At 42.4% G+C, this 142,843-nt stretch overlaps 1 long non-coding RNA gene across 2 annotated transcripts; it reads right to left on the reverse strand.

The window, feature by feature from the left end:
- Positions 1–17,791: 17,791 nt before the first annotated feature.
- LOC123367295 lies at positions 17,792–84,110 on the reverse strand. 2 transcript variants are annotated; one of them, XR_006578396.1, is made up of 5 exons: positions 83,983–84,110; positions 82,700–82,832; positions 21,719–21,773; positions 19,375–19,913; positions 17,792–18,266 (listed from the first exon to the last, which is right to left on the reverse strand). It is a non-coding gene; the product is annotated as an uncharacterized LOC123367295 (long non-coding RNA). The 2 variants fall into 2 exon arrangements; XR_006578395.1 differs by having other exon boundaries at positions 17,792–19,913.
- Positions 84,111–142,843: the final 58,733 nt, after the last annotated feature.

Here is a 142,843-nt window from a genome sequence, read left to right on the forward strand (position 1 = left end):
GTGGTGCAATGCTGGTAAAAGAGTCTTCTAGAGTTGGCCCCTTCTGGTGCAAGATGCCTTTTGCAGGTAGCTTGATGCAACTTACATTTCTTCTGTGTTTCAAAAGGCATGTGTCGGATGGCATATTGGAAGGTGATTTGCTTGCTATGGATTCTCTTCAAGTGTCTGTTAAGACCACCAAGGCATTGGAATCCTCAGACAAGATAGCAGATAAGGCAAAGGATCATATCCTTAGGGATGGAATACTGGCAATATAATCATTCAGTGGATGAGAAGCTGGATATGAGTCAACAATGTGCCCTTGTTGCCAAGAAGGCCAACAGCATATTGGGCTGTATTAGTAGGAGCTTTGCCAGCAGATCAAGGGAAGTGATTATTCCCCTCTATTCGGCACTGGTGAGGCCACCTCTGGAGTATTGTGTCCAGATTTGGTTCCCCCCACTACAGAAGGGATGTGGACAAATTGGAGAGAGTCCAGTGGAGGGCAACAAAAATAATCAGGGGGCTGGGGCACATGACTTATGAGGAGAGGCTGAGGGAACTGTCTGCAGAAGATATGAGTGAGGGGGGATTTGATAGCAGCCTTCAACTACCTGAAGCGGGGTTCCAAAGAGGATGGATCTAGGCTGTTCTCAGTGGTGGCAGATGACAGAACAAGAAGCAAATGGTCTCAAGTTGCAGTGGGGAGGTGAAGCACTGGAATGGGTTACCTAGGAAGGTGGTGGAATCTCCATCCTTAGAGGTTTTAAAGGCCTGGCTTGACAAAGCCCTGGCTGGGATGATTTAGCTGGTGTTGGTTCCACTTTGAGCAGGGGACTGGACTAGATGACCTCTTGAGGTCTCTTCCAACCCTAATATTCTATGATTCTCTCTTTCTTCTCCATGCATTGGATGGGCTTCAGTGATGTCAACAGTCTCGCTAGACAGTTCTCCTTGATCTTGGAGAGTAGTATCAAGAGGTTCAGCAAGGCAAGCATATAGTGAGGTGTTGAGGCTCCACCGGGGAGTTTCCAAGGAGATGCTGGTCCTTCTGCTGGTGGTACCTTCCGGGATGGTGTTTGCAATAACAGGAAGCCGCCAGCATGAGGATCATCTTGGTAAATGGAAGAGTGGAAAAGGTTCTCCTTGTGACATCCTTTTGCTGAAAAGTGTGAGAGTCGATGTTTGTCCTGGCTCTGATGTCCTGGGATGCAGTCCTCAAGATGTGAGACCTCCCTACATCAGCATCTCAGTGGGTGTTTTTCAAGGTGTTCTTAGATACTATACTTGATCTTAACCAAGAATTGTAATCCAAAGCCAAAACAGATCACTTTAGCAAAGCATGTCTGTCTGCCAAACAACGAGGCAGAGTAAGTGTGTAAATGCAAATATGGACTTCTCCTGAAGTCTTCTGTCCCAGTGGGTCACTCGATTTCAGGGAAGAGCTCACCCAGACCCTGCTTACAAATGTAAATTGTCTGAAGGAATGATATGCAACACTTGACTGACTTTCCTTTTGTGTCATGATCTCACGCACATTGTATGTGTGGTGACATTTTTTTAATATCACCAATGTGTAGCACACAATTAGCAAATCCTTCTGTTAATGCTCAAATGGTGTGTCTTATGTGAACACCTAGTTTATGGTTTTCTTTAAAAAAATAATTTCTGTTTCTATCTCTAATTACATACACAGTAAAAAATAAATTTTGTCCTTAGATATGTGTATGCAACTCTTCTGAAGTTGAAACACAGTTGTGGAAGCATATCTGAGGCTAAAATTTAGCTCTGAGGACCTTGCTGCTAAAGCTGTGCGCAAGAAAAGTTTCATCGTGCTTATTTATTCTATGACATGAGGAAAATCTCCCATGGAAACCAAAGCAGCAGAAGGAAGGAACAATGTAAGGAGGAAGCTGTAACAAGATCTAGCTGATGTTATTCTGATTCTTTTTGCTGTTTGTATTACACAAAACCTATATTAGAATCTGGGATTCACCTTTTGGGATAACAAAGGGATAGCAGAATGCACAGCGACAAGAAGGCAAAACAGAGGCACGTTATGCTGCTCTTTGAGATATTCAAGAATGGAAATTTCATTGGGACCAAAACAAATAGTGGACTTGGGGGGAAAGAGGTATACAGGGTCTATTCTCCCATAAGCATATAAGGGATTTGTTCGGGTGCAAGTCTCATTAATGCTATGATTTATCAAGGAAGTAACTCTCTAATGCACTGATGGGAAAATCAATTTAGTGTTCAGGGAGAGCATGCTACTCAAACTGATGTCCAATTTTTCCTGCCAACAGAGACATATGGTTGTAAACTGTGATGAGATGGACAACGAGAGTTGTTGCTATAGAAAGATTGGGAGTAATGTCTGAAGCACTACACAAAACTGAAGACACACTCTTAAGATCATATCCTGCCACTGATTTTATCCCAAATGCCCACTGGGTTCCATGGGAGTTGCTCATTCAAAATGGTGGAAGGATATGGCCCTTCATGTCCTAGAGATGCAAGTCTGCATTATCAAATGCAATAATCAACCTGGCATGAGAGCTCTGAAGGAAACCTAATAAGCTAAGTGTATAGAAACTGAATGCAATCTTGAAAAGAGCTTTTTTTCTTGTCTTTTCTTTTGTGCTACTTCATCAGAGAAGTAGAGGAAATAGGAGATGTCTGAAGAGTTCTCCAGAATGCTTTAAAAAGAATGGCATAATTCAAACATGCTATTGTACTAGTCACCAGGATGTGAGGTAGTTTTACAGTTACAGAATTTCACTCCAGTGGAATTGTTGTATCAAGACCTTGTCAAAGCAACATGCTATTTAGGAAGAATTATTGCAGATGCAAATACTGACCTCACTGACTGTTGAGGATTATCAAGATTGTATACAAACTCACATTTCTACTTCTGGATGCTGATGCGCCCCAGGATACAATCCCCCTAATAGCTCCCTCCCTAGTTTATTTTAAGATTCTCACTGTCAAACAAAACACCTGATATCACAACTGACAAATTAACTCTACTTCCTAGGCCTCTCTAAGTCCTGAAGTGCAGTCTCTTTAGAAATCTCAGCCCACTGAAACATTAATTTCACATAAGGGAAAGGATATGTAGAAGCTTGAAATAAACTGACTAATCTGAATTGAAAGCAAGGTGTTTATAGCTGAATTGCTTGGTAATAGCAATCATAATGCAATTAAATTTAACATCCTTATAGGAGAGGTAAATGCCAAAGAAACCCACCACAGTAGCGTTTAATTTAAAAAAGGGGAACTACACAAAAATGTAGAAGCTAGTTAAATGGAAATTACAAGTAACAGTCATAAGGGTGAAATGCCTGCAGACTGCATGGAAACTAGTGAAAACAGCATAATAGAGGCTCAAACTAAATGTACACCCCAAACCAAAACCAAACACTAACAGAACCGAAAAATTGCATGGCTAAACAGTAGAGTAAAATAGGTGGTTAGAGGCAAAAAGGTAACCTTTAAAAATTAAAAGTCAAATCCTAGTGAGGAAAATAGAAAGGAGCATAAACCTCTGGCCAGTCAAGTGTAAGAGTATAATTAGGCAGGCCACGAGTGAATTTTAAGAGCAACTAGTTAAAGACACAAAAACTGACAGCAAATTCTTTTTTAAGTACCTCATAAATAGGCAGCCTGCCAAACAGGCAGTAGGGCCACTGGATGATTCAGGTGCTAACAGATCACTCAAGGAAGACAAGGCCAATGTTGAGAAGCTAAATGAATTCTTTGCATCAGTCTTCACTGGATGTGGGGAGATCCCCAAACCCGAATCATTCTTTTTGGTGACATATCTGAGGAACTGTTGCATATTGAGGTATCATTAGAGGATGTTTTGGAACAAATTGATAAATTAAACAGTATTAAGTCACCAGGACCAGATGGCATTCACCCCAGAGTTCTGAAGGAGTCAGATATTAAATTGCAGAACTACTACCTGTGCTATGTACCCTATCACTTAAATTGGTCTCTGTACCAGATGACTAGAGGGTAGCTAATGTAAATCAGCTAATGTAACACTGATTTTTAAAAAAGCTCCAGAGGTGATCCAGACAATTACAGGCCAGTAAGCCTGACTTCAGTACCAGGAAAACTGGTAGAAATTATTGTAAAGAACAGAATTATTGAACACGTAGATAAACATGATATCTTGGGGAAGTGTCAACATGACTTTTGTAAAGGGAAATCATGCCTCACCAGTCTATTAGAAGTCTTTGAGATTGTCCACAAACATGTAGATGTGACAGAATGTACCTGTGTCCACACCTTACATACTATTGTAATCTTTGTATAATGTATACCGCGTGAGATATAATTTAAAAACTCAGTAATATCATGGGAAAATGTATGTAGCAGTGGTATATGTGAAGTTATAAACATAAGCTGAGATCACGACTAAAAGTATGTTTTCCAGAAAAGTTCCTCAGAAAGAAAGGACAAACTGATGCCTCAGCCAGGTGTAACCAAGGCTAATGTGTCATTACTTACTAAGTGGCCATTCTTTGGCACAAAACAGTGCAGGAGCAAAAAATCTACATCTTAGTAAAGAAACAGCATGGACTTACCTTCCACACAGACTGTTGCCTTGTTCCCAGATGGAAATGCTTTTTCAAAGGTGGGGACAGGACTATAAAAGAAGGGGCAGGCACCCCAACCCACCCTCTCTCTTCTTCCATCGATTCACTGCACAAGAAGGGACAAATGAAGCAATCATAAATGGAAGAAGGTGTCCTGGCCTAAGAAGTATGGCCAATAAGATTGCTGAGAGTATGTGGTGAGAAAAGCTTTGCTTTGAATTTAACATAGTTTGCTAAGTTAAGCATCAGTTGTATTTTATCTTTATTTTTCTTGCAACCATTTCAGACTTTTATGCCTCATTACTTGTATTCATTTAAAATCTCTTTCTTTGTAGTTAATAAACTTGTTTTACTGTTTTACCTAATCCAGTGTGTTTGAATTGAAGAGTTTAGGAAACTCCATTTGGGATAATCAGATGTGTGCAGATCATTTCTATTAATAAAATGACAGGCTTTAAATGAGCTTGTATTGTTCAGGAGAGGTCTGGGCAGTACAGGACATACATTTCTGTGGAAAATCTCGGACTGGGGGGCTGTTGGAGTCACCCTGCGGTATAAACAAGGTGTGGCTGGCAGTGACTTGCATGCACACACAGAGACATATCTGGCAGTGACTTGCATGCAGGAGGCTATTTGTGAACTGTCCTGACTGGAGGACAAAGAAATATAAAGGGCACAGAAGGTTAGAGGGAAGGGTAACACAGCTATGCATTCATTTGGATTGTACCCTGGGTATGTCATGGTAAACAAGGATGATCCAGTGGATATAATGTACTTGGACTTTCAGAAAGCCTTTGACAAGGTCCCTCACCAATGGCTCTTAAGCAAACTAAGCAATCATGGGATAAGAAAGAAAGTCCTTTCATGGATCATATACGGTTAAAAGATAGAACACAAAGGGTAAGAATAAATGGTCAATTTTCAGAATGGAAAAAGATAAATAGCAGGATCCCTCAAGGATCTGTACTGGGACCTGTGCTGTTCAACATATTCATAAATGATCTGGAAAAGGGGTGAACTATAAGGTGACAATTTACAGACTCTACAAAATTACTCAAGAGGGTTAAGTCCAAAGCTGACTGCAAAGAGTTTCAAAGGGATCTCACAAAAGTGGGTGATTGGGCAACAAAATGGCTGATGAAATTCAATGTTGATAAATGCAAAGTAATTCACATGGGGAAAAAAATCCCAATTATACATATAAAATGATGGGGTCTAAATTAGTTGTTACCACTCAAGAAAGAGAGCTTGCGGTCATCGTGGATAATTTTCTGAAAACATCCACTCAATGTGCAGTGGCAGTCAAAAAAACTAACAATATTAGGAACCATTAGGAAAGGGTTAGGTAATAAAACAGAAAATATCATAATGCCACTATATAACTCCATGGTACGCCCACACCTTCAATACAGTGTGCAGTTCTGGTCACCCCCATCTCAAAAAAGGTATTTTAGAACTCGAAAAGGTTCAGAAAAGGACAACAAAAATGATTAGGGGTATGGGATAGCTTCCATATGAGGAGAGACTAAAAATATTAGGGCTGTTCATCTTAGAAAAGAGAGGACTGGGAAGGGGATATGATAAGAGGTCTATAAAATCATGAATTGTGTGGAGAACAAGTGTTATTTACTCCTTCACATAACACAAAAACTAGGGGTCACCTAATGAACTTAGTAGGATATGATAAGAGGTCTATAAAATCATGAATTGTGTGGAGAACAAGTGTTATTTACTCCTTCACATAACACAAAAACTAGGGGTCACCTAATGAACTTAGTAGGCAGCAGGTTTAAAACAAACAAAAGGAAGTACTTCATGCAATGCACAGTCAATCTACAGAACTCATTGTCATGGGACATTGTGCAGGCCAAAAGTATAACTGGATTCAAAACTAATTAATTAAGTTAATCAAGGATAGGTCCATCAATGGCTATTAACCAAATGGTCAGAGTGCAGTCTCATGCTCTGTGTGTCCCTAAACTATCAACTACCAACCAGAAGCTGGCACTGGCTGACTGGGGTGGATAACACAAAATTACCCTATTCTGTTCATTCCCTCTGAAGCCACTGGCGCTGGCCACTGTCAAAAGTCAGGATATTAGGCTAGATGGACGATGGATCTGACCAATATGGCCATTCTTATGTTCTTATAAACATACTTGCATTTTTTCACTGACAAAAACATATAAACTAATAAATGTTCTACAAAACATATATTAAATGATTTGCAGGCTTTGAAAAGTAGTCGGTATAACTAATTTTAGTAAATGTGTTATATAGGAGGTCTAACTGGATGTTAGACTATGTTGTGCAGTAGGTCTTGCGTTATGAAGGAGGTCAGACTAGATGATCATAATGGTTCCTCTAATGAGTGCCCCCTTATTTGGATGTGTGTCTGCATCGCTTTCAGTCTGTGGTGACCCCTTCTGGCAGTTTCTCTGGTGGTTTCTAGTGACTCATCCCTCTGACCAAATCACACAAAATCAATATGGAACACAACTCAAACAGACTCCTTCTGGGGTTTTAGTCCAATAAAGTTTTTAAGTGCTCTTGGTCATGCCCCCAGGGCTTCCTCCCTAGAGATTCTTTACCCACTCTGGTTAGTTCTGGGCCGAGCTGGGCCTCTTAACAGTTCATATCCCCTTTTAGGGGGTCTATCACTGTCCAACTGTAGGCCACTTCCCCAGTGGCTTATGGAGTGGACTCATGCCCACCCACTACTCTGGGTCCCAGCCCAGGGACCCTAAAAATAGCAACCATGTACTACCGTGTCCCCTTAACTAAACTGCTTTCAGTTCCCTGAGCCACTTTCCCATGGCCCCAGCCTTCACCAATGCTTCACCCTTACCTCAGAGCTTTTCTATGGGTACGTCTACACTACAGGATTATTCCGATTTTACAGAAACCGGTTTTGTAAAACAGATTGTATAAAGTCGAGTGCACGCGGCCACACAACGCACATTAATTCGGTGGTGTGCATCCATGGTCCGAGGCTAGCATCGATTTCCGGAGCGTTGCACTGTGGGTAGCTTTCCCGTAGCTATCCCATAGTTCCTGCAGTCTCCCCCACCCCTTGGAATTCTGGGTTGAGGTACCAGTGCCTGATGGGGCAAAAATCATTGTTGCGGGTGGTGCTGGGTACAGCCTCAACCCTCCCTCCGTGAAAGCAGCAGACAACCGTTTCGCGCCTTTTTTCCTGGGTAAAAAGCAAGCACAGCATAGCACAGCAAGCATGGACCCTGCTCAGCTCAATACCGCAATCTTGGACGTTGTAAACACCTCGCGCATTCTCGTGCAGTCTATGCTGAACCAGGACCTGCAAAGCCAGGCGAGGAGGCGTGGCTACGGCAGCGCGGCGATGAGAGTGATGAGGACATGGACACAGAATTCTCTCAAACCGCGGGCCCCTGCACTTTGAAGATCCTGATGGTAATGGGGCAGGTTCTAGCCATTGAACGCCGATTTTGGCCCCGGGAAACAAGCACAGACTGGTGGGACTGCATAGTTTTGCAGGTTTGGGACGATTCGCAGTGGCTGCGAAACTTTCGCATGCGTAAGGGCACTTTCATGGAACTTTGTGACTTGCTTTCCCCTGCCCTGAAATGCCAGAATACCAAGATGAGAGCAGCCCTCACAGTGGAGAAGCGAGTGGCAATAGCCCTCTGGAAGCTTGCAACGCCAGACAGCTATCGGTCAGTCGGGAATCAATTTGGAGTGGGCAAATCAACTGTGGGGGCTGCTGTGATGCAAGTAGCCAAAGCAATCATTAAGCTGCTGCTACGAAAGGTTGTGACTCTGGGAAACGTGCAGGCCATAGTGGATGGCTTTGCTGCAATGGGATTCCCTAACTGTGGGGGGGGGGAGCGGTAGATGGACCCCATATCCCTATCTTGGCACCGGAGCACCAGGGCACCCAGTACGTAAACCGCAAGGGGTACTTTTCAATGGTGCTGCAAGCACTGGTGGATCACAAGGGACGTTTCACCAACATCCACGTGGGATGGCCGGGAAGGGTTCATGACGCTCGCGTCTTCAGAAGCACTACTGTGTTTAAACGGCTGCAGCAAGGGAATTACTTCCCAGACCAGAAAATAACAGTTGGGGATGTTGAAATGCCTGTCGTTATCCTGGGGGACCCAGCCTACCCCTTGATGCCATGGCTCATGAAGCCATACACAGGCAGCCTGGACAGTGGTCAGGAGCTGTTCAACTACAGGCTGAGCAAGTGCAGAATGGTGGTAGAATGTGCCTTTGGCCGTTTAAAGGCGCGCTGGCGCACATTACTGACTCGCTCAGACCTCAGCCAAACCAATGTCCCCTTTGTTATTGCTGCTTGCTGTGTTCTCCACAATCTCTGTGAGAGTAAGGGGGAGACCTTTATGGCAGGGTGGGAGGCTGAGGCAAATCACCTGGCTGCTGATTATGCACAGCCAGACATCAGGGAGATTAGAAGAGCACACCAGGAAGCGGTGCGCATCAGAGAAGTTTTGAACATGAGCTTCATCACTGGCCAGGGTAGGGTGTGACTGCTGTGTTTGTTTCCCCTTGATGAACCCCCACCCCCCTTGATTGACTCATTCCCTGTAAGCAACCCACCCTCCCCCTTTCGATTATGGCTTGCTTAAGGAAATAAAGTCACTATCATTTAAAAATCATGTATTCTTTATTAATTCATTATAAAAAGAGGGAGAGAACTGAGAAGGTAGCCCAGGTGTGGTTTGGGAGGAGGATAGGAGGGAAGGAAAAGGCCACTAAAAAAATTTCACAGTAATGACAGCCTTTTGGTTGGGCTGTCCACGGGGGTGGAGTGGGCGGGTGCACGGAGCCTCCCCACATGCGTTCTTACATGTCTGAGTGAGGAGGATGTGGAACATGGTGAGGGTGGTTATACAGGGTCTGCAGCGGCACTCTGTGATCCTGCTGCCGTTCCTGAAGCTCCACCAGATGCCGGAGCATGTCAGTTTGATCACGCAGCAGCCCCAGAGTTGCATCCCACCACCGCTGATCTTCGTGCCGCCACCTCTCATCTCGAGCATCTCTCCTCTCATCTCTCCTGTCCTCACGTTCGTCCCTCCTATCCTCACGTTGGTCCCTCCTGTCCTCACGGTCACTGGCATCTTTCCTGTACTTTTCTACCACATCCTTCCACTCATTCAGATGCGCTCTTTCATTGCGGGTCACTTCCATGATTTCGGAAAACATTTCTTCTCGCGTCTTTTTTTTCTGCCGCCTTATCTGAGATAGCCTTCGGGACAGAGTAGGGATGGCTTGAAAAATTTGCAGCTGCATGAGGGAGGGAAAAAAGGGAGAGAAGTATTTAAAAAGATACATTTTACAGAACAATGGTTATACTCTTTCACAGTGAACAGCACTATTCACCTTACATAGCACATGTGATTTCACTACAAGGTCGCATTTTGCATCTTAATATTGAGTGCCTGCGGCTCTGGTGTTACAGATCTCACAGATGCAGGTCCGGGTATCAGAATTCAGCTTGCATGCGGCCATGGTAAGCCACTGTCTTTCGGCTTCTGCAGCCTTCATATATACAGTGCTTTACCCCTCCCCCCACCGCATGGCTGGTATCATGAAAGCTCACTGCTAATCACCCCCCTTCCCCCCCCCACCGCGTGGCTAGTAGCTGGGAAGATCCCTGCTAGCGAAACGCGAAAAAGCTCATCGCTATTTCACTCCTCCCCTCCCCCCACTTGGCTACGTGCAAGGAAGGATTTTTTTTAAGCAGCAGGCCACGAACCCAGTAGGAAAATGGGCATCTCTGTCCCCTTAATTAAATTCCTGATTTTCAACCAGGTTACCCTGAACGATATCACTCTGCTGAGGATAACACAGCGAGATAAAGAACGGATGTTTCTTGAATGCCAGCAATCACCGGGACCATACGCAGCTATGCTTTGTCATGCAATGATACCCGATTACTTGCTACATGCATGGCGTGGTAAAGTGTCCTACCATGGCGGACAGAACAAGGCTGCCTTGCCCAGAAACCTTCTGCAAAGGCTTTTGGAGTACCTCCAGGAGCGCTTCATGGAGATGTCCCTGGAGGATATTCGCTCAATCCCCAGACATGTTAACAAACTTTTCTAAGTAACTTTACTGGCCGCGAATGCATCCCAAGTCCTCAGGGCAAATCAATCATTAAAAAATGCTTGCTTTTAAACCATGTTTTATATTTACAAAGGTACACTCACCAGAGGTCCCTTCCATGGCTTCATTGTCTGGGATAGTGGCTTAGGAGGGCTGGGAGGGTAATTCCGTCTGGGTCAGAAAAAGCTCCTGGCTGTTGGGGCTAACGGAGTGCTGTGTGCTCTCTGCAAACTCGTCCTCCTCACCTTCTTCATCGTCATCTTCCCCATCCGCATAATCCTCAGCCATGGCTGAGATTACAACCCCGACCTCGGAATCCACGGACAGGGGTGGGGTAGTTGTGGCACAGCCCCCTAAAATTGCATGCAGCTCAGTGTAGAAGCGGCATGTTTTTGGCCCTGCAAAAAACGTTTGCTTCTTTGGTTGTCTGGTAGGCTTGTCTGAGCTCCTTAACTTTCACTCTGCACTGCACTGAGTCCCTGCTGTGGCCTTTTTCCATCATAGCCTTGGAAATTCTTTCAAATACTTTTTCATTTCGTCTTTTGGAACGCAGTTCTGATAGCACTGAATCCTCTCCCCATATAGCGATCAGATCCAGTACCTCCCGTGCAGTCCATGCTGGAGCTCTTTTTCGATTCTCAGGAGACTGCATTGTTAACTGTGCTGATGAGCTCTGCGTGGTCACCTGTGCTGATGAGCTCTCCACGCTGGGTAAGCAGGAAATGAATTTCAAAAGTTCGCGGGGCTTTTCCTGTGTACCTGGCCAGTGCATCCGAGTTCAGATTGCTGTCCAGAGCGGTCACAGTGGTGCACTGTGGGATACCGCCCGGAGGCCAATACCGTCGATTTGCGGCCACACTAACCCTAATCCGATATGGTAATACCGATATTAGCACTACTCCTCTCGTCGGGGAGGAGTACAGAAACCGGTTTAAAGAGGCCTTTATATCGATATAAAGGGCCTCATAGTGTGGACGGGTGCGACGTTAAATCGGTTTAACGCTGCTAAAATCGGTTTAAATGCGTAGTGTAGACCAGGCCTATGTGATCCAAATCATAATATGTACACATTTTCTTCCACTGATTTTAAAATTAACATGATTTCTAACATCCATCCAGAGCATTGAAATAAGATTTCTAGCCAGTTTCTTCAAACCATCTGTTTCCACAGCTGATTCTTAAGAAAATGACAGCAGTGGATCACACACATTCAGTCCTAACTCTCAAGTAAATTCTGTTTCATATATTTTAGCACTGACTTCCCTTATAGGACTATAGCACCCACAGCATCATTTTTCTAGGATTTAAGCTATTCCAAGTACAACCTTTTCTGTTGTTATTAAACAATGGCAGTGGATTTAATTCAATCAGTTTGGACATAATATCTCAGACCTTTCTAGCTCATCCTCTGTAAACTGTATGCCAGCAAAAGCAACTATAGGAATTAGCCTTCTCTCTCTCTCTGAGCAAATCATGTTAGCAAAATACAAAATCTGCAGATTTTCTCATTTAATTGGAATAAAGTCCAATACAATTCCATTTAATTGGTGTTCTGTTTTGTTTTAGTAAGACAAAAATACAGCACTCTCTCTTTTTAGTTGATCTGAGATAAATCCTTCTCAATTATTGCATCAGATATTTCTCTAGCAGATCTATATATGTATTTATATATCCCCAAACACCATGTTATATATGCACATCCCAAGTACTATATTTTTGGATTTATACTTGCAAAATCTGTGAGGTAGGATATTATTATCCACATTTTACAGATGAGGAACTGAAACAGAGAGATTGGGGGACTGATCCAATGCCAGTTGAAGTCAATGGGGGACTACAAGCAAGATTTTAAAAGGTACTTAGATACCTAACTCCCACTGAAATTTAGGCACCTAAAAGCATTTAAAAATCTGGCCCTAAATTATTTTTGCAAGGTTACATAGGAAGTCTTTCACAGAGTCAAGAACCAAACCCAGAGCTCCTGAGTCCAAGTCCAATTCTTTAACTGCAAGACAATCCATATCTGCATCTTTCAAACTGAGGCAGATAGAATCCGTACAAAAACCTCTCATTAAGACTTGGCATTCACCATGGCCAGTTTCCATTCCACTGAACGACAATATTTGTAGGCAGAACTTTTTGCAGACTTCAGCAACAAGTTGATACCTAATCAGGCAGTTTATTCAGGACCTCAGGTGTGTTATTTGAAAGGAATGTGGCCAAATATCACAGTAGCCACAGACCTTTAATGCATATTTGGCAAATGCTAGGCTGACTCCTGAGGTCCTCACCCAGTTCCTATTTCATAGTTTACTTCAATGGCCGTTTTGCCTGAGTAAAGGTGGAGTAAAAAACCTGAGTAAGGAATTTGGGATTTGGCCCTTTGATAATAAAATAACACCACCACTTTGCACACAAATACTACCTTCTATCCAAGGATCTTAAAGCAAGTTCCTAATATTGAAGAATTCAGGCTCACAATAACTTGAGGATGTGTTATTGTTCCTATTTTACTCATGGGAAAACAAGAGCATAGAGGGGTGAACTTTTTGCCTACAGTCATGCAGAGGAAGTTTGTGGAAGAATCCAATATAGAACCCAGATTTCATGATTCTGAGATGTGTGCTTTAGTCGCAAAACCATCCTTTCCCTAAATTCATCGATTCCAAGGCCAGAGAGGGTCATCTAATCTGACCCCCCTGTATATACAGGCCATAGAACGTCCCCAAAATAATTCCTACAGTATATCTTTTAGGAAAGCATCCAATCTTGATTTAAAAATTGTCAATGATAATTTTCAATCCCCCAGGCGTAATACCTTGGACATTTGAACCCAGCCCTTCTTAGCCTGTAGGCAAGTGCCAGCAGCTTCCACTATGCAAGGCAGCCACTTACCCTAGCCTTAAAGTGAAGTGTGTGCAAGTAAGGCAGCAAAACAACAATCTGAAAAGAATCCATTTGCTAGTGGAACCACCACATAAAACATAAGAGGAGAGAGAAACAAGACAATTAAACTGCCCGTTACATCTTTGATGATGCATTAAGCCATTGAGCTTGATAGGCTTTTCCCTCCACCATTTTTTTCTCTTAACAGCAAATGTTTTGGTTTTAAATAAATATTCTGTGCTGACTTCACAGCCCTCTTGAATGCCCTCCAACAAAAAAGCCAGCTTGGGTGGGGTGGGGGGCGAGAGATGGGAAACACGGAGGGAAAGTATTTCTGGAACAAGGTGTTTTTTTTCTGTGACATTTCCAAAAGATTATTATCTAATCAGCACATACAAAACTAATTTAAATTGTATTAAAAATAGGTTGATCGTATCCCTTTAATGTAGTGATGTCTATCACAGTAAAGCAACTGTACTGTAGCCAGATGAAAAGATTGAGATGTTCATAAGATACAGGTAAGGACACTGGCTAAATGGCAAGATGTTTTAAAGTCTGTTTTAATGCTGCTTGTCTGTTATCATTGCAATTTGTGTTGGCTTTAGATTTGCTTGATTGGGGAAATAATGTGTTGACTGGAGGGTTTTCTCAGCTCCTCCTTACATTATAGTCTATTTCTTTGTTTTATAAGTTTGATGTTATGCTTATCTTGTTAGATAGCCCAGAAGTCTGAGCATTACATTCTGAAGACATTTTTTTAACTGTTAATCTGGTATAGTACCAGCTGCTTTAGGGTCTGTGTATCTGTGCTAACTTTAACTTTGATGATGAGGAACCATTTAACATAGAGATCAATATTTAAATTCAATGCCTTTATTAGTTCACTCTTGATCATTTTCCAAACAGATCATATGTTTCCAAACCAAATGTTGTGGTGGCAGTGGTGTGACTATGGACGACTGTATACAATGATCTGAAGATGAGAGAAACACAATGACCTTGATTTGAACAGAGGCATCTTATGTGACAAACCAATGCTAAAGGGCAGTCAGATCTCACTTTGTCATTTCAAAGTGTGTATTCAATATAACTTTTCAGAAAACATGATGAAATGTAATTCTTTAGCTTCAAAGAATTCCTTTTGAAAAGTTGTGATATTTCAACAAAAGATGACAATGTGCCAACACAGAATAACTTGTGAATGCAAATACTGTTCACCTCATTGTTCCTGGTTTCCTTCAGAAGCTGCACATCTTACTTTCTCAAAAATGTAGGCTGGAGAACTAATAGAATTTAAAAGAACTTTCTTTCAATGTGAAGAGTTGTAAGTGTGTTAGTTGTCCAAGTCTTTTAGGAAATCCAATTATACGTCTCTTTATATTCATGCACCTTACCAGAAGAGGAGCTTTTTTCTCCCTTGGTGTCATTTTCTCAGCAGGGACTCCACCTTGACATAGGTGTTCAGTTTCAGTGCCTTTCTCATTAGAAGACAACTAGCATCAATTCCCAAGGCACTAAGGCGGCACCCAAGTATCTTGCCCTAGCCAGCAGCACATTATAAGAGGTTTTTAATGTTCAGAAGCAATACATATAGGTTTCTCCAAAGACCACTGCTTTGAAGCTTTAAAAAGTATACTTTGCTGACAAATACAAAAGTCTTAAGATAATATACATTGAAGGGTTCCCACAATGTACTGTGAACCTCCAATTGATTATTGTTCATTTTTTATTCATCTCTATTTATAGCAGAACATAATCACTGCTTAGTATACCTTAAGTCTAAAAAAGTGTCAGTTTTCTAAATTCAGAATCAAGTAAAATTATAACACCTGTAATTGTCTAATTTATTTTTCATTGCTTTATGAACTTCAATGTATTTTGGGAAATCTCATGTTTAAAAAGAAGATATTAATTGATGAAGTCTTGGTAGACCATATAGTATATTGAGTTGTTCTATATGAGACACTCGTAAGACTAATTTTAAATCAGTGCATCAGAACACTTTCAAACTAGCAACATTTTAACTCCTTCAAGAATCATGTTTGCATAATATTCTTGTCACAATTGTTATTTACAATTATGCAGCCATGCTTTGAGTTTAAATACTGCCTCTTTTTTATATTGATCAAAAATCTGGAATTTTTGATGCTTTCAGGGACGATTTTCAAAAGTAAAAAGGAGTGACAGGTGCCTAACTCCCCTTTGAAATCTCCCCCTTATTGTTTAAACGTGAAGCATTAGACTCTTGGCTGTAAGATGGAGAATAACGATTAAGTATGAATTCTGTCATGGCTGTCATGGGAATCGTGATTTCCATGCATACTGTGTTTCCCTCAAATATCAATGACTTGCAAAATTGCTCCTATGACTCCACTATGGCTTTTTCATACAATGTACCTTGACTAACCTATAGCCCTAACCTCAGAACGTTTATAGTTCTCGTAGATTTACTGAGCCAATTCCCTGCCTCAATATGTTTAAAAGGTTACTACCCATCATAGAGCCACAATATACTGTAGACACCAATAGGGTATTCTATTAGATATTTAAGTAATTAAAGTCTATATTTACAGCATGTCCTTTAAAGAATATTTAGAAGGACTAAAGTTTAAGACTTCTATATTAATCTGCCATAAAGAGGTTGAATGTGGCTGATGTACGAGAGAGGGCATTACACTGAAAAAGGGGGGAGACAGTGGAAGTGGCAAAGACTTTCTTCTGGTTAAGATGGCGGGGCACAGTGCTTTCCCTCGGTGTTTCCATCTGTGCCTTAGATCAGCTGGCAGGGGTTGTGCTAGATAGCAGCAAATCTGAAAGCAAGTATTGTGGGCTTAGTATCTTAGCGCTCCTAAGATCCAACCAGAAGTTGAAAGCTTTATATAACAATGTTTAGCACTTCAAAAGTACTGTGCAAACAATAGCTAATTATAATCCATATGAAAGGATTTTGTATTTGGCAGCTCATGCTAAAGCCTTTTATTGCATGACAGTAATTGCTTAGGGGTTTAGAAATCTAACTGCCTTGCAAAAATTGCTGCTCTGTGACACCAGTGGTTCATGATGTGGACAAAGTCTTGCCTAACACTCTCCTATGAATACAGTTTTGATACAATGAATATTCTAGTAACTGGTGTACCTGTGACCTTTCTACTGGGAATAGCCATCTTGGTCTACACAATAGATGCTCTGTTGTATGAATGTCTAATTTTGAGAATGGACACATGAAGTATACCTCCAAATTATTGCAAGTACACACCAAACATATGGGGACAGACCTTCTGCTAGTGTAAACCAATGTAGCTCTATTGACATGAGTGAAGTTATTCCAATTTATATAAGCCAAGGATCTGAACCATAGTTTATAGACCCATAAAATAAAGCAACATACTTAAAAACAAAGTAAATTAAGTAAAGCTCTGGAGAGGAAACACATATGTGACCATCTACCTCAATCTGTTGATTACATACATAATAATTAGGATAGCAAGGCCGAGCACAGAAAAAACTTCTTTACATTTGTGATAAATAGCAAAAATCTTGCAGAATTTTTATGCAAACAGATTGCACAACATTAACATGGCCATATAATTCTAGATACAAATGAAGAATGCAAGGAAGCAAAGTTCCTAGATCAGTTCTGATATTAAAAGGTTTAACCGAATTCTGGTGAAAAAGTGTGAAAAGGTATCAAAACTTGGAGCTGTGAGTATTGTCTGCAAATGCAACTCCTAGCTTTTGTTCAGCTGTGCTTAATTTGTGCCAAGACTTGCCAGGGCTGAGCCCTGGCACCTCTAGGCTTGGCAGTTCATAGCCCCAATACCTCTGGGGTTGCTGCATCAGTTATGAAGGTAAAAAATTGCTTGACCCCTGGCACCTCTTTCATTACAAATTAAGCACTGCTGTTCATTGCAATAGGTGGACAGTATTTCTAGCATCTACTCTGGCTAATTACAGCATTATAACACTCCTGTGCCAGGCATATCAAAGTTTACACAACAAAGCTGAAAGTTGAGAAGTTTTTCAGGTAAACATGAAGACAAAATCAAGCATGAAAGCATGACCACTCCATTGTCCAGCAGTATACAAGTATTCTTTTATTTACTGAGTACCACCAGTGTTCTCAACGCTGTACAAATGTATAAGACAAAGCCCCTATTACCAGCACTTAGATTCTAAGACGATAGGTACTATACAAATATCATTGACTAGGTAGATATAATAGTATAATATAGACCGATAAAAACTAGATATCCATTACATCAGAAATGGTTATAAGTTTGAGATAGAACAACAAAGGTTAATGGGTACTCCCATATGTTAGTGTATGATCCCTCCTAATACAGTTTTAGGGCCACGATACACTTTTGTGATTGGTATACACGACTCGGAGCAATTTTTTATATTGAAAAGGCTGAATAATTTTATACACCATCTACATTTTCCCAAAAGCATACAACACACCCATATTTTCTAATTTTTTCATCTGCATGTTTTGACTTTTCTGTATTTCTGTTTCAGTTGAGGCCCCTGCAGCTGCTTTTGCAAAAATAGACCGAAAAAAGAAGCCAGTGTAGAATTTGAGCTATTTTGTTGCAAGGTACAATGTTTGGCAGAATGTGCACTTCACATCAAGCAGGTTATGCAAAGGGCCTGCGGACAGCAATTAGGAGCTTCAGATTCCAAGAAATACTGCAAAAGAACGTAATGAAGCTGATTTACACCAGCTGAGTAGCTGGCACTTTTATTTTCCATTCCTAGAGTATGCACATGGTTGACTGGTATAATATAAATACCATGGATATACTAGATAGATGTACAGCTTCTGATGTAGTCCTGTCTACATGTGATGCTCACTTCCCTGTTCAGAATGTCATACCCTAGCAAAATAATCTAACAAATGGGTTGGATGTCATCCCCTAAGGGATGCAAGTAGATCATTCCACATGTCAAAACTTCCACATGTAGTGAGGGACCACTTGAGAAACTGCTTCAGGAGAAGAATGATGATCAATTCAAAAACATGTAAGGAAAGGATGTGAATCGTAGCAAATTTGGCTCACTTCCCTACCACTCCTACACATACACCAGAATATTTAAGGTGATATTGACCAAATGCCAGAGAGAGATATTTTGACTCTTGTAATTATGTTACTCTTGTTTATAGTTAACATATCTTGTGTGTGAGAAGTCCTTTAAACACACACTTTGGGATAAAGATGAGTTCATTTGTTTAGGTCTCATGATCTTACAACTGCATAATCAGTAGAAGATCTTAATAGCTCTATTTTTAATATTGCAGATTCATGGTACACATTTTCGTGTTTAATGTTTGGAAGGATTTGAATTAAATATGAAGTGTATTTTCCCCATTGTTATAAAGCCAAATTCTGTTCACTGGTGTAAGTCTAGAATACTTCTATTAGATGGGAGCAGAATCTAATCAATAATCTTTACACTTAACAACAGTCTCACTGGTCTTTATATATCGGGGGTATTGTTTGTGCAATAATGCTAATAGGTTTAATGGGGTCAACAGCTTGAAGAAAACATATAAGGACTAGCCATATCTCTGCTTTTCATGACAACATGGCTTGCTGAAATGTATATGAAACAGGAAACCCAAGAGATCTTTGTGCTTTCATTCTAAAAATATCCATTCTCTAAATCTCCTTGCAAATGTGGCTCACACGTTCAGTGACTTTCCAATCTCATGGAAGCCATAACTGCTCTCAGTTACCTCCCTGAGTGAAAATATTCTATTCAACCAGAAATAGTTTCAAGAAATTAACAAATTTACCAAGTTTCCTGAGTCCATGTTGGGTCTATGGCGAAAATGCTATCGTTTGCATGGGAATCCCCCGTTGACTGGCTGCCCTTGCAAATTCCCGCACCAGTTGGGGAAAAGCAGCCAATCAGAACTGCTCTAGTCTGCTGAGAGGGAAAGCCATTGGAGCAGCCTGTGCTGCCTCCCCTCCCTCTTGCATGTACAGAGCTGGAGCAGACCTGCAGGCTCAGCCTTTAAAACACTGCACCGGCTAGGAAGCAGCTGCTCTTGCCAGCCGAGAATCTCCTTCTGTCTACTCAACTCCCCATCCTATCTGGAGGATGAAAAGTCTCCTCTCCTGCTCTCTCCCACCAGGATTTTGGAGGGGAGGGGTTCTTCCTCTTCTACCTTCCTTGATAGCATCTTTTCATTTTATTTATGCTTTCTTCTTTTTGTCTGTAAGTTTGGAGTTAGCATCACCTACAGGACACGTAGAGTGGGTGATAAGAGTAGGAGTACAATGTCCAACACTTATGGAAAGCACCACCACAGATCCTCGCCAGTCCTGCTACCTGTTTTGTGTTAAAGACAACAAATATCACAGTTAGTGGCAGACCTCTGCTGTGTCTATGTAAAGCTCATCCATGTTCACAACCCAGTCATGGAAAAGCAGCAGCTGGGTGACCAAGTGGATACCATAAAGGATTTATGAGGAAAATTGCCTTGAGACTTTTTTCAGGTATAAATATAAGTTTTTTTATTACTATAGAAGAAAAAAGCATAAACAGAATCACTACTTGAGCAACGGAAAAACAAATAAAATAAACACTTATAAAATGTAGTTCAGGGCCTATTGAGATAACTGCTCCCTATTCAGTAATCAAGACAGGACCATGCAAAGATGAGTCAATCACATTCTACAAAGGAAGGGCATTTCCCAGAATTCCCTATCACAGAGGGCCAATTAAAACAAAAAAATAAAAAAATATGTCCTGGGATGTTTTTTTGCAGGAACCACCACATTAACTCCTTATGTCAGGTCTCTCCATAGAGATATTTCCCCTAGAGAAAGATCTGTCAAAGAACTCCCCAAAGACAAGCCTTCAGCGAATAGCTATGCTTTCAACAAACGAAAAGCACAAGCAAAGGTGAAACTGAATTAAATTTCAGTTGAATTTTCAAACTTTACAGAATGATACTGAAAAAGTATTTGGAGAAAAACCACAAGGGTAGCACAGAAAAATATAAGGTTTTAAACTAGAAAGTTGATTCAGGTCAGAAATTACCAGACTAACAGGCTTGCAATCTACAATAAATTAATAATAATGAGGAAAAAAAATCTTTATTCCATGCTTTGTTTTTCCCATGATGATAATAAAGTCTTGTAGAATGGAAGTTTCAGACAAAAGTTGGTGCATAACTCATTGCTACCCCAGCGGATAAGACGTCCCCTACCAGGCTGAGATAAGAAAGTCCCTTGCACTCTCACTGCTGGGCCTCCTAGGCTTTCATGATGCTGCACCAAGAATGCCTAACAACATCTAGTCCCAGAAAAAAAACCCTGGAAGAGCCAATGTCAGTGCTTTCACTTCAGCTCAGATAGTAGGGTCCCTTTGTTCTCCTCCTGAGGGAATTCCAACTCACATATCACGGAAATTGTGTCCACATGCCCTCCAGCAAGGCTCATCCCCTTGGATGAGAATTCTGGTCAATTTGTAGGCATGTAGGAAGTGTGGAGCCAATTATTCACCTCTTCCCTCTCTGTGGTCATTTACATTTGTGCAAAGTGAGTGCTCGGCGGCTGAGAATCAGGCTTTGTATGGGGACTAGAGCCTCTCTTCTATTCTGCCCCACTGAGCAAATACTGCATAAAAAAAAATCAAATTATTCATTTAGATTCTGAAATGAATTTGTTTCAGCAAGGCTTGCCCCTCCTTTTCATTTGTTTTCTGTGGGCATTTTTGAGACTAGCTCAAACAGTGACAGAACGAATTCTAATCTCGCCCACCTAAACCCAATAGTGCTATACCTACTTAGATTTCAAATTCTCTTTCTGCAGCCATTCACCCCCATAGTCTGATTATAAGAGTTACTCATCCAGTCTGGGAACTGAAGCAGTACCATGTGATTTATGTGACCAATCACAAGTAAGCAAACACAACTTAGGCAGCAAAGCATTGAATAAATGAGTAGAGTCATAGTGTAAATTAAAATTTGGGAGGAAATCTATCTAATTTTTGATTAACAAACAAACTGGAGAAAATTATAACAGGCTATGATGTCAGCTGACCCCTTTTATGTGTCAGAGGTATTAACTTTTCATAATCCCGACCCATGTCATGTTTCTGGCACCAAGAAAAGAAGATCCATCTCTTACCAGCAACTCCAAAGTGTCAAAGCTTTATGACAATTGTGATTTGTATGTGGACATTCTGTGAAGAGAAAAAGAGAGGAAATATTAAAAATTATTCACTCACTTCTTGTTTCCACATTCACCTGTCTAGGTTAAAGTATGGGGTTAAATTTCCCTTAAATATCACCTTAGTGCTTCTAAGCTTCTTACCCTGAATAACATTTTGAGGTGCAGGCTGTCAAGTAAATGGTGATTCTTTACTGATATTTTGTCTTTCTTTGGATTAAAAATCAAAATTAAACCAGCCTAGATATTTTTAGCCTGAAACCCATCAGTTCTACACATAATAATGTATATTAAGAAATCCCACATATAGGATTAGATCCATCCCTGCTGGCACATCTGCAGTATTGCCAGCCCCATATGTTCAAAAATCATGAGTCAGGCTGACCAAAAATAATGAGATTGGCTTTAAAATCATGAGATTATGCAAAAATAATAGATTTGATGTTCTTTTTCTTTGCCTTCTGCTTTTTAAACCTTTAGGGTGCACTGGGGTCTCATTTTGAAGCTTTCTCCACAGCCACAAGGACAAGAAACTCCCTTTCCCTTTAAGAATGAAGGCTGAAATCATCCCATATCCACTTAGACTCCAGGAGCCGGGGCTCTAAGAAAAATAATTATCATGAGACTCATGACAAAATCATGAGAGTTGGCAACACTGCCTGCCGCATCCTGCATCTGTATGCTTCAGGGGCAATTCACTCAGAGGAAGGGCAATGTCTGCCCTCCCTCTGAGCTTCTGGCAGGAAATGGCAGCTTTCACTTGCAAGTGAGGTTCTCCAGCAAAGGCTGCTCAGGGGATGAACTGAACGAACACATTCTCCAGCCACCACATCCACGTCCCTCATAAGACTAGAAGTCAAAACTGACATATTAGCCAAGTTTGTACTGTAATATCTTCAGAACCAAATTTTGCTCCCAGATATGCAACTCCCATTGTGTTTCATAATAAATGTGCAGCACAATATCTGAGCACAAAATCTGGCCACTACAACCAAAATCTGCTTTCGGTTACAGCTACTCAATCACAGTTATTTCCATGGATTTGCATGGGGTCATACAGGAGGAGCAAAAATGTGGTCCTGCCCTTACTCCTCTAAATTCTCTTTCAACATTTTGTGGTTTTGTAGTGGTGTTGGAGGAGAGGGATCTTTTTAATGTTTCTTTCCCCTTGACCATTAGTTTTCTTTCAATTTTATTTGACAAGCCCTTCTCTGTCCTTTAATGTATTGGTATTTACCTCCTCTTTATACATTTTTGTTCATGTCTAGTGTCTTTGAGACCGTCTTCACAATGTTAGAAACAGTGATGGGAAAACCTCTGGAGGTTTGGATTCATTTTAGATAAGCAACCAAATATTCCCCTACTTGGTGTCTCCCCCAAGCATTCTACTCTGTCTCACTACTCAGCTTCCCTATTCCACACACTGGTCTAGTGATACTTTCTTCCACCACACAATCCTCTTGTTCCCCAACTGGATTCTGAAGCCTGCGACCTCCTCTCTTCAAGATCACCATGAGAAAACAGGAAAGCCTCCAGCTTTCTAAGAGCTGATTGGGATGGCCAGCTGCTCTGTTCCTTGCTTCTGTTTGTTTCTGCTGGTCTGCAAATGGGGATTGAAGAGTACTAAAAATATTAAAGGACCAGAAGCAACAGCTGTAATGTGACCAAGCTGAGCATTTCTGCTCTACTCTGGAGCATGGAATGTACTGAAGTAATGGAATCCTTTACTCAGACATAAGCTGCTTTCCCACCAGAAGACCTCTCAGGGGAGGACTGGAGCAGAAAGGCCAACCCATATAGAAGTAGAGAGAGACTGCCTGCATATCATGGAGTAGACTGTAGGCTGCTGGGTATGTGACTGGGACATTTTCGGACTACAGGCAGAGGAAATGATGAGTGAGCCTAAAGGAATGGTCGTACATTCTCATTCTCCTTTGGAAGGGAAGAAAGCTGGACTAGTCTGTTAAAAAAAGATTTGCAATACTTGCAAGGTTTGATTTTCATTCAGTGTCAGTGCTGGGAAAAGGTTTGATGGTTGCAAGGTGACATAGGGTGGAAGTGGAGAGTGCCTTCCTGCTCCCCCTCCCTGGTTAAGAAGCACGGAAGGAACAGCAGTTCTGAACAGTCTGAAACCATGTGGCCTTTGACATTCTCCTGCAATTAAAGATAGGTGTTCATTTTAATTGCATTGCTCCAGTTCAACTGTTTTATCTCGCTAGGTTTCGCAAGCACTTATTTTCTTTCCTTTAGAGCAACTTGAAATCTAGTAACAAAGGTAAAAGGAGAAAACTATAAATCTGCAATATTTGAGAGACAATCATCATTGTCCACTTTGGGATGTGAAACATCACTGCCCCCTCACTCACAAGCCCAGCTGCCAGAGCACATTCGTCACTTGTCAGGGCTTAGGTGCATTTAAAATAAATGAACTATACAGACAAAGAGTTAAAAATAAACTATCAGATCTTCAGTTGCTTACCAAGTTCTCTGGAGACTTTAGGTAGTTGATGATGGTTTAGATATTTACAGAATAAATACATGCTTTAGGGTCAGCCTGAAGAGATAGGGAGCAAACAGTAGCTCACCTCCACCTTCCTGTAAAGGGAGGAGCTAGTAGGCAGGGCAATTTCATTCCAATCTACCTTCTCCCTTTCCTCACATGTAGGGAAGGAGCCAAATGTTGTTTTCATGGCCCCTGCCTTCTCTAAGGGAGGGAGCCAACAGCATTTTCACTGCCCCTCACCATCTGCCAGCTGAGGAACATAGCCAAAAGGAGTTACATCACATACATGAACACCTTGGCAAAAATCCCACCACTGGAAAAGCATTGCGCTGAGTCTAAGATCAAGGAGATGGAGATGATTGCATCAAGCTATCCACTTCAGTTTACAGTGACTTGTTTGCAGCCCCATCTTATACTACTTATCATCATCATTTAAGTGACATAAGTGTACTCAGCACTGTACAAGACATATAAAAGCAAAAATCTTCTGCCCCAAAGAGCTTACAATTTAAGAAATGGATACAAAAGAACAAGATACGCTGGGAAGCCGTAGGAGGGAGTAGGTTGAAAAGATATTCGTTTCTCTCTTTGTAATATATTAAAATGACACTAACAACTTAAAAATCACATTTTTGTCTATACTTACTTTACCTATTGTTAGCCTACTAAATAACACACAAGGTTACTGTCACGGAAAGAGATGAGAGAAAACAATATTTCATTTTGTCAGTTTGCTCATTTTGTGCATTTGACAGCACTGTGGGTGAAATTCATCCCTTAGGCCGGGGGCCAGCTCAAGACCTGTGCACTAGGGCTTAAACTGATGCACAGGCTTTGCTGGCCCTCAGCACAGAGGGGAACTTCAGCCAAAGTGCTGTCAAATTATGACAGCCACAAAAACATGGCTGTCTTTGGCCATGGCTGTCCACTGTGAATCTGTGAGCGTTTGCCCTACAAACACAGTGGACTTTCTCTTTTCACTCAGCCACCCACCAGTTTCTATCAATCACCCATCCTTACTCTGAGCAGTGCCTTATTCCATAAGCAGTCAGACCAACATCTATGGGACCTTACGTAGATTAGGTTGTTGTTATGCAACCTCACAGTCTCCCAACTGACAAGTTAGAACAGCCAGGCAGAGTTCCCAGAATAATGACACTGGCACAAACTCAATTTAGCAACAGAACCACATCTTTTTATTAGTGGAAGACAGTACACAGGCAGCTCAACTCCTGCTACTGGTGCCTCTGGTATCAACAACTGCTTTCTCTCGCTCACCATCACAGAAATTATACACCTCAGTTTCTCAGAGCTGCTTCCTGAGACAGAAGTTCTTCCTCTCTGGGAGAAGCCACACCCAATAAGGGGCTTCCTGTGCCAAGAGACACCCACTCCCACAGCCAGCACAGTAACTCTGTTACAGTATTACTCAGCATGAATAAAGGTAGTAGAATTTGGCACTAAATTAGCAGCATTAAAAATAAATCCCAAGTGGAAATAGCCTGGCAGCCTAATGCAGAAGCTGCAAGTACAGCATTGCCAGCTCTAGTGATTTTGGTATTTTCCTGAGAGCCCCAGCTCCTGGGGATACATGATTATATATAGGTCATACTGTCTGAAGTGGCTCACAACTGTGAGTGCCTACCTCGGGGCAGACTGTTGAAAAGAGGGCAGGCACTCCAAACTGATGATGTGATTCTGTAACTAGATTTCACCAAGCCAGGACCAAATGTGAACTCTTGGATCACTATACCAGTCTTACCATGGAGTCACAGATGGTCCTCATAGACTCTCCAGTCTATCTTGCCACCTAGATAAACTGGACTTAGTGATAAATGGTCACTTATATAAAAAAAAAATCACACCACAACCAGGTTGCTTCAGTCCCAAGAGACCAGTCATTTACCCCCAATCAATTGGTACCCTAGATCTTACACCACAGACAACACCTGTAGCCAATCCTGTAATAAACAATAGAATTATTTATTAACTAGGAAAAAAAGAATAAGAGTTATTTACAGGTTAAAGCAAGCAAATATATACACACAAATGAATTACCATCTAAATCCTAAGAGTGACAGAGTTGTAGTGACCTGTCCATTCAAAGGTCTCTCAGGGCAGCCCGAGGAGGCAGCCCCTGTGAATCTCTGGCCCTTCAGAGTTCAAACAGCCAAAAAGATGGAAAATTTTCCTGTGGCTTAGGGTTTGGCTACACTTGCAGGTGTGCAGCGCTGGGAGTTACAGCTGTCTTTGTACAGCTGTGTAGGGAAAGCGCTGGAGTGTGGCCACACTGACAGCTACCAGCGCTGCAGTGTGGCCACATTTGCAGCATTTGCAGCGGTGTTGGGAGTGGTGCATTATGGGCAGCTATCCCACAGAGCACCTCGTCCCATTTCGGTGCCGTGGGTTGTGGGAAGGGGGCGGAGGATGCGGGTCATTCTGCTTCCTGTCCCAACGCCCCGTGATGCATCGCTTCACATCCCAGCAATCCGTTTTTCCGTCCACATTTGGCGCCATCTTGACTCTCTCAACGGTTTCTGTGCAGCGCGATTTCTGTGGGAAATGGAGCCCGAACTGCTGAGGAGTATGCTGACGAGTCTCGCCAGCACATCACGTTTGGCAGTTGAGCTATTCCTTAAGATCCAAAGTGATGAGGAGTCCAACGATGATAGCGAGTCGCCTGACGCGTATGACACTAAATTGCTTCTGGCATTCACGGAAATGCTCAGCACCGTGGAACGCCGCTTTTGGGCTCGGGAAACAAGCACTGAGTGGTGGGATCACAACGTCATGGAAGTCTGGGATGACGAGCAGTGGCAGCAGAACTTTCGGATGAGAAAAGCCACTTTCATGGGACTGTGTGCTGAGCTCGCCCCCACCCTGCGGCTCAAGGACACGAGATTGAGAGCTGCCCTGATGGTGGAGAAGCGGGTGGCTATTGCAATCTGGAAGCTGGCAACTCCAGACAGCTACCGATCGGTCGGGAACCAGTTTGGAGTGGGAAAGTCGACCATTGGAATCGTGTTGATGCAGGGCCATTAATCGCATCCTGCTAAGAAGAACCGTGACTCTGGGGAACGTGCAGGACATTGTGGATGGCTTTGCACAAATGGGTTTCCCTAATTGTGGAGGGGCGATAGATGGGACACATATTCCTATTCTGGCACCACCCCACATAGCATCTGAGTACGTTAATCGGAAGGGGTATTTCTCTATGGTTCTCCAGGCACTTATGGATCACCGTGGGCGTTTCATTGACATTAACATAGGCTGGCCTGGAAAGGTGCATGACGCATGCATCTTTCGGAACACTGGCCTGTTCAGGAAGCTGCAGGCAGGGACTTTTTTCCCAGACCGGAAGATCACAGTAGGGGACATTGAAATGCCCATTGTGATCCTTGGAGACCCCGCTTACCCGTTAATGCCGTGGCTCATGAAACCATATACAGAGAAGCTTGACAGGAGCAAGGACCGGTTCAACTACAGGCTGAGCCGGTGTCGAATGACTGTGGAGTGTGCTTTTGGCTGTTTAAAGGGGCGCTGGCGATCTCTGTGTGGGAAGCTGGACTTGGGGGAAAGCAGCATCCCCGCGGTTATATCCGCGTGCTGTACCCTGAATAATATTTGTGAAGGGAAGGGTGAAAGATTCAGTCAGGCATGGACCACCGAGGTTCAAGTCCTGGAGGCTGAATTTGCACAGCCAGAGAGCAGGGCTACTAGAGAGGCCCAGCACAGGGCTGCAAGGAATAGGGATGCCTTGAGGGAGAAATTTGAGGCTGAAAACCAACAGTAATGTTTGGTGCCTTGCACGGGAGTGAAGTGCAGTGGTTACAATGTTAGTAGGAATCTATTTTTCCTAAGCTGATTTGCAGTGCCTGTTTCTTTCCTGGGCTAAGGTATCTTTGACTTTCTGCAATAATAAAGATTGTTTTCAAAGCCAAGAATTCATTTATTGAAAAGAAAATAACTTTATTGACAGACACACATCATTTTGGGAACCTAAAAGGGCAGGGGGGTGAGGTGGGGAACTGTTCAGTCACAGGTTTGAATATGTCCTGTCTGGAGTGCTGTGCAATGACTGCTGCACTTCAGGGTGCATATACTGCATGGTGATGGGGGTTGAGTGCAGAGGGTAAGGGTCGTAGTTCTCAGGGCTGGTTGGTGAACGTACAGGCGTTGGAGGCAGCTGGTGGTGGTAAGAACCTGGATGCTGGGGAAGAGGGTTTTGAGTTGACATTGGGGCACAAGGGAAAGAGCTTTGGGACGGGAGGGGGGCGGGCGCGGTAGTGCTCTGCCTGCATGGCTACGAGCGCCTGGATAGAGTCCGCTTGGCGTGCCAGGATGCTTATCAACTGCTTTGTGCTTTTCTTCCTGGCTGCTGCGTTTTTCTGGCGGATCCTGCTTTCCCTTTCCCTCCAGTCCTGCACTTTTTGATTCTCTCTGGCAGAGTGCTGCATAACTGCTTGCAGCAAGTCTTCTTTGCTTTTTCGCGGCTTCTTCCAGAGGTTTTGGAGTCTTTGAGCTGTTGATAACACGGGCAGCCCAGAACTCAAGGTTGCTTGTGGAAAGACAAAAAATGCAACACTTAACAGAGGCAGCATTGTTTATACCAGACAGTTATTCCCACACAGTGAAGGAATAACATTCTTCACAATAGCATAATTTTCCCATCCCAAAGAGAGCGCACATAACCCACAGGAGCCCCAAAATGGTGAGTAAGGGGGACTGATTGCTTCAGGGCTCTACTGTCCTCGGGGTTTCTGTGCATTGGGGAAAGCAAACAGCTGCAGCGGGCACCTACACTCAACACTCTCCCAACATTTTCCACAGGAGTTGATCCTGGAAGATATCTCGCTGTTGCAGGTCACCTGGGAAGAGTGGGAGGGTCTTCTACAGCAATGCGGATTCCGCCCTGGCCCCTATGCAGCTTGCTTGTGTGCAGCAATGGTCCCCCCACCCCTCACGGCACAGTGGCGCGGATGCGTTAGCCTGACTGGGACAAGGACCACGGTGGCTCTCCCAATAAACTTGCGCAAGCGCATTGCCCACGCTCTGACTGAAACTTTTGAAGAGATTACCGAGGCTGATTACCGCGATGTGATAGACCACATCAATGCGCTATTCCGCATCTAGGCATGCATGCATGCAGAACCCTCCCTCCTCTCCCGAAAAATTTCCATCCTGAAAATAAAAAGCCGCTTACCGGGAACCCGCTCCTCTGTTTGTCCTCCACCAAGTACCGGCTGCTGTGACTGGCTATCTTCCTCCTGGCTTGAGAAGAGCTCCTGGCTGCATGCCTCCTGGGACTCCGGGGTGTCTCCCCCCACCCCAGTACCCTCACTCTCAGTTTCCTCCTCCCCCCCTCCGTCTCCCCCCACCCCGCTCTGAAGTGTCCATCGTGGTCCTCGGATTGGCGGTGGGGTCACCCCCATGTATCACGTCCAGCTCTTTGTAAAAACGGCAAGTCGTGGGGGCAGCGCCGGAGCGGCGGTTTCCCTCGTGGGCTTTGCAATAGGCACTCCGCAGCTCCTTCACTTTAACCCTGCACTGCAGCGCGTCCCGGTCATGGCCACTTTCCAGCATGGCCTTTGATACCTGCCCAAAGGTATCGTAATTCCTACGGCTGGAGCGCAGCTGGGACTGCACAGCTTCCTCCCCCCCAAACACTGATGAGGTCCAGCAACTCGTCATTGCTCCATGCTGGGGCTCGTTTGCCGCGTGGAGGCATGGTCACCTGGAAAGATTCACTGATTGCACTCCACACCTGGCTGAGCAAACAGGAAGGGGATTTTTAAAATTCCCTGAGGCCAGGGCAGTAGAGTTCGAACTGATGAGCAGAGTGGCTGAACAGGCATTCTGGGATACCTCCAAATACCTCTGGAGGCCAATAACAGTGCTTTTGGTGGCTACACTGGCGGAGCAGCGCTGCATCACCAGCGCTGCAGTCGTTATTCCCCAGGTCGAGGTGGAGTACATGTAGCGCTGTAGCCAGGGAGATACAGCGCTGTATGTGCTTTGCAAGTGTGGACGGTGAGTGAGTTGCAGCACTGTAAAGCCACCACCAGCGCTGCAACTCTCCAGTGTAGCCAAGCCCTCAGTCTTGTTTCCTTCATTCAGCTTCCACGTCCACAGAACAATCTCTTCCTTGTATATAGGATTTCCCAGGCACAATAGGGCCATTAACCAATTCTTTGTATTGAAATGATCCTTGATGACATCTGATTTTGATAGTCCTTCTGGATGGGTGGGCATGGGAGAGGCAGGGGGTATGAGTCCCATGCCTGAATTCATAAGTTCAGAGAAAACATTTTCAAAGTTATAAAGCAAAACTTACATATTTCCTGGTTTATAGCATGGAATACAGACACTGTGAGATTAATGCATGCAGGAGTTTACAAGCACTTGCTAGAGTCAAATCACTAAATACATTCTTATTAGACTAATACCTATTTTGAGCAAAACTAACATACAGGTGCCCTTGTTGTTCAGTCTCCAGCTATGAGGTTGTCAGTTCTTAGCCAATGTCTGCAACCTGGGCAAGCGCTGGCATCTGGCCTGCCAGCATCACAACATAATCACTGCTTTTATTTTTTTGAAAAGAAGTCATTTCTCCAACTCTTATGGTTGCAAATAAAAGCTTGAAAACATGACCCAGGTGCACCCTAAAATCTCAAGAATCAGTGAGCAAATAAAAAGATTCAAAAAATTATTTTTTAAACTCAAGATTTTTAAGCCAGTCTCAATGATTTTGGCAGGGCGGGGGGCTGACTCAATTTTTGAACATGTGAAGCTGAGATGGGTTTTTAAAGATATTAGGTGCCTAGTGGGATTTTCAAAAGCACCTCTGTGCCCAAGGGTGCCTAAAGAGTTAAACTCCTAGCTGCTTTTGAAAATCCCATTAGGCCTCCATCTGCATCTTTAGGCACCTCAGTATCTTTAAAAGGTGGCAGGGAGGGGATGGCACCATGCAGTGCTGTCCAGCTATGAAAGTGACATTGCTGGACTCCAAGGGTGAAGGTGTCCTACTCTGTCAATGACTTAGTTGCCACTGTGCAGAGACTTGGAAAGTGAAGGAACAGAGTATAACCAGAGAAATTAGGAGATCCCACAGGAGTCCCCACCCACTGAAAAAGAAAATTTGAATGTGAACATCCAGTGTCCCAGTGGGAATTTTTTTAAATAAACCAAGAATAAACTGATTGTCAGTTTATCACATAGTAAATCTTTCCCCATTGGACCCATATCCATTGCAAGGTGACTCAAATCTGGATGAAAAAAAGGTTTGAAGCCTGCTTAATTGTTTAACACATAGGGTACATTTCTGGTGTGATGTGTCACCTTCTAAGGCAATGAAAGTGCACCCCAGAGTGTCATGAGTTGTAGCATGACCTAGGTAGCAAAGTATGTTTGGGACCATAGCCACTCATAGATTCATAGTTGGATGTCACAGCAACCTCTATCACTTTCTGAAAGCTCCAATAAAATAAGCATGCAAAGCTAAGGCTGTCGTCTCTGCCTATTGATTTATCGACATCAGTTGCTCTCCCTTCCCAAAGCTCTATAAATATGAAGCAAATGGCAGCCAAAAAAAACCCAAAAAAACAAAAAACCCTGCAAATCAGGCTCTTGTATAACATATTCGTATTTACTGCTACTTGACACTTACTTAGAATAAACGCAGTCACCAGTTTAGGATAAAATATATACTTAGCTGAACAGTGAGACTGGGGAAATGAAAGCAGAAAGAAAATAATATACAATTCTGGCTATCCCAAACAGATCCCCAACCCTAGTTGTTTACCCAGAATATTTTTAGGCTGGCAGAATTTGATTTTTCCCTGTAGTTTAGAGGGATAATATCAATATTTATTTTTAAGCATTTTTTTATTTGTATGAATTTAAATTTTCACAGTTGCACAAAATTATGTGTTTTAAGCTTTTTCATTTTTTATGGATTTAAATTGTCTCAATCGCAGGAAATTATGGGGAGACAGGGAATTATTTAATGACAGTAGACATTGCGATTCAAAAAGATGGAGATTTATAACCATTAAAACACAAATTGTCAACACAAGATGTCAAAATATACAAAGTAAATACCCTTAAATCAAACTCTAGTAAGTTCTCAAGCATTTTTCTTACTTTGCCTATCTGTAAATTTCTATTACTGATGAGAATATTCTTGTGTGTGTGTGCGCGTGTGTACAGTGAAACTGAGGTTTACCAATATTTACTGATAAAAATCTAATCCTTCCAAGCCTAAATAGTTTGATTTCTTCCTCTGTCATCTACCTTTATTGCTTCTAGGACAAGATAGGTTCAGTGCGTATGCACCAAGTGAAAAAAAAAAGTGGGGGAGGAGAAATGCCAGGGAGGGTCTATGACGGGGTGTACCAACCCCACAATGGGGCAACAGGGCAGACCAATCACCGTGGGCCCAACAGGCCATGCCCCCACTGCTCATGCTTCAAGTGGAAGGGGCAGATAAAAGGAGGAAGTCCTGCTCAGTCTGGTCCAGCTGAGGAGGAAGAAGGATGTGTATTGCAAGCTCCTGCAGAGACACTTGAGCAGAGTGGGTCCAAGTTCTCCTACCCTACCCCACTTGCCATTAGGTGTGGCTACTGTTTGCCTTCCCCACCCAGGAGGCTCAGGGGCTATAGACTGGCTATTTGTTTTGCCCTGCCCAGAAGCCCTAATTGTTACTGTCTGCTCTGGCCAGGAGACTCAGAGGGTATGGACTGCTTGTCCTACCCAGCCCAGGGGCAGTGGGTTAATATTTGCTCACCCCCACCAGGGGTCCTGAGACAACATTGTTGCAAGTATTTGATTCCACACCACAGGGAGTCCAGATGATTCTGTGATGGGATGTACCAACCCCACACTGGGCCAACAGGAGCGGCCCCACTCAACAAACAGCCCTCGCACCGTCACAGGGACTTTGACTCATTCTAGGGCCTATGTCTTATTCTTTTATAGCTCACAAACCAAGACAGTCCTGCTTCTGATCAAAATGGAATATATTTCATAGGAATACATTTCATAGAACACATATGTGTATCCACTGTTCCCACCAGACAATTTTCATAGCACTGCCATAATCTATTGAGGGTCTTTTTACCTTCCTGTAATCACTGCTGACATTTGCTTCAACAACATAAAGGGTATTGAGATAGCTGGAAGTGGGTGGTATTCTTGTTTTTAAGTTCAGCAGAGGAAGGAGAGATTTATTCTTACTAAATTCCTAGTCTCAGGTGCCACTGTTTGTTTTATTGTATTGTTTTTCTGACAAGTTATTTTGAATAAGCAGAGCTGCTGTTACTGCTGTTTAGGGTGGCACTTGCTGCATCCTCAACTTACAGCTTCTTAGACTCCTTTGATGTTCCTCGTGGTTGTTTCTCAGTTTCCCTTTCCTTCTGCGATATCTCTGGTCCTTGTTTCATTATGTCGAGTCACGCAGAAGACAGAGTGATGGGCTTGTGGTGCAGTGATGAAACAGGTACTGAGTCTGCACAGTCTGTAGTTGTTTATTATTGCTGCCAGTGAAGAAGAAATCTAAACTTGGCAGGCTCAGCCTGCTGTGAATCAATATTTTACAGGTAGTGTACTTTGAAGAGATGACACAAAGACAGACTTTGGCAGGGGAAGGGGAGGGAAGAGAATGAGAAAGAGAAGAATTTATCCTGACATGCTTTGACAGACTTTTCCAGCAAAAATGAGGAAAACATGCAACAAGTGCTGCTGCTGCTTTATCACAAGGCAGGACTGAATCCTTTACAAACAGTATTATTCTCCACAATTGCTCCACCACAAAGGGGAAAAGAAAACCCAGCAGTGATTCAACTCAGCACACACAAAACCTGTTCTTTGGAATTACTACAACGTGAGGGAACAGAGTAACACCCTCACAATGGGCTACATCAGAGTCAAAGCCTCTGTGCAGCAGAGGAAATGTTAGGGAGGGGGAAGACATTTGATGTCCCAACCTTTTCTTCCTACCATTTTAGAGCTCTTTGTAAAGCTTGATTTTTATTTGCTTACTTATTTTTGGTGCGGTTGGATGAGCCGTTCTTCATTAATTATCAGTGTACAACTGACTGGTTTCCTAATACACCATATGGTTCTATGGCATCTAGTTACTTGGCACTGGCTGCCAGTTTACTTCCATGTGAAATTCAAGGCATCAGTTACAATATACAAAGCTCTGGCTATCTCAGAAACCATCTCTGCTTGCCTGCCTCATCTCTGCATCTGCATTTAGCCCGGATACTTTGGCTGCTGCTCCGAAGGGTGGAGATTGCGGAAACCAGGGCCTCAACCCCCAGAATTCCCTGCCATCACAAGTAAGTTTGGCCCAAATCCACAAAGGGACTGGGACATTACAACACTCAGCATTGCAATGCCTAACTTCTAGGGGTTTAGAAAATCACAGGACAACGTTGCAATGCACAAAGCCTGAGTTAGGTGGCTAGGCTCCCCATACAATCAATGGGGAGAAATAGGGACCTAAGAATGTGACCCACAAAAGCCACCATTCTAGGTGGGGATCCACCTAAGCTAGTCAGATGCCAAAGACAGGAGTGTGTCCTAAGCGCCTCCAATCTCACTAAGACAGGTGCCTAAGTCCCGGCTGCAGGGAGGCGCGTATCTTTGCTAGCAGTCCACAACCAGGAACCTATCTCCTGGAGTCAGGTGGCTTTGGTGGCCACATTTCTTGAGAGTATAAGTGAGATGCCGGCCTTGTGCCACACACAAAATGGTGGGGAGCAGGGGAAGGTTGTGGTGCCCACCTTACAACTTTTAGCCTACTGGTTACATCTCTCACCTGGGATGTGAGACAGCCAGGTTCAATTCCCCCCACCCTGGCAGAGGGGGGCAGAAAAAAAGATGAGACCTTAGTTCAAATCCCAGACAAGAGCTCTAACCACTGAACTATGGTATATTCTCACAAGAAACGACTCGGGCACTCTCTCTTTGGCTCAGTGACTCTTTCAGAGTTTATACTCAGTGGAACAGCTTCAACAGGAGAGAATGAGGCAGCTCCCCCAGCAGAATAGCCCATTGCTCAGTGGTTAGAGCACACTGTTGAGAAGTGAGAAACCCTTGTTCAAATCCTCTCACCCCATCAAGCAGAGGTAAAAAACTGAACCTGGGTGAGTGCTCTAACAACTGGGTTAAAAGTTATAAGGTAGGCATCAACACCGCCCCCCCACACACACACACGTTTCAAATGGGACCCCACCCTGATCCAATCTGAGTACACCTATTGGATCAGGCCCCGCAGACAAGATAGGCATTTGTCTGCCTATCTTCCCCCAGTTTGTGAATTGCTATGGGGCTTAGGTAGGAGATAGGCATCTGGACACCTAGAGTGAGTCAGCAGTGCACGTGACCAGAGGCAGAAACATACCGTAGATTCTGAGGAAACTTTTACACTGAAAACTTAGGCATCAAGTGAGTTTAGGATCCTGTAGGGTTAGGAGGGAGTTTTGTGGAGCATATTGGAGCCTAAAACTGGGACATAGGTTCCTGAGCCTGGTGGGTAGGTGACTAAGTACCTTTGTGGAGCTGGGCCTTTGAGCCTGCGATAGGTCACTTTTACAATACAATGTAAGATGCAGCGGCAGCTCCAGACACCAGCGCTCCAAGCGCGTGCCTGCAGCGGCAAGCTGCAGGGGGCGCCCTGCCAGTCCCTGTGAGGGCAGCAGTCAGGTAGCCTTCGGCCGCATGCCTGTGGGAGGTCCACTGGTCCTGCGGATTCGGCGGCGGGTACACCGAAGCCACAGGACCGGCGGACCTCCCACAGGCAAGCCGCCGAATCCGCGGGACCGGGGACCTCCTGCAGGCAAGCTGCTGAAGGCAGCCTGCCTGCCGTGCTTGGGGCGGTAAAAAAGCTAGAGCCGCCCCTGGTAAGATGCAAGGTGATAGGTGCCTGAAATATAGAATTGTCTTGCATATATACTACTGGTTGATATTCCCTATTTCTGGTCCTTCCAGGAAGTTGGTGCAGCTGCTGTAAAATGTTGCAGAGTATATGCTCCTTAATTTGGGTGTCCTCGTCTAAATTTTATAGTAAAGGCATCATTTTTAAACCAAATACTAAATGTGGGGCTCTTTTATTTGACTTCTGGTTTCTGGGCCCTTAGGGTACATTTGGTTCATGTTTTCAAACTTTCATCCATAATCATGAGGGCTAGCAGTGTATTTTATTTGAAAAAAATAAAAAGCTAACATTCTCATGCTCTCTCTTCGTTCCACTAGCTGAAACCCTTTAAGAAAAATATTAAATAGCATGAGACTCACAATAAGATCACAAAAGCTGACAGCACTGAGTGTACCCAGCTACCAAGGTGATAGGTGCCTTATGAGGGCATATCATAATGTTGCATTAAAATTAGCATAGAAGTCAAAACAAGGAAATAGCTTGTTTATAGCACTAAGATCAATCTCTAATCAGAATAGGAAGTGTAGTGTCCTTGATATTCATTAATGCAGGGACCATAAATTGTGAACTTTTGACTAGCACACCAACACTTATTATGTTTTATGTTGAAATCTGAATAAAGCTAAACTTTCTAAAAGGAACTAGAATCATATTTCTCAACCTTTGCAGAGTGATGTCCAAAATTAGAAACAGTGGTGAGACTTAGTACCGCAGATAGTCCCAAGAGATAGAGAAATAACTGTAAAAATAATGACGTCTGCAGATAGTTTTACCACAAGAAGGCTAAATTTCTAAAGTTAATATTTCATGGCAGTAAAGTAATGGCTCTGCACCTTTAAGGGATAGAGAAAGTTTGACATCAAAATAAGGAACTCCCCCTGATAATAATAGACTACTTACAAACCAATCTCATTAAAAAGTTGTTAATGATCTTCAGTGAGAACTCTATGGCATAAAATATTAGTAGATACAGACCCACTAGCAACTGCCTGTAGCAAGAGGAAAAGGTTAGGCGTACAGGAGTTATTGTGACTCAGTTCTGGACTTCTAGGGTGATTTGAAATTTGTACGAGATTTCTATCCAAGGCAGATACCAGTGCCAATCTCCCAAACTTACTCATGAGATAGATGAATTGAACTTGCATTTGAGGCATTCTGTCTGAACATCAGATCTCTTGTTCTAATATCCTTATCTTTAAAATCTGTGTAACATAATGACCAATGGTTCAAAGACACACTGTGATGATAGTTATTAGCAATAACAGATGAACTCTACAAAGTAATTTTGGTCAGGTATAAAAGGATTATTTGATTTGATCACAGAGAATTATAAACCAAATTACTTCCAATATAAGAGATATTATTAGTGATCTCCATGGCCTCGCCAACTCATTTAAAAATTATTTTGCAAATTTGAATAATGGAAAGTGAAACAATATAGATTTTTCCCCTCCAAAATGTATAGATGAAAAGATCCTTAATCCACCTGTGTGTACCTAGAATAATAACTGATCCGCTTACTTTTAAGTCTGTGCTTGCTGATGAGGTTGATAATGAGCTGACATGAATTAGAGTAAATAAAACTCATGAGACCTATAACCTGGAACCTCAGTGTATTGGAATTGAGGTCTTGATTAATGCTTAAATTACAACTCAATCATTTTAAATATTGAATACAAACAATGAAGGAGAATACTACAATATATTCATTGTAAAATGGATGTTGAGATCTCACATACAAAAATAGATCCATCACTGCTTTATGTTAGTTTGACTCAATTTCTTAAACGGTATGAATGCATTCAGACATAAAATACATGACCTAGCTAAGCAACCCCTGGATGAGTCTGCTCTGCAACCTGTTTAACTGCCTGTATGTTTCCCTTGCAGAAAAATATTGAATGTGCAGCAAGTGTATTTTGATGGGAGAAACATGTTTGAACCACACATGCTACTTGCTTCTGTTGCTGAAAGGGAACAGTCTGAGCTATAAGATGGTTCAATCACCTTTCCCATTCAATTCTTCATTTACCTAATGAAAGAGCCTGCAATATCCTCATTTTGTATGTGCTTTTTGAGATCGGAATGCCTAACACTAGGAAGTGAACCGAGACCACTAACTTATTTCAGTTAAGTTCAGTTTCAGAGGCTCTTGTGAAGTAAGTTAACAGTCTCACTTTAGTTCTTAGTGGTCATTATTAATAATGATATTTTTCATAACTAGCTCTTATATAGTGCTTTTCATCAGTAGCTCTCAAAGTGCTTTATCCCCATTTACAGAATGGAAAACTGAGGCACTGGGCAATTCACTTCCAGTCTCTAAGTCACACATCAGACCAGTGGCAGAGCTGGGACTAGAACACAGGTCTTCTGAGTGCTCAATCCACTAGGCAGGCAACACTGTGTCCCATTAGTTCCCATTTATTAAGAAAGTGAAGGATTGAATGGGCATAGAAATATATTTGATTAAGTGTGATGAGAAAAAAGCTCTTACTCAAATGTCCTTTCCAATGCCAAATCCATTTCTTGTACCATCTATAAAGCTGACAGGAACTGATATACAGACTTTATACCATTCTGAATAGGGAATAGCATGAACTATTATCCCTGTTTTAACTAACACATTGCCTTTGTATATATACACATGCTTTACGCACTGTTGCCAGGCATCCAGGTAATTATTATTAGCCAGCTACTCACATTGATCTTTATGCCTGTTTGCACATGCAGAATAGTCGCACAGGGATTTTCACATTATTGAGAAAGTAAAAATTTCCTGTCCACCAGCTCTCTCTGTTTCACTGCCTAATGTTTTGACTGTAAACCTTCCACTTATAGACTGCTGGTCCTCACATCTCACCAAACCTGCCATCTATTGGACTGCTAGAGACAGCAAACTGTTTCTAGATACAGTCCCATTTCTGGAACCCAGGTACACAAGCTCACAGTGGCTTTTAGCTAACCGTTAATTGGGTATTTTTTCATTGCACTTGTTTGCTTATTATAGGATTATCATCATACCATTCTGTATGATGCATAATAGCAGTGTGAAAATCTAACTTCTCAGTACAATTATCTGGAATATACGGGATACCCAATATGCACTGTACATAAAATACTGAGGGGAAAGAAATCTTTCCCCTTAGTCTGTCCTACTGAAATGTGGCTGCTTTTAGCGGTTAGGTTTTGAAATCTTGGTACATTTTCATAATTAAATCTCAATTGTGGAAGTTAAACGTTAAAAACTGAACTGTACAAAAATTAATTTACCAGCTAATCAGAAGGATCTCTCACCCAACTGAACTTGCTATTATTTCTTAATAAGTTATTAATTTTCATCTGTTTCTATTACTCTAATGAAACTATGGATCACTGGTACATATGGTCACAAAATTAGAGACAGTGAGGGGATGAACCCTGCTGTATTTGATGATATGTCATTAAAAAAAATTCCAACAATTCTTCCCCTAATCTTCTTATCAACAGTCCCCTCAACTTTGTTTATTTCAGTTTTCTCCCAGTGTCTCATTTCTTTCTTGTCTAATTGGGAGAGTGCAAGGAGCCTTCCATACTCATACCACCTGTGTAAAAACCAGGCTCAATAGCCATTCCAGTTCTCTTCTAAGTAGTGGACAGATACCTTAAAATATCCCGAAGGGCCGTAAATAGCCCCAAAGAGGTCAAGGTGGAAATACAGCCCCAGGCTCCCTCTGGGCTTGGCAGTAGAGGGGAGTGAACACTGTACATTTCTAAGGGAAAGCACTGTCAACTTGTCTGGTAGTGAGCTCTGGCAGGTATTGTCTCTAGCTAACCTCAAAGTGAGCCAGTACTTTAATGGATCAGTCTGGTCTTTTAGATGTATAGGTTCAGTTCTGTAAATACTCCCTGCCCCATGGGCAGTGTGTGTTACCATGTGTGCTTCTCTTGAAGCCAATGGAGCTATTCCAGATAGTAAGACATATCCAATAGTAAAGGCTTTCAAGATCAGTCCCTAAGTTGTAAGCACAGCATCCATTTACAATATAATATACATTATTTTTCATGCTAAAATTGTTGGTATCTTTGGTGTACAGAGTAAAATAGATGATTTGTAAGGGGCACCTCAGAAAGCTCAGCTAATATTTGGCATTCTGTCTTACCTCACCTGCCTACCCCAATAAAAGGAGCAGATGTCAGGTTTTCACTCTCGATCCCCTAGGTGTTTTTCTCTCCTTGTAGGCGGCCTTTATTTGGTGGTAAGGAAAGGATTTGTTACGTACAATTTCACTTTAAAATCAAAGGGAATTTGTTGGGAACTGAAAGACTTGATCTCTATGAATAACAATGTTGTATGATTTAGCTCTGACACTGAAAAACACTGAGTATTAAAAAAAGAGAACTAGAATAATTACAGTTTTACAGAAGTAAGATTATATTATACACATCTCTGAAGTTCAGATCACTGTTATACTTAATTCTACCATTCAAAGTAGTTGTAAACATATCAACATATCTGTTCGGTTTAGGTAGAAAGAGTGCTTTGGATTCTGAAAGGAATCAACTTTTAAATGGCTAAGACAGTTTTATGAATCTTTCCCTGTCTACAAGATGAAGTATATAAACCATTCTCATTCATGTGCCTGTATTTTCAGAATGTGAACAGACGGTTTCCTTTCTATATATTGATGACTGCTTACTAGGCTGGCACCTTTTGTGCAGTATAATAGGTAACACATCTGCAATGTCGTTCTCAGATACAGGAAAGGCAGCTGTTAGAATTACACTTTTCCTGTTTTAAAGCCATCAGCTGGTTGCAAGGCTTGTGAATATTGTTAAGGAGAAATCTTACCTCACCTCTGCTTCTGAACTACAAAACAAGACCAATGAAAAACAACTTCCAGGCACACTGCTCGTGCCTTTTCACAACAGTCCCATTTAAATGAGGTGCAGTAATATAACAGTAGCATAGTCAACAATAGCATAGTCAACACCAACTAATTCTCAACCACTCTGAAATCAGGTTCCCATTAGATAAAACTGAATCTGTACACATATTATATAGACATATACACAGGAAGATTTGGAGGTCAGTCCTTCCCCCACTGAAGTCAATGGCTGATTTGCCCTAGAAGCAGGAGTGGGTCCATGGTTGGTTATTGTACATATTCCTCATACTTTTACATGCATATATTTGAACTGTTCGTAACAATGGCCAGAACAAGGGAGCAGGGAATGACATACAATGTCTTACGGAGCAATTATGGAATATACACACACACACACACATATATATATATCCCCATCTGATACCCAGATCACTCCTTGGAACCCTATGAGGTTGCTAGTAGGAACATCAGTTAATAAAGGGCAGAAAAACAGACAGCAACACAGTATTTCAATAGAAAATACCCAGCATCCAAACAAACAAGTAAACTCCCATGTTAAAGATCATAGGTCTAATCTATTCTATCATAGATCTAATCTAATCTGTCTGCACATTTGTAGCATACCACACTCAACATTCTAGCACTTTAAAAAGATAATCACCACCATAAAACAGAGGCTTACATATGGCGTGCTAATCCAGACATTCCCCTTTGTCTACCACAGGAAGCTCTTCAATAACTTACATGTTATCTGGATAGTAGACTATATATAGGCATTTGGGGCTAGAGGATTTTTTCTCCTGTGAAGAATGTGGGAGATAATGGTATTATTTGTATGAATATTGTGTGTACCTCTGTGTATTTGATTGTAATGCTCTTTGCCACTGGGCTCAAAGGGTTAACTCCTGTAAAAGCTTACCGCATGTACCGAAGGCAGATATTACTTTCAATAATGCAGTCAACAGTATTTAACTGACAATACAGGTGTCAAGGCCTTTGCAGTTTGACAGACCAAGCTGGGCACAACACTGCCTACTTTGGAACAGAAACGGAACTCTTCAGATAGGAAGCCTCAAACAAAACACTTTGGAATCATTGGGGGGAAAAAAAACACAGAGAGGGAGATGCAGGAACTGCAGGAAAGCAGATAGAACCCCACTCTCCAGACTACTTGGGACAAATTGGGTCTGCCTAAGTCTCAAGGGGGAAAGGGAGACGCTAAGCTTTAAGTAAAACATATGCATATAGGTCTTTTGTTGTTTTAACCCTTTCTTCGCTGATTGCTATGCTTCTATGGATAAATACTTCATTTTGAAGAAACTGTTCTGAGTCACTGTATTTACCAATGGGCCACAGTGGACTTCCAGATGGGAAGTCTCTTGCAAGGGTCAAACCCACCTGGACCTGCTGAGGAAACACAGCTGGTAAACAGGGGTACTCTTGCCAACTTCAAGCACAAAAAGAACTATTAGAAGGGAAAGGATCTTTCTGGAACTTGAGCTAATCTTCTAGAGCCCCTCCGGATAGTGATATTTAGCACACATGTGGTCAGGTCCTTTTCCTATTAAAGTTAATGGCAAAACTTTCATAGACTGCAATGGGTACAGGACTGGGTTCATATAGTACTTTTCACTTACCCCTTTTCGTTATGCAAGACACAAAATGAAGACACTGCCTGCTCTGAAGCTCTTACAACTGAACAAACAAAGGTGAAAATGCAAGGTGCAATGGCAGATGAATACACATTATAATCCACATTTTACAGGTTGGAAATTGAGGCAGAGAGGATAAGATCAATATTTTCTAAAAAGTCAACTAATTTTGGGTGGGTGCTCACCATAAGTAAACTAGGCCCTGCTTTTCAAAGGTACTAATCAATGCTTAAAGTGGACTGAAACAGAAAGGGGCAGCCAAGGAAGAGCAGGAGGTCTAGGGGAGGCTACACAGAGGAGAGGGAGATCCTCTCCGCTTTCAAGCAGAGGATAGAAAGCACTTTAACCTGTGATCCTGATCATCCATGCCACAATTCCAGATGAAGTCAATAGGAGCTGTGCTTGATCTGTACCTAAAAAAATCAGGCTTGGGAGTAGTGGTAGGGGGAAGAGATTCATCTTTGCACTATAGCCACTTTGTGCCAATTACACTGGTGCAAAGTGGTTGCATAGCCCTACCAATGAAATTTTCCAGTGCATCAGGGCCCTCTGCTAACTGCACCTTTGCAGCAGTTCCCAGTGCAGGGGACATTCTGGGGCAGGTGAGTATGGGCTGGAGGAAGGAGGATACAGACGAAGGGCAAGAGACAGTGTTGGCCAGAATGTTCTTATTCCCCAGTGAGTCTGTGTTCTGAGGGATGCCCTTGTCTTTGCCAGCCTGGCCCGTAGTGACCAGGATGAATCTGCCCATAGCTAGGAACTCAAAAATTCAAACACCAAATATTATTGGACACTAAGGAAAATCTGGGCCTCAATGATTTACCCAAGCCCACACAGTGCATCAGTGCAGAGACAGGATTAGAACCCCAGGAATTCTTTGTTCCCCTTCCTGTGCTCAGATCTCAAGAGGAGGTTGCCTCTAATGAATTCTGTTGTTATCTATTAAGCCCTGTGTCCTTATATCCTTTAAAAAAATAGTATATTCTTCCATGATTTCTAGAACTTCACAACAAGCTCTGGTGAGGTCTTTGAACACCAGCCTTTAACGGAATATTTTAAAAATCCATTAAAATCACACATACATGCCCTAGTACACAAGATACAGGTAAGATACATGGTTATGGTACCCCAGATTTCAGCTTTCCATGGCACTGTTTGTCCCTCATTAGTAAACGTTTTCTTTAAATTATCTTGGCTACTCATTAAATATTATCAGCTACTTAGAACCAAAGGATAATTATGAGTTTAATGAAGCGTGTACCAGCTTGCTCAAGTCTAACATTTGTTTCTCTGCTGGGACTCCATTTTATTTTGCACTTATCCTTCAGCAAAGCTACTCTACAAAGTCACTTTGGCAAAAAGAAGTATTTAATTAGATTAATGAATTTTTATCACCTCTCCTAGGGATTAGGCTTGTTAAATCCTGGCGACCAAAGAACAACAGATTTTTTATTACAAAATGTTTAGGGATGCATTGGTTGTGTTGCTGTGGCAGTCCTCGTAAGTCAGGCTGCTCTGGGCAGTTCTACCTTATATATCCCTGGGTAGGCTAGGGATATTTGGCAGGGACAACTTGTGCCTTCAGTTAAATCACAGAAATCAAAATGCAAAAGAAGGCATGAGTACTCCAGACAGGGCTTCCAGCAGCTGACTTTATTTCAAAGTTTTCTGGTTCTTCGCTCCATGGGAGGATTAATGAAAATAGCACTAAAATAGCACTAATATGGATTTGGTTTAGCATACTAGCTGAAGACTGAGGATATTGCAAAAGCTGATGAGATCATTTGTTATTATTTTATTATTATGTGTACTATCATAGAGTCTAGGAGCCCTAGTCATAGACCGGGGCCCCATTGTGCTAGGCGCTGCTCAATCACAGAACAAAATGATGGCTCCTGCCCCAAAGAGTTTACAATCTAAATAATTTATAATATCATTCTAGATACACAAGATCAACATGGGGAGCACATTTCTTTATGGAATATATGTCACCTGTCCATGGTGGGTGTGTGGGTGGTCCCCATATTTACTGTAAATGCTATAAAATGCTTTGGGATCCACCAAATATACAGTACTATATTGTAATAATCTTAATACTTAGCTCAAACACACAGCTCGGCATTTTCAAAGCATTTTATAAATATTAATTAATCCTCCAAACATTCCTGTAGAGTAGGTATATGAGTTATTAGGTCTGTGCAAACAGTTCACCTAGAAATCTGAACCCACTCCAAAACAAGTGTGAACCTCTGCCAGAGTTTAAAAATGGGGCATGAATCTGGGCTGATGCTTTTCACAAATTGAATTTACAGGGGATTGCTTTCACAATGCAAACCTTGAATCACTTGCTCAGGTCTAATTATTATCTCCATTTTACACATGAGGAAACTTAGGCTGTCATTTGTAGGAGGAGATATGCAAAAGTGCCAAAGAGATTTAGGATCACATTTCCCATTGAAAGTCAGATGTGTGCTCCTAAGTCACTTGGGTACTTTTGAAAATCACCCTCTTAGTGACTTGCCTAAGGTAACAGAAAAAGTTGGTGTTAGCACTGGGTTTAGGATTCGAGTGTTCCTGGCTTCCACTCCTGTACTCAGACCATGTCAATTATTATTAGCACTCTGCATTTCCCATTACCATACCATATTGTCTTTTTCAGCATTGCCCAGCACCTACCAATGAAAGCTAAATATAGTGCTGGGGTTTTCCCTGCCAGACTCTGTACTACTTATACACTAATCTTCTCCACAGCAGCAACTGTAGTCAGGCATTAATAGGAAACATTGCCTCTCCCTTGAGTAGAGTTGCCAATTGTCCCTTATTACAAGGGATGTCCCTTATTTTTTCATGTCTGTACAACAATATCAGGAGTTGTTGAGTGGTGCAAAAAAAGCAGCAAGAAATACCCCTGGTGAATGTAGGTGAGTACTGCTTATTAATTATTATTATTATTGCTAATAACAATAATATCAGGAGGAGCAGTGGGTGGGGGTGCTAAGAAAGCAATCCCTTATTTTTGAAATATCACATTGGCAAACCTATGCCTTGAGTGTCTTAAGAAAGCCTGGGGCATGAAGTCAGACTAGTGGCAGCAACAATTCTGACAGTAAAATCCTTTTTAAATGATTGTTTGAAATAATAAAAAAGAAAATACAGTATTGATGCACAGGGGCAAATTTTGAAAGATAAGGCTGTGCAATTGTATGCATGCATTTGCAAAGGCATCCAAATATGATAGGCATGTGCATAACAGGTGGTTTGCACATGACCTTTTAGACACCTAGCTGACTATGTGCATGAACAAATACCAAAACTGGATGTGCACATTGAGTCTCTGTGTACATAATCTAAGCACGCATTAATGTATGCATGCCTTTGTGCAGCCCTGTCTTTACCAATGTCTCATTGGACTATCACAGGGGTGGCCAAACTGTGGCTCGTGAGACGCATGTGGCTCTTTTACAGTTAAAGTGTGGCTTCCTGAGCTCCCCAAACACCCCTATTCTCTGCCTCCCAGACTGGGGGGAGGGCGAGCTCATGGTTTCTGCCCTGTGGTGGGGTGAGGGGCTTCTGCCAGATATGACTGGTGCCTGCTAAGAGTGGGGAGGGGCACAATTTAAAGGCCCAAAAGTCACACACCCCTTTTTCCCTCAGCAGCCCCTCCCTTCAACTCTCAGGTGTTAGTTCTGCATGGAGAGGCAGCAGCAAACAGCTGGGAGCTGCAGGGAGGGGCCTCTGCTTTAGCTCCTCAGGGAGAGGCAGCAGCAAAAGCATGGGCTCTCCATGCAGTCCCCAGCTCTTTACCACTGCCTCTACCCAAAGTGCAGCTCCCAGCTTGCTGGCTCCAGCAGCTTCCATGCAGGGAGGGGCCCTGGCGGCACCATGTGACTAAGCAGGGCCAGCACGTCCTGGCAAAAACCTGGGAGGGCATGTGACCCCATATGTCCCCCTCCAACATTGCCTCTGGCTTCATCTTCGTGGGGAGGGAGGCCTCGGGGAGGGCTGAAGCCCCAAGCACGGCAGTCGCGCCCCGGCTCTTGAACTTCTGAAGATTGTCGTATGCGGCTCAGAGGGTCAGTATGTTTGGCCACCCCTGGACTGTTATAAGGAAGCAATAATTAAACTGTTCCATTAGGGGGAATGAATGCTTAGGGGCAACTAAAGTAAAAGGCAGTAATTGTATAGTCATTTGAACTTGTTAGTGAAGATTACTCTGTGCTGATAATGCTAGGAGAGGAGGAGAGAGCTAAGAGAACTAGAGTTTATCTGTATTCTGCAGAGTGCCTCCTACTAATAAAGTCACCTTCCTCAGAAACCTTTTGCCCAAGAGTGAACTCTCTTCTACATAGCCTGTTTAAAAGAATCTTATATTGCACCTGCATGAATAATAGTAAGTAATACTTGATTATAAAACTTTTCAAGATGAGGGACACAAAGGCGAAGGACAGAGAAGAGAAGCAATGAGTGGGAGGAAACAAAGTGAAGGGTAAGGAAGGGGAATGTTAGTTAAAAACTTAGGAGACAAGCAGATCTCCCTAACACATACCAAGGGGGCTGTGGAAATGCAAAAGCTGGGATTTTCAAAGCAGTTCAGGGGATTTTTTTTCACACATCTTCTATTTGTTCCAGAAGAAGATGGGTGGCTGAATCTCCTGTGCTGCTTTGAAAACCTTAAGCAAACGTATTTAAAGGAGTGATTTATTTTTTATAATTTCTGTCTTAAAATATAACATTAGAAACATCCTCCAAATATCAGCATATTAGACACCAGAAAATTGTAGAATGCTGCTAAGATCATAATAGTCAGAAATAATAATAATAAAAACCCTATGATTGTGCCCAGCTCCTTTCCATGGCAGGATAGGTTTCCCCAACATATCAGCTATTTAAATCATTATGTTTGGTTTTTTTTTTTTACTATCTGATACAGTGAATTAAATATTTCATCTGCTTCCAAAAGGCTGTCTAGCCCTACTAGTTTCCGTTTTGCTTTTGCTTTTATTCAGTCATTAAAAACTCAATTTATAAATTCCACAGAAGGACATGTATGGCTGGTCCAGAATGAAACTCCAACTCACTGACAAAATGACTCTTTCAGTTTGTACCTGTACAAAGAGTTAAAGGTACACAGCCGTTATCCTAGTTACACAGACATCGTTATGTTAGTGGAACCTACTCATTTAGCTCTGCTCATGGACCAGGTACAATCTGTATTCATTGACCATGTGGGCATCCTTTGCTAGTTGACTTTTTTCAGAATAGAATGCAGCCCCCATCATTAGTTTAAATAAGGAAGGAATAATGGAATGTGGATGGGAGGGCAGAGAAGGAGGGGACAGAACAACACTTGAGCAAGTGGAGAAGTAGTAATAATGAGTACATAATCTTGCAATCTCCTGGGCTATTAGTCAGAATTGTCAAAACTCTGCTATTGAGAATCTGGCCACAGTAGGGAAACAGGTGGGAGAAGAGGTGGAAACAAAAAAGAAAAGAAAACAAAAAGGAATAAGAGGCCTAAAAGTGGGAACAAATGTGAAGTGCCAAAGCCTAAAACTCACATACCTAAGATAAAATATTATCTTTCATTTCTTTTATCTGCAGTTAAAAAGACACGGTTTAAAATAGCTGAGTGGTTGCCTTTGTGCTAATATCATTTAACACTATGGCTTGAGTGGCAGGTCTGATTCATCAAGAAAGTGAGATCTATCCTGGTTCAGATGGCTCTTCTTCACCTGGAAGACAGCTAAATGACTGAAGATTAAGAATCTGCTCTTGAAAAAGAAGTCCAGTGTCAGACTACCCCCTGCTGGCCAAAAAAAAATAGAAATATACAGACGGGGATTTAGTTACTTTTTCCTATTTTCAACAATACCATCTGAACCCATTTATGATTTACAAGCCTAAGACATCTTTGCAAAAATTGCAAAGCATTTGTCACAATTAGATCCTTCATAGATGTTTACAAACCCATCCACAGTTACAGTTCAGTCCCAAGGTTATGATACCTATATATGTCAAAACTTAATGTGTCCTAATTTCTCTCAGCAAAAGTGCTGCAGTTTCTTTTCTTTATATATTTTCAGACTGAGCATGAGTCAGTGTGGCCAAGAAGTAGGGGGCTTAGTGCAATATGTGCATCTGGTTTATTAAACGTGCAGATTAATCAAGCAACATTAGGTTTGCAAAAGCCAACACTCTAAATCAGGATATTTTATAAGTAAAGGTTTCTGGTTCACCAGAAATGTTGCGAGTGATACAGCTGCTATCATATTGGGTAAAGGAATTGGAAGGAGAACTATTTTAGTGCAACTCACAGATACAAAATTAATGTTAATACATGCACATCAGCAGACCTGGAATCTGAACGAGAGATTTCCAGTTTCACACTGCACTACTGCTCAAGGTATAAATTCAACATGTGTTTCCTTATGTTATAAATAGAAAACAGAACTTAGGACACTTACAAAAGTGACATACATCTAAGGCATATCATTGGATGACCTGAACAAACCGAGTGTGTTAATTTACCTGTTTTGCTAGTAGCACGTGTGTAGCACCTCTAGACTGTCCCACGAGGGCAGAGTTAAGATTGTTTTTAGAATGTGCAATGTGATATTTTACCTATGTAAATTTATTGAAGAAACTGGATGAAATGTGAGGATATTTAAATAGTTATCTACCTTCCTATAACTGGTCATTTCATCCTTTTAAATACCTAGGTAGTTTTAACTGTAAGCTTCTCAGTGCAGGGACTGTCTTTTTGTTCTGGGTTTGTATAGTGACTAGTACAAAGGGGTCCTGGCCTACAATTGAGTTTCCTAGGCTTCCTTGCAATATCAATAATAATCACAATAACTGATATGTGTGTTTTAATTTTAATATTAAGTAACAAACCTAAAAGTAACCAAGTTTTTTCTCTATTTCCTTTTTAGGAGACATTTCAGTTCAGGTTAATAGGTTAATTTTTAATTCTCTGTCACTCAAAAATCATTCATTTTCTGCAAAGTTTGGAGGAGAATTCTCCCTTGCCTTCAATTTTCACCTCAAATGAAGTTTCCTGGCCATCATTATATGGGGACCTAAATATGGAACCTAACTGCAACTTTAACTATGCTTCCATTATAATACAGAAAGATTTCATTCCTCGAAACCAGACTGGAGTTTGCATAGTAATTTCTTAACAATAATTCCATGTAGTTTACTGTGCAATCATCAGGCATACTGTATGACGGTGCTATTGTGTATATACGACAACTAAACTGGGACCAATATGGTTACAACAACACTGGAAGATACTAAACTTTGCCATCTGAAATGGAAACTGTAACTAAAACCTATGCAGTCACCATATAAGTCACTTGAGTACCTTGAGCACAGGATAATTTTATTCTGTATCATAAGGCTGCGTCCACTGTAGTATACAACATTTTGGATTTCCGCAATGGAATCTGTTATGCCTTTGTAAGAGCTGCACAGTGTGTATGCTAACTACTTTCTGCAAAGCCTTTGACAAACATATGAAGTTTAATTCAATATCGCCAGCTTCTGTTTTAGCAATAAAATCATTCCAGCCTTATAAATCTTTCTGTTTATCTGTGCACTCACAGATAAAGCAGCATGATGGATATGTCACAATGTTATCTTTGTTGTTGCATATAGCATTTAATTTAATTTTACGTTATATGGCATTTATTTTATCTGTTATGATTAAACTAATTCTTCAAGAGACACATGAAAGGTGACTGAAGGTGACCCATGCAGTCTTGTAGAATGCGGATCTGCATAGGCAACCCCTTCTATCCAGCTAAGATTGGTAAAGCCACTGAATATGATTAGAGGGAAGGTCTAGACAGCATCTAGGCTATTTGGCACTAGGGAGGGTTTACCAAAAAAGAGGTAAAACTATAATTTTGAAAAATGAGGATTAAAGTTTCCATTATTCATGCTGTTTTCACTGTGTCTGCTGAGGTAACGACGTACGATTTTACTGAATGAAAATATGGGCCACGTACAAAGCTCATGTGGTGCAGATAGATCCCCACAGGGTCTGTAATGAATACAGGTTAGTGCCGAGCTGGTGTGTGGCTGGAAACCATTTTAGGTTTTGAGCCAGTGTAAGAAGAAGAGATTGTTCCTTGATGTACTGGGGAGAACAGATAGTATCTGCCATGGAACAAAACACACCCCAGAGATATAGCATGGCACCATGCTGTATCTTCCTGCTTACCGTGTTCTAGTGTACGGATTCAACATGTGAGCTCCCAGTTTGTGGTGCTGGTTGTTTATTTTCTCTGAGATTACTTTAGTTTTTACATATTTGGTAAATTGGTATTTTATAGGAGTTTTTTGGGGGGGAACTAGAAGTGGAGAGTGAGTCAGTCCAGTCAATAATAAATAATGCAGATAGGGCTGCATGAACCTTTAAAGGGGCAATGAAGATAAGGTCACCTGCCCCAAGGGGGCTTATGTTTAAATTAGAGATAACACAGCAAGTTGTGATGGCCTACAAAGATAGGGAAGAAGGAGAGTTTCAGTAATAAAAGATCCAGGTGACTTCATCTACATGTATCTTATTAGTTCCAGTGTTTACATGGTTGGACAGGTGCATCAGAAGTAGATGGAGCAGAACTCAGCAATGAAAACCTAGCCAAAAAGAAGAGAGTTTTGAAGAGGGATTTGAATGAGAAGAGAAAGGTCATTTGAGGCACAGATAAGAAAGATGTTAGCAGTTTTGTTGCACCTGTGCTATCAATAGTATATGTTCTAAGCAGACATGTTTTCAGCACTGGGTTAGATGACATGGTGGTTTACTCCAGCGTTTACACCAGTGCTGAGGAGTGGTTAGCATTTTTCCCAGTTTAAGTGCAACCACAGAGGGAAGCATGGGGTGAAACAAGGAATAGAGTCATAGATGCAAGGAGGAGACAAAAGGAGCAGCATGGCGAGAGAAAGAGGTGGAGCATAGGGCGCAACGAGAGACACTGAAGGAAAGACCTGAAACAAATAAAAAAGGCAACATTTTGAGTTTAGTCCCTTTTTACTGGACTAAAATATTATATAAATAAATAAAACTGCCCTGAGCTTTTGTGATTTGCTGGGCCACATTTTCAAAAGGCCTCTGGAAGGAGAATGGCTTACATGGTGATCAGGGGCGGTCCCGGATGACTGGAAAATGGCTAATGTAGTGCCCACCTTTAAAAAACAGTCAGAGGAGGATCCGGGGAACTACAGGCCAGTGAGCCTCACCTCAGTCCCTGTAAAAATCATGGAGCAGGTCCTCAAGGAATCAATTTTGAAGCACTTAGAGGAGAGGAAAGTGATCAGGAACAGTCAGCATGGATTCACCAAGGGTAAGTCATGCCTGACTAACCTAATTGCCTTCTGTGGCGAGATAACTGGCTCTGTGGATGAGGGGAAAGCAGTGGATGTGTTATTCCTTGACTTTAGCAAAGCTTTCGGTACAGTCTCCCACAGTATTCTTGCCAGCAAGTTAAAGAAGTATGGGCTGGATGAATGGACTATAACAGGGGTTGGCAACCTTTCAGAAGTGGTGTGCGAGTCTTCATTTATTCACTCTAATTTAAGGTAATACATATTAACGGTTTTAGAAGGTCTCTTTCTATAAGTCTATAATATGTAACTAAACTATTGTTGTATGTAAAGTAAATAAGGCTTTTAAAATGTTTAAGAAGCTTCATTTAAAATTAAATTAAAATACAGAGCCCCTCGGACTGGTGGACAGGACCCGGGCAGTGTGAGTGCCACTGAAAATCAGCTTGTGTGACACCTTTGGAACCCGGGCCATAGGGTGCCTACCCCTGGACTATGAGGTGGATAGAAAGCTGGCTAGATCATCGGGCTCAACGGGTAGTGATCAATGGTTCCATGTCTAGTTGGCAAGCGATATCAAATGGAGTGTCCCAAGGGTCGGTCCTGGGGCTGGTTTTGTTCAATATCTTCATTAATGATCTGGAGGATGGCATGGATTGCACCCACAGCAAGTTTGCAGACGACACTAAACTGGGAGGGGTGGTAGATATGCTGGAGGGTAGGGATAGGAAACAGAGGGACCTAGACAAATTAGAGGATTGGGTCAAAAGAAATCTGATGAGGTTCCATAAGGACAAGTGCAGAGTCCTGCACTTAGGACGGAAGAATCCCATGCACGGCTACAGACTAGGGACTGAGTGGCTAGGCAGCAGTTCTGCAGTTCTGCAGAAAAGGACCTAGGAGTTACAGTGGACAAGAATCTGGATATGTGCCCTTGTTGCCAAGAAGGCTAAACGGCATTTTGCGCTGTATAAGTAGGAGCATTGCCAGCAGATTGAGGGACGTGATCATTCCCCTCTATTCGGCATTGGTGAGGCCTCATCTGGAGTACTGTATCCAGTTTTGGGCCCCACACTACAAGAAGGATGTGGAAAAATTGGAAAGAGTCCAGCAGAGGAAACAAATGATTAGAGGTCTGGAACACATGACTTATGAGGAGAGGCTGAGGGAACTGGGATTATTTAGTCTGCAGAAGACAAGAATGAGGGGGGATTTGATAGCTGCTTTCAACTACCTGAAAGGAGGTTCCAAAGAGGATGGATCTAGACTGTTCTCAGTGGTAGCAGATGACAGAACAAGGAGTAATGGTCTCAAGTTGCAGTGGGGGAGGTTTAGATTGGATATTAGGAAAAACTTTTTCACTAGGAGGGTGGTGAAGCACTGAAATGGGTTACCTAGGGTGGTGGTGGAATCTCCTTCCTTAGAGGTTTTTAAGGTCAGGCTTGACAAAACCCTGGCTGGGATGATTTAGTTAGGGATTGGTCCTGCTTTGAGCAGGGGGCTTGACTAGATGACCTCCTGAGGTCCCTTCCAACCCTGATATTCTATGATTCTATGAGAGCAGTTACACATGCAACAGAGGTTCCCATTTTGTGTGGCTAAATCTAGGATTACATATTACCTGGAGGTGAGTCTGAGCCGCAGAGATCGGATATGGACTTTCAGTGGGGCAGAGATCTGGGGTTTTGCTTCAGGCCTACTTCTAGTTAAAGTATTAATATAGTTCAGAATTCCAGGCTGAAGTAAGGAGGAACGTTGTCCTAAAGAACCTTGCCATTCTCACTGATTCATATTTACCCTCTTTTAATGATGGTTAGCAATGCAGTCAAGTCTCTCATTAAGGTGCCCAGAATCAACCTTTTTGCCACTCTGTCTACTGCTTGATCTCACTCATATTCCAGGCACTGATAGAGAGACTATGATTTTCCAAAAGTCACGGATGGATGTCTTAACTAGGAGGCTTTTAAAACTTGTCCAACAAAATCTTACCACCAAGAATTTCCTATTGGTTTTGTTTTGTGATTAGGTGGGTTTTGCCGATTTAATTTTGATATTTAGTGCCTATGTTATTCCATTACTTTTCCCTGGGATGCACTTTCTGCTCCATTTCAATATGCCAAATGTGCGTAATAACAAGGACAAACATTGGGTGGCAATAAGTAGACAAAAGGGGAAGATGGTTGATGGGCAGCACGGTCCCAAGGAGAAGCAGCAGGTTTGTCAGTTGTCCACACCTGACCCATTCAGGCACTGTGTGTTTTCTGGAATAAGAGACACAGACACTGGGTTAAATTTTGGCTGCACCAAAGTCAATAGGAGTTTTGCCACTGACTTGAAGGGAGCTAGGATTTCACCCTTTGTGGTTTGCTGTAGAGTATATGGCTGCTCTGAATGCATACTGCACCTAGAAGGGTCTTGTTAAACCTTCTGAAACAGGTCCTAGCTATCTTGGAGCACTGGACAAGATTTGGTCCAAAATACTACTGTGGCTGCTTGAGGACGAAAGTCAATGCTCTGTACAAGAACAAAAGATGGTGGCGAATTAATGACTTAAAGAAATGCTACCTATTGCTATAATATAAATATCTAGTATCCTAGGAGTTCTATAACTTTTTCTCATTTTATTTAGTGCAAGAAGACATGACCAATTATACCAGTATTGGTAGTCGCAAGTGTCCCAAATCAGGAGCCAGGCCTCAAAAATTCATGACGTTTTAGAAAAATAATAAATTTGGGGTTCTTTTTGTGTAGCCTTCAGTTTTCCAGCCTAACTAATAACCATGAGGTCTACAAAATAATTTTTTTCTTTTTAAATGAAAGCTGAGATAGTCATGTCACAATATGACTCTAGGTACTTGGGCTCTGAGAAAAAACACTAATTTAATATTGCAACTGATGTCAGTATTTTGCACAGAGGCTGCCTAATTCACTTGACAAGCCTAGACTGACAGGTATACTCCATTTATTAAACAAGCAAACACTGCATGGAAAAGGACAAGTTTACCAGTCTAGGCTGTTTTGAGCTCTCGGCCAGTCTCTTCAAGCTGTTACTATTTTAAAATGTCCCCTTCTCCAAGCTAGTGCAGATTACTCTGCACTGTGTGGTTGGTGTTTAGAGAACACAGGAAAAAAGGGCCAGTGGCCTGTGTTGCCTTTGCCTGGTATTGATTCCTATTTCTTCTCTTTGTGTCTTCCAGAAAATAGCTGAGTCCCTGATATGGTCCAGCTTTTGTTTCTAATTTGTTATTTATTTTAAGAGGTCTTGCACCAGGCTGCATATTAATTTAAAATGTTAAGTATATTGTTAGGAGACTCTTTGTTTTGGTCTCTTATAATATGTGTGTCCGAATGTGTGCACATATGCATGAAGAAAAAGCTTTACTTGCATCTGCAAAGCAGCTCTACAAAGTATAGACTTGGCTATTGCAAGAGCCATAGCAAGCAAAGGAGGAACGGGGAAGACCTTGACCTCTAATAATCAGAAATAAACCTGTACAGACAGTGCAGTTTCTATTACAGCAGTTTTCATGGAAGCCCTGAAAGATCTTTTAGAGCGTCGGGTTAAGTGCAAGTGCAATCAGTGCTAATGAGGATGTGACTGGCTGGCATCTTTTCACAGGCTTTCAGCACTTTTGGATTTGGGGTTGGTTGGCTTTTCTATTGTTATTTGTTTATTTATTGAGAGAGTTTTTAGTGGGAGGCTGGATAAGTGCATTTTAAAAGGAACTCACGGAGATTGCATAACCCAGGGAATTGGAAGTAAAATATAGAATTTTTCACCTCTAGGTCACTGGCTCAGATACAATCCAGATGTCTTTTCAGTGGTCACTGTGAAATTAGTTGGTGATCTCAATCCAAGCCAAGTGAAATTAGTTGGTGTTCCAAGTGCAATCCCTGCTGGGCAGATATTCATTGTGGTGCTCTTGTTGGAAATCTTGTCAGATGCATCAAAGTCTGAATAAAGTCTAAATAAGATGGCATGAAGCTGCGGATGAAGGGTGGGGTGCAGGAGGATGCTTCAGGCTGGGACTGAGGGATTTGGAGGATGGGAGGGGGATCAGGGTTGGAGCAGGGGGTTGAGGAATGGGAGGAGGTCAGGGGTGCAGGCTCCGGGCAGCGCTTACCTCAAGCAGCTCCCAGAAGCAGCAGCATGTCCCCACTCTGGCTCCTACACAGAGGCATGGCGCCGGCCAGGCGGCTCTGCGTGCTGCCCCATCCGCAGGTGCCGCCCCTGCAGCTTCCATTGGCCATGGTTCCTGGCCAATGGGAGCTGCAGAACCGGCACTTGGGGCGGGGGGCAGCGTACAGAGCCCCCTGGCTTCCCCTATGGGTAGGAGCCAGAGGGAGGACATGCCACTGCTTCTAGGAGCCATGCAGATCCATGGCACGTGTGGAGCAGGGAAAGCACCCAACTGTGCTCCCTGGCAGAAGCTCAAGGGTTGGATTAAGAGGTCTGATGGGCCATGTGCAGCCCACGGGCCGTAGTTTGCCCACCCCTGGTATAACATGATCCAATGGCTGGAAATTAAGCTAGATAAACTCAGACCGGAAATAAGGCACTAATTTTTGAAAATGAGCATAATCAAGCATAATTGGAAAAATTTTGGATTGTGTTGGATTCTGCATCACTGGAAATTTTTAAATCAGGATCGCATTTTTTTAAAGCTCTAGTTTGAATGTGGAAGTCCTATGGCCTGTGTTATATGAGAGTGGGATCAGACTAGATCATCACAATGAACACTTCTGGCCTTGGAATCTATGAATTTAGACTCCCAGGGCTTGATTTTCCTTACACGTGTGTAGTCATTTAACTGTGCAAAGCACTGTCAAATCAAAATGGTCATGCTTCCCACTGTATTATCACAGGTGTGAGTACCTAAACAGGGTGCTCGGAAGTGGAGAATCAGGCATCTTGAGATTTACCTTGACTCTTCTGACTGACTTCTCAATTACACTGAGGCTCCTTATGCTACTCTGGCAGCATTAAGGGCCTCAAAGTGGTCATAAAATGTAATGCTACTTCAATGCTCATTTATGCTGTCGGATGGGTGCAAAGGGACCTTAGTGAAATATGAGAGTTAGGCCCTTAGCATCACATCCACTTACTAACATGTAATGTACACCCTCCACCTGTATTATCCTCTTAATTTGGCTGTCTGAAACTAGGGGAGACTGGATTAGTGTGATTCACACATAAAGAGGCTAGAAAAGAGGGTATCAAGAAAAGTTACTAGTAGGAGAGTATAGGAAAGTAGGTGAAGTAGGCCACTCTCTACTTTAACAGAGGGTTTATCTATATGACGGGATTAAATTGGATTAAGTTGAGTGAATCCAGTTTGAAAAGATTTGCATATACAGGAAGCAATTTAGTATAGTGCACTAACTCCACATATATCACGAACTCTGGAGTCCTCTTTCACAGTGAACTAACTTCGCTGTGAATTGAGTTAGTTCGGTCTGTTGTTCATGTGTATGCAAAGCTGCTACACGCTATTTTTGAAAATCCTCCAACAGCTATTCCACACCGCTTTGTGGGTGACTGTTACGGATCTGCCTGTTTATCTTCCTCTGCTCTGATATCAAGCTGACCAGATGTCCCCTCCCCCTATTTTTTTTTTTAAAGCTGGTGAGGGGCAAGATTTTGTCTGTTTGCTCCTGGATTGGAGTATATCAGGGTTGCTGCAATATTATTCATGAAGCCCTATAACATGCCACAAGCAGCCACTTGCAGCAGTGCTGAGTCCCTGGATCGCATTGCCATCTGGAAGTAAACGTTGGTGCAGGAAGCTCTTATGGCCAGCCACTGGACTAAAGATTTGTTTGTGGACATTGCTAAGTAGATTTGGTTGCTGACTCCCAGCTCCAACCCTCCGCAATGCCTTCTGACTGTGACTCCGGTAAAACTTTCAGCTTAGGCTTTGGCTTCTGGCATCCAGCTACAACCCTTGACTTCACTCCTTGACAGGCCCCATCTGGATTCAGCTCTAACTGCTAGGCTGACTCTTGCTCCAACCACTAGGTCAGACCACCCGTGACTCAGTGGTTGACAGTTTGAGCAGCCCACTGTGAATGAATGAGTCATGGATGGTTTTGCCTAGTGGATGGAGCAGGAGTCTGGACTACCAGTTTGAAGAGAATCCAGAAGAGAAGTGAAGGTTCAGAGATGGGTGTCAGAAACCAAAGCATAAGATGAAGGGTTAATCAGAATCACAGTTAGAAAATAGAGATGAGGCTCTGAGCTGGGACTCAGAAGTCAGGAAGAAGCAAGGGTGAGAGCAGGAGTGGGTACAGGTTGGGACAGGAACAAGGCTAGAGACAGCAGAGGCAAGGACAAGATCGAGCACAGTTGCAGGCTAGGAATTCATTGAGCAGCCACTGGATTGCTGCTGCTGCGCTTAAGTATCAGCTTGCTGACTCCTTCAACCAATCAAGTGGCACAGTTTCTATCAGGGTCAGCTGCACTCACTAGTTACCAGGTGGCAGGCTCTGCTGCAGGCTAGGCTCCTGAAAGAATCCTACCAAAAGTGGAAACGTGGACAAATTGTAAGGAGGAGTACAGAAGAACAGCACAAGCATGCAGGGACAAAATGAGCTACACCTAAGAAGGGATATAAAATGCAACAAGAAGAGGTTTTTTAATATATTAGGAGCAATAGAAAGACAAAGGAAAGTGTAGGTCCTCTATTTAGCAGGGAAGGTGAAATAATAACAGATGACATCAAGAATGCTGAGGTGTTTAATGTCCATTTTGCTTTGGTCTTCACTAAAAAGAGGTTAATAGTGACCAGATACCCAACACAATTAATATTAACAATGGGAAAGGAAAACAAGCCAAATTAAGGAAAGAACAGGTTAAATAAATATTTAGATAAGTTAGATGTATTCAGATCAACAGGGCTAGATGGAATTCCTCCTAGGGTACTTAAGGAACTCACTAAATCAATCGTAATTATCTTCAAGAATTCATGAAGGATGAGTGAGGTCCTACAGGACTGGAGAAGAGCAAACACAATACCTATTTTCAAAAAGGAGAACAGGACCAGGAAATTAGAGACAAGTCAGCCTAACTTCAATATCTGGAAAGATACTGGAACAAATTATTAAACAATCAATTTGCAAGCACCTAGAGGATAATAGGGTTATAAAGAATAGCCTATATGGATTTATCAAGAACAAACCCTGCCAAACTAGCCTTTTTCCTTCTTTGACAGCGTTACTGGTCTAGTGGATGGAGGAAAATGGTAGAAGTGATGGATCTTGATTCTAGTAAGTCTTTTGACATAGGCCAACAAGACATTCTCATAAGCAAACTAGGGAAATTTGGTCTAAATGAAATTACTTACAAGGTGGGTGCACAACTGGTTGAATGACCGTACTCAACAAGTAGTTATCAATGGTTTACTATCAAACTGGAAGAGCACATCTACTGTGGGCCAGCGGGGGTCTGTCCTGGGTCTGGTACTAGTAAATGTTTTCATTAATGACTTGGATAATGGAGTGGAGAATGTGCTTATAAAATTTGCAGATGACACCAACCTGAGAGTGATTGGAAGAACTTTGGGGGATTAAAATTCAATATGGCTGGACAAATTGAAGAACTAGTCTGAAATCAACGAGACAAAATTCAATAAATACAAATGCAAAGTACTGTACTTAAGAAGGAAAAACCAAATCCACAAATATAAAATGGGGAATAACTAGCTAGGCAGTAGTGCTACAGAAAATTATTTGGGCTTATAGTGGATCACAGACTGAATAAAAGTCAACAATGTGATAGAACTGCAAAAAAGACCAATATTTTGGGGTATATTTACAAGAGAGTGTCATATGTAAGACATGGGAGGTAACTCAGCACTGGTGAAGCCTGAGCTAGAGTATTATTTCTTGGCCTCACTTTAGGAAAGATGCAGACAGGAGAGTAACAAAAATGATACAAGATTCAGAAAACCTGACCTATTAGCACAGGTTAAACAAACAGGAGATGTTTAGTCTTGAGAAAAGAAGACTGAGGAGGGACCTGATAACATTCTTCAAACAGGTTAAGGGATGTTATAAAGAGGACAGTAATCAATTGTTCTCTACATCCACAGAAGGTAGGACAAGAAGTATTGGGATTAATCTGCAGCAAGGGAAATTTAATTTAGATATTAAGAAAAACTTTCAAACTACAAGGGTATTTAAGCTTTGTAACAGGCTTCCAAGAGAGGCTGTGGAATCCCCATCCTTGGAGGTTTTTAAGAGCAGGTGGACAACCATCTGTCAGGGATGGTCTAGGTTTCTTGCCCTACCTCAGCGCAGGAGGTTGGACTTGATGATCTCCTGTCCACCCTACATTTCTATGATACTACATAAGTATCTGTCTTTACAATTTTTTATTATTATTATCATCATGCTCTACTGCCATGCTAGCTTTTCTTCCAGGTGCCAGAGCCATTTTAGGCAGATGTGAGCTGGGAGCCTTTCTGAGTCGAGGCCCACACTGTCCGTTCAGCCCTCCCATACATTTCCAAAATGGCAACTGCTCTGGTCAGGCGACCGGCCTCTGTCTCATGATAAAACCGCTTCTATTGACTGTTTCTAGGCCCATGGCATGGAGGGTACATGCCCATCCACTTATTTTTTCCCCCTCTCCTCATCTGCTCCTACCATATTCACCAGCTCAAAATGGCAGCCAGCAGCATCCACAGCCTCTACTCCACCCCACCTCCTGCAGCAGGTTCCAATAATGAAAACATTCATTTGTGTGAAATGCAAAAGCTTATCGAGATAGTGGTTACAGGGAAAGAAATCTGGTTAGTATTCTCAGTTTACACGATGTAGTCGTGAAGACTGCATGCCCATAAAGGGACAAAGATTAAAGCTCCACTCTGAGATATAAATGCCCTGTAACATGAATTCTTACAGGAGAAGAGCTTTACCATAGCGATAGTAAAGCTCTTAATGTCCTTTGACAGGCTTGCACAGAGAAAAACTGGAACAGTGCATGCTTCACACAGTCATTGCACTTTCACCATGTCTGCAGGGAAGATAAAGCAGAATCTCAGGCTAAGAAATGCTCTATTTTTGTCCAGACATTCTGAGGGATAGCTGCATGGTCATTCCCTCCCCCACACCTCATCCTGGTATAGTTCACTACTTCCTTCCACTCCTGTAGCATGTCTGGGGGTGGGGACCATCTTAGTGCATAACTTTACAGCATATCTCACTGGTCTGCTTTTCTGAATAAGGCCAGTCTCTGCTTCCTCATCACCCACCTCAGTGAATCATCATCAAGAGTCAGGACAGCCTAACGGGGATGTAGAAGGGATTTCTATCCAGCTTGCACCAGATCTCACCTGCCGACCCCGCCAACACCTTATAAGCACTTCCAAGGCACAGCAAAACTAAAAGCCAGATTGGGAACATAATTCCCAATCCCACACCCACACCTATAGAGACTTCAAGGCACAACAGCAAAGCCAAAGACTGCACAGACGAAAATCCCAATGCAGCTTTCCTCTCTGCTCACACCACTTATCATCTCGTAAGTCCCCCCACCCCCAAGACTGGGAAGAATCTCAGGAGGGGGAGCCAGAAATGCACATAAAAATGCTAGCATTGCTTCTCTGGAATATGAACCATCACCACCTGTGGGTTTTTTTGTACTCCCACAGCTCACAGCACCTGCACTAGCCAGGCCCTCAAGGACAGGACTTTTATCAATGGCCTAGCAGCCAGCTAACTTGAGGAGGAGAAAAAGCAAAACTTGTGATGAAACATTCATTGACCTCATTTCAGAGTCTTCAAAAAACCCGGAAGTAGTGGAAAGGCAAAGGCCGTACATGCGGACAGAGAGAGAAACAGACAGAGCTCTCCAGAGAGCTCCTGCAGTGATCAAGGACGGTATTGCCATGGCAAAAAGGTAGTATTGAAAAAGACAGGGAGGTGCAGAGGCAACTGCTTGAGGCAATACAGAGCCAGAATGCCCTGTTGCCGCATATGTTGCTGCTAGGGCAGCAGGCCATGCAGTACTGTGAACCAACAACCAGACATGCCAGGCAGCCCCTGGACAATACAGACTACTAGGACCAGCAGCCACCCTTACTCACTGTACCTCCACAGCACTGCTCTGAGAAGCCACTCCCTCCACAGACACAAGCCTGAGAGCCATGCTCTTTTGAGCCCCCTAGTGCCCCAGTAACGTATAGCCTCAATGCGCAACAGAAGCTCCACCGACAAGCAGCAGCACAGGTAAAATGTACACTTGCCTGTAGCTCCCCCACTTTGTGCTGTGCCCTGCATCACATTGTTGCACTTGGGTGTGGTTTTTTTCCACTACTTTTTTTATTAAAAGTTTCTCTGTAGTTGTTAGATAATGGATTGCTGTTCAATATATTGTGTGGAAATAAAACCCCATTGTTTCATTACCATTTCATGGAAAGTTTTATTTTTGTTTATTATATAATAGATTGTTGTGTAAGAATAAAAACGGTGAAAGCTTCAATCAGAAGGAGTTGGCAATGCATTGTTATCAGGAGTGGGTGGGTGAGGTTCTGTGGCCTGCAATGGGCAGGAGGTCAGACTAGATGATCCCTCCTGACCTTAAAGTCTATGAATCCATGAGAAAATCACTAAGTTTGAAACAATTCATAAGATTTTACAAAAGTATCTAGGCAAAGACACAAGGTAATATAAGAATTGCCAGAATGTTGCACTTCCCACCACCCATAAACAACACTGAACAGCTCACAATCCCATCCTCTCTCCCCTTCCCCCCTCCCATATGCACCTATCCTCTATGGGTTAACAGCTGGATGTATAGCTGCAGAGTTTCAGGCTTGAAAGTCAAAATAAGAGCAATAACATCCCTGATAATATTGCCCAGCTGTTTCCATTTTCTGTTGGAAGCCTTGCTGGCTGTACAAGCCACTGAGCAAGTCTCTGCACCTCAGCCTTCCACCCATCGCTAAGACTTTCTCCCTACTCTCACAAATGTGAGAGAGCTGTGTTAAGTGGTGGAACCTGAAGACATCCTGGTGGATTGGCAATCAGTTGGCAGGATGGCCAGCAGCGAGGTGCAGTGGGCAGGCGGCAGGGCAGCCGGCAGCAAGGCAAGGCGATTGGCCAGCAGGGTGGCCAGCTGAGAGGCACTGAGCACCAATGGGCCAGCAGGGTGGTCATGGAAAGGAGCAGTGAGCGAGTGCCCAGACAGTGGAGCAAGTAGGGTGTCTTCTTACCCCTCCCTCCACCCAGGGTAGGAGCTGAACTCTGCAGATGCACCTCTGAACTCTGGGCCCGCACTGACCAAGAACAGCAACTGTGAGTTGGGTGCAGAAAAGGGATGGGCACATTAAAGGGACTTTTGGTTGCTGGACTTAAGAACTTGAAGCAAAAGGTCACTACCCAATGTACTCGGGCTTTTGCTCATGGTCTTATGTTTATGAATCCTGCTTGCGGCATTTTCCCAAATTAATGATGGGTTACTTCCCTTCTTTTATTAAAAGTTTCTTTTCTACACTCTATGCTTGCAAGAGGGGAAGTATTGCCTCTCAGAGGCAACCGGTGGTGGTGTGTAAATGTCCTAGGTTACTGGGTGGGGGCTTGAGCTGGTTTGGTGATGTATTGTTGAAGAGGAACCCCTAGATACCGAATCCTGTCCTTTTTGCTGCCAATTCCAATGGGCAGAAGGGTTACACAAATATTGTGCAAAATACAGTATGCTGCTATAATCTTTTACATGGATTTTTCCTGCTGCTTCCTGCCTATTCCACAGACAGTGCCACCTTCTTTTCAAACAGCCAAATGTACACGCCACCGTCACTCTGCAGCTACTGAGCTGATAGTTAAACAGCTCCTCCCTTCTCTCCAAGTGGCCTGTGAAGGGTTTTGTTAACCAGGAAAGCAGAGAATAAACTGGGTCTCTCCCAGGATTACTGGAGCAATGTGTCCACAGCATTAATGTCCATAGTGTTTCTGGGGGCAAACAGTCCTTTTTCCATTAAGGTAAACAGAGCTGAGTTCCAAAAGATCCTAGCATCGTGGGCCCTTCCAGATCACCCTGCATTTGTGTCCATAAACCTGCCCCAGTCATCAACCAGCCCTTGAGGCACCACAAAGAAATAGCCCTCTCTGCTTATAAATTCTGAGCCCTGATTGGTGGGCGGGGCAAATAATAGCATCCATGCCTCAATACAGCTTGGGAACCTCATGCATGCAAAGCCATCAATATTCTCCTGAGCATTACTTAGCTTTATAACCCACTGCAATAGTACCTTTTCCATGGCATCACACACCTGAATGATCAATCTCCCCACGCCAAACTGGTTCAGTATGGAGCTGTAGCATTCAGGGTTGGCCAGCTTCAAGATGGCAATGGTGAGCATGGGACACAGCATGTTTGTGTGCTGCTGCTGCAGCTTCAGAGTTAGTTCAGCACATGTTTCTAAAAGGGTTGCCTTCCCCATCCCAAAATTCTCTTGACACTGCTAGTCATTCCAGGTCTGCACAACAATTGTTTCCCACCACTCTACACTGGTTTCCTGAGCTCAGAAATGGCACTGCACAGTGTGAAAATGATCCTGAATGATCAATTGCTCAGGGTCTCCCTCTTCTTCCTCGTCGTGCTTCTGCCTTTGAAGGCCATCCCACTGCTGCTGCCACATTATCTCCTCAGTGGTGTGGTGGGCAGAGTTCAAACTTGAATTCATCCTGCTTTGAATGCAAAATATAGACCAAGCAGCCTCTGCATATGCACAGTTGCCAGCATAGCAGCGCAGAGCATTGGTGGGGCATTACTGACCAACAGCAATTCAAAAATGAAACTAACCCATCAAGAAAGAATGTATGGGGCAGAGCCACTGGAAACATGGGATTTTTCTTCATTTGTACCCACCTGGCTTCTGCTACGCATATCACAGTGTACAGTGAGAAAAATCCCAGAGTGCACACTGCTCGGCAGAGAACTAAAGGCCACGCATTTAGTAGACAGGAAGCCACCGCCATGTGTACATCATGCTCATTGAAAGAGGGAGCACCATCCCACGTGCATGCTATTACTGCAGCTTTAATATTGATCATTACCTCAAAGAGATGAGAATTAATACCCCCTATGTAGACAAGCACTTACTCCTTTTTCCTAGGCATGTAAGGTACACCAATTTAGACTCCCTTACATGTTGGGGAGTGGGTGTCAGCAGGGAGTTTAAATTAAACCAGCTTCCACATCACCTCTGAAACTGACCCACTGTCTTTGTTTTCAAATCTAGAGTTTCTAAACTGTCAGTCCAATTCATCCCTACATCTAGGCTAAAATTATTCTCCTTCACTGAAATCAGTTACCTCATTACACTTCAAAGGGATTTTTGAAAGTATATGAATGTAATGTTTCTTAAATTTAACAATCACCTTTGAGGAGGAAAACTGTATATTCTGTTTTAACTGAGCAGAAGGGCCCCAGGCACCTTGGTTTAAGAAGTGGTGTGACAAGAAATGAACATTGAAATGTTCCTTGACGTATGCACAAGTGACACCTCAAATTAGTAGTAGAGCTTCATAAAATTAGCAGAATCCTCATCCACAGCTGTAGACCCTACGCTTGACAGTTCTAGAGTTGAACTCTGTCATGCTAGATAACACAGTACAATGCCAGTACTATTCCTGTATTTTATTTTCAATCAGGAGAGAGAAAATCTCTTATTTCTCACTGCTTCCTTTTCATCAAAAGAGATTTTACTTCCTCATGGTTATATCTTATGTTTAAAATTTTGCCACGATTATGCTTAAAAAACCCAACACATGGGTACACAGGAGGAAAAATGGAGAGAGACAGAACAAAAGTGATGTGCTGGACTCAGCTTTCAAACATGGATGTCTGAATAAGACATCCATATTCAGAGTCTGAAGCTAGATTCTGCCTTGGGGTACACAAATGTAGTTTCCACTGACATCAATGGGAACTATGCTTGTGCATATCTGGTGAGAATTTGGCCACAAAGTACTTAAATCTATATTTACCTGTGTAAAATTTTGCTCCAGAGTACTGATCTAAGTACCCAAATGTAGGATTTGTGAGCCCTGTTAAAGTACTCATGTTTACTACAGGGTGCTCCCTTTTCTAAAAAGATTTAGTAAAATCTTCGTTTTTTCACACACTTTACCTAAAGTATTTTTCAAAAGCTATATTTACAAGGGTGTCTTCTCTATTCTCATTCTTTTTGATCCATTCACCTCCTTTGATGCAGGTGATCAATCCCTGCTTCTCTTTTCCCAAGACTTCAGAGACTCTCTGCTCTCCTGTCACTCCAATCATCACACTGTATGCTTGGTGGCTCAATCTCCTCCCTCCTCTCTAGCCATATTCCCCAGGTCTTTGTCCTCTGCTTTTTCCTGTTTCCCTCTAGATGCTATCCTTAGGTGACTCATCTATTCATATCACTAGTCAGCTAACTCATAACCCTGCTCTCTGACCTCATCCCTTCAGTTATGTCTCTGGGATGTAGCTATGTTACAGCTTAGAAACGTAAAGGTGCAGTACATAGAAAACTAAGTAGCTTGGCTGTATGGAGAGGCAGCTGCCATTTTGGAAAGCAGGATTGGTTCAACATGCTACAGAAGAGACTTGTGATCTGTCACCGAGGACTTTTCTTTGTTTTCTTGATTTGTTGCTTCCCTTAATCTGAAATAAAAATAATTCAAACCGAAAGTATATGATTGTTCTTTCTGTTTAAAAAATATAATAGTTTCCTATAGTTCACTGTTTAATACCCTCCTAGATGTCCCATCTCCAGTTCAAACTCAATATGGCAAAAAGTGAATTCCTTATCTTTCCTTACCTAAAGAGCTTACTGTCTAGTCTTACATCCTAAAACTCCCCCCTCCCCCTCACCCCATGTACAAAGCTGTCACCGAACACTAAGACAGTTCTTCATGTTCAAAATCTACTGTTTTCTCTCCAAAAGGTTCATCCATGCATTGGTCGTCTCCCATATTGTTTAGTGCAACTTCCTCTCTGGCCTTCCAGTCTGTTTCAAAGAGTGTATCAAACTTCAGATTCTCTCTTAGCCTAAGACATTGGTATTTATATTGCAGGTGTTTAAATTCAGAAATATACTGACATCTCTGTTGTAGTGATACATGAATCCCAAAGACTCAGCAGTTTAACTTTTGGGTGCTTGTCACAGGCTGCACTCACCACTGGGGGCACCTCCCACTGATTAGCTCTGACCATGCATTGCGCCCTCACCGGTGGTGTTCCTCCCCTTGTCCTTCTGTCCTGTGGACCCCTCTCACTCCAGGAACTGCAGCCTTCTCCCTCCAGCCAGGTCACCATATGCGTTCCCACCTTCCAGGGTTTCAAAGTCCTTCTTGACAAATGGGCTCAGGCAGTCTTCCTGCTCCATTGCCCTGCTGGTGCCACTTTATCAGTGACTGGTAGGGGGACCTGGACCCAGAGTCTACTCCGGGTCCCCGCTCAGGGGCACTCTCATCGGCAGCCCAGGTTTGACCTACCCCATACCTCATTGCTCTTTCCCCTGAGCCTTGTCTACCTCTCTGGGTCTCCCACTTCTCTGGGCTTGCCAAGCCACATTCCCTCCTCCCAGAGAATAACTGTAGGCTATTTGCCACTAGCCACAGATACACCTCCCTTTTCCCAGGGAGTGATTGAAGACTCCTTCCCTCCAGCCCCCTTCTGTTGCCACCTTCCTGGCTTATGTAGGCTCCCTCCTCTTCCTGCCCAGCTGAGACTGTTCTACTTAAATCCCTGCTCCCTGTCTCCTTCTCCAAGTGCAGCCTGGGCAGTTAATTGGCCCACTTTCCCATCTTAACCCTTCTGGCCCTGTGTGGGGTGAACACCCATCACAGTATTGAAACTTTTTCACCTGGTTTTCAAAAGTTGCTGAGCAACTCTTTCTGACTTTAGAGTTGTGGATGCTCTGCAACTTTGACCAAAAAATCAGATCAATAGATTCTACAAATTTCAGCAAGAAATATCAAACAGACAAGATCTCTTGTGAAATTTTCAATACTTTTCTCTTCCACCTGGGCTAGAAACACTAGAAAGAGCAGCCTTTCTCCCCGTATTCTGGAATTTGTGGCTCTAGTAAGAATCAAAATGTGTAGATGGGGGAGTCAAAAATGAAAAATAGATGCATTTTTTAACATTAACCAAACTTAGTCAAACCTCAAAAAAAAATCTGTTTGGGATAGTTTTGAATGAAAGTTCAAGATGGTTTCTATTTTAGCCAAAGTGCTTTGTTCATCCCTATGCAGCTGAGGGAATTCAAAAGTACATAACATGCGGTTGGTGCTATAAAATAATAATAATTTATAATTATTGCATATTACTCAGTATAAGGTTAGTTGTCACTTACTTGTCCAAAGCAGAGTCCAGTTCCTCCTCTGGGGAAAAGGGTAATTCCACTTAATTTTGGCCAAGATTTGTCTGTGTGTGAGATCAGTTCCCACAAGAACGGTCGAGAAAACAACCTGCTAGGCTGGAAAATAAATGCTTGCTCCCAAGCCCACTGAAGTCAATGGGTTTGTCTCCATTAATATCAATAGACTATGGATCAGGCCCTAACTGAGGTGTCCGCTTTAAGATGTTTCATGCCTAATGAAACATAGGCATGCCATGTGGCTCTGATGGCAGACTTTGGTCCTAAATCATCCTGTCACATCAGCTACGCAGAGAAGTGCAATAATTCAAGTGGGTTATGACAGTCTGTTCAAGTGTGAGATAACTCCTTTCAAAGGAAAAGAAAGCTAGTAACCGGCAGTGTCAAAAAATCAGGTGATGAAAGAGAATGATCATGGAAGGTTTTTCACTTAGTTATACAGCAACAAACTCTCCCAACAACCGAAGAGGACACCAGTATTCTAAGTGCTTCTTTTCCTACAAGATAAGTTGTCTCATGTTGTAGAATCTTATTATTTAAAATCATTGACTGAGGAAGTGCAGATACCATAGCAATTAGTGCACTATAAATATATAGATAGGTCAATAGATGCCTTACCTACATCACAGTATTGGGTTAGAAGTATATTTAAAACACTGAGATCCCCTTATGAAAAGCACTACAGACATACAAAGTATTTTTCAATATTGGGGTTGCCTTTATTTCACTGAATGCCACTAGTACCACAGTGGGTGAGGTTGTAAAACACTTTCAGTTTCAACTCTTTATTTTGATATGCTTACAACTGTTTTTGGTCTCTTCCTAAAAGAAGATGAGATAAAAAAAATCCAGACATTCCATTACAGTGATAACTAATTGTAAGTGGGCAAAATTAATTTAATTTTCTTTTTGCCTGCTCAGAAAAGTAATTTTTTCCATATAATATGACTGCCTGTATTACAATATCTGATATATGTTTACAAGGGTTCTCCAGCCTGTGTCTTTTTGGAAGCAAAGTGCTGCTGCTTACTGTCTGACCAAATCCTAAAACTACTTAGCTGTACTTTCTGGTATTTGGCACAAAAGCGCTTATAAATATAATATATATGTACCGCAAATAATTGCAACCTTTCAAATACTTACTAATGTTCACAGAGCACCCTTTTATTAAAGAGACCATCCATGGATAAAGCCTGCTTCTTTGTCCCAGGAAATTCTGTAACAACAGGATAGCACAGCTGCAGTCTCAGCTTCGTATACTGCATAACATTGTAACAGTCTCAGTCTTGAAAGATTTATACAGTGATCAGCTGCTTCAGCATCCTGAATCACTCTGGAGACAGTTTGTAAAGAAGAGGCCTTAGGGAACAGAAAATGTGAGCAGGAAGTGGATTCACTCACACACTCACACAAAATAGGAATTGATACAAGAGGGGAAAGGCGAACCATAGCCACTGGGAGCTGCGGGCGGCCATGCAAATGTAAACAAACTGTCTGGTGGCCTGCCAGTGGATTATCTTCACGGGCCGCAGGTTACCCACCACTGCATTAGACTGTCCAAACCAGAATGGACTTTCCTGTAATTTCTTTACTGAACATAACCTAGCCCTCCTTAGTAAGTAAGATTATATTACAGTGGTTCTCAAACTTTTGTACTGGTGACCCCTTTCACACAGCAAGCCTCTGAATGCGACCCCCCTTATACATGAAAAAAATTTTTTACATTTAACACTATTATAAATTCTGGAGGCGAAGTGGAGTTTGGGGGCGGAAGCTGACAGCTTGTGACTTTTCCCCTCTCACCTAATAACCTTGCAACCCGCTGAGGGGTCACGACCCCAGTTTGAGAACCCCTGGTATAATAGGCCAAATCCTGCCTCCTCTTTCACAGCTGTGTAATTTCCCCAAACATATTAGAACCAGGGTAGTTCTGCTGTGTGAATTAGAGGGCAGGTTGTGTGGCCGTGGCAGAAAGTCACATCTCTTATGCTGCAGGGGAATGAGGTCTGCAGGGCCACCCCCACACAACCTGCTGAAGTAGAATTTGGGAGAGGGGTAGTGGTTGACCAGGAGATCAGTGGGAGCTGTGGTTCCACCTGTCATTGACTGGTTACAGAGAAACTAATACAACCCTGGCCCAGCTCCAGTGCTACGCTTCTCTGGAGTGAAAGCTATATCCCTGCCACACTGAAACTTTCCACCCCCAGCCATACTGCCTGTAGGCCTGTAATTTAAAACAATTGTAAGAATGTTTAGAGAATGGTGGGGGGTCTATATTTTCCTCACTTTTCTCATACTCAAAAACAACTGAGCCATTTTTACTCAAGACTTCCAAAATATCTACTTTGTGCAGAGACCAGGTCTGGATAATTTTAGTCCAATAGGCAGGAGATTTGGACAGTTATGAGTGACTCAAAATAGGAGTTTGGAATGGAAATGGATCTGCAACCTTAATCATGTAAGTTGCTACCATTCTAGCTATAATCAAAAGCCTCGATTAACCCCATGAGACAGACACACATATATATATCTAGGGAAGTTAAAGTGAAGTTCTGCTGTGAAAAGTTATTCTAAAACTGGCATTCTGGTGTCTTATATTTATTCTCTCTCCTTTTCTGTATTTCAGGTGTTCAGTTTACAAGTAAAAGGAAGTTTTTCTAACTGCCAGTCCTGAGAATTCAGCCTGGAATCTGAGATTCGCACTAGGTTCTTTCCTTCTCATGCATCATCATTTGTAATAAAGATTTGCCAGTCAATTTAGGCCTTCTAATACATTTTTACAACTCCACTAGCTTCTGATGTAACTGACTGGAATTTAGCAAATCATAATGTTGATAGTACATGAAAAGGGATAGAATCAATCTTCTTCTCTTTTAGTTGTGCTGGTTTTGCACTGCCAACAGAATCAAAAAGCAGCTAAAAACTTACTATCATCATTAAAGTCAACATATTATTCTGAATACACATAGGGTGAAGAAATGGTTGAGCAAAAAGATACCATTTTTTCCAGTCACTTTTCCAGACTAGAATTATTTAAGGAAAAGTGTGTGTGAACTATTTGAGTTGGGAATGCAGCACTAAATCCATCTCTTCAGTTCTCCTAGGCATATCTTTGAATGTTGTCAAGGTTCTCACAGTAACTCTAACCCTCAGTCCATACATCACTGGGTATATTCCCCTATTAGAAGAATTCAGCATGCACATCAAAAAGCTAAGTTTAAATTAAAAGTTCAGCAGAGAAATCAGATTGACTTTAAATATTTTTTACTGCTATGTTAAAAGCAGGTCTAAGTGATACAGCATATCCTCCCATGCTTATATATGTACCATTCCCATTCAGACATATGGAAGTTACATGTGAGCATCAACGTGAAAATACATTCCTTTGAGAGTTGTTCTCATAAGTGACTTTTGTTGAATTACACTCTTTAATACAAATATTGGAATTATTGAGATGGTGTAATTTAATTAGCTAAACAACAAATCTTTATCTTTCTTTTAAAAGATTAGTTATGTTGGACACTGCTAATTGTTGGGGAATTTCATCTGCAAGGAATGCTACCAATTTAAAAATTGAAACCATTCAGTTTGCCTTTCATCTTAACTTGCTCTTCAAATCCAGCCCTGGGCATCCGTGACTGGAAGTTACTACACTCTGACAGCTGTTCATTAGGATTTGTTGGTGATCTCAGTCCAGTTCCTAGTGGACAGGTGGCCACATGACTAAATAAACCTCTTACAATTAGCACTAATTGACACTCTTGTGGGCAGTACTCAGAAGGGAGGTCAATGATTGAATGAGATGAGGTACTCCTTCTTAGAAGTGCTCCCAGAAGATCGGGTCAGAAGCACAGCAACAGGGCACATGGGCAAGCCTGCATTACTACCACTGTCAGTGCTGTCATATTTCTATGTATAAAACAGAAAAATCGATCTCCAGTGCTTTGATTCCAACACCATTCACCAGCATCTTCTCACTGCCACCAGTCCTATTGTTCACTGCAACAATGAATTGGACCATTTGGGCATTAGTTGAGTTGTAAAACTGCTTCAGTCTGCAATTACACATTTTACTAGCTCTCTGACTTTGCTCCTCACTGTCCTCTGTGCCTCCACCCTGCTTTCACTCTGATGGGCCAGTTTTCTGAGTAGACTCAAAGATGTTGCCATCTTCCATTTTTATTTTCTTTTAGGAACATTTCCACGTTAAAAATGCAGCTTCCAAAAATAATTGAGTGCAGTGAGGTACAAGGTTAGCAAGTGAAGGGAAACAGCATCTAAACTCCCTGCTATTATTTGTTATTTGCCAACAACTTTCTTGGTGCTGTTACAAGGCACAAAGGGTGAAATTTACCCCTTTGCAGAAGACAAGTACAAAGCCTCTGCGCCACTCAAATGTCACTTTTAACCCTATTTTGAGATGAAAAAAAGGGCCTTGTACTAGTCTTCTGTGCAATAGTGACTTTCACTCAAAATGGAGGCAGCCCTTGCCCTGCAGATCTTGCATTCAAAGCAGGAAGCTGAACTGCCCTGACTTCTACAGAGATGGTCCCCAGGCCCTGGTCCAGTTTGAGGTACATTATTAGAAAAGCATTGCCTGTGCCAGACAATCTTAGCAGATGCATGTTTTAAGAAAAGTGGAAACAAAGAAAATTGGTTGAGTGTGGTGTGATGTTGCTGAATCTACTTTTGCCAAGAAACTCAGGATGTGAGTACATTGGAGCTGGTGGTGGAGTAATTTCCAGCTTGGGCAGTCATACCTGCAGTAGCTCTGATTGAACTAGCATGCTAAAAATAGAAGCATAGCTGATGCAGTGCAAACAGTGGGACAGGCTAATCACCTGGGTTTCAGACAGGATCGTGCTCTGGCACCTAGCCCGTCCTGCCACTCACACCACCACAGCTACACTTCTGTTTTTAGCATGCTACCCTGATCAGTCCTAACACATATGTTTACCCAAGCTCTGGTGTAGACATACTGTCAGATAGAAAGTTTGAACCTTGTAGATAAATCCACACACCATTAGCTGATTATTCTCCTTTGTAATGCTGGGTTTTGTGAGGGTAACCACTTAGGAAAAAGCCCAGGGTGTCACTGTGAACAGCTGGATCAAAACCTCTGCTCAATGTGCAGTGGTGGTCAGAAAAACAAAGACTGCTAGGATACACAAAAGATGGGACAGGAAAATATTGAAAATACTATGATGCCATTAAACAATGCTTCAATAATTAAAGTAATCTGAAGCTAACCACACTTCCTGTTGCACCCGCATGATGTATATGAGATTACACTTCACAAATTTTGAACACGTTTTTTTAATTAAATAAACCCAAAAGGCATAGGAATATAGAAATTGCTGTAGAAGATCAGACAATAGGTCCATCTAGTCCAATAGCCCACATACAGCACCAGACGCATCAGAGGCAGCTGTGCTTATGGATCATTGTTCTAATAAATAAAGCATAAGATGGGGTACTAGTTGGTGACTGTAACAGACCACCACATCATACTAAGGAACAGAATGACTGCCTCTTTACGCACTCATCTACAATGTGTAGGGAAAAAACTGTGTGATCAAGGGGGACTTCAATTTGAGTGATATATTTCCTAGACAATTTCCTAACTCAAAAAGTGTTGCAGCCAACGCAGAGGAATTCTTTATTAAACCTAACAGGTGACGAGGAACTTATCACAGAACTAAAAATTAAAGGTAGCTTAGGTACAAGCGATCATGACTTGATCACATTTATAACATGCAAGCAGAATAAACTCAAGAGCAGTAACATATATGCTTGGTGCTTTTATAGGGCAAATTTCACAAAGCTGAAAACAATTATGAGCCAAATCAACTGGAAGGAAGAATATACCGGTAATCAGAAAAATGGGAATGATAAGTGGCAATCATTTAACATCTTACTAGATGCCGAAAAAGCCACAACTAAGGGAAAAGGCCATACTGGTCTAAAAAATGACATGGTTTAGAGGGGAAGTGAAGGCAAATATAAAAAAATTATATGAAAGAAAGGGGAAGTTGATTGTAATGAATATATGCCAGAAGTTGGGAATTGTAGAAAACTGATAAGGGACACAAAGAAGAATCTATAATGATCAGAGTTAAAGACAATAAGAAGAGTTTTACATTTATTAGGAACAAACAGAATCATAACAATAGTATTAGTCCATTACTAGATGGGAATCGTAGAATCATCAATAATAATAATGCAGAAAAGGGCAGAAGGGTTCAATAAATATTCTTGTTCTGTACTTGGGGAAAAAAACAGATATAGTCTCATTGTATGGCGATAACACTTTTTCCATTCCACTAGTATTTTTGGAGGATGTTAAAACAGCAGCTACTGAAGTTAAAGATAATTAAATCAGCAGGTCCAGATAATTTGCATCCAAGAATTTTTAAAGAGCTGGCTGAGGAGCTCAATGGATTTTTAATTTTACTTTTCAATAAGTATTGGACCACTAGGGAAGTTCCAGAAGACTGGAGGAAAGCTAATGTTGTATCTACTTTTAAAATAGAGTAAATGAGATCACCTGGATAATTATAAACCTATCAATCTGACATCAATTCTGGGCAAGATAATGGAGTAGCTGATACTCAATTAATATAGAATTAAAGGAGGTTAATGTAATTAATGCAAATCAACATGGATTTATGGAAAATAGAACCTGTCAGACTAACCTGATTTTTTTTTATTAGATTACAAGTTTGGTTGATACAGTTAATAGTGATGACATAATATACTTAGACTTCTGTAAGGGGTTAGACTTAGTAGCACATGTTGACTAAAAAACTAGAATGATATAAAATTAACAGCACACATTAAATACATTAAAAACTGGCTAACTGATAGGTTTCAAAATGTAACTGTCAATGGGGAATCATTGCGGTTGTGTTTCCAGGGGGGAAGGGGGCAGGGGTGTCTGACAGAGATCAGTTCTTGGCTCTACACTGTTTTTATCAGTGACCTAGAAGAAAACATAAAATCATCACTGCATCAGATGGCACAAAAATGGAGGGAGTGGTAAATAATGAAAAGGATAGGTCACTGATTCAGAGCCATCTGGATTATTTGGTAGATTGGGAGCAAGCAAGCTATATGAATTTTAATACAGTTAAATATAAATGTAAATAAATTATATAAATTATATAAACTGTATATGTAATATAAAGGTATGCATCTGGGAACAAAGAATGTAGGCTAAATTTACAGGATGGAGGATGCTTTTCTGGGAAGCAGTGACTCTGGAAAAGATTTTGGAGTCCTAGTGAATGATCAGCTGAACATGAGCTCCAGGGGCGGCTCCAGGCCCCAGCATGCCAAGCGCGTGCTTGGGGCGGCAAGCCGCGGGGGGCGCTCTGCCGGGGCCGCGAGGGCGGCAGGCAGGATGCCTCAGGCGGCTTGCCTGCAGAGGGTCCGCTGGTCCTGCGGCTTCGGCGGACCTCCCACAGGCAAACCGCCAGAGGCAGCCTGCCTGCCGTGCTTGGGGCGGCAAAATCCCTAAAGCCACCCCTGATGAGCTCTGAGTGTAATACTGTGGCTAAAAAAGCTAATGCAATCCTAGGATGCTTAAACATGGGAATCTTGAGTAAGGGTAGAGACATTATTTTACCTCTTTATTTGGCACCAGTGCAACTGCTGCTAGACTACTGTGTCCAGTTCTGATGCCCTCTCCAAGACAGAGCAAGTTATATGTCTATAAAGAACTTACTGAGAAAAAGCTAAGAAGAGATGAGTTTTGTATTTAGGACTGAAAGTCATGATGTCCATGGTCATTCTTATCCCTTGCAAAAGCAAGTTCCATAGTCTAGGTGCAGTGCCTGTGAAGGTTCTGTCTCCTTCACTCACAAGCCTTTCCCTGTTGGTTCAATCCTATGAAAAAGAGCTTTAATTGTATTCAATGTGAAGTCAGTGCAGAGAGTGAAGCACCAGGATGATGCACTCACAGTGACCTGTGCTGTGGAACAAATAAGTTGTTGGAATTTTTTAGGGTACAAGTTGGAATTTTTTCAGGGTGTTGTGGTTACTTTCCTACATGTAAGAGGTTGCACCCAGAAGTCAATAATGCCTAGATCAGCATGGCCGGGTCTGTATCTGATGAGATGATGCACAATCTTTCTGACAACTTGCAAAAGGAAGTGAACTTTTTTTTGTCACCATGGTTATTTGAGCATCTGACAGCATTGTGAAGAATCCAAAAGGATCCCAAGGACGTATTCTAACTTAATCTAAGGCTTTATGTCCTCAGACAGTGAGGGTTGTTACGGAGAAGGCAAGTTCTTCAAAGAACTTCCCTCTTCTGACCGGCAAGACTTTAATCTGACTTGCGCTCCACTCTTTGTCCAGGTGCTGAGTTCATGTAAACATGAGAACTGGACAATGGTGTTATTTATACTTGCCCTAGAGGAGATGCAGAGAAGACTGCTGTAAGTGTATTGGTGGCACCAGCTCTCCTAAAAGCCTCAGATAGCTGCTGAGGACAGCGCCTTTGGACAATAAAGGTAAGATGGCAGAATAGTTTGCATAACGACTCTTTCGGTTTGGTCCAAGAAGAAGGATGCGACTCATTTCAGGGCATTCCTATTTCCCTTGATGGCTTCTTAGAGGCAGGACAAGAATATTTTGTTATCTACATGAAATGTCAGCAGGATGAGTATCAGTACTTCCACAAGACCACCCTTCCTCTTCCAACCAAACAGAGCTATGACCGCACTTTAGATCACTAATAATTTGAAATGGCTAGCTGGAGTATTCCAGGTACAGTTAAATTGTGAAAAGAAACTATATTTATTCAAGCTTCAGCTAATAATTCTATCATTCAGCTTTAACTCTAGCTTTAACTCTGTCTCTGCAGCCACATAATCACACTTCAATTTTACACTCCAAAACAATAAATAAAGGTCAAAGGCGCACTGACACACAGTAATTCTCAGGATTGAGTTTGCAAAGCACAATGCAAAAGCAGGATCCACTGCTGTTGGTTCTTACACAGAAAAATATAAAATAGAAAGAATCAGAAACGCACAGAATAAAAATGGAGATTACTATTAGGATGTGCGCACCTTGCATCATTTGTACCATATATCTCTGCACCTTTTGTGTTGCTCTTTATCCTTTCCTGGAATTAAATTAGCTTTCAGTCTTTTTTTTTTTTTTTTTTTTTTTTTACATTTGATCTTATTTAAATCAGCCCCTTAGCAGGTTGGCTGTATTCTTGAAAACCTAGCCCAGCTTGCAGATGTCTGTCTGTGCAGCCACATGGCAGAACCAGGCTTTGGGAATCCCTGGAGCCTAGCATAGGACCAGAAACTTCTAGGTACTAGTTCCAAAAATCCATATCCCTTTCCAGTTCATTACAAACGCCTATTGTTTGCCATATTTATCTGCCATCACTGCTGTTTGTTAGCAAATGGAAAAGGAAATGCCAGGACTAAATTTCAGCCTGCCCCTAGAATAGTGGAAAGGGGCTACAGGAATTGAATGACAGATGGTCTTTGAATGATATACAGAACCTCTGCCCTTGGGCCTGCTTTGGAGGAGCTGTTTTGGTTGTTGCTCATAAGAGTGGGAGGTTGTTGTCTGATATGTGATTATTCCATAATAATTTTAATTATTTTGCCTGTTTTCAAACAATAGTCTCAGCCTTTTTTAATTTTTACACTCACTGAGTTGTGACACGAGCATTCTTTTCTCTGTGTTAGCAGGGATTAAAAATCAAGCCCTGTATCCCTTCCCATTTTTCAAATAATCCATGTTTAAATAAATTACCTCCGTCTGGAAAAGTGAGTTACAGGGCATTCTCCTGGCATTCACAGTGGCAAGGAAAAAAGGAGGGGAGGGGGAGAGAAGCTTTATTGTGTTTTCTAGCATGAGATTGTCACTGTAACAAGTTTCAAGAAGAGGCTGCTCTTTAACTCTTCTTCCTCAGCACTGAGAGCACAGCTCTGGGAGGCTCATTTACATGCATATGGGTATCTGATTGGATCTGTTCAAAGGTACAGTAGGAGTCAGTCAGATTGCATATGATGTGCATATAAATGAAGTTCCCAAAGTGGGGTGTGATGCTTCAGGAGAGACAGGGAAAATATGCTTTTTCTGCTTCATCCAAAGTCCATAGAAACTTGGAGATGTTTTTTAACTGGCTACAGATAAGCAAAAGTGCAAGCTACATTCCCCCACCCACCTACCCCCATCTTCAGAATTTAAATTGGATACCAAATGCAACTCATCGCCGAAACTCCACAAACTAGGTTATCTTTGTACTGGCAGAACACAGGTTGTTTGGTTTACAGGACTACTTCATACCCCAGTGAAGTCACTGGATTTAATTCCTTTGCAGCATGAGCAGTATACGAGACATGCCAGTGCTGCTGCCTGCTGTGTTGTCCCCCTGGCTAATACCACCCCACCTCTGACAAACGGAAAGACCAGCAATCTTTTCTTGCTAGCATATGGGCAGCAATGAATCCTGTTCCCAGCAGAAGCCATAAATACATTAATATTCTAGTTACGGTCTATTCACTAAGCACTTCAGTGCATGACTGCCACTGGCGTTTGTTTCTCACATTCAGTTCACAAGTCCAGGAAAGGCTGTGGATAACTCGAAATGTGCAGGCAAAACTGACACAAAATGAGACAAAGTGGGTGAGGTAATATCTTTTATTGGACCAACTTCTGTTGGTGAAAGACACTTTCAAGCTACACAGAGGTCTTCAGGTCTGGGAAAGATACTCAGAGTGTTACTGCTAAATACAAGGTGGAACAAATTGTTTAGCATAAGAGTTAGCACATATTCTAAGGGACCGTTCAAGGTGAAGTGGTCTGTTAACACCCCTGCAGTCACAGGACAAAAAAATGAGATCATTGGGTTACCAATTTACTCCTGAGGGAATTCTGCACCAAAAATTAAAAATTCTGCACACAATATTTTAACATTTTGCAAATTTTATTCGTCAATAAATAAATGTGGCTCCAGCATAGCAGTGGGGAGCACAGGCCACTGACTGCATTGAGGTGGGAGATCACCCTAAAGCCCCCATCTACCCCAGTACAGGGACTCAGGGTACGTCTACACTACGGGATTATTCCGAATTTACATAAACCGGTTTAGCAAAACAGATTGTATAAAATCGAGTGTGCGCGGCCACACTGAACACATTAAATCGGTGGTGTGCGTCCACGGTCCGAGGCTAGCATCGATTTCTGGAGCATTGCACTGTGGGTAGCTATTCCGTAGCTATCCCATAGTTCCCGCAGCCTCCCCCGCCCCTTTAAATTTCCGGGTTGAGATCCCAGTGCCTGATGCGGCAAAAATCATTGTCGCGGGTGGTTCTGGGTAAATGTCGTCAGTCACTCCTTCCGCTGGGAAAGCAACGGCAGACAAGCATTTCATGCCTTTTTTCCCTGGATTGCCCTGGAAGATGCCATAGCATGGCAATCATGGAGCCTGTTTCGCCTTTTGTGACTGTCACCGTATGTGTACTAGATGCCGCTCACAGAGGCGATTCAGCAGCGCTACACAGCGCTACAAAGCTACTATCATGCTTTTGCTTTTGCATGATAGCAGAGATGGTTATCAGCCATATTGTACCATCTACCATACCATAAATTGGTAATAAGATGATCGTGGCTACCAGTCCTTTTCCACTGCTCCATCTGTTGCTGTCATAAGTGCCCCTGGCTGCTCTTAGCCAGGGGCGCAAAAGCCAAAATTGGGAATGACTCCCTGAGTCAATCCCTCCTTTTTGGTATCTAAAAATAGAATCAGTCCTGCCTAGAATATGGGCAAGTGTACTAGAGAACCACTGTATCAGAGAACCAGAGAGCACAGCTGCTCTGTGTCAGATTCTGCATAGATTATGAGCTGTATGCTATTCACAGGGGGTGCTCCTGCAACAACCCCACCTGTTCATTCCATTCTTCCCCAGCCTTCCTGGGCTACCATAGCATTGTCCCCCCACTTGTGTGATGAAGTAATAAAGAATGCAGGAATACTTGTTAGTGAGAAATGAGTGGAAGGCAGCCTCCAGTTGCTATGATAGTCCACATAGGACATTAAGGAGTGTGGAGGAGAGGAGCCCAGCATCCTGCTGCTAGTCCAGGGGCAATTGAATCTTTTCTTTACACATGAAGGGTGGGGGCTGATGAAGCTCAGCCCCCTGTTGCTATGATGATGATGGTTATCAGCCATATTGTACCATCTACCAGGAAAAATTAGGGCCAGGCGCCCTTGATCGACCTGATGGATGCTAGTCAGCATGGTTACCAGTCCTTTTGCACTGCCCCATGTGCCAATAGGCTGATGATGACGATGACGACGACGGATACCAGTCGTATTGCACCATCAGCCATCCATAGCGTGGGGGGAGCAAGGATGTTGGTGTTGAGTGCTGCACCATCGCGTCTATCTGCAGCATTCAGTAAAGATAGGGTGACATGTAAAAGAGTCAAGACAGGATTGTTTTCCCTTTCACTTCCGGGGGTGGGTGGGGGGGTGCGTAAATTGCCTAGCTATGCCCTGACCCACCGCGGACACTGTTTTTGACCCTAGAAGCATTTGGAACTCAGCCAAGAATGCAAATGCTTTTCAGAGACTGCAGGAACTGTGGGATAGCTTGAGTCCTCCAGTCCATGAGCGTCCATTTGATTCTTTGGCTTTCCGTTACGCTTGTCACGCAGCAGTGCGCTGAGTCCCTGCTATGGCATCTGTCTGGAGATATTTAAAAAATGATTTTGAATTTCGTCTTCTGTAACGGAGCGCTGATAGAACAGATTTGCCTGCCCTTACAGCGATCACATCCGCATCGTCCATGCTGGAGCTCTTTCTTTATTTTGATTTTTAACTGCATCACCACCCGTGCTGATCGGAGCTCCACGCTGGGCAAACAGGAAATATTCAAAAGTTCGCGGGGCTTTTCCTGTCTACCTGGCCACTGCATCCGAGTTCAGATTGCTGTCCAGAGCGGTCAGTGGTGCACTGTGGGATACCGCCCGGAGGCCAATACCGTCGATCTGCGGCCACACTAACCCCAATCCGATATGTTAATACCGATATTAGCGCTACTCCTCTCGTTAGGGAGGAGTACAGAAACCGGTTTAAAGAGCCCTTTATACCGATATAAAGGGCCTCTTAGTGTGGACGGGTGTGGCGTTAAATCGGTTTTACGCTCCTAAAACCGGTTTAAACGCGTAGTGTAGACCAGGCTTCAGCAGTGAGGCTGCACCTGACTCTGACACAGTGTAAGGGCTGGTCCTGCCTCAGAAACATCCCAGGGTCCTTCCCCTCTGTGCCAGGTGCACCAGGAGCGGGTGGGCAGCCTCAGCCCATCAGGATCCAAGTATGGGGTGAGAGGTTTGGGTGAGGGGGGCTCAGTGGGAGATCTGGATGCACAGGGGCTCATTGGGGGCTTCTGGTGCAGGGACAATGGGATTCTGCAGGGGATCCAGGGGAAGGTGGTTGGGGCTCAGTCCGAAGGTCTGGGTGTGGGGGGCTCAATAGAATGGGTGCCAGAGAAGAGGAGCTTGGTGGGGGGGGAGTCATGGGCGGCAGGTGGAGCCCCCCCTTAGGGGAGGCTAGCCCTCGGCTCCACCCCTTCCATCCCCCTCTCCAGATCCCCTCGCCCCCTCACCGCCCCGTGACCCTCTCCCCCCTGCACTCCCTCAGCACCCAGAGCCCCCTGGGCCTCCCTCCGCAGCTGGAGCCCCAAGACCCTCTGCCCTCCCTTGCAGCCTGAACCCTCCCCTTCCATGGCCAGAGCCCCTGTTACAATGTATCATGTGGGGGGAGAAAAGAAAGATGTTATGGACCCCTGCTAAGAAATCACAGGTATGGCTGTCCCTGAATTAGGATCTAGCACCTAATTGATCTCAATGCAAATAAGGATATGGGACAAGAAAAGGTAAACTAAAAAAGTGCTTTATTTAACATAAGGTAAGTATATGGACAAAATATCTCAGTGGCTTGCATGGGCATAGACTCATAGAATATCAGGTTTGGAAGGGACCTCAGGAGGTCATCTAGTCCAAACCCCTGCTCAATGCAGGACCAATCGCCACCTAAATCCACAAATGGCCCCCTCAAGGGTTAAACTCACAACCCTGGTGTTAGCAGGCCAATGCTCAAACCACTGAGCTAGCCCTCTGCATGTTGAAGCCTAGAACCCTCTCCCTCTACAAATGACAGATAGAGATACTTATACTTTACAGATCCAAGTTCATCTGATCGTCTGCCTCAGCCTCGAGATGTTGGATCCGGACCTACCAATGAGCTTGGGAATGACAAGTGGTGCAGGAGGGACTTGGACCTTTGATGACTACTGGATCAGGCTCAGGATCACTTCTCAGGTAAGTAGCTGTGGTGGTATCTCTCAGAGATCTTCCAGCTGTTCTTGATCCTACAACACGAACACAAGCTGCCGCTAGGGAGGCCAGCACCCTAGAGCCGGGGGGGCGCTTTTATATCCTCTAGTCTCTAGACAGATTAGCGATCACCTGACCAGATCTTTTGCCGCCTTTCCACAAAAGAGCACCAAACTCAAACAAAAGGGCACCAAAGTTCCAAAGAGAAGGGTAGCCAGCATGGCTGCCAAACAACTACTGGACACCATTCAAGATAGCGATTTTAACAAATTTTTGACATTACCATTTCCCAGGTAAATAATACAAGATACCACATAGACATAAATCAGAGCATGCATATTAAAACAAATATATGAATAATGCTGTACACCCACTCCCTGTTCCCCACTCCACCAGCGGACCCCCAAGAAGCCCTGCTGCCTCTCCCCCTGCAGCCAGAGGAGCCCTCCCCAACCTGCTCAGAGGAGCCCCAGGCTGGCCGAAGCCCCCACAGCTGTGCCTCCCCTCTGTAGACCCCAAGCTACCCTGCAAAAATTCAAAAGCTCGTCTCTTCTTCTCTTCTCCAGAAGAAAAACCTGAGCTTTTTCTATGCCCCATGCAGGTTCTGGGGCGGCTGAGGAGGTGGTATGTGTTACTCAGCATCCTGGGTTCATCAGTAATCTCCCTGGAGTCCAGGGAGATTACTAATGAACCCAGAAAGCTGAACAACACATACTGCCACCTCAGCTGCCCCAGAACCCGTGTAGGGCATAATAAAAAGCAAAAATTTCCCTTTGCCAAACCTGCAAGTGGGGTCCCATGGCAGTGGCTGCTCTAGGGGAGGCAGAGCCTCCTCTGGCCTATTATACCTGCTGCCCGTAGGGAGGGTCCAAGGTGCAGCTGGTTGGGGATCAGTGCGGTGGGGATCTTGGCATGGGGGGCTCATCAGAGGGGTCCAGGTGTAGAGACGTAGGGCTTGTCAGGGTGAGGGTTTGATGGGCCTGCTTAACGGGGGAGCCCTAGCTGCTGCTGAGGAGACACTGCAAACCGGGCTCCCACTTTCCTCCATGATTCCCCTTTCCCCTTTTCTTTGCCATCACCTTCTCTTCACTCCCACATTCCCCTCCCCCTGCCCTACTCCCCCACCCGACCCTCTTCCCTCATTTTCCCCACCCCCTCTTACCCAGTCCCATCATGAGCACTCACTTGTGCACAGAAAACAGGAAGGCTCCCAGCACACAGAAGGGGATCACAATTGATACTAGGACCCAGGTGGCAGCATTCAGCTGCAGAATCAGCAGAGCAGAGAGGCAGTCCTTCAGCTGGGCAGCTCTGTGTTTGCAGAAATGAGAAGGGGGCAGTTGCATGTAACCTTTTGAGCCCCCCCAGGCCTTACCTCTGTTTAAACTGAGCCCATGGTCACTCCGCCCTCCCCCCACACACATGCAACTTCCCTGCCATTTTCTGCAGGAAAGCACAGGAATTCTGCAGGAGGAGCATTTTCTGCAGGTACGCAGAATCCCCCCAGGAGTACCAATTGTTGTAATAAGCCATAGATCCAGTGTTTTTATTAAACCAAGATTTTTAATGTCTAGCGATGTTATAAATGTTAACTCCCATCCTCATCTTTTGAAGGTGTTGTACAAGTTTCCTTTGAGGATGAAGATGGAAAGGTCAGATACTAAGTAATCATTTTCTGAAAGTGTTCACCCACAGGTGATAGGGTGTTTGTGTCATCATTTTCCTGTGAGAGTTCATTCAAGAGCATAGTGATTGTATGGTTTTACCCACAGAGTTGTTACTGGGGCATTTAGTGCCCTGGATGAGGTACACCATATGTGATAGGCATACATAAGAGTAGGCTCAGTTTTCAACAGCAGTTAAAAATTATACTTGACGTGACTGAGAACTGCTGGACTACCAACGTTCTCTTCATTCAAACTGTTCCTTAAAACACACATCCTCCATGCATCTTTCCATGAGAAATCCACCATAAAAAAAAACCTTTTAGAGGACTATATACACCAGTTAGGAATCAGATCTCCCAGTCCATGGTGATCCAGTGTTTCATTTGTGTCTGAACTAGATTGTCTGTCTGGGTTAGACTGTAAACTTCTTTTCCTCCTCTACCTTCTGTTAAGCACAATAACCATGCTCAGTAATAGCAGAATCACTCAAAAAAAGGAAATAAAATGACAATTTTTTGTTAAACGTTGCTGACCAGTTCTGATAACTCATAATATGTTACTGAACCAGGTTAGATGAAACAACTCTGCCTACATGTAGGAGATGCCACTAAATAACAATGTGATCCAGTGGTTGGGCCACTAGCCTAGAATTTGAGGGAGCTGCGTTCAAGTCCCCACTCCATCAGACACTCCCTCTGTGATGTTAAGCAAGTCACTTTAGCCTCTCTGTGCTTCAGTTCTATAGCTGTAAAATGGGGGATTCATGAAGGTGATGTGAGGAGAAACACATTAAAATTGGGAGTCACATAGATACTGTGGCATTGGAGAACATATAAGTACCTAAAATAGATTCTCAATCCTGTGCCATACAAGCTTTTGAAAAACATCGTCAGTGTCTGTCTTGCCTACTTAGACAGCAACAGCAAAGTGTCTTGCATTCCCCTTGTCTCAAATTAGCTGATCAGCATAACTTCTAAAATAAGGCACTGAGCCTATGTGACTAACTAGCAATGGTTGTTACAAAAGAGAAAGACAAAGCTCATATAATGTTTGCTACAGATAGAGGATTCCTACGTATAATTCAGGGGACATATTCTGTAACGTTTGCAGTTTTATTATAATCAAATCTTAGGCACCTCTCTGTAGAGAAAGAGTCCAATTCATCCAGCAGTTAATACCCAATTGAAATTCAGATTACTCCCCTCACATCAGTAGAGAGTGCCTAGGAAATATAGTCCAACTGTCCATAGGGAATACACGCCAGTGATGAAATCTAGCCAGTCCCTGCAGGGTTCTGTTATACCAGAGGAAAACTCAGAGAGCATTTATTCACTGGGGGTGGGGAAGGGTAGAGAAAGATTCACAGTATTCCCCAGCACTCACCATTGCAGATAGACTTGAAGAAACAGTATATACAGTGATGATGATGCTCTGGTAAACAGCAATAGCCCCTCAAAGTCACAAAAGGTTCAAAATCCTTAAAGCAACAATGTATATCTCCACAAGAATAATTTCCAGGTAATTTTTGAAATTGAATACAAAAGCTTTACCTACCCAAACCTGTGTTTCAGGTGTCATCTTTTCACGTGACACAACACATGATATTAACACTTAGGAAGGTATCATTAAAGTGGATTAGCAGCTGCATTCACTGCACTGCTTTAGGAATTACCAAGTGATATCATCAGTCATAAAAGAGGGGAAAACAGCCTGGAATTTAGGGGAATACAAGAGAAATGGATTTTCAATTCTAATGTTTTAAAATAATTGTTTTTATAACTTGTGGATGTTTCCTACTCCTGGTTTGGAATCTAAACAAGTTGTCTTCTCCTTTCTCTCTAAATTATGTTTTTAACTCCAAAACTAAAGTCTATAGCAAGCAGAGCAGAAGTCATGTCTAAACGTTAGCCATTGGAGCCTTTTTTCAAGACAAGGAAAAGTAAGAGGACTAGATGACACACAGGACTAGTAATGGAATCAGATCCTTCTACTTCTAAATCACTTGCAAAATATGATGCATATCAGTAGTTATTACCATCCCCTGGCTATTCATCCTTCTGCTATATGTGCAATGAGTTTTGAGGTCTCAGTGTCAAATCATCCACATCTCAAAATCCTACACCAAATTGGTGCTAAATAGTTCCAACATAGTGGTCAAGAATTTACTGGGCATGGAGACCGAACACCCTAAACCCTAGAGTTGTTTACTTCTGATTAGTATTGAGACAATTGACATGGCAGTGAATGGAACCTTGAATGGCTGCAGCCCATCTAGTGTTGTTTTCTATGATTAGGGACATCAGTCTTTATGTTTGCTCATTTGATGTGACCTGCCACGGTCCCTGGTTATTTTTCCTTTGTCCCTCAAAAATCCCCCTTCATTTTGCCAGGATTCAAATAGGTTAGCAACTTTCAGAAACACTAAATTCAGATGCAGAATAAAAACAGAACGAAACTACACAAGGTTTCATGCAACTGAAACATCACGTTTGCTTCTGCACTACCTGGCAGAGCATAAAATAAAAGAACCCACAATTTTGCTTGGTTGGATTCATTTAGGAGCCTCTTTAGTGACATGTCTTCTAGGAGGAGGAGAACTTCTATGCAGTGATCATTATTAAAAACCTTCAGAACTACCTTACCAATTAATTAATACTATCACTTTATGCACAATACTCTCTATTAGTAGTATAGGAAATATGTATACCCTGATGCAACACTGTCACATTCTGGTTCTGGGGTGCAATCCAAACCAGTAAGGAGTTGTGTCACCACTTGCCCTGCAACCCTGGGTGCCTTACAAATGCTTTGCTGCTATAGCTCCCAGACTGGGAGGCTCACAGCCATCCTACAAGTATGCAGATTACACCCTGAGGGTCTATGTGCTAGACAGCCTGGGTTCAGCAGCTCTTACCCCTGGCAGCCTGTCTACAGTCCCACTCTGTTTCCACCAGCCTTGTTTACACCAGCAAGGTGATCCCAACAGACTCCCAGTCCCAAATTTTGCCAAAACCGTGTGCCTTGAAGCATCCAGCCCCTGCTGGACAGCTCAGGAAAATAATAAGGTGTGTTACTCCATCAAAGGGACAAAAACATTATATATTAACTTAACTGGGTTAGATACATTCTTCCTTTCAAACACAACACTAGCTGGTTTATTGTAAAAATAAAGCAAATTTATTAACAAAATAAACCTATGAATAAGTGAGTTCAAACATAGGGAATAAAGTTAGAAAGGTTTACAAACAAAAGTGAAACCACACATCTAGAAGTCTAAAACTTACCAGAGCAAGGTACAAGCTTTGTTCAAGATGGTTTCTCTCACCAGTCATTCCTCTTCCCAGCCCTAGTTGGACATTCCACAAGTACAAGTGAAAAATCTTTGCCTAAACAGTCTTCTCAGCTATCTCCAGAACTTCAAACCCCCCATCCCTTGGTTGAAGGGCCCATCTTTCTCAGCTTACATGAGCTTTGTTCCCTTGTGTCTGTCTAGTGATGGACGCCAAAGATGGCTTCTGTCTTTACTTATTGCTTCCAAAGTTCAATGACCTTGCTTCAAGAGGCAGGATGACCTTATGACATTTTTTCATTTCTTGTGGGCTTCCCATCTGCCTCTACATAAATGGTGCTACCTTTGTTTTGATTCTACCGTGCTTAATTTACATAGGAGACAGGCAAATAGCTGTGACTTTCCTTCCTGTCTGGGAGAGACCTGTTTCTCCCTTTGTTTGGACACAGACGGTAAAGCCTAATATCAGTGAGTTTCCATAATGCCTTATATAGTGTTAATACATACATTTTATTATATTAATCACCTGTGTGTTATTAGATTTCAAATGATATATTACATATCACTTTTCGAATAGATATAACATCAGTGTGTGAAGTGTAGTGAGTTTGTCAGGCCTGACAAGAGTTGCTGACAGAGTAGTGAACCCAAATGGGCTTCTGTGTCACGAACACCTACTTGCAAAGTCAACATGATAAAAATATTAATGGAAACCATCATACATAGCAGTAAATTCATATAAAAGTTGTGGATAATTAAGTATATATCTAGCTCTAAGCATTAATATTATTAATTTATTATTATTAACTATAATCAAATCTTATACTTTATTTAGGTTCTTATGCCACATCCATCACCATGATAGCTGTATGCGCTGCAAAAGTGGGTATTATCCTCATATGAGGAACAGAGATGAAGGGTTAAATTTTCAGAAGTGCCTAAGACCCAGAATTTTAAAGGTATTTAGGTATTGCAGGGCTCAGCTTTGCAATACTTAACTGACTTAGACTCCTAAATCTCGTTTTCAGAAGGGATTCAGGTTCATTTGATAGTCAAATGCTGCAATTCTGACTACAGCAATGCCTAAATAACTTTACAAATCTGGGCCTAAATGACTTAAGAACTTAAGTTCTATTTCCAAAAGTGCGTAAATCACTTTTGAAAATAGGAGTTAGGCACTTTTGAAAATGTACACCTGACTTTTATTCAAGGTCACACAGTGAGTTAGTGATAGAGCTGGAAATAAAACAAAAGTAAAAAAGTTAGTGTCAAATTTTGCTATGAATTATCCTTTGTGCATACATCATGTTACATAGCTAGTGATTAAATGTTTTGGCTTCATTCAGTTGCCATTCTGTAATGCAGCTGGCTCAGTGATTTTGCAGTCTCTTCCCCTAGTGAAACAAGCTAGCTCACAGAATTTTTGCATATTTCTGAAAAAATTAGTTCAGTATATCTTACATAATGTTGTTCCTTGGAGCCAAGAAGTGAGTGAGAGCAACATGTATGTCCTAAGGGTTTTACTAAAGGACTTCAGTGGAGTGGAAAGCCAGAGATCGACAGAGGTCTCATAGTAAGAGTTGTTTTGCCATGCCTTCGAGCAGAGCCCTAAATTGGATAGAAAGCAGAATATTGGATTTTTTTTGTAAAGATCCCAATACTTTGGAAGCTACATTAGACAGCCATAATTTTAAAACAACTTTTTCTGTAGACTGAACTTGAAGATTTAACTTATGTCCAAGAGTGACATCTAATTCTTAGTTGTCATGGGTTTTATAGAGAACTATTCTGAAATTTGATTTAAGGCTCAGAAAAATATTGTAATCTGACAACTATTTATGGGCCTGATCCTGAAAGCTTCTCAAAAGTCAATGAGGGGCTGCTTGTCTAAGAACTGGAGAATAATGTCCTTGCTGAAATTACATATCACTTTGTGATATTCATTCGATAATGATTATGTCGATTTCAATAATCAATTATTTCCATATTTTCGATAAGTATTTTGTTCTCTGAAGTCTGGAAATTGTGTTCTCACATTTCTTGCAAATACATCACTACATTTTCTCTTGTGAATCAAAGCAAAAAGTTTCTCTCTGAAAGCAAAGGTGTTAAATATGAGCTGTGCTTGGCCCCTTCTCTTTACTGGCTGGCAGGGTGAAGACATGTTATTCCCTCTCCAATTTTTCAAACATACACACACTTTCATAAAGAAACCCAAAAGGTGCATCCTGGTATTTTCCGAGGGATCTAGAGACGTTAAATGCCCATTGAATTCAATGGAAAGTGGGCACTAACTCCTTTAATCTCCTTGGAAAATCTAAAAGGAGTATTTGCTCAGTCCATCCAGCAGTAGTACAGAATAATGTACCCTTAACTTGAGTATCAGAATCTGATATTTCAACTCACTTTGAGTAGCGCCTTATACAATGAATTGTAGCGAGGTACTATTCAACATGAATAAAGATACCAGTATTTAAACATTCGATTTTCTTCCTTATTTAACCCACCCTTTCACTCAAAAATATACTTGTATCCGTGCATTATGCATCACAGGACACCCTAATTCTTGCTTACAATACAAACACTCATTAGTTATTTAAATCAATGGTATTGGTTTCAGATTTAAACATGTATATCGTAAAAGACAAAACTCACTACATACATTTACATACATGTCATACACATGACAATGTAAAAACAGCGAAACTTAACATAATATTTCTGTTACAATCCTTGTAAAACTATACCTAACGCTGTACTTTAACAGTAAGCTTATGGGAAAATAAGGATTTAAAAAGTCAAAACACACACAAACAGTTCTCCAGCAATTCTATGCAGAGATATATTACATAAAACAAAAAGCAAATTATAATGCTAGTACTCAATAATTCCTGAAACAGCATCTCTCTCGTTAACTGCAGTAGAAAGGATTCAGTGAAATTTCAGTGATCATTAATAACATGTGCAAAGAGGATAATTCTGTGAGCACAAAGAACTCATCTGCACTGCACATTCGACTGTGTCCCTGGATGTGATTACAAATACAATTTTGAAGTGGCAGAATTCCCTTAAGCATGTCCCTAAACACAGCTAAAGCCTTGGTTGAGTTTCCACATACTGGTATCACTGTTCAATTTTTGGTGTCGTATAGATAATCCCTGTTCATTTCAGTGGTCCATGTCACGTGCATCATCATCCACTTGAGCTCCATTGACCAGACTAATGGCAACAGAGGGGACAAAGATGCAAGTCTTTGTCATACTGTGAGTACAATGGCTTTTATAACTAACTTTGCTTGATGTGCTTGCATTTAACTCAGTAAGCAGCTTGTAAACATAATTTTTATTTTAACGAGCATTATTTCTACAAGATAATAATAGAGTGGCTTTCATTTAAATATCATGGATCAGAAGCAACATGGTGGATGCCAATGAAATATGAAAACCAACAATATTCACATCATAGTGTTTGTCTACCTGGGGAAAATTACCAGCATCACTATACTGATATCTTGCTGTCATTATTCCAGTACGACTCTTTGTGGGGACACTCCTAATCCAGAATAAGAGTGCTTTCTGTGTAATGTATGCCACCTTCAAAGAGATATAAATTAAGCCAGAAAACGGCACTCTTATTCCATAAGAAGAGCATCTGCACAGGAAGTTTTATCAGTGTAATGATAGTGGTATAGTTATGACAATCTGTTTCCCCATGTAGACAAACCCTTAGTAGTTTGGTCATATTCCCTAATACTCTAGCATCGTTAATAATATTTGACACAGCTAAGAAGAAAAACATTGAAATTATCCTAAATATAGATGTTTAGTGGCAAAGTTGTGAGAATTTAAAGCCTTTAAATATTCAATATTTTAAATAAATCTTTTTTATATTCCATTGATTTAGCTCATCTTCAGTACAGTAGCATGAACAAAGGGAAGTCAGGAACTGTCTAAAAACATTATTGAAATCAAGGTGAAACCACCACATTTACAAATACTTGTAAATTCTGTAGGTATTTTGCAATGGGATTTGTCAATGTATTCATTGTTTCTGCACATGACTGGGAGAATAGAAGGTAATAATTTATAATTTTTGCTGACAACTGGCTAATTACAACAATCTACATATCCAGTTCTGAGCTCCTGATTTTTTATTGTCACATCATTCTTTTAGCTGACACACATCTTCAGGTAAGATGGCGACTGTGTTACAATTTCCTATAATATTCTGTGGATCCACCAACAGGAGAGGGGCTCTAGGAATCCTACAATAATTAGCACTCCACCTTCACTCTCCAAAATCAGTTACAGTAGGTCAGCTATGTTATGCATTGCTGATCCAGTAACCCAGAAAGTAAAAGTGCTGGGGTCATTGCCCGTGGTATCTTGCAGTAAATTCTAATAGATTCATCTCATCTTTGTTATGGCAGATCACATTATTACCAAGACATGGACCTCTGCAGCAAGTATTTAGGATTACAATAAACTTTCCAACAATCTTTGTGCTAGCCACCCCATTTGGCAGAGTTTTCTAGCTCTTTTTAAAATTATGCCTTTCTATGCCTTTCTTTTTTAAAAGATCAGAAAAATAACAATACTGCAACAGATGAAGTATTGATACGAGAAAAGCAATTTGAGACACTTCATATCTTGGGGAGCAACTCAGTAGAAAGCTCTTTACCAGGAGAGTTTAGATTGAAACAACATCAAACATTTAACAATACTCCCTCAGAAGAACAGGTCTTTCATATTACTACATGTAGAGTATGTCCTCAGTGAAACACAAACAAAGTCATGAAAAAAAATCAGAAACTTTTTTGATTAAAGTTCATCAAATAAAGTGATTAAGATTTCATAAACAACTCCAAGTCTTTTTGATGTCTGATGTTTCATTAAAACGCCTCTGCGTCTGTGTCCCAGAGTTAATGTGGTGGGGAAACAAAGCTAAGAAGAGAAGGATTTAGGGACATTTTGTAATGTAATGGTTTGAGAGAGTGACTTTAAAATGTAATTAAGACGTCTGGAGTATATTTCCAGCAACTCAGGGGATAAACTAAAAATCACCAGTTATTAAAAATGATGTGTAAATAAATAAATAAATAAATAAATAAATAAATAATCTAGTGTGATGGGACTAGAGCATTTATTGTGGTATGTTTGAATGTTTCTAGAAGATCGAAAGATAACTCACTAGAGAAGATGCAGAATAAATCTGAGGTATTATGACAACCAGCATGGTATTTCATTTCAGCCTGTAAAAACCTGTTTCAGAAGAGTTTACTTCTCTTATTGCCATTCAAAAACCCAGCCTTTTGCAAGCCAAACACCCTCACATAAGGCAAACAGCCTAAAAGGTTTTGTTAGGAGATAGTCTTGTGGTGAAAGCACAGGACTGGAAGTCAGATGATTGGGGTTATATTCCTAGTTGTGTCCCACACTTTCCGTGCATCCTTAGGGAAGTCACTTACAGCACTTTTTCAAAAGAGGCCACTGATTTTTAATCTCCAGCTTGACACTCTTGGATATGATTATCAGAAGTGCTTAGCACCCACAGCTCCCAGTGAAATTAAGGAGTAATGTCTGGAATCAGAGACCATCAAAGTTTACCGAAAGATTCCCATCAATTTCAAATCTGGCCTTAACTTGAGTAAGGAGGCTGAACTATCCTCCCACCAATAGGAGGTGGTCCTCTCTAGATCATCTTCGAGGCATACTGGCAGACCACTACCATTGTGCTAATTCTGTTCTGTTTTTTAAATAAAAGGCTTCTGCCTCCAGTGGCTTCAATCTGGCCCATTTCAGAAGCAGTAAAATTCAGGGTGGAGGTTTTTTTAATTGTTTTTAATAATGTTTCCTGGTTGCTCTTTGATAATACCGGTTTTGTTCTCAAGCCTTTTTTCAGTGATTTATAATAGAGGTAGGAGGGAGAAAATATTTCCCATGGGGGCAAAAAAATCTGTATTAGCAAAAGAGGGTTTCATGCAACTATAATTCCATTTAGATCCCTGTCAGTGACAGACGGAATTTACTTAAAGATATTTTCTGTGCTTTACAGTTACTCATTCATGCAAATAAAGATAGCCCTTGAAGCCAAGTCACCTTGCCCTCTCAATCATCAACCTTGCCCTCCATGGCTCTGGGAGGAATGCTAAATTAAAATCTCTCCGCACTGGCAGAGGTGGGCTTTTTGATATAAAGTCAGAATAATTATTCAGACATATGTTTACAACTGCAAGGTTATATTTTACTGAAGATTTTTTTTAAGTGAAAACTCAGTTGCTAATGGGTTTTTTGCTTAATGACTGCATAGGCATAAGTGTGAGAGACTAGGAATGCTCACAAATATCCCCTCTTTCATTTCACCTCATGAAAGTTTTGTTTATTTTATTTCTTAATAAAAAAAGTACTCACATTTTTTAGTGCAGGAGAAAAATCAGTCAATATTGAGAGGGTATATTTGTGTATAGAAAAAAGGTTACAAATGTCTCTAGCTTTTACCGCTTAGTATACTGTGATGACAAACACAGGACACCTCCAGGACTGGAGAAAAGACCATTGGAAAAACATAACCATGGTATTAAGAATTCAATAGAGGGCTTAAAGGAATATTTAAAATAGCTTTACAGCATTGAAAATTAGCTTAAAAGAAGACAAATGCAAATACAAAATGAGAAATGCCTAGCTAGAATTTACAAATCCTTCCATAATGAAACTAGATCCAGACTTTAATTTTTGAGCCATAAAGCTCCCTGAAGCAACTGGGGAGAATAGAAGAACCAGAAGGAGAAAATTCTAAAATGGAAGAAGAATCTGCATTTGATGTTTTAATGGCACTCATGTTGCATAACCCTTGTAGCAACAGGTAGTGCCATACAAAATAAAACATTCCAACAATTGAGAAGATTTTGCTCCAACTATTAAAATCTTGGGTAGCAATGCATCTAAAGAAACTAATAGGTGATGGTACTCTTGAAACACCTTTAACCATCCTCCTTTTTATTTAGGTATACTTTAGCCTTAGATGACAGGCTCTGAAACAGCAGTGGCCTGTGATGTTAACAACATAATCTGTAACCGCATAGATCACTGTTGCAACCACTGTTTTATATTTGCAGCAAATATTGTACAAAAGGTTGTCATGTGAGGTGTCTATGGGAAGGTTATGATTTGCTGAGTATGATTATGCTATCTGTATGTGTGTATCATTTTCGTAGTTAAAGTTATGAATATTGGCTCTGTACTTGTATCTCAATGTGTTTTGATTCTGAAGTAGCCTTAGTAAAGCATTTGGTCAGCTTCTTGAGAAAAGAATTTGCAAATTAAGTGCCCAATCAAGAAACACTCAACTGACAAGGGATCTTGGAAGACTCCACTCCACATAAGATGTCTTCCTGGGAACGTACAAGGTAGCATGTGAGCAATGGCTGCCACGTGTAAAGAACTGAGTCATGCATGCACATCTGACTTGCCCGTGTGACTCCAAACTCCATTTTGCTATAATTTTCCATATTAAGAACGAAGAGGTGTCCTACCACCTGGAAGAGACTATAAAAGGTAGCTGCCTCACCTCCATCTGGTCTTCAATCCTGCTTCTTACCTCTGGAGGGACTTTGCTACGAACGGAAGCTCTACGTAAAGGACTGATGACCCATCCCAGCTGTGGATGTACTCCAGAGACTTGATTTGAACCTGCAGTTTATTCCATCACTGCTACAAGCCTGAACCAAGAACTTTGCCATTACTGTATGTAATTGATTCAATTTAACCAATTTTGGCTCTCATCTATATCTTTTTCCTTTTATGAAGAAACCTTTAGATTGTAAAGGATCTTATTTGTGGATAAGATCTAATTTGTATATTGACCTGGGTCTGGGGCTTGGTCCTTTAGGATCGAGAGAACCTCTTTTCTTTTACTGTGGTATTGGTTTTCATAATCATTTGTCCCCATAACGAGTGGCACTTACTGGGATACTGGGGTGGAGATATGGGAAACTGGAGTGTCTAAGGGAATTGCTTGTGTGACTTATGGTTAGCCAGTGGGGTAAAACCAAAGTCTCTGTTTGGCTGGTTTGGTTTGCCTTGCCTTGGTGTGCATAGAAACCCCAGCCTTGGACTATAATTGCCCTGCTCTAAGCAATTTGTCCTGAATTGACACTCTGTTGGGTCCCGCCAGAACCAGCATCGTTACATGGCCACAGTATTTCAGGCTATCCATTTCCACCTCAACAGCTGGAAGATAAGTACAGTAAATAAGAAAAGCAGTGCACTCTGATTTTTGTCCTTTTCTTTTGTAAGTACAATAACTAACTGCCCTCAGAAAAAAATCAAGTACAGCTAGATCAATGATTCTCCACTTTTATCATACCACGGGTTCAGAAAAGAGCTACAAAAATGATTTAAGGTCTGGAAAACCAGCCATATAGTGAGAAACTGAAAAAGTTCAGTCGAATTACTGTAATTTATCCACAAGGGTAAGAGATGACTTGATCATGGTCTACAAGTATCTTTGTGGGGGAAGAGATTTCTGATGGTAGAAGGCTCCTTAATCTAGCAGAAAAAAGGCATAATACGATCCAATAGTTGGAAGATGAAACTAGATTAGAAACTAGTCACTTTTTTTTTTAAACCGTGAGGGTAATTAAACATTAGAATAATATGATGGATAGGGATGTGGTGGATTCTCCATCACTTAAGGTCTTTAAAGCAAGACAGGTTATCTTTCTAAAAGATACATTACAGCGCAAACAGAAGCTACGGACCCAATGAAGAAATTACTGGGTGAGGTTCTCTCACCTCTGTTATGAAGGAGGCTAGATTAGATTAATTTAATGGTCTCCTCTGGCCATAAAATCTGTGTGCCCATGAGATTGATTATGAAAGTAGTGAGATACTCAAATAACTCCATGGAAAATATTTTCAAGCTACAGGGCCTACAGGCAGTGACATTTCGCCTGAAAGCCTAGGCAGCTCGGGTTACCTTATTTCTGTGAATCAAATGCTCTTGAAAGTAACCAGTGTTTACGTGGGAGGGAATGGGTGGAAGAGAGAAGAACAACTTTAAAAGAATCCAAGGTTTTCTTTATCTGTTCGTCTGTCTATGGTTTATGTACTGCTGTTGAGACAGTACTGTGTAAACCAAAAGTCAAGGCTTTCTTAATTATTAACAAATGTATCTATGTATTAGAAAAGTCTTTTTCTCACCTATGAATCTGTAATCCTGGGTAATGACATTACATTTTAAAAACAATATGGGATCAAAAGTGTATCTGAGCCATATTCCTGGATCCATGTACAGTACTTTCATTATCACATTCATTTGTCCTTGCACAAATGTCTTAAGACTCAAAACACTGAATCAAAATAGATATTTGTGTCCCTGTAAATCAGGGGTCAGCAACTTCTGGCATGCGGCTCGCCAGGTTAAGCACCCTGGCAGCCCGGGCCAGTTTGTTTACCTGCCGCGTCAGCAGGTTCAGCCAATCGTGGCTCCCACTGGCTGCAGTTCACTGCTCCAGGCCAATGGGGGCTGCTGGAAGTGGCGCGGGCCGAGGGATGTGCTGGCCGCGGCTTCCTGCAGCCCCCATTGGCCTGGCGCGGAGAACTGCAGCCAGTGGGAGCCGCGGTCGGCCAAACCTGCCGACACGGCAAGTAAACAAACTGGCCCGGCTCGCCAGGGTGCTCACTCCCTGCTGTAAATTAAGATTTACCAAGATTTGATATTTGTCTCAGGTCTGATTCACAAGAAAAAGCTAAACCATGTTTAAAAGTACCTTTGCAGGTAAAATTCCATTTCTGAATAATTGCAGGACCATACTTCATATAGGAGTTTAGCACAAGGAATAGAAGCAGGATAGACTTATTAGGTTCTTGAGATTAATGAATCAACATGGAATTAGCCAGGCAATTTTAGTCCTAGTTATGTATCATTATCACCTTAAACAAATATTTTTCCATTGATTTAATTTAAGAATGAACTTTTTGCCACCGTTGTTCTTTGAACAATCAGGAATGAGGTGGAGTGTCGTAGAGATTACTTTTCTGAAATGATTTTTTTCCATTTACAAATACTAAAGATGCCTCTAGACTTTCTGAAAAAAGCCTGGGAATGGACTTTTTTTTTAAGGGGCTGTTTGTTTTCCTTTATTTTGTTAATGTCACAAAAGGGATTATCCTCCTGTTTAAATGAACAGCTGATTTGCTAGTTGGAGAAAATCCAACTTACAGATTGACTACTGATATGGCACATAGTTGTCTTCTTTCATTAGGCATATTTAACAATTCCAAAAAATGGACTGTTGACCAAATTCTGGCTGTAACTGGCTTTTTGAATCACAGCAAAGGGCTCATCTTATGTCTAATGTCCTCGAGGAACTTAAAATGCCAAGTGCTCTTCTCAGTAGCTTTATATTTTAAACAGACAACTGTCAAGAAAAATTGACAGTTCTGAGAAGCTATCGTTCATCCTATGCAGCGAATACAGACTAACTCCATCACTTCACTTTCTACAATATTGTAAATGGACATCAGTATTATTCTTAACAAAGATGGGTTTCTTTTTAGCAAGATTATCGATAGGAGGCTTAATTCTTCAACCTTTATTTCCACTGAATCATACCAAGTAGTACTTACTTATGCAAACAACAGTCCCATTGAGCTCAGTAATGAGCATATGTTGCAGAACTGGTTCCAGAGTAAGGATGATTTTAAACGAATGAGGGAACATGACTACACCAATGGAAAAATAAAGACAATGCTGATCAATGTCCATCATAATGATCAAATCTGAAGGCTAACATTTGCAAGGATTCTGTCAATTTCAATGGCTTAGGGTACGTCTACACTGCAATTAAAAACCCATGGATGGCCTATGCTAGCTGACTTGGGTGTGATGGGTTGTCACCCTCAAGGTACAGTCTAGGAGCCATTGAAACCACTGTGCCCTGTGACAATTCAACTGGCTTGGCCTCTCCCTCTGCTCTGCCGGTGACCCACAGCCAGCCCTCTCCAGGCCCTGCTATTATCAAACATGACAGCAGGTGGTGCCACACATCCAACTGAGTCACCTGAGTACTTCACCTAAACCACGCATGAACCAACCAGCCTGTTTCCCAGCTCCCCAGCATTGCACCCCTACTGGAGTATGAGCCCAGAATTATACAATCTTGTACTGCATGGGGATCTGTACGATGCAAGTTCATTAATTAATCTGCTCCCCCCTCAATGTGGGGAAGATATGCAACAGATTTTGTTACCAGAGCTAAGATTTCCTAGCACTTCACTCAAAAACACACTGGTTAAGATAAAACAAGTTTATTACTACAGAAAGATGGATTTTAACTGATTATAAGTGATAAACAGATGAAAGCAGGTTACCTAAGAAATTAAACAAAATTGCAAATTAAGACCTACACACACTATATAGGATTTGAATCAGCAATATCTCACCCTGACCAATGATACAAACAGGTTTTAGTTTCCTTACACAGGCAGGGCTTTCTTCTTTCCTACCTAGGATCCCCTTCCCAGTTCAGTCTTTGTTCCTCCAGTGTTTTCGGGTGTTGTCTTGTAGGGGAGTGAGGCCTAGTCATGTTGTCACTTCCCCCTTATATAGTTTTTCCATAGGATGGGAACCTTTTTGTTCCAAGCCCAGATTCCCAGCCCAGACTGTGGAAAAGTACAGGTACCAAAATGGAGTTCAGTATCATGTGATCTGGTCATATGCTCCCAATGAGTCATGACAGCCATTACTCATAGGCTGGCTGAAATGTTCCCAGGTGAGGACAAGCCTTTTCCATGTCCCACTGTCTTTGTTGATGGGCCATTAACACTATCTGGCTTCTTCATTATTGTACCTGAAAGGCTAGTTGTGAGTGTTTCCAACTTCACAACATCTTTCAGTAACAGATACATAGCAAAACTTTATAACTTCACATACAGTGACAGCATGTACAATCCAACAAGATATTAATGTTCAGCTGATCAAGACTTTTAGAATGATACCTCAACAAGGCATACTTTGTACAAAAAATATCATAATTACATCACCATGGTACACATGGGGTGCTTTGGAGTGCAGAATGTCACATTGGGCTGTTTGATTCAGGCTTGGGCTGAAGCCCAGACTTTAGGTGCCTCTGGAGGTGAGAGGGTCATAAGAGCCCATGCTCAAGCCCAAACCCAAACATCTATACCACAATGAAACAGCCCCTTAGCCCGAGCCTCGTGAGCACAAGGTCAGCTGCAACGGGGCAGCCATAGGTGTCTAATTGCATTGTAGATATATACTAAGAGCCAGATTCTGATGCCTTTATTCACAGTGAATAGCTCCTTACCCTTGAGTAGCCCCAATGGTGTCAATGTAAGAATAGTAATGTCTGTAAAAAAATCTCAGAGTTGTAGCAAATAGCAGTGCAATTATGCGTATCTTTGATTTAGGAAAAATCATTCCAATTCCAGCTATGCTATTCAAGCAACAGTGAATGATGTGATGCATTCCATTGAGATATATCACTAGTTTAAGGTATAGCATGGTGCCATCGTGAAACCTGTCATCATATATTTATTTCTTTATATTTTATTTCTTTATTTATTTATATTTACATTCTCTCCAAACCTATCCCACAAAAGGCAACTCCTTCACTGATTCTCCCTATGCTCCTGTATGTATCCCATGCTCCTGTAACGATAAACTGGCAGCAAAATAAAACAGAGGTACAGAGAAAATAATAGGCCAGAATTGAGTCATAGCCCTAGGATGAACAAACAGAATTATGGTAAAAAGAAGTTCTGCATTCTACACTTTTGAGGGGCCAGTCTTTAAAACACAGCACTGTACCAAAACCTGCTTTTCATACCACATGATTCTTTGATTTTATTAGGGGTACTAGTATTCTATTAATTATTTACAAGGAGCCCATCTCTGTAGTATCTGGATACATTTTATATGGCGTACATTCAAAAAATTAAAAATCACAAATATAGGGAACAAATACACTTGACCCCTTGCAACACCATATCTTTAAAGGCAGAAGGACAGGGAAAAATGAAATGGCTAAATTAAAGTTACCACCAAAGAAGAAGCTGAAGATAAACTAGGGTTACTTTTCTGTCCCATTGCCCGAGAAACTGCTTTGAGGGATCTTGAAATATCCTGACAGGCCCAAGGGACAGGATACCACAGACTTGGACAGTGTTGTTTAATCCAGCAGTAGTTCCCATGAACAAGCATTTCATAGTCACAATGTAACACCAACGCCCAGATCCTCAAAGGTATTTAGGCATCTACCTCCCATTGAAATCAATGTGAATTAGGCACCTGAATACCTTTGAGGCTGTGGGCCCAAGTGGTTTAAAATTGACAATAAGTTGAACTTAATGTTCCAGGTAATAGTGAATATTAAAGCTAGAGCAGGTCAAAAATTCCCAATTTTTTATTTTTTTAATGAAGCTTTTCATCAACATTTGATGCAATGAAAATTTTCGTTGAAAATAAGTTTTTGTGGTGGGTGAGATAAAATAAAAAAATGTAACTAGGTTGAAAATGAAGTTTTTGACCATCAAAAAAATGGAAGAAATTTCAGATGTTCCCATTTTTTTACATTTCAAACCACAATCGCTGTGAAATTTGTTACTAGGTAGGTACCCTCCTCTTTAATTAAAGATAAAGAAGCATTAGGAGACTAAAGCCCTCTTTAAAATACCAGACAGAACTGAATCACTTCGAGCCAAATTATGGCAAGCCCAGAGTGTGTGTACCCAAGTAGCATGTAAATCCTTCCCCCAAGCCTACAATATGTGCTTAGCAGGCAACCATAATATGGCTGGCTGCACTTCAGATTGCAAGGTATTGGGATTGTCTGACATGTGCAATAATGGTCCTGGCTCCCTGCACACCAGTATATGCTATCAGGGGAGCCTTCAGGCTACACACTTTGAGAGTGAAAGATCCACTCCTTATCTCACTTCCCCCAGCACCACTGAAGGCATTGTGTGTTATATGGGTACAATGCCACATTCCCCGACTGCTGAAGTCCTATAGGGGCTCCTCCCACCAAAATGCTCCAGAGACTTATAGGGTCATACTTGGTGAAGTATGTTGCATGGAGAATACTGAACTTAGGATAGCTAATGTGATGCCAATTTTTAAAAAAGACTCCAGAGGTGATCCTGGCAATTATAGGCTGGTAAGCCTGACTTCAGTACCAGGCAAACTGGTTGAAACTATAGTAGAGAACAAAATTCTCAGACACATAGATGAACATGATTTGTTGGGGAAGAGTCAACATGATTTTTATAAAGGGAAATCATGGCTCACTAATCTGCTAGAATTCTTTGAGGGGATTAACAAGCATGTGGACAAGGGTGATCTGGTGGATATAGTGTACTTAGATTTTCAGGTACCTTACCAAAGGCTCATAAGCAAAGTAAGCTGTCATGGGATAAGAGGGAAGGTCCTTTCATGGACTGGTAACTGCTTAAAAAATAGGAAACAACGTGTAGGAATAAATGGTCAATTTTCAGAATGGAGAGAGATAAATAGTGGTGTCCCCCAGGGGTCTGTACTGGGACCAGTCCTATTCAACATATTCATAAATGGTATGGGAAAAGGGGTAAACAGTGAGGTGGCAAAATTTGCAGATGATAACCATCTTGAGTAGTTTTGTAAGTCCAAAGCAGACTGCGAAGAGTTACAAAGGGATCTCACAAAACTGGGTGTCTGGGCAACAAAATGGCAGGTGAAATTCAATGTTGAAATATGCAAAGTAATGCAAATCAGAAAACATAATCCAAATTATACATACACTATGAAGGGGTCTAAATTAGCTGTTACCACTCAAGAAAGATCTTGGAATTATTGTGGACAGTTCTCTGAAAACATTCACTCAATGTGCAGCAGCAGTCAAAAAAGTGAACAGAATGTTGGGAATCATTAAGAAAGGGATAGATAATAAAACAGAAAATATCATATTGCCCCTATATAAATCCAGTGTATGCCCACACCTTGAATACTGCATGCATATCTGATCACCTCATCTCAAAAAAGATGTATTGGAATTTGAAAAGGTTCAGAAAAGGGCAACAAAAATGATTAGGGGTATGGAACAGCTTCCGTATGAGGAGTGATTAATAAGATTGGGACTTTTCAGCTTGAAAAAGAGACGACTAAGGGGGATATGATAGAGGTCTATAAAATCATGACAGGTGTGAAGAAAGTAAATGAGGAAGTGTTATTTACTCCTCATAACACAAGAAGTAGGGGTCACCAAGTGAAATTAATAGGCAGCAGGTTTAAAACAAACAAAAGGAAGTATTTCTTCACACAATGCAGAGTCAACCTGTGGAACTCCTTCCAGAGGATGTTGTGAAGGCCAAGACTATAATGGGGTTCAAAAAAGACCTAGATAAATTCATGGAGGATAGGTTCATCAATGGCTATTAGCCAGGATGGTGTCCCTAGCTTCTGTCTGCCAAAAGCTGGGAATGGGCAACAGGAGATGGATCACTTGATGATTACCTTTTCATTCCTCTGGGACACCTGGCATTGGCTACTGTCAGAAGATAGGCTGCACCTAAACTGAAATAGAAACAGATTGCTGGCATGTAAAATTAAAAAGGAATAGAGGAGTTTGTAAACTAAGGGTTCAGGGAAAACCAACAGGTGAAGAGGAGCATATGGTTTGGAGAGAGATATCCCATCCATAGGGGAGGATCTATTAAAGGGGATTCTCTATGTTCTAGTGAAGAGGAGAGGATAGAGGATGATAAAGTACAGGTACAAACTGACGAGAAATAGTCAAATGAAAAAAAGTCCCGTTCATTAATATCATATGAAGGCAAACAACTAAATATTGACAAATGTTATAAGTGCTTATACAAATGCAAGAAGTCTAAATACTAGTGTAGCCCAAGGTCCTGTATGCTTCAGCAGCAGCAGTGGGAACTACAAGTTGTGGACTACAAACTGCTGTAAATTGAGAGAACTTCCTGGCAGGAAGTACCCTCCACCGTCCCAGCAGGAAGTGTCAGTGCTGACTGAAGCTGGGAGGACGAGTCAAGCAAGCAGAGAAGAGGAGACTGCTGGGCTGTAATCCTGTTCTACGTTTACAGAAATAAGCTTTGTTCCTGGTGGATTGTCTGAGTGGGTCTGCTCCGAGGTGATATACACTGACACACAATGCCGTGCACATAGAGAAGCCTTGGGACTAATTTCCCAAAGTTGTATAAAAAGCCACAAGGCAGACTTACCCTATCTTGAACAACCTCATACTGGGACAGTGAACAAAGGGGGGGCGGGGGTTATATTGAGGAGGGTGACTGAGTATGAGGATATTGATATAATAGGCATTACAGAAACTTGGTGGAATTATGATAATCAGTGGGACACAGTAATGTCGGGGTACAAAATATATAGGAATGACAGATTAGGATGCACTAGTGGAGGAGTGACACTGTATGTGAAAGGAAGCATAGAGTCAAATAAAGTACAGAAAACTTAAATGAATCAAACAGCACCACAGAATCTCTATGGATAAAAATTCCTTGCTTGGCTAAATAACAGAGTAAAAGAGGTGGTTAGAGAGAAAAAGGCATCTTTTAAAAATTGGAAGTCAAATCCTCCTGAGAAAAATAGTAAGGAACATAAACTCTGGCAAGTCAAGTGTAAAAGCATAATTAGGCAGGCCAAAAAAGAATTTGAAAAGCAACTAGCAAATGACACAAAAACTAACAAATTTCTTTTAAGTACATAAGAATCACGACATCTGCCAAACAAATCAGTGGGGCCACTGGACCACCAAGGTGCTAAAAGAGCACTCCAGGAAGACAAGACCATGTGGAGAAGCTAAATGAATTCTTTTCATCAGTCTTCATTGCAGAAGATGTGAGGGAGATTCCTATGAGTCATTAGGTGACAAATTTGAGGAACTGTCCTAGACTGAGGTGTCATTGAGGAGATTTTGTAACAAATTGATAAATTAAACAGTATTAAGTCACCAGGACCAGATGGTATTCATCCAAGAGTTCTGAAGGAACTCAGATATGAAACTGCAAAACTATTGAGGGTCATATGTAACCTGTCACTTAAATCTGCTTCAGTACCAGATGACTGGAGGATAGTTAATATAACACCAATTTTTTTTTAAAAGGCTCCAGAGGCAATCCTGGCAATTTACAGCCCAGTAAGCCTAACTTCAGTACCAGACAAATTGGTAGAAATTATAATAAAGAACAGAATTATGAGACAACACGGCTTTTGCAAAGGTAAATCGTGTCCCACCAATCTACTGCAATTCTTCGAAGGGTCAAACATGCAGACAAGAATGATCCAGTCAACATAATGTGCTTGGACTTTCAGAAAGCCTTTTACAATGTCTCTTACCAAAGGCTCTTCATTCATGGGATAAGAGGAAAGGTCCTCTCATGGATTAGTAACTGGTTGAACGATAAGAAACAAAAATGAGTAGGAATAAGTGGTCAGTTTTCACAATGGATAGAAGTAAATAGCAGTATCCCCCAGGTATCTGTACTGGGATCAGTGCTGTTCAACATACGATCTGGAAAAGGGGGTAAACAGTGAGGTGGCAAAGTTTACAGATTATACAAAACTACTCAAAATAATTAATCCAAAACTGAATGAGAAGAGTTACAAAGGGATCTCACAAAACTGGGTGACTGGGCAACAAAATGGCAGATGAAATTGATTGTTGATAAATGCAAAGTAATGCACATTGGAAAACAGAATCCCAACTATACATACAAAATGATGGGGTCTAAATTAGCTGTTACCACTCAAGAAATATCTTGGAATTATTGTGGATAGTTCTCTGAAAACAATTGATCAATGTGCAGCAGCAGTCAAAAAACATACAAAATGTTAGGAACCACTAGGAAAGAGATATGATATTTTCCGCCTTATTATCTAACACTGCTTATACAAATGCATAGTATGACCACACCTTGAATATGGCATGCAGTTCTGGTCACCCCATCTCAAAAAAGATACATCAGAATGGACAGGGCAAGAAAAAATGAATAAGGATATACAACAGCTTCCATATGAGAGATTGAAAAGACTGAGACTGTTCAGTTTAAAAAAAGAGATGACTAAGGGGGGATATGATAGAGGTCTATGAAATCATGGTGTGGAGAAACTCAAGCGCTGCTGATGCAGCGCTGCCCGGACAGTGTGGCCACCAAAAGCGCTGTTATTGGGCTCCAGAAGTATTCGGAGGTATCCCAGAATGCCTGTTCTAGCCACTCTGCTCATCAGTTCGACCTCTACTGCTCTGGCCTCAGGTGACCAACCATCAGACCTGCCCTTTAAATGCCCCGGGAATTTTAAAAATCCCCTTCCTGTTTGCTCAGCCAGGTGTGGAGTGCAATCAGTGAATCTTTCCAGGTGACCATGGCTCCACGCGGCAAACAAGCCCCAGCATGGAGCAATGGCGAGTTGCTGGACCTCATCAGTGTTTGGGGGGGAGGAAGCTGTGCAGTCCCAGCTGCGCTCTAGCCGTAGGAATTACGATACCTTTGGGCAGGTATCAAGGGCCATGATGGAAAGGGGCCATGACCAGGACGCGCTGCAGTGCAGGGTTAAAGTGAAGGAGCTGCGGAGTGCCTATTGCAAAGCCCGTGAGGGAAACCGCCGCTCCGGTGCTGCCCCCACGAACTGCTGTTTCTACAAAGAGCTGGTCGCGATACTTGGGGGTGACCCCACCTCCACTCCGAGGACCACCATGGACACTTCAGAGTGGGGAGAGGAGGAGGAGGAAAGCGAAACTGAGGGTACTGGGGTGGGGGAGACACCCGGAGTCCCTGGAGGCATGCAGTCAGGAGCTCTTCTCAAGCCAGGAGGAAGGTAGCCAGTCACAGCAGCCGGTACTTGGTGGAGGACAAACAGAGGAGCGGGTTCCCAGTAAGCGGCTTTTATTTTCAGGATGGAAATTTTTCGGGAGAGGGAGGGTTAGGGCTGCATGCATGCATGCCTAGATGCGGAACAGCACATTGATGTGGTCTATCACATCGCGGTAATCGGCCTCGGTAATCTCTTCAAAAGTCTCAGCCAGAGCGTGGGCAATGCGCTTGCGCAGGTTTATTGGGAGAGCCACTGTGGTCCTTGTCCCAGTCAGGCTAACGCGGCCGCGCCACTGTGCCGCAAGGGGTGGGGGGGACCATTGCTGCACACAAGCAAGCTGCACAGGGGGCAGGGCGGAATCCGCATTGCTGTAGAAGACCCTCCCGTGCTTCCCAGGTGACCCACAGCAGTGAGATATCTTCCAGGATAAACTCCTGTGGAAAATGTTGGGAAGTGTTCAGTGTAGGTGCCCCCTGCAGCTGTTTGCTTTCCCCAAACACACAGAAACCCCAATACAGCCCTGAAGCAATCATTCCCCCTTACTCACCATTTCGGGGCTACTGTGGGTTATGTGCGCTCTCTTTGGGATGGGAAAATTATGTTATTGTGAAGACTGTTAATGTGCACTCACTCCTTAACTGCGAGGGAATAACTCTGTCTGGTATAAACAATGCTGCCTCTGTTAAGTGTTGCATTTTGCCTTTACAGATGCCACCTTGAGATCTCGGCTGTCCGTGTTATCACCGGCTGAGAGACTACAAAACCTCCGGAAGAAGCAACAAAAAAGTAAAGAAGACATGCTGCAAGAAGTGATGCAGCAATCTCTCGCCAAAAATCAAAAAGTGCAGGACTGGAGGGAAAGGGAAAGCAGGATCTGCAAGAAAAACGCAGCGCAGAGGAAGAAAAGCACGAAGCAGCTGCTAAGCATTCTGGAGCGCCAAGCGGACTCTATCCAGGTGCTCGTAGCCATGCAGGCAGAGCACTACTGCGCCCGCCCCCCCCCTCCACCGCCACCCTTGTCCCAAAGCTCTTTCCCTTGTGCCCCCATGTCAGCTCAAAACCCCCTTCCCCAGCATCCAGGTTCTTACCACCACCAGCTGCCTCCAACACCTGTACGTTCACCAACCAGCCCTGAGAACTACGACCCTTACCCTCTGCACTCAACCCCCATCACCATGCAGTATAGGCATCCTGAAGTGCAGCAGCCATTGCACAGCACTCCAGACAGGACATATTCAAACCTGTGACTTTACACTTCCCCACCCCACCCCCTTGCCCTTTCAGATGCCCAAAAAGTTGTGTGTCTGTCAATAAAGTTATTTTCTTTTCAATAAATGAATTCTTGGCTTTGAAAACAGTCTTTATTATTGCAGAAAGTTAAAGATACCTTAGCCCAGGAAAGAAACAGGCACTGCAAATCAGCTTAGGAAAAACAGATTCCTACTAACATTGTAACCACTGCACTTCACTCCTGTGCAAGGCAACAAGCATTACTGTTGGTTTTCAGCCTCAAATTCCTCCCTCAAGGCATCCCTAATCCTTGCAGCCCTGTGCTGGGCCTCTCTAGTAGCCGTGCTCTCTGGCTGTGCAAATTCAGCCTCCAGGCGTTGAACCTCGGAGGTCCATGCCTGACTGAATCTTTCACCCTTTCCTTCACAAATATTATGGAGGATACAGCACGCGGATATAACCACGGGGATGCTGCTTTCCCCCAAGTCCAGCTTCCCACACAGATATCGCCAGCGCCCCTTTAAACAGCCAAAAACACACTCCACAGTCATTCGGCACCGGCTCAGCCTGTAGTTGAACCGGTCCTTGCTCCTGTCAAGCTTCCCTGTATACGGTTTCATGAGCCACGGCATTAACAGGTAAGCGGGGTCCCCAAGGATTACAATGGGCATTTCAACGTCCCCTACTGTGATCTTCCGGTCTGGGAAAAGAGTCCCAGCCTGCAGCTTGCTGAAGAGGCCAGTGTTCCGAAAGATGCGTGCATCATGCTCCTTTCTGGGCCAGCCTGCGTTAATGTCAATGAAACACCCACGGTGATCCACAAGTGCCTGGAGAACCATAGAGAAATACCCCTTCCAATTAACGTACTCGGATGCTAGGTGGGGTGGTGCCAGAATAGGAATATGCATCCCATCTATCGCCCCTCCACAGTTAGGGAAACCCATTTGTGCAAAGCCATCCACAATGTCCTGCACGTTCCCCAGAGTCAAGGTTCTTCTTAGCAGGATGCGATTAATGGCCCTGCAAACTTGCATCAACATGATTCCAACGGTCGACTTTCCCACTCCAAACTGGTTCCCGACCAATCGGTAGCTGTCTGGAGTTGCCAGCTTCCAGACTGCAATAGCCACCCGCTTCTGCACCGGCAGGGCAGCTCTCAATCTTGTGTCCTTGCGCCACAGGGTGGGGGCGAGCTCAGCACACAGTCCCAGGAAAGTGGCTTTCTTCATCCGAAAGTTCTGCAGCCACAGCTCGTCATCCCAGACTTCCATGACGATGTGATCCCACCACTCAGTGTTTGTTTTCCCGAGCCCAAAAGCGGCGTTCCACGGTGCTGAGCATGTCTGTGAATGCCACAAGCAATTCCGTGTCGTACGCATTACGTGACTCGCTATCATCGTCGGACTCTTCACTGTCACTTTGGATCTTAAGGAATAACTCAACTGCCCAACGTGATGTGCTGGCAAGACTCGTCAGCATATTCCTCAGCAGTTCGGGCTCCATTTCCCACAGACCGAAATGGAACACAGAATTGCGCTGCACAGAAACCGTGCAAAGATGGTGCCAAATGTGGACGGAAACACAGAGATTGCTGGGATGTGAAACGATGCATGACAGGGCGTTGGGACAGGAACCAGAATGACCCACACCCTCCGCCCCCTTCCCACAACCCACGGCCCCAGAATGGGAAGAGGAGCTCTGTGGGATAGCAGCCCATAATGCACCACTCCCAACACCGCTGCAAATGCTGCAAATGTGGCCACACTGCAGCGCTGGTAGCTGTCAGTGTGGCCACACTGCAGCGCTTTCCCTACACAGCTGTACGAAGACAGCTTTAACTCCCAGTGCTGTACAGCTGCAAGTGTAGCAACACTTCCTTATTCAGGGTTTGATTTACTTTTTCACATAACATAAGAACCAGGGGTCAGCCAATGAAATTAATAAGCAGCAGGTTCAACCTGTGGAACTCATTGCCAGGGGATTCTGTGAAGGCCAAAAGTATGCCTTTGGGTTGAAAAAAGAATTAAATAAATCCTGGAGGACAGAACCACCAATTTGTTAGGCAAGATGGTCAGGGATGCAATCCCATGCTTTGGGTGTCCCTAGCCTCTGACTGCCAGAAGTTAGGACTGGATGACAGAGAATGGATCACTTGATAATTGCCCCGTTCTGTTCATTTCTTTTGAAGCATCTGGGGAAGAGACAGGAGTGGGATAAGGACAGTTTGGAGGGCATTGGGTTGGAGGGGTCATGCTTGGGGGAACGGGCAGGAAAGTCTGTGATCACTAGAGCACACTCCCCTCCAAAATCTGGAATGGAATGCAAGTTCCCAAATCTCACCATTCTTCTGCTGTCTGCAAATATTGTAAAACCCAGTGGCAAAGTTTCTTCCCTTTACCCCACTTCCGAGTCCTGGCTCACACAGAGGATGATTACCTACTAGTATTAATCAGTCCATTTGCTCAAATGGCAGAGGTCTGTGTGGTGGATGAACCCTGCTGACAAACAATGTGGGTGTCAATCTGATGCCACAAGATAAAGCAAACTGAAAGATCAGATTCTATTAAAACCTAGTTATTTTGTGTGTAAATTCCTATGTTAAAAACATTCTGGTTGGACCGTCAGGCACTTACAAATTAGATTGAAAGTGGCACTCAGTGAAGCGAAGCAAGTCCACTTTGTATTCATTTTTCCAGCTTCAGACCTTTCATGTGAACCTTCCCACTGAAAAGAATATGAATAAAATTTTTGAAGCTGAAATCATAACATTTACTTTTCAATTAGGACATCAAGCAGTTGCAAAATCCAGCTCATTAAATCCCAGTTTCCCCTAGTTTTCATTAGCCTTTAACTGACGCACGTTACATGGCTGTTTAAGCCCCTACAACCCATAGTAAGTAAATTTTTCTTTCTGATCATGCCATACGGCATGCATAAAAAGTAAATGTTGCTCTTTTAGTTTTGGCTCACGGTATCCATTATGAGAGTGCTTCCCTCAGAACTCTTTGATAGTATCTAACCAGCCTGGGGTTTATAATGATGTCATCTCAGCTACCACAGCATCCCAGCTAAACTCCCAGATGTGAAAGCTCAAATGTTTACCGATACGAGGTAGATCCCATGTGTAATACAGTCAGTGCAGTCTGCATCCAACGCATATCCAGAGGAAACTAATTAGATGAAATAATACTTTATTTGCTGATGTAGCAGTACTGCCATCTGTTACTCTTTCCACATTCCTATCGCAGGTGAAACATGCCAATACCTGCAATGCTCATGCTCTACAAGTGAGAGAGACTTAGTGTCAGTGAAAGCAATAAGCTCAGATATCCCAGAACATTACTTTCCATGGGCTGGGTCTGCACCATCATTAGGGTCTCTAACCTTGCTAACTGGATGAGAGTGATATCTTCAAGCATGCTATTTGTGCAATTTAAGCTTCCTGGGGAAGAAAAAATAAAAAAGACAGACTTGGTTTCTAGATTAAATTTTATACCTCCCTCCACTATTTCTCAGGTTGCTTTCTGAATCAGGAAATCCAAGAAATATATTCACAGATGTTCCCTTGTTTATTTGTTGACTCTGTGTAATTTGTTTGCCCTAATTTGTTTTTGTCTATCATGGGACTTCCCTTTTTAATTTCCCTTTCTCTGTTTCCCACTCTTTGTGGAGCAGCGGTCTGTTAAGCTGTGAGAGGCGCATGCCAAATTAAAAAAAAAAAAAGGCACCGCAGATTGTTTTAAGCATTGGCTGCCCCTTTGGGCCTGAAGGCCTTGCTTGAAGCCTGCACCTGCTCCTCCTCCTGAGACAGAGGGCTCCTGATCTTTATCCCCTGCCTTTAAGCTGCCTGATTCCTATTATCCAAAGTCAAACAGCGTTCTCCACATTCACGCCTCCAGCATTTGGCATGAAATTAATAAGCCTGGCTGATATATTTCCCTGGAAGCCTGCCACTCTTTAACAGTGGTGTTAGATTAAAAATTTTGGCATGGTTAATGAACAGGGAAAAGCTGAAGCCAAAAGTTTCATGCAGCAATGCAAAGATTTGGGGGTTATGAAAAGAATACCAACTTTGTTCACATTTTCTGAATGCCATCGTAATTGCAGGGTTAGATAATAGACACAACAACATAGTCATAGCTAGAAGAAAGGGCATGTTCTTTTCCTTCCCTCACATTTAGATTTTATCTTCAGACTTTCCAATCACACGGTATTCTGCTATATTGTGTTATCTAAAATGCAGAAATAGCTATTTATGTTCAAAAGTCCTGTTTCACTATTGTTACAATTAGCAACACAATTCAGTTCCAAATCTACATTTTGAGCATCCTATAATTCACACTTGGTTCCAATTTCCAGAGGAGAATTGGATTTAGATTTGGATTCCAAATCCTTCTTGTCTTCAGGGTATTTCAGAGCTATGGTTTTGGTTCAACCCCATCTCTGGGTACAATGTATTTAATTAACAAGATTCTGGCAACATTTAGGATCAACATTTCATCCTTGAAGGAAAGTAAATTCCAAGAAGCATCCCTGGAGTTGGGTGGTGGGGGAGCTGTGTGGTGTGTGTGTGTTTTAAGAAACAATGCCTGGGTCGCCCAGCAGTATCCCTTCAATAAAAATCACACCACCCCAATGGGGAACTTCAGACCCGCTTGCTTTAACATGGGATTTGTCCTCCTGCTCCCCCCACCCCCAACATATACACTCTTTGAAAACATTTTATTGAAAATGAGTAGCCCTGGAGTCTACCCACATACTACAAATGACTTTCTGTCTCAGAGCTGGTGGCAGTGTTCACGTTGATAAAGCTACAAAAACATGTCTAGACATACACTGAGGCACTGCCAAAGACAAATGACAGAAAAAAATGCTGAAAAAAAACAAGGAGTCCTGAACATGCCACCTAACAGTTTAATGTTAAAGAAAATTAAACCCAGTGCCATCTCCTGGACTATCTGCTCCAACTATTTGCCTCCAGTGGATCCAACAAACTGCAAAGCAACATCAGAAGCAAAACAGTACCATACCCGATGGTGCAAGAAATGCTGCCACATTCCATGCACAGAATATGGCGCCATTCATCCTGAAAACCCCTCAAAGCACTTTACAAATTGAACTGTAAGCAAAGGGATCACTCCCTCTATACCAAAATGCAGCCATTTCTGGGAAGTGACACAGCAGTTATTTCGTGCCAGAAACACTGCAGAACAGGGTTAATGACAACAGTTGAGTTTAGGAGGCAAGAGGAATAACTTCTACAGTTCAATCTTCAAGGGAATTTAGAGAGGAAAAGGTCTGGTCTTCTCTCACTTTGATCATTCCTACCTCTCCCTATCATTCACTCTTTTCTCTCCTCTGTCTTCTTTCCCTTTGCCTACAAGCATACAATCATTTCCCTACCTTGAAAAACAATTCTCAGCCCCAAACATCTCCCCTACTACCATACTAGCTTTCTCTTCCCCTTTACCTCCAAAATCCTTGGACATGCTGTCGTCTTCTGCCTAGGCTTCCTCTGGACCTACTCTTTCCTTGACCCCTTTTAATTTAGATTCCTCCATCTATACTCCACCAAATCTTCCCTTTCAAAGGTCACTAATGACTTTCTTCTAGCCAAGGCAAAGGGACACATTTTTCACCTTCAGCACTCTGACCATTCTGCCGCCTTTAATGTAATTAAACTCTCCTCTTACTCCCTGGCTCTGTCTGCTGTACCATTTTTCTAAAATGTCCCACTGTTGCACTACCACCAGAGATAGGAGCACAAGTTGTATCGGCTGTTTGTGTCTTAACCATTACGTTCTCTAACCTTGCTCAGAGCCTGTCTAGACAACAGGCATGTCTAATTGTCTGTTTACATTTCCATTCCCATCATTGCTTCAGCAAGTGTAATGCCAAGGTGAGAAATATTCGAAAAACTGCTAGTATAAACAGGGCTCATGACTAAATTTTCTATTCCTACCTTGCTGACTGCTCCTTCAGCCTGTCCCGGGATGGCTTTTCAGTCTCTCCCCCAGGGTATCTCACAGGGCCTGTCCCATTCTCTCTCTCTCTTTAGGTCACTTTGTCAGCCCCCAAAGTTTCAGCTACCCCCTGAATGCCAAAGACTCCCTAATCTACCAGAACTTTTCCTCATTCTCATATCTCATCCCAGCCCACCTCTATCTTAAACTCACTAACATTTCACATCTTATTTTTCCTCCAAGTCCTTCTCTTTTTCTTCCCTTCTTTGTTACAGTTAAGCCATCTACAGTTCTTTCCATCTCCTAGGCTCACATGCTAGGTGCCATCTTTGTCTCTTCTCCCATCTTGTCTCTCTAATGCATGTCCCATCTCTCACTAAGCCCTGTCACTTCTCCCTCTTTAATATCACCAAAATCTTTCCTTTTCTCATTATCTTCCACTAAAATTGTCCATATCTTAAGCCATCTGTTGCCCTTATTACTGAAACCCTTTTCTCTGTCTTCCCTGCTTTTCTGCTCTCTCACCTCCAGTCTATTCACAATGCTACAGCTAAAGCCATCTTCCTTTCCTGATGCTTCGACCATGTCAACCCTTTCCCTGAATCCCACACCTGGGCTAGATTCTAGTCTACAAAATACATGGTTCACTTCTTACAGACAAACTGCTGCCACCATGCACGGCATGCACAGAGCCAGTGTTACATGCTGAGTGGCCTGGTTTTGCCCCATTGCAGCCTGTCCACAAGCCTACATTCCTGACTTCCAGGGGCCTCACCAAACCAGGTCCCTCCTGAAACCTGACCCTCTTTCTCCAGGTCCACTCATAATACAACATTCATGCCTCTTACTACATCAAAATAAAGCTCTTCCCCCTCACTAACAAGGCACTGAACAACCTTGCTCCCAATCTGCTTTCATTTTCTCCAACTTCCCCATCTATCTATGCTCTGCCCAACCCTCACTATTATCCAGCCCAATGTCATTGTCTTCTGATCTTGACTTTCCCGTTTTTTTTTCATGCTGCCTTTTGCATTTGCAAGAGTTACCTATTTCTTGTTCACAGTGCCCTTCTCCTGCAAATCTCTCCTCAAGACCCAGTTGTTCTAGGAATCCTCCCTACTTTGCTCTACTCATCAATAAACTCTCCACATCCTCCTCTGACTCTGTTGTAAAGTTTGGGGTAAATTTTTGGCATAATAAGAGCAAATTAATAAATTTAGATAAGCAAATCTGACTGGGACATCAGAGTTCTTGCAAAAAGTGACACAGACTGTTTAAAAAGCACCAGTTTTCACAGCTATTTACTTCTCACGTGAGAAATGGCACCTCCAGAAACACCAAATTTCCTAACACCAGACTGAAGAATTGGACTGGTAGTCCAAAGGAAAAAAGCCACCAAAAGCTGGTCAGAAAATGGGGAAGGGTTCTTCAGACCTTTTCCAGTTTTCATTGAAAAAGTGCAACTTTTCCATTTTCAGCTGAATACTGCCAAAAACAAGGGTGGGGGATTAGTTTTCAGGTTTGGGGATTTCTTACAAAAAAAATCAAATTTTCAAGGAAGGCTGACACTTCCAGCAAAAAATATATATATATCACCAAAACCCCAATTTTCCATAAAAAAAATTTATGAAAAATTTTCAGTCAGCCCTGGTCATCTGCATCACTTCGTTCATCATACAGATCTACTTTCTGAGTCTCTCATAAGTGCTGACCTGATCTCCTCCCGACTTGGCACAATCAATCTCACAGCACATTCAGAAGTTCTTTGTTAATCAGATGCACTCTTCTAGATAGTAAAGCAGGATAGCCCTTAACTTGTTCTACAAATAGGGCTGAGGCGGACACAGCATGTGTCCAAAACATGTCAAGATTGATAATTTAAGTAAAACAGCAGCAAAAGCAACTGTGAGCCCAACATTGCTGTTTTACAATCTTCCCTACTGTAACTTTACACAGAGCCAAGGGGTGGTTTAAAAATCCAGAGACAAATGCAGAGGTTGATCTTTGTTCTTGATCTTTATGCTCGCTTATTTTGACCTATGAAAATAAATAATCAAAAATAAAGGATAAAATAAGACAAATTCCTATTTACAGAAGAGTTAGTGGGAATAGTGTGTGTGTGTAGGAAAGGGGCATAATACAGGGGCCATGTTCTCCATGGGGGCTCTGCAGAGGGGCTGGGGACCAGTGGAAGGGAGCTATGCAGTAACGCTGGATCTCAAGAAGCCATCATCCATGCTACCCCTGCTCGTCCCAACCCCTGTTCATCCCCCTAGCTCTCCACCGCATCTACAGTTTTTGAAATCTATGAAGGCAAGTCCCAGGTTGATGCTGATACACACCGATGCATATAGAAGTTGACACAAACATTTAAGAGCTGAATGTGGTAGTGAAGTAGAGTGTGCGGTACAGAGAGGAGATATGGGGAAGCATGCTGAGGAACAGGGCTGTGGGGAAGGGGCAAACAGGACTGTGCAGGCAGGGAAACATGGGGTTATCCATGTTGTGCATAAAGGGGACACGGAGAAGAATGGACCCTACTCATGATATGTGGGAGGAGTGTAGCTCTGAGGGAGGCCAGGAGGGATTGGTGGCGCTGGAGAATAGGACATGACAGACATTACACTGCAGTAGATTAGAGACATCAGTATTGCCAGCTATTCATGTGAATAACTATCAACAGTCATACTTCCTTTACCTCTTCTTCTACAACCAGCATTACCCTTCTGCTGAGTGACAGCAAACAATGGGAGGGCCTTGCAGTTCAGCTTCCCAATAAAGGAGAAGTCAAAGTATACCTAGACTCCATTTTTCTAAGTGTAACTTGTGTTGTTTACACATACAGCAGTCCAGGAACAGAGGTGGTCACTAACAGCATGCTGGGCAATTCTTCCTTCCAGGAATACCAGCCCAACACCACAGCCCATTTCCCAGGGAGCAACTTTGCCTCAAGAATGGACTCTAATCAGGGCCCAAGACAAAGAGGAAACTCTCCTGCTACTTGCATGGATCAGTGTCTCACAATGCTGCCTCTTCACCAAAACCTTGCATAACTCAGAAGTTATAGCACAGCAAGTCTTTCCAAGAGTCAAACTTTGGTGATATGCCACAAAACAGAACTTGGAAGTCTATGTGTAACTGCACCACCTAGTGATGCCTGCCATAACAACATATTACAAATATGGGAAATTCCCCTCCAAAATTAATTTCCCACAGGCACAAACAATACAAGGGAAAGAAATAAGCAATGAAGTCATTCAGCTCCTCCCTCTACAATGTACTGATTGGTTCCCCTTCTCAACCTCAGCTACTGAACAGGTCACTGTCAATTTCCGACTCTCATGCACTTTCACACCTCTGTCCTGTTTGGATTTATTACACTGCAGTAGAAATTTTAAGCACTTTTCATTTAAATGTGCTACGTACTAATTTCACTTTGACTCTAACCAACATACTAATTCTATATTAAATTGATATCCATAAGTGGATAAACGCACCTTGCATAAAGTTTTCCCCTTTCCGCCAATCTCAACATCCATATAGCATTCGCACTCTTCCACTACAGCACACATATTTCCCAACAATTTCACCTCTGCAGAAAAAGCCTGAGAAAATAGAAAAGGCTTGCAGTGTGCCCTAATTAAACAAGTCAATAACGTAACAATTATATTAATCAATTTTTGAAATTAGGAACAAAATTCTATTCATGTTAGGTTTTGTAAAACTGCCCAGTTGGGGCATAAACTGTGTCCCTGTAAATTGATTATTTTTTTAAATAGTGCTTAGAACGCGTAACATCCCTTCTTTATCTCCATCTCTGCCCCACATTGCACAACGGTTTATCAGCTACCAAAAGCATTTTTTCAGCAAGTCATCCCCCTCCCCACCCCAGGCCAAGAACATTAATTATCTTTGTCCTACAGATTCATCCATGATTGTCTGGTATGTGAATCCTGCTAAATATATTAATGCTGGGGGGGGGGTTAATTCCTGCCAAAAAGCCACTAATGTATGCATCTAAAGGGTCTAGAATGAACAAAAGAGTGTCCAACCTGGAGAAAGTAACATAAACGAACCAATAAAGAATGAAATCTTGGGAGGATGGGACTGGGTGTGTAGTTGTTGGGGGTTGCTAGTACTGGCTTAGGAGGCTGCATTTGTGGGTGCTGGGGTTCTGACTGGGGGTGGAGATGACTGCTGGAAGTGGGAGGGGGGCTAAAGCTGGCTGCTAAAGCAAAGGCATGTCTTTTCTACACCAAGAGGCTCTGAATGCAACTGCAAAGCCTCTAGCAACACGGCTTTCCCCAGTTCCAGAACTACACAATTTGCAGACAGGAGAGTAAAGGAAGATGAGAGCATCAATGTAGCTGGGGAAAAGAAGAGCAAAGCATGGGAGGGGCAGCAGGAGGAGGAGCTGGCATAGGAGGAAGGAACAGGATTGGGTTACCCCTTCTTTTGCCTCCCCTGACTCCTTCTGGATCCTACCGATATCTCAGCTGATTGCTATGATCCATTGGGCGCACCATTGTCACCCACTTCCAAGTCACATCCCATCAATTCAGAAAGAGTTATTTTTATATTTATATATATAAACACACACTTTCTTTGTGTTTTGTTCCATTTTAAAGCACTGGAAAGTTCTCAAATAATCATATGATCTATAAGGATCAAAATCCCAGCTGAAGCTCAGAACATGTAATTAGATAAGAGGAGACTTCCCTCTCCCCACGGGCTATCAGTGAATCGCTTGTGCTACTCTGTGGCCATTGCTAACTTGCCCTCAAACCAGCAAAGGATCCTAAATCATTTTACATAGTTGAAAACCTGCAGTTGGCACCTGACCCAAATGAAGATGGCAAGCTCCCATCTACTCTACGTGACCCATAGCAAAACCCTGTACAGTGCTTACATTCAATCAACTTTGCTCTACAGAATTTTTGTTACTGTTATTTTTTCAGGGGTCTAAGGATCAATCTTCATCAATTTGTGGAACTCTGATTTTGCAGTTACAAACTGATTCATCATCTCAGGGCCTGGGAGTGCACAACTGCTCTGAGTATCAGAAAATCCCAGACACCAGAGGCACCTAATTCAAAACACTATGCCACAGACTCAGTTCTCACTTCACATTTGCTGAAACACTGAAGGCCACATACATTGAAGATGTTAGGCACAGTCCTGTGGATATTATTGATTCCCTGCCAAGCATCCAACTGGCATCAGCTACCAAGGCAGATGCTTGCCCATATCTCCCAGCAGGAGCATTGCTGAGTGGTAACTATCCATGAGAGGCAGAGAAGCACAAATAAAATCCTCATTAAAAGGCCATAGTATGCCCCCAAAATCTGATCTTATATTTCAAATTATTTGACTCAACACTTTTAATGTAACCAATTAAGAAGAAAGTGTAATTGCTTGTGACATAGGAATTGCCACATCAGATCAGATCAATAGGACTCTTTTTAAGAAGGGTAATGCTTTTCATAGGGGCTGGCCCAGAACTGTGGAATAAAGGACCATCACAAACTTCACTATCTTCCACTCCAAAGCACATTGCTTCAACCTTGCTTTTTCCAATGTATAAACATTGCATATATTTTTTTAAAAAATCCTCAACAAAACCCTACCAAAACAAAACATTTTACTGCATACACATTACTTCCCCCCACCCCCGGGGAGAAGATGAGAGAGAGAAAAAAATCTCACATGATGTATCTTAGCCACATCACCTAATGCACTACTGGAAGGCGCTCAGATATTAAGGTGATGAGGGCAGTATAAGAAGCTGTATAGAATATAATAGATTTATCCATTTTGGCCCAGCTGGTTAGCCAATATTCAAGGCCTTTTGATTTTTTTTCCTTAGGAAGAGAAATGACAATAGCCAGGTATTTGTATTTCTTTGATGCAATCCTATTTATTTACAAAGAATGTAAACAAAGTCCTGTTTCCCTGAACACAATAGGAATCAAACAAAAAGCAGGGTTTTTTTTTTATCATAGCTCCAAGCGTCTTTTCAGCAAGCACTCTGCCCAAAAGCTCTCTCTCTTTTTGCTTTCTCACAGGGAAATTTTTCAGTGATTCTCTTGCTGTCTGCTTGCACTTTTCTTATCTGCTTCTCTCTGCCTGTTCTCTAGGTGCTTCTGCTCACAGGCACACATGGCCTCCATCAAACAATATACAGCTAAACCCCTCTGCCCACACTGTCCAGCTTCTGAACAGCTGTGAGTCAGGTCACTCCTGGTCCCAGGACAAACCACTATAGTCCTCGGCTGGGTGTAAAGAAATAAAAGGAGTTTCATGGCTGTTTCCCTCTTCAGAAAGGTCATCACCTACAATCACTTGCCGCTGCAACAGCAGGAAAGACACCAGTAGCAAAGCAAAAGAACAATAGTCCTGCATCAGGCCTACCTTTCCTCAGAGGGGCAGTATTAAAAGGCGCCAACTCATGAATTTTCCCATATTCAAAATGGCCACCATCTTATTACTGCCAATGGGGCTGAAGCCAGCAAGATGGCCACCATTTTCCTACAGTCTATCTACATGTGGCGGTGAGGCTGCCCTTAATAACTCTGTATGCAATGTAGTTATTGTCATGTCGGTCCCAGGATATTAGAGAGACAAGGTGTGTGAGGTAAAGTCTTTTACTGAACTAACTTCTGTTGGTGAGAGAGACAAACTTTCAAGCTTGCACAGAGCTCTTCTGCAAGTCAGGGACAGGTACTCCCAGCATCATAACTAAAAGTAGAGTGGAACAGATCAGGCCCCCTGCCGCCTGTTAACCCTTCCCCGTGTAGCGTGGGCTACGTATATCACCACAATGGCCTTACACATGGACTTTGTTTTGGGGAGTGACTCTTATTTTTAGCTATCTAAAAAAAAGAGCTTAACACATCCATCGACTTCAGTGAGGTTTCACCCAACCTCCATCATAACCATATAACAGAATAGGTCAGTATACTGTTTGTTACTGGCCAGCACCATAAGCTTCAGGGAAAGTTACCCCCATTTGGACAAATATGGCACAACCTGATCACAGACAAAGTTTCTGCCTAATCCCTGTAAGCGAATGGTTTGCATATTCCCTGAAGCATGAAGATTTACATCCCTTTTACATTTTCATCCTAACACAACTGTAGATGTTCTAGTTATCCATAAATTGCCCTAATGGTAAAATGTCTAATCCTTGGTTAATTTAGCTAAGTTCTTGGGCTCTATGATATCTTGCAGGCAAAGAGTTTCTCAAGTTTATTTTGCAATGTGCGAAAAAAATCTCTTTTTTTCAGTTTTAAATATGTGGCCCTTCATTTATAAGACATTCATTTGTTCTTGTATTATTAGAAAGGGTACATAGGAATACCCAATTTATTCTCTCTATGGATTCATTATTTCCTTAATGTCCCATCTTACTTATCTCCTCTGTACACTAAACAGTACTAATCTTTTTAACTTTAGTGGAGACCCCTCCATTCTTATGGCCATTTTTGCAGTCCAACAGTATATCCTTCTTATTTCTGCTATATCCTTCTGGAGACAGTGTGGTCAGAACTAAAAACAGAATTCTAGCTGAGACCATACCTCTGATTTGTATCATTAGGCCTCAATCTCATTCTTTACATATCCTAACATTTTGGTTTTTTGCTTTTTACTACAGCTGTGCATTGAGCAGCTGTTTTCATTGAACTATCAAAACGATATTCAAGTTATTTTCCTGAGTTGTTACAGTTAATTAGATCCCAGCAATAGGAGTGAGCAGTTCTAATTATTCCTTCCCTACACTTTCCCTTGCATTTGTCATCAGCGAAACTCACATTTTAATTTTAGGGTCTTTTGATTAGTTTCTTTTTTTTCAAATCCTTATGTGGCCCAGGTCACTCCTGGGCTCACAACAAACCATTGGAGGGTCTCCAATCGGGTGCAAAAGACAACAGGGTTTTTTATCTGACTGTCAGCCCCTTCAGATGGGGCACCATTTTACTCAGGGTACGTCTATACTTACCATCCGGGTCGGCGGCTAGCGTTCGACTTCTCTGAGTTCGATATATCACGTCTAATCTAGACGCGATATATCGAACTCCGAACGCGCTCCCGTCGACTCCGGAACTCCACCACCGCGAACGACGGTGGCGGAGTCGACGGGGGAGCCACGGACTTCGATCCCGCGGCGTCTGGACGGGTGAGTACTTCGAACTAAGGTAGTTCGAGTTCAGCTACGCTATTCGCGTAGCTGAACTTGCGTACCTTAGTTCAACCCCCCCCCCCCCTTAGTGTAGACCAGGCCTCAGTAACAACAGGCAAGTCACTGGTAGCAAATCAGAACAATAGTCTTGTGTGAAGCCTCCCCCCAGGGTGGCTCTGGCAGACATCAGTATTGAGTCAATGCCTGCCCCAACAGGCAGAAAGCTGAAGGCTGAAGCCAGCTCCCAAATGATCTGGGCTCCCTCCCTCTATTGCAGGTGTTGCAGGGTGGACTGATTAAGACAGTGGTCCCCAAACTGTGGGGCACGCCCCCCATTCTGGAGGGGCATAGCAGGACACAGGCCAGCCCCCCTCCCCGAGGGGTGGGGAGGGAGCGCCACCCAGCCCCACTCTGGCCCTGCCCCCAGCCACAGCTCCAGCTCCCAGACCCTGGCCATGACAGGGTGCAGGACAGGTTCCATTACGAGGCAAGGGGCATGGCAGAAAAATTTGGGGGATCACTGTCATAAATGCTTGTAAACTCTCTCCTGGCTAGCATAGGGTTTGTATACCCCATCACACTTCCTTTCTGAAATTCAGCCTCACCTGGTTAGTTATTGGCATAGTCCCTCCTGTAAGGATGTGGAACTTTATTATAGTGTGGTTCCTGTTACTTAATGACTCCATTACAGTTGCTTCTTGAACAAACTCCATTGTGTTACTTAGAACCAAATTCAAAGTAGTGAGTCTCTCCTTCCGGAGCTCTAGAATCAGGCATTCCAAGAAGCAATAATTTAGGCCTCAAATTCAGCAAAACACTTAAGCACATGCTTAACTTTAAGCATGGGGCTCATGCACTTGCTGAAGTCCTTTGATGAATTTAGGCCTTGAGCTGTCAAGGAATTGTTTCTATAGACCAGGGATCGGCAACCTTTGGCACGCAGCCTGACAGGGTAAGCACATTGGCGGGTCGGGCCGGTTTGTTTACCTGCCGCATCCACAGGTTCGGCGGATCGCAGGTCCCACTGGCTCCAGGCCAATGGGAGCTGCAGGAAGCGGCGCGGGACAAGGGATGTGCTGGCCCCCACTTCCCACAGCCCCCATTGGCCTGGAGCAGCGAACCGCAGCCAATGGGAGCCACGATTGGCCAAACCTGTGGACGCAGCAGATAAAACAAACGGGCCCGTCCCCCCCACGGTGCTTACCCTGGCAGGCCATGTGCCAAATGTTGCCGATCCCTGCTCTAAACCTTGCCCTATTGTGACACACAACCTATTTAAATACAGGTAACTGAAGTAATACATTATGTCAATAATTGCACTTTCTGCATATACAAAGAACAAAATTTGTAGTTTAAATCTATCTTTCTCCTTAATCTGAAATAAAAGTAACAACAAAGAACAAAAGTCTAAAATTTCCACCAGGGGACCTAGGGGACTGAGTGTACATGACTTACTGACATTAGACATCTGGAACGAAACACAAAATGGCAACTCCCACTGCAGCAGGGGAGGGAAACCTCTCCACTTAAAGGTGCAGTAAACAGAAGCAGAATGACAATTTCTGCTTTTGGTGATATATCCTCAGGCAGCACAGTTATCACCTGAAACAAGCCTTGCTATTCCAGGTGTAAGTAGCCTGTAGCTTTGTCACATCCAAGAGAAAAGCATGCTGTTATATTTTGCCCAAAGGATCTCAGCAATGGAATAATACCACTGACCAAGTGTAGATAGACCAGAAATAAATGCAGTGACAGGTATTGCAGACAGTGCTAGAAGATATGATATATTTATCTAGTTAGTAAAGATAAAGACTGATCAAATAATTCACTTACAACTACCAACTTTCCTCAAATCACTGTTACCTTCCCATAAGATAAATGTAGCATCTTTCTGTAAGCACTGAACCAACCTAATCACTTTGGTTAGGTCTATGCTTCAACTGAGGTGTGAATGCACCATGGGTTGTCATACCAGCACTAGCTTTTAATCTAGCTAGCACAGCTAAAAATAGCAGTGAAGGTGACATGGGCTTCAGCACAGGCTAGCAATGTGAGTACACTTTGTACCACTTTGTCTTCACTTATTCTTCACTTTTATTCTTATAATTTACTATGCACAGTTTTAACCCTGAACTGAATACAGAATTACAAACATCCTCGTGGACTTTTTTATGACACTCATTACTGTGGTATCTCAGCAGTCCACAAATATTAGTTAATTCATCTTTACAATATCCCTGTCATGTAAGAGGGTATTTTTATCTCCATTGTACAGGTGAGAACTGAGACTTTCAGAGATTAATTTTGGGTGCCCAACTTCACTCTACAACCCAATTCACATCCTGAGCACCATATGAAACAAGGATCCCTGTGGGCTATTTACAGCACCTATATACTGCCATTACAGGGAACACAAGGTGGAATCCACCAAGGTACTTAGGCACACAAGTCCAGTTTTTACACACCATTGAGAGTGACCAAAAAAAAAAAAACCATCAGCTGCTGCCTAACCCTGTAGACATCTAAATTCATGCTACATGAGACTTAGGCGATTGAACACCTATCTTCCCCCAGTCCAGACTCAGGTGCCTACCTCCGAGAGACAGCAGGGCTTAGCACACACCCTTGTCATCTGCACTTCCCACTGACTACCTTAGGCAAGCAGGCTGGCTTTTGTGGATCACATTCTAAGGCACCTGTCTCCCCCCAGTCATTGTATAAGTGCCTGGCATCTAACCCAGGCTTTGTGAATTGCAGTGCTGTTCCTGTGCTTTTTCTAGGTACTTAAAGGTTAGGCATTGTGGCACAGTATCACAACACCTAAGTCCCTTTGGTGGATCCCACCCATGATCTGAACAAATGCTATGGTTTGACAAACTTCTTGGAGGCCTCGATTCTCCTATCTTGAAAACAGTGGCAAGAACCCCATTAACTGTAACAGGAGCAGGACTTAGATTAACAAACAACAGTTAATAAAATAAATTATCATTTTTAAAGGTTGCTTTTCAGTTAGGCCCTGCAGAGCTACTCAAATGATAGGGTTCAAAACAGGTAGATCTGTATTTCATCTCATTCAGCACGGCCTTAAGCATCCATATTCTTTAAAGATAGAAGGAGGTAAAGAACATACATCCAGAAGACAGAGTGGGAGCATGTTGGACTATATAGAATTCAACAAGCCAAAAAAAAAAGTGACAGCATTGTCAGATACACTGATACAAATATGATGGGTCATACAAATGTTCAGAAGATTAGACAATACAATGGGGAATCTACAGGACAGACAACACAATATGATATGAATCTGACACAACAGGATCAAAGAATCCGGAGGACGAGGAAATTATTTCATTTAGAATCAAAAGGACTGTTAGAAAGACAAGGGAGAGCACAGGTAACAAGGCTGGCTTTCAGCCACCCCACCTCCGAGCAAATAGCCCAGAGGAACATTACAGTTATGTATTTAAACTGTCTGAATACCTAAATGAAAACTTAAGGAATATCCCAGCTAGATATGCAGCATTCTGTCTACAAGACAGTCCTATTCCAGCAGAAATCATTGCTTAAGTACAGGAGAACATTAAAAAACAGAAGGTTAAAAGCAGGAGGGAAGTGATGGGAATCTTCATTTGCACTTGATTTGTCAGCAAATGGATTTATTTGGAATAAGAGAAATTCATGTCTTTCACTACAGAAGAGCTCTCAGAATCCCAGGGTCCATTGCAAATTCATTCACCAGAAGGTTCCTGATAAACATTCTAACAAAACCTGTGGCCATCTAGGAACATCCTGGTTGCCACTCTGGCCTGATTCTGCACCAGTATAGTCCTCAGAATCCTTTTATAATGGAAAGACAGTCAGACTGAAGAGCAGGTGATTCACATCGGAAGCTGATAATGACAAAACTAACACTTGACAAAACTCATGTCCAGGCATAACAACCACATTTTGTCACACTTTAATTGCTTTCAAAGCGCACCTTAGAGACCAGCTAACACTGACTTCAATGAAAGTTGGATAAGGCCCTAAGTAAAATTTAAAAGTACACCTCTACCCCGATATAATGCGACCCAATATAACACAAATTTGGATATAATGCGGTAAAGCAGTGCTTGGGGGGGGGGAAGCTGCGCACACTGGTGGATCAAAGCAAGTTCGATATAACGTGGTAAGATTTTTTGGCTCCCGAGGACATCACTGTATCAGAGTAGAGGTGTATTGAGTCCCACTCCTTGTGGACACATTTGGCTAAATACATCCCCGGCAGAACTCCATTGTCTTACAGCAGAGATTAATTTGGTCTGCTCTTTTGACACTTCCATGATATGTTAAATGCTCTATCCTCTACCATTTATAAGAAATGACAGCATGCAATGATCAAACACAGATATCCCATATCAACAGGGGCCATATATTTTATTTTGCTGTAAAACAATTGCTGGCTAAATGGACCCTTCTGTATTAGTATTCTAGTGGCACCTGAGCAACAAAGTGGCATTGAGGCTAAGCAATTGTTTTGGGTTTTGTCCATCTTGTATTTTTAGCCCTCAGCACTGCCTCCAGCCACTGGCACTTACTTAAGAGGATCATTTGCTACTGATATTTGCTTGACGCATCAGCACAATGTGATGGCCTTGCCTTGGCCTAGGGAAATAAGCAAAGTTAATGACCAGGCAGATGGCCGGGAGGGATTACTGATGATTAGGGATTAACACGTCTTGTTTATTTTACCTTAAAAAAAACAAAAAAACAAAACAAAAAAGCCAGTCTAGAAATGTGTTAATTGGGGATATGGCTGGCCTACTTAACCTTGGGTTTCTATCATGTTACCATCTTTCCCCAATCTATTCCTGCTGTTAGTCAGGTCTACTTGTTGTGTCTTGTTTTTACAGTAAACTCTTCAGGGCAGGGATTATCTCTTCCTGTGTTTATACCGCACCCAGCACAATGGATCCAGATCCTGACTGGCATCTCCAGATGCTACTTCAATGTAAGTAATAATATATTTACAAAAGGAGTGAGGCATGCTGCCTTAGTAATCAGGGAAAACCATAGAGCATAGAAACTCAGGAAAGGAACCACATCATTTCTTAGATTGGGATCCTCTAGTGGTGCTCCATACAACTTCTCAGACAAATCATGTCATGGCAGGACATGATGAGCTATGTTAGGTTATCTGCTTCTGTTGGCTTGCCTGTATCTTTAATACCTGCTATTGTTATTTCCACACTTACAAGTTGTCCCCAAGTTAACAACATCCAGCATCCTATCCTGGGCAACTGGGGCATTCAGCTCATTATAAAGATTTACCCATGGTACATAAATGGCCTCCATTGCTGTAGTATCTGAGCACCTCTGTTGTGACAATTGGGCCTTCACATTTACCTGAATTGTGAACTGTAAAATATGTCATAGTTCAGCTGTTCTCAAACTGTGGCCCAAAGGGGCCATGACCCCATTTTAATGGGGTTGCCAGGGCTGGTTTAGACTTGCTGGGGCCCAGGGCCAAAGCCCAAACCTGAGGGCTTCAGCAGTGCTTGGGGGCAGCAGTGCTAGGGTTGCTGTGGCCCCAGCCCTTGGGCTTCGGCTTCGGCCCCTCAGCCTAGGGCAGTGGGGCTTTACCCTCCCCACAGTGTGGCGGGGCTTGGGCAGGCTCAGTCTTTGGTCCCCCCACTCCTGGGGTCCTGTTGTCACAAGGGGGTCACGGTGCAATGAAGTTTGAGAACCCCTGTCATAGTTCATAAGATGTTATAATAACCTATGATAACAAATGTTGATGAGGAAAAGTAGGAAAGGAGACAGAATAACTGAATTACTCTGAACAAGAAGGCCAAATTGCTATGACTGAAGGACTGTGTTGAAATGATGCTTGTTAAAAACAGGAGATGTGTAGCCAGAAATTAATGAGCCAAAATTGGCATGCCAGATATAAAGCCTACTTGGTGGACAAAATAATGAGGGGATGGGCTATTCCACCCATCACTGTCTTTTTAGGTCCTTAAAAGAAAGATATTTTGTGGAGAAAGTATTAAAGAAAAAAACCAAGCACAGATGGAAAGAATAGAGGTTACTGGCATGAGCTTCACCATCATGGCTGCCACCCCTACCATGGGACCCCAGGCCTTCATCATCCTGATCCTGCGATATGTCCTGACCAGAACAGGCCAGGTGACATTAACATCCTTACCCACACCAGCTGAATCTTAAACGCCACTTGGGATGACAGTTATCATCATCTTTGATACCACCAAAGAGACTGTCAAACAAGCGGGCTTGTCCTTCTAAGATCAGACTTTAATAATAGCAGCAGCAAAGACATCTCCAGCCCATCTCAACTAACTTCTCTTTTCCCCAAAAGAACAGTTCTTATCATCTTTGATACCATCCAAGAGACTGTCAAACAACTGGGTGGGATAGGGAGGAGGAGGGAAGGGGAAGGGGAAGGGTCCTTTTAAAAAAATAAAAAAAAAACTCTCTCCAGCTAACAGGAAAGGGAACAAGAGATGATGTTAAAATGAAAGCCTGATTTAATACCTTACATTTCAAATGCCTTAACTGGTTTTCCTCCTTTTCTGTCTCTTTAATAAAAGGTTAAATGACTTGTAATGGTGCATTTGCTATGGTCCTAACCATGTACACCAAAACCCACATCTTGTTTAATGTTGGACAGTTACTGGGTTATATTAACACTAGGCGATCAAACTATTAAAAATAATTGCAATTAATAGCAAAATTAAAAAATAGTCATGATTAATAGCATTTTTAATCACACTATTAAACAACAGAATACCAATTTAAATTCAGCATGGAAGCATGTCCTCTGGAATGGTGGTAGAAGCATGAAGGGGCGCATGAATGTTCTGGGATGTAAATACACCAACTATAACAGTTCCATGCAAATGCCTATGCTCACGTTTAGGTGACATTGTAAATAAGAAGAGGGCAGCATTATCTCCCGTAAATGTAAACAAACTTGTTTGCCTTAGTGATTGGCTAAACAAGAACTAAGACTGAGTGGACCAGTAGATTCAAAAGTTTTACGTTGTTTTGTTTTTTAATGCAGTTATGTAAAAAAGAATAATAATTCAACATTTGTAAGTTGTACTTTCACAACAAAAAGATTGCACTACAGTACTTGTATGAGGTGAATTGAAAAATACTATTTCTTTTTGTTATCTTTTTACAGTGCAAATATTTGTAATCCAAAATAGAAATATGAAGTGAACACTTTACATTTTGTATTCTGTATTGTAATTGAAATCAATATATTTGAAAATGTAGAAAAACATCCAAAAATATTTATAATAAACGTAAACTGGTTTTCTATTATTAACAGTGTGATTAAAACTGAATTATTGCAACTATTTTTTAATCTAGTTAACTTGTTTTATGTTAATCGCTTGAGTTAATTAATTAATTGATAGCCCTAGTTAACACTTTAGTCTACATATTCCATCTAAATTGATGCATCATCTCTGTGAGGTAAGGAAGGAATATTATCTCCATTTTACACATGGGGAAATGAGGCACAGAGAGGCTAAGTGACTTGCCTAAGGCTACACAGTAAGTCTGTGACAGAGCAAGGAAACTGAACCTGGATCTCCTACATCCTAGGTTAGCACCCTGCCCACTGTACCATCCACCTCACCCCTTTTGGGGACAGGGATAGCTCAGTGGTTTGAGCATTGGCCTGCTAAACCCAGGGTTGAGAGTTCAATCCTTGAGGGGGCCATTTAGGGAACTGGGATAAAAATCTGTCTGGGGATTGGTCCTGCTTTGAGCAGCAGGTTGGACTAGATGACCTCCTAAAGTCCCTTCCAACCTTGATATTCTATGATTACCTAACAATAGCAGCTGCTCCACACAATTCAGATGTGGTTTTGTTCAGGCCTATCTTCTAGTTTACTATAAACCATCCATCCCATTCATTCCTCATTCCCATGCTGACTATGAGGGAGAAGAAAGAAGCCTTGATCTATGTGAGGTCTGATGTGGTGCACAAAGAAACAGAGACAGCCTCTTTTTGTACATTCTGTACTGTTCCCCAAAAGGTTTGGATGCTGAAAGCCACCCTGCTGTGCAGGTGCCACAGGCAGCACTCTGTCTCAGACTTCATTGAGGGTTCCTACTCCTTCTCCATTACAACACATTTCAGTCATCGTGTGAGAAGAGACTTCAGACTGAAGGTTCCACAGCAGAGCCTCAGGCTTGGTAAACAGAAGCAGATACTGGGGGAGGGAAGGCTCTGTGCAAAGTAAGAACAGACCTAGACTTTCCTACTTTCAACATTTTTACAGATCACCCTGGTCCTTGTCTCCTTCCCCCTGCTTTGGAAATTAAGCACATCACCATCACTAGATGACCTCAGCTTTACTGGTACCATAATGAGACACACAAGGCTGCTCCCTCCCCCCACCCCCGCCACGGACCTTCTATGGCCCAGCATATATAGTTTCACCTAAGCCATCTGGACAGCACAGATCCTGGATTCTTAAGGATTTAGGAAGGCTCCTGGGAAAACAGCGCAATTCAGCTAGACGGTACCATTTATTCAATCTTTTACAGATTTGTGGAATGGTTTGGATAAATAAGAACTGACATGATTTTTTCTGAGTTTTGAAAATGCCCTTCTCACAAATATCTGTTCTTTCTGGGTCTAGAAGCAGAAATACTGAAACACCATGACAGCGGCTCTTCTGGGTGTATTTCCAGTTGGGTCAAAACTGGCGAGGACTGGAAAACTAATGAGAAATTCTGATTTCTAGCCTCTCTAGAGTGGAGGCTCACAGGTCAGATTTGGCACTCAAGATGTCTTTATCCAGACAGATTCTGCTTTTATAGAATAAAAAAAATATTTAAAAATAATTGTCTAGCCATTAGGATTGATGAGAAAACTTTCTGCATCTGAACGGATATATCTCTGCCTTAGCCGGAAACAACAAATGTAAGGGTCTGATGCTGCACCATTGAAGAAAATGGGATTTTTATCATTAAGTTAAATGGGAATAGGTTTGGGACCTAAGAGAGGTGAGATCTGTCCTCATTCATCAAAAATGAGTGTGAACTCTGAAGTTTACTAATGCTAGAGTAAAGCCTAGCTTTTCAAACAACCTAGGTACACAACAGTGTGCTTACATTTGTGCAGGCATGTGTGGTAACTGCACATGCATACAGCCAAATAAAACAAAGGGCAGAAATAGCCTGAAGTGTCCTATCCTTTTACCGCTCCATGTGGCAGCTGTTGGGAGAGTGCTCTGCATGTGTGTATTTGTAAATAGTTAACAAATAAGATGCCAGTAGGTTGCTCTCAAGAATCTGTAGCATAGATCCTGGATTCTGTAGAACCAATAAACTTTCTGCTGCATGTACAACCCCCCACCCATTTAGTGTGGCACTCTGTCCCCAGCTAGTGGTGGCTGGACCACACAGCTAGTGATTGATGAGTCTGCTACAGCCTTGTCTAACAGAGGTGGGTCTTATTTATCACAGGCAGTAGAGGCTCTCACTTTTAGAACCAGAGGTCCTAGGTTTAATCCCCACTGCTGACAACCTATCCATCAGTCTGGTGTTATTTGTGCGCTGCAAATACCATCTTTTGCACAGCTGTTTACATTGGCTGTTAACAGCAACAAACTAATTATAAGTTTAGGCCTACATTTCAAGAGTCATAGATTTTAAGTCCCAGTTTTTAGACCCATTGAGCCAGATTTTTGTGAGCTGCTGAGTATCCAGAGCTCCCATGGGCTTCATTTGGAGCTGTGAGTGCTCAGCACTCCTGAAAAAAACAGGCACTAGCTGTCTCAGTTTAAGCATCCAGAATCAGTGATGACTTAGGAAATACTGACCCTTACTTGCTAGATAAGGGCTATACCCTACCTTGGGTCTTTGTGCTGCCCTCCTACTATCAACACTGGCAGATCTGCTGGAGATTGAGAGTGGTATATGGTTCAAACTTTGTAGCCCTTACCTACAGACAATAATTGAAAATAGAAATCATTGGAGACAAACAAATGAGTTTCACAACTATGATGTTGACCAAAGAGGCTTGGTTAACCATTTGGACTTTGGATGCTTATCTGGAATGAACCAAACTTTTAAATTGATTATTGGTTTTCTGTGGAACATTCCAGAGATACAACAAAAGGAAATAATGAAACAGAACGAGCACATATATCAAAAAGATAGTGCCTCAGTGTCTTACAAATCAAGCCATAGGCTATTCATCAAAAGGGAAAGAATCTAACACTACATTTCTTGAAGTACAAGAGCATATGCACAATACCTGAAGCAAAAGAAACACAATTATAAATGTATAGACACTTATTAGCAATGTGGACAACACATGACAATTTATTAATTTTGCCTTTTTGTGCATGAGAGTTGTTCATGAATAGATTGCAACTTTCTTGAATGTATTCAGTATATGAAATTATTCACTAAGTATTTCCTTTAATTAATTCTTGGTCTGTAGTGGGTTCACAAGCAGTTTGTTCTCAGTATGAGATATGCAACTTTTGAGCTGTTTTGTTTGGACACAGGTCTCATGTTGCGTTTGTGTTCTCTCTCTGGTGAATGTAACACTAGTGCAAACACTCATGATGATGACCTTAGAATCCATTTCACATTAGTAGTCTACAAAAATTGCTTAAAATTTACTCTGTCAGCAAACATCCCTGCCAGTAAACTAGTTTCCAACAATATATGAGGAGAGCAAACAGAAAAGGGACATGAATACAATAAAAATAATGGTTAAAGAAATATTTGTAGCCTGTGTGTGTGTGCCTTATTTGCCCACATTTTAGTTGTGATATTAATTTTTGCGGTGCTTTGTATAATATAGATGGGTATTTGAGGTAATGCACATAACAGAAAAGTCTGTCTTTGTCAACAAGTCTGGATCTAGTTTTGGATGTATTGTAATCCAAGGTTCAAGTCTTCAAATGAGATAAACCATGAGATAAGGCTTTTCATGGAGTCAATCAACAATTCCATCCATGACTTACTTAAGCATGGATCTTTGCCTTTTCAGTGCCACATAATTGTCCATTTAAGAGCAAGGAGGGCCAGTGTCATCCATTTTTTACTGTGTGTGTTACAACAAGGATCGGTCATGGAATAAACAGATATGGGATTAATGGTCTATTTATACTGTAACTGGCCTGCATGTACATGTGCCATTGACCTCCACTAGATGGAATCAGAACTGCTCCGCTCTTGGTCATGGGTCCTACACTGTTAACAACTAAAGGAAGTTTCTCCTTTAGCTGATGTGGTGGGGAGCTTGGATTTTTGGAGAATCTGAGATCTGTTTGTGCTGTTGCCATCCAGTCTGAGGGGCCATGGTGAGCAGGTCTGACTATACTTATGAAAAACCCAGAAGCTGTAAAATAGCCAGAGGATAGTAATGCTTAAATGATAACACTGTTATAGCACCTTCTATCCCAGGATCTCAAAATGCTTGTGAATTCAGCCTTAGAACAGCTCTTGTGAGGTAAGTTAATGCTGTCCCCCTATTACTAGTGGGAACACTGAGGCACAGAGCACTTGGATGACTTATACAAGATCACACAATGAGTTGGAGGAATACTAGGAATATGGCCTAGAAGTTTTGAAATGTAGAGTTCTAATCTAACAACAAGGACTATATGTCATACCTTTCTGGCGTATGATAAGACGCTCTACTTTTTCCCTTCGTGCTCAGTGTCCTACAGAAGCAGCCTTTCTTCTCTTCCACTCTATTACAAATGTTTTAAAACTTCATTTGTATTGGGAATTGTATCATTTTTATTCTATTTCTAAAGAATGTTTGCCTTCCCAGGATTTTGTTATTTCTACTTATACCAGCTCATGCTGGTTACATCCCTTCCTCTGATCTTTTGAGGTTCACTAATTTCTACACATCTTCTAAGATTCAGATTCAGCACAGACAGCTTGTCTACTTGCTTTTGTAGACTGCCTTATGTTCTCTGGAAAAAGACTTCTTGAGCCCCACACAACAAAAACAGGGAAGATCATGTTTTGTTTTTCATACTTTGCTCTTTTTTCAGTTACAGCTTATAGCCGTTACTCATGGGCTGGATTTGAACGGATATTGTACTGTCAAAAGACTCTACAGCGCATCAGCAATCCTCTAAACCATCCAAATTCACTATTATGTGGCTTTCTTATTAAATTAGTTGTTGACAGAAGTCTGGCATGTGTGATAAATCTAGAGGGATGTTTTAGACAGAGATAGCAGAATTCTCAATACATCAAGGCCAATCTGTGAACCTGTAGAAATAATCATTTAAAATGTCCTGGGCTTCACTTTTTGTTCTTGGGAGAAATTCCTGACCTTGAGAGTTGTGCAAACACGGAAGTTGTGCAAACATGTTTTCCCTCAACCTTCCCTCTTGCTCCGAGTGCAATTCAAGCGATGGTACTGCTCACGAGTCACACAAGGATGGTAAGCTGAACTAACAAGAATATGAAGAAAATGTGCCAAACCCACACAGGGAAATGAAAATCAAATCCCTTTTCTTGCATCAGCGTCAAATTTTTATTTCTTAACAAGATAGGAGTTCAGTGGAAGGGAAACTAAATGATTAAAATACAGATGATAAAACTAGGACAAATTTTATATGACCAAATCATCTACTGCCCTCTTGTGGTTATGGCTAAAATAGCTTCAAAACACTGACTTGGAATCTATTCAAATAATATACTGAATTGGTAGCATGACATGATTGGATTGTCTAGTCCAGCTAGTTGTGTTGTGCTGTTAGCAGCAAGATCATTTCTAACTTAAATAGTGACAGATAAATGAATCAGAATGAATATGAACAGAAACCTAGGGAGAAAGATAGTGTATCTACACATATCCACAATCTAGAGAGAGAAATGTAACAGTATATTCATATGCAAAGTCTTAATATAATAGCATTATTAGCTGGAATTAAACCTGTATTTTTCTTTGCTATAATACAAAAACCATTATAAAATTATTAGATTAGGATTAGTTAGGATTACAAAAATCTATTTTCTCAGGCTTTCTCCAATGGAGGGGGATTTGTACTGTTGAAAGGAAAGGATGACCTTTTAGTGGCTTTTGAGCCAATAACATTTTGCATGTGATTTTTTAAAAACATGTATGAGCCAAGAGCATTGGAGAGACACGCGACAACCTGAAATCAAAGGATGAATAAATATAATTTAAAGAATTTCTACAGTCTTGTTTCATATCAGTTTTACACTTTTGTTAATAATGGAATTTATGAGCTCAAAACATATTGCTAAATACTGTATAAGTATGTCCTGCGTGATAGAGATGATGAGGTATTATCCTCATAGACTTTAAGGTCAGAGGAGACCATCTAGTCTGACCTCTTGCACGTTGCAGGTTTAAAGTAGTGTAAATGGTGAATTCTCTGTAATTTGAAGTCTTTAAACTATGATTTGAGGTAACTCAGCTAGAGGTTATGAGTCTGTTTCAGCAGTGGGTAGGTGAGATTCTGTGGCCTGCAAGTGACCCACGCTACAGAGGAAGGCAAAAAAACCCAGGGTCGCTGCCAATCTGACCTGGGGGGAAAATCCTTCCCAACCCCAAATATGGTGATCAGTTAGACCCTGCGCATGACAGCAAGACCCATCAGGCAGATACCTGGGAAAGAATTCTCTGTAGTAATTTAGAGCCCTCCCAATCTAGTGTCACATCTCCAGCTGTTGGTGATTTTTGCTACTGGCAGTCACCAGATGGGCCACATGCCATTGTAGGCAGTCCCATCATACCATCCCCTCCTTAAACTTATCAAGCTCAGTCTAGATAATATTAATCCAACTACTCCAGAGTGGCAAGCATACTGCTATAATCAGCGCCCTGTATATACAATTCCATGGCTGTAAAATTTGCTTCAGAATACATCTTGCTGCAGATTTATGTTATAGGGTCCCCAACCAATGAGTTGTACTGGGTCCTGCCCAGGGGCATCTCCCCTTCCCAGTTACCCTCATCCCTTCTCCAACTCTATCCGCTCTTCGTCCCCTCTCCACCTACCGGCACAGATCTAGATCCCAAATCCACATCCTGCTCCTCACCTCTAATGGCATTTGCCCCATCTCAGGGTCTCCCTTCATCCCCATCCTCTCCACCTCCCACTCCAGTTGCTGCTGCCATCTCCACCCCTCTCATGCCTCCATTCCTATCCTCACACCCGTCCCCCTCATTAGCCATTCCCTGCTCCCCTTCTCCTGTCGTCTCTGGAATGCCCATTCCATATCTGAAGTGATCACAGCCATCCATGACCTCCTCATATCTCACTTCTTCCAGCTCCTAGCTCTCCCAGAGACCTGGTCCCTTCATCTGACATTGCCTCTGCAGCTGCCCTCTCTTACACTCCCTGCCCCAGATCAGATCATGGTGGGGGTGTTAGGTCTTACTCTTCTGTCCCTGCTGCTTCCAATTCGTCCCTTTTCCCACCTTTTTCTCTCCTTTTGAACAGCACTACATCTGACTTCTCTCCTCTCCCCCTCCATCTTGCTGTTCATCCAACTCCTCCCCATCAGCATTCCTCTCTGCTTTTAGCTCCTGGCTTTCTCTTTTCCTCTCCTCATAACCTCCTACACCTATCCTCAGTGTCTTCAGCTTCACGCCAATGACCCACCCCACCCCTTAGCTGCATGCTTCCTCACTCTCACCTTTTCATTCAACATGCAGCCCTGGTTCAACTCTCCCACTCACCAAAAGGGCTATTCAGTTGACTTGGCCCTCACATAGCACTGCTGTCTCTCTGATCTCTGTTGCTGAGTTCCCCCACTCTGACTATCCCACTGTCTCTTTTAGTATCACCCATCAACCCTTCTCCCTCCACATCCTGTCACTCAGCCTTTCCATGTCTTTCAGTTCCTCAGCTTTGATGAACTTCTCCTCTGCTCTCAGCCCTCTCTTCCCTTTCTTCCATCTGTATGGCTTTTGATTCTTTCCATGCTTCACTCTTCTACACCACTGATGCTTTTGCCTCTCTTCCCAATTCACAAGGACCACCCTGCAAACCTCCAGCCCTAGCTCACTCTAAACATCTGCTTCCTCTGTTCCTGCTTTCCCCCTGTAGAATGTCTCTAGCAGAAATGGGGTCATCAGGCTGACTTTCTCCACTATAAATTCATTCTCTCTTTTTTCAGTTCTGCCATCTTCCTAGCTAAACAACACTACTCCTTCAACTTAATTGAATCCCACACCACAGTCCTAGCTGGCTTTTCACCACTTTTGACTCACTCCTCAAACCCTCCTCTTCTCCTGCCTCCACTTCTTTCTGCACAGGATCTGAGTAAACTGACAAAATATGATGTGCACTTCCCCCTCTCCTTAGCTCCCCTTCATGCAGAGACAGGAGTAAGGGGGGTGTGAGGTAAACAGTTTGGGGTGGGGACCACTGGCTTTCAGCACCTCCACTGTAAAAATGTTCAGCACCACTGCTGTAGACCATAATTTTCTTCATTAGATCATGTCCTCCCTTGGCTCTTATGATTGTCCTCTCCTGGTTCTCTTCCTACCTCATTCCTTCAGAATATCCTTTGCAGGATCTTCCTCATCCCTCCTCTAACTTTCGGGGGGAGGGGCGGAAGGTTTCCACAAGGCTGTGTCTTTGGTCCCCTTCTCATCTCCCTCTATGCCCATCTTTCAGTAATCTCACCCGCAAATGCAAATTCATCTCCCAACTTTATGGTGACAACTCACAGATCTACCTCTCTACTCCAGACCTGTCTCTTTCAGTCCAAATTAAAATCTCAGCCTGTCTGTCTGTCATCTCCTCATCAGTCCACCACTCCCCCTCTCAGCCCTTTCCACTGCCTCCTTGCTTAGTCCCTGTGGACTACACCACTATTCTATGGTGACCAGATGTCCCGATTTTATAGGGATAGTCCCGATATTTGGAGTTTTTTCTTATATAGGCTCCTATTACCTCCCACCCCCCGTCCTGATTTTTCACATTTGCTGTTTGGTCACCCTACACTATTCTGGCCATCATTTAGGCCCATAACCTGGGTGTCCTTTTTGCTTCTGACCTCTCTATAGGTCCTCACAACCCGGCTATGTTTAAATTTTGCCTATCCTTTCTGCATGGCTAAAATGCAGCCTCTCATCACAATTACTGCAACATCCTTTTCTCTGGTCTTGATGAATGCAATCTCGCCCAGCTCATGTCTATTCACAATGCTGCTGCAACGATTATTCACTTAGCCCAGGGATCAGCAACCTTTGGTATGTAGCCCAATGGGGGCTGCAGGAAGTGGCATGGGCCGCAGGACGTGCTGGCTGCCACTTCCCGCAGCCCCCATAGGCCTGGAGTGGCGAATTGCGGCCAGTGGGAGCCACGATTGACCAAACCTGCTGACGCGGCAGGTAAACAAACCGGCCCGGCCCACCAGGGGGCTTACCCTAGCGAGCCATGTGCCAAAGGTTGCCATTCCCTGACGTAGCCCATCTCTTTGACCATCTCACCCCTCTCTTTGCAGCCCTCCACAGCTCTCCCTTCTCTAGCATATCAAACATGAGTTTCTTGTCTTCAATTCAAGGCCTTTCATGCCTGTCCCCATGCAGCCTAGCATCTGTCTTTCACTATCAAGATGTCAACTCCAGCCGCCAATCCACCCATACTGCCAGCATCCATTTCCCACTGGTTAAATTTTCAAACAAGCACCTTCCTGCATTCTCCCATGCTGCCCCTCACAGCTGAAAGGAGCTGCCCATAAATGTCCTTAAAACTTTCCTTGGCAGTGATGCCTACAAATAACTTGACAATAGCTAGGCTGCTGGTGTGCTGATACCACTGCCTATCATGCTAAGCAATATTGTCGCATTGTTTCCTTGTATTCCCCTGTCTGTCTCCGTGTATCCTTGTCTTGTACTTAGATGGTAAGCTGTTTGGTCCAGAGACTGTCTTTTTGTTCTGTGGTTTTACAGCACCTAGCACAATGGGATCCTGGTCTGTTACTAGGGCTCCTGGGCACTACAGTAATACAAATAATAAATATAATGGGAAAAATAAGGTTTTAGCCTTTATTGGTGTGCAGAAACTTTCAATATTTAAACAATTGGTCTGGAGCTGCCACAGAATCTCCAATCTGCTGCGGAATCTAGGAGGCTTGTTGCAGATTGTAGTTCAAGCTTGCCATGAAGTACACAGGACTTACTAGCCAATATAAGCTGAGTAAGCTAGATGGATGGAGTGTTATTCCAGTGAAGCAGCCTTTCTTATGTAAATCCTGTGGCTGAAATTCTAGAGAGCAGGGAGCTCTCTTCTTCTGTCTGCTGGTGAAGAGGGAGAAGAACAATCTGCTTTATCTGCATAAGCTGAGAGGGACAGAAGCTCCAGAGGTGAAAGCATTCTCTGCCACCATCTATTGGTAAACAGAGGGAAAGATGGCTACAGAAAAGGCTTCATTTGCATAAGCTTTCTACCCAGAATTCCTCCAGTGACACTTTGGAGGTCACCATGACTGCACAAACTCAGAACTGATTGGACCGTTGAATTGAACTGAGAAAATGGAAAAGGGCTCCTACCTTATAGCAAGGAGTGTGTGTCTGATGACAAGGACTCTGCTCATGGGTCCTAGCAGGCTACTGGTTCTTCTCCACTGTGGGTCCTGTGCTGTTGGAATGGCTCTTTGGGGTGGGGAGCAATAATGTAGAGGCAGTTCTTTGCTGAAGCTGCAGAGGACAGCAGCACTGCAGAGTGAATTCTAGAGCGCCTACCCACCCAGGCACTAAATAAAACTTAAAACACTATAGCTGAGTTAGGTGATGGAGCCTCAGAATGAGAGACAGGCCTGCTCAAGTGCACCTCAAGACTCTGGGCCTAGGCTACCCGCTGACACCAAATCATGAGTGGGATTTATCAAATGAGTGGTAAAGGACATTTACATATTGAGCAGTCACGCTGGCAGGTGGAGAACTGAGTTAACGGACTACGGCCCAAAGTTACTGTGGGGGAGTATTTTATTTATCATTCATATGGACAGATTGCTGCTGTTTTCCCAAGCTCATGCTGTGTTCCCTTTTCTTCTAATAAAGTTTTCCTTGATTCAGACACAGACTGAGTGCTTGCGAGTGGGGAAATATTGCCTATTAAGGGTGCCCCAGGAAATTTGGGGGATGGGTTGAAGGTGGACCAGTTCGTGGTTGTTAGTTTTAAGAGAGACCACTTGCTATTGGAGTCTGGCCCTTGTTGCTACTGCCAACACCTGGCAGAAGGGTTACACTTAACAGCTTCTAAACTCAGCAGTAATAATAATGATTTAAAATGGCAGCCAGAGTGTCTCTATGTCTATCCCTGGAGAACTTAAGAGTGCCATTGGTGTGGGTGCAGCTATTGAGCTTCTAAATGCTAAAAGTCATTGCAGTGCTTCTAAACTCAATGGGGACAGAAATGGATCTTAGAAGTTCTGCCACATATTACTGGGGAATCTTCTTGATATTCATAGGGAAGGATTGCATCTTGCAACCCAACAAAGTGGCATTACGTTCACCGGTAAGAGTCCTTCCCATTGAATATTAGTGGGAATAAATTGGCTTCCTGTGAATCGTCTCTATTAAACATCAGATGTGCCTATTTTCCACATACAGATTAAATGGAGTGTACTTTATATTTACTTTTGCATTTGTTCCTAGCTACGTGCTTGTGTGAGGGTCACCATCAAGAAAGACTGAACTGGGGACCTCCAGAGCTGAAAGCATGAGATTCTATGGCTTGAGCTAAAGAGCCAGATTCTTAACATCAGTGACGATAGAGTCATCCTCTGCGGCTCAGACACAGAGGGGAATGCATAACACACACTGACCAGTGGGTTACCTGTGTACTGTTTGGCAGACTAGTTACTGCTTCTTTGAGCTTTAAAAATGTGATAGCTAAAACAAAAAGTTTACTTGTATTGATAGTGTGATATAATGACTAGAGTTCTGAGCTTGGAACCAGGAAGTACTGTATTTTAATCCTGGCTCTATTACTGACTTGCTGTGTGACCTTGGGAAACTCTTTCAACCCCTATGCCTCAGTTTCCCCATGTGAAAAATAGAGATACTACTACACCTTACTTTGGGGTGCTATCAGAATTACAGATAGCTTATAGAGATAGTTGAACAAGTAAAATGCTATGTGCTTATACTGTAGAGCCTTCCTATCTCTAGCAGATGAAAATTTGTCATGGATATAAGACAACACATGAGCTTCTCACACACCAACTGTAAGCTCCAAACAACAGAATAAAATAATACACTTCATGAGTTAATCAGCAGCAGAGAGAGAGAAATGAACTGGCACAGAAAAGAGAAATGAACTGTTAGATGAGACTGGTAAAGAGTCAAAAAAAAAACAAAGAACAAGAAAGAATGACTTTTAGGCACTGAGGCTGAAATACTCCCACCCCAGAAGAATATTAAAAGCAATTTTCTTCCTTTGTTTTCTTTTTATACCCCTACTCATCTTTCTACAGAAATTGGGAGAAAATAAGTTGGGCAGAGGGTGCACACGGTTCCTGCCTTCACCAGCTCTGTCCCTGACATCTTGCAATGTTGCTCACTCTTATGACATTGGGTCTTGTGGTGCTGATGATTTTGTTAAAGCCCTCGTTACTAATCATGCTATTATAGGAGCATCTCAGCTTTCAGTTACAACAAAACTTACATTTCTAGCCCTCATGGTGGTAGCCAAAAGCTTGTAAACATGAACACTAAAGGCACACAACTCATAAAACAAATGAAAAGAACCCTAACATTTTACTTAAAATCTCATGATTTTTAAGTCAGTCTCACAATACTCTGGGACCTGTTCTGTGATTTTTGCAGTTGGTGAGAATGCCCTTGTCTGCCCTTTCTCCTACTTCCAGGGACACACAAAAAAAGTAAAATTTCTCTTTTACCTTTGCTCCCCTGGAGATGGTCAGTGTGTGGCTCCAACCCCCACTAGAAAAGGAATCTTACCTGCTGCTGGCTGCTTCTCTGCCAGAGTTATGCTTGTCTGGGAGAAAGATTTCAAAATGGAGAATAGGGTTTTTATAGAGTAAGCCCCTCCCACAGGTAAAGCTATGATAATTAGGAGTAGGAAAGGTGAATGGGCAGGTCTTTGAACCTGGCTGATTTTCTGATGTTCTTTTGTCAACTGACTCATGTTGATGGAGTCAGTCTATTGACCATTGGGTGGGGGTGAAGCTCCTCAAAGAAAGTTGATTGGGTCAGATTGGCAAGCCTGTGCAGTCTACCCTCCTGCTTATACATTAATGAACCCTTCTTAAAGGGAGACAGAGGGTGTACGTGGCATCCATGTGATCAATTACAGAACCAACCAATAAACTGCACTTATCATACACACTTGACTACCTCAGGTGTCTTCTCCTCACTAATCCATCTCAACCAGGGCTGCTTCGAACAGTCAGGACTTCTGAGCAGTTCCAACTACTGCTAAAAACATTTATAAAAACCCCAACAAACTACCTCCATGGCTTATGGAATCCTTCCTCCTTTCCTCTGCAAACTAGGCTGGCAGGAGATGCAGAAAGGGCACAGATTAGTTTTGCAGAAGTAGGAGTACCAGGAGCTTTATACCATTCAAAAGGGCCTGTAGTAGATGGGAGATTTCTTTCCTAGTTAAGTGAAAAAAGCACCTGGGTTTCCAATGCTGGACAGAAGCAATCACACTGAAATCATTTTAAATTATCTAAAACCCTAGTCCTGCAAACACTTAAGAACATAAGAATGGCTGTACCAGGTCAGACCAAAAGTCCATCTAGCACAGTATCTGTTTACCGACAGTGGCCAAAGCCAGGTGCCCCAGAGGGAGTGAACCTAACAGGCAATGATCAAGTGATCTCTCTCCTGCCATCCATCTCCATCCTC

Source organism: Mauremys mutica, chromosome 3 (genome assembly GCF_020497125.1).
Source record: "Mauremys mutica isolate MM-2020 ecotype Southern chromosome 3, ASM2049712v1, whole genome shotgun sequence".
In the NCBI taxonomy this organism is placed as follows: domain Eukaryota; kingdom Metazoa; phylum Chordata; order Testudines; family Geoemydidae; genus Mauremys; species Mauremys mutica.